Genomic DNA, 107202 nt, shown 5'->3' with positions numbered 1-107202 from the left:
ACAATACTTGTAATCTCCAGGTAGAATGGAGAAATATTACCTGTCCAAAACTCTGAAGAAACACTGCTAGTACGGTGCAGAGACAATATTGAACTAGATGGGCTCAGCATAAGGCAGTTTTCCTGTGTTCAACTTCCACACCACAAGGTCCATAGCCTTGCCCCACGATGCAACCGCACTTGTTCATGTTGGACAAAAATGAACACTAAGAATTTACATCAGGCATGTCTCAGATGACAGGGCCCACCCAATGAAGTCGAAAAAATAAATTGACAAGGCCAGACCAGTAAAAGAAATAATCTGCTACAAGACACACAGCCCAATATGTATACTTGCTATTGCATACATATTGTACACAGCTCTGAGATTTTGGAGAAGACAGCATATCAACACTTTTACAAATAAAAAGACAGAAACGTCACTTGTTACCCACAGCTCTTTTGTTTTTTAATTCCCCAAGATCAGTGCTAATTTTTCTAGGAAAAGAGGAGCGGGGACTTGCCATGAATGCCTCCCTTGTTCTCTTATAATGGCAATGGTGCCCACCCGAGAGGGGGTGGAACAGAGTTCCAGCTGCGGGGGGGAAAGCCCTACCCAATATATTATCAATTATCTACAGCCCACTTTGGACATTAGTATTAGCTGGAAGGCCTGTGCTTGCTTTCTCACAGCCCCCTGGCATTTAGGGCCAAACCTGAACAATAACTGAAACAACCTAAGCGAGAAACAGAGGGATCAGACCTTGCAACAAATCCAGGTGTCAAGCAGTCAGGCAGATGAGAATTACAGGACCTAATAACATCTGGGCCACTTTCAACCCAGTGGTATTGCTATCACCTGCCAGCAATGCAAGAAACCAATTGTGAGGGGTGGGGTGGGGAATTGCACCTGATTAAGATCTGTTGTAGATCTTCCCTGTCTTGTTTCGGTTTCTCTTTCCGTTTTCCCCCACTCATTTTCATTTGTGGACAAAATTAATATTTCTGGAGGATGCCATGTGCAAGAGGAGGAAGTAACCAGAACCACTAGATTCTTGGAAAGGGGGGGGGGTTATAGGCTAAGGATCTGGGTGGGTTGTGTAAGATTACAGAAAGAGTGTAGTTACAGGGTAGATCAAGCCCCAGGTCTTTTCTGTCAGGTCCCAGATATATATATATATATCAATCATGTGTGTGTTGTCCGGAGGTCTATATACACGTAAATCAGCATATACAGTACGAATTTGTATTATGGGCTTTAAGTACCTAGGAACTCTATGCCTCATCCTGGATAACAGATTGGAAATTTTCTGGGTGCCCACCAGATGATTTGGATTACCACTCCCATCAGATGGAATCCCAAACTCCTAGGCTGCATACATACCATAGGTGACTTCCCCCAAATAATCCTGGGAACTGTAGTTTATCCTCCAGAGCTACAATTCCTGGCATCCTTAACAAACCACAGTTACCAGGATTCTTTTGTGTGTTTTTTTGGGAAGGGGGGCATGCACTTTTAAAAATATGGTATGTATACAACCCTAGGCTATTCTAGGAGTTTAAAACGGGTGGAATGATTGAGGGAGTTGGGTATGTTTAGCCTTGTAAAGAGGAGGCAGAGGAGATGCAATAGCCATTTTCAGTTATCTAAAGGGCTACTACATGAAGAATTGAGGGACGCGGGTGGTGCTGTGGGTTAAACCACTGAGCCTAGGCCCTAGGGCTTGCCGATCAGAAGGTCGGCAGTTCGAATTCCCGCAATGCGGTGAGCTCCCGTTGCTTGGTCGCTGCTCCTGCCAATCTAGCAGTTCGAAAGCACATCAAAGTGCAAGTAGATAAATAGGTACCGCTCCAGCGGGAAGGCAAATGGCATTTCCGTGTGCTGCTCTGGTTCACCAGAAGCAGCTTAGTCATACTGGCCACATGACCCGGAAGCTGTACACCGGCTCCCTCAGCCAATAAAGCGAGATGAGCGCCGCAACCTCAGAGTCGTCTGCTACTGGAACTAATGGTCAGGGGTCCTTTACCTTTACATGGAGAATGGAGCAACCTTGTCTTCTCTTGCTTCAGAGGGTAGGGCCTGAAACAATGGCTTCAGTTTAGAAGAAAGGAGATTCTGACTAAACACCAGGCTTTACAATTCTATAAATCTATGACTAAGAGCTAGCAGGTCAGAGGTGAAACTTGATGGACTCGTGCAATAAGGCTGCAATAAGGCTGCATTATTCCAGAGTTTCTCAAAACTCCAAGTAGCTTTCTAGCAAGCAGTGTTGATGTAGAAGCATGTCTGTTTTGTCCTGCAGCTTCCCCCCCCCCAGACACACCTGTACCATCTCCAGGAACTTAGTAGGATTTAAATTACAGGGGCTGCTGTGGATAAGGGTGACTAGAAAGGGAGGCCGCCTGATATCTGCATGAGCATTTAATGTACCGATTAACAACTGCTTGAAAGCAATGTTATAAATTACGGAATCGAAGCACTGCAAAACTGCTTTTAAACGGGTTGAGCTCTGTAGTGCTGGCATGAATCGTTCTGCCATAAAGCACTGCAATTGCTGAAAAATGCAGTTAGAGGACAACACACAAACCCTCCTGGCTCAACGAAACCTGCGAGGGAAGGCTGTGCAACACACACATGTGCCTTGAAGCCTCTTAACATAGGAAGAGAAGAATGGGCCTGCTGGATCAAGCCACTGTGGTTAGTAGCCAGTGAGCCTTGTCCTCCATGAATTTCATAGAATTGTAGAGTTGGAAGGAACCCTGAGGATCATCTAGTCCACCCCCCTGCAATGCAGAAATACGTACCTGTCCCATACAGGGATTGAACCTGGAACCTTGATGTTATCAGCACCACGCTCTAACCAACCGAGCTATCCAGGCTCCAATTTGTCTAATCCTCTTCTAAGCTATCCAAGTTGCTGGCTATCACTGCCTCTTGTGGGAGTGAGTTCCATAGTTTCATCAAGCACCGCACAAAGTGCTTCTGTTCTGCTGCTGGTGAAATGGGTGTGTTGCTGCTGAGCTCAGTGAGGTTAACGCACATCTGTGAGATGCGCCCTTCAAGCATGGGGGGGGGGGGGAATATTTTTTTCTAGCTAATTATGGCAACTGGTTTGTAGTTCTGGCCTTTACGTACAAAATTCTGGCAGCTGGCCAAGAGGGTTTTCCCCTTTTTTTTTTAAAGCTTGGAAGTTCTGTTACATTCTGGTCATATTTCAATCCAGCGAGCAGGACACCTGGGTTCTCTGCCAGGCAAAGAGGTGCATGGAAATAATATGAATAAGTAGAGAAATTATGGGTGTTGTGTAGGACTGGGAATCAAGCCCCACAGTCTGTTTTCACAAACACACCCCATTTGATTAAAATATAGCATGGTATCCCTGCCAGAACACATGGTTGCATTTATATTATTTTTCAAATCAGGATAGGAAGCAGATTCTCTGCTGGAACAACGTCCCCTTTTGGGGGGGGGAGAGTCCCACCAGCAGGCGGTGCCAGAGGCTGCACCTTCTCCTACACAAGGAGACATCCATATCACACACACCAGTCAAAGAATGTCCTTCTTCTTTGACAACTTCCCAAATCCCTGTTTTGCTAAAGCTTTTGTGGCCACTCCTCTCTCAAAAGTTAAGGTCAGGAATTCGGACTCCTGTCTCCCCCTCTCATTGCTCTCCCCCACCCCACTCTCTTTCTTTCTCTCTCTCTGCTTACCCTCCCCTCCTTCTCAAGCCAAGCCCCCAGGAAGGTGGAGTGGTGGGTCCCAGGATTGAAATTCAATCGCTCTGCTTTTATTCCTCCTCTCTCTTCCCCCCCAGAGCTGCCAGGGGAAAGGGAAAGGAGAGGGAGAGAAAACGGTGATTGGGAAGGTCGATAAGGAAGGGCTGGGAAAGGAGAACGGTGTCCTGGAGCTTAGGAAGACCGACTTACATTGCTGTATTGATGAAAGAGGGAGGAAATTGGGCTGGTGGAAGGAGGGAGAGAGAGAAAGATAGATAAGAGGGTATAGTGGGGGGGGGGGCGGCGGGGGGAGAGAGATAAGGAAGGGGATGGATCATACTGGAGACAGAAAAATAGAGGCGAATGTGTTGGAATGAAGAGAGTAGAGAAAAATGGGGCACGGAGGGCTTTGATCCCAAATTATGCTGAGCGCCAGAGATCTGATTCTGTAGGGTATGAACCCAAGAAAGACTATAAAGTTTCCTGCCGCCAATGAGCCGATAAGGGGCTGCCCTCCTCCTCTTCCTCCTCCTGAATCTGCTTAACCCGTAGGAGATACCTCTGGCCAACACCAGTAACCAGGTAAGACCATGGCGCCATGACATTGTTGCTCCTGTGCCTGATGGCCCTAGGGAGATGGGTGAAGCTTGTCCTCAAAAATCGGTTCTTCTGGATTCCCTACCCCTCTCTGCCTTTTGAACATGGGTGGGTGGGAACCAAGGAAGGGGCAGGTTTTGTGGGGCAAGCAGTTACCTTCTAGTTATGCCTGCCTCCTTCCTCCTGCCTTGATTGAGGAGGGAGAAGAGCGTCTTAACAGAGAACAGTCCCTGTCTTCAGTCTCCTGCTTCTGTGGGCCCAGGACCCAAGACTCCTGAAGGATAAGGCTATCAAGGGATGCTAGCATTGATGGCAATGCTCTCCCTCCACTGTTGTGCCTCTGAATGCCAAGTGGGGATTGTTGCTGGGCCTTAGGAGGGCTTCCCACTGGGGCATTTGTTTGGCCACTGTAGGAACAGGTTCTGTAGGGCTAGATGCAGAATCTCTGGACACCACGGTGTCCTCAGAGGATGCTACTGAGGCATAGCAATGTTTCCGCTGCCTATCAACCTCTCTACATCAGTGGCCCCATGCTAGGTATTTTGGACCCTGCGGCTTTCCCTAGGCAATGCTCCTCTGGATCTAGGATTGCCAATGTCTTTCTGTGTGTGTTTTAAACTGGACTTCTTCCTGTGCTATGCAGAATGGAAGCAGGTGGATTCCTCCCCCAACCACTGTCATACAGTGATGGAGAAAGCTTCACCTACTACTTCTTTTAAGGGTACACGGGTGGCGCTGTGGTCTAAACCACAGAGCCTAGGGCTTGCCGATCAGAAGGTCGGTGGTTCGAATGGGGTGAGTTCGATGGGGTGAGTTCCCATTGCTCGGTCCCTGCTCCTGCCAACCTAGCAGTTCGAAAGCACGTCAAAGTGCAAGTAGATAAATAGGTACCGCTCTGGCGGGAAGGTAAACGGTGTTTCTGGGCGCTGCTCTGGTTTGCCAGAAGTGGCTTAGTCATGCTGGCCACATGACCCGGAAGCTGTACGCCGGCTCCCTCGGCCAATAAAGCGAGATGAGTGCCGCAACCCCAGAGTTGGACATGACTGGACCCAATGGTCAGGGGTCCCTTTACCTTTACTTCTTCTTTTGCTATGTTTGGCTGCTGCTTCAGTAGCAGAGGAGCAAGGAAGGGTGGGGAGTTGGCAACTTAGCCAGGTCTGCCGTGCTTCCTCACCACAGTGCATCCTCTTTACCACTGGCCCTGAATGGGTTAAAACGCCTTTTAGCACAAGCTCTTTCCGACTGCTGGGCTGCTGGGTGTGTCGGGGTTATGCATGCGGACACACACACGAACCCCTGTGACTGATGCAAAATATGCTTCCTCGCCCCCGCCACCAGCTGCCCCAGTGCCTTTTGTCTCAGCTGCTGCGTCCAAATGCCAGTGGATGAATAAATAACAGGAGCTAACGGCAGCGGAGGAGAAAGTCCCGCCAGCTATTTCCACCCCACAGCCCTCTCTCTGCACCCCCTGCCCCACCCAGCCCTCACATAAGATAGGCCCACTTTTAGCCGTTGTCAGGGACTTACATCCCTCGCACTGTGGGCTACTCAACGAAGATGAGACCATGCCTTGGGTCGGGGGGATGGGGGGCTCCTGGGCATATCAATAGGCGGATTGAACTCGCTGTTGGCTGGCCCAGCCTCCTGTCACTCCGAGGGTCTCGTTAGCCAGCTCATCCAGGGGCTTTGCGCTTCGGTCGGCTGCACTGCTAAAGTCACACTGCAAGCTTTGGCCAATTAACCACTGGCAACTGGCAGAATGATGGTTGGATCCCTGATTCGTCGGTGAGGCTGCTAGCACTTAAAACGACTTCGAAAGGGCTGGCTCTGTGCGGGCCACAGATATGATCTGCACCAGGTTCAGTCCCCAGCACCTCCAAGTGTAGTACTGCCTGAAAACCTGGAGAATCACTCAGTGTAGACAATTCTGAGGTACTTGGACGAATGGCCTGAGTCAATACAAGGTATACCTTCCTACGGTTGTATGCAATGTATGAATGCCAAAAGTTGGCATAACACATTATGAAGGAGACACTTCACCTGGATGTCCTTTCTTGGGCACTAGAACGTTTTGGGATAACCTGACATTCAACGCTCCAGTTTTGACGAAGAATCTTGGGGAGCATTTCCCCTCTTATTCTGGCGCACAAACCCTAGCAGACAGCTGCAACTGTATGTAATTTCACATTTACCTACCATAGATGGCAGGATGGAGCCTGTCTTAAATCCTGTGTTTATATGGCGTCAGACACAGCTGCAGGGCGATAGAAATAATAACAGTAGGAAGAGCTGGTGCAGCACAGTGTCCAAAAGGCTGGGCTACAAATTAGGAAGTCCGGCCGGTTTGAATCTGCCTTAAGCTCACTTGATGGCCTGAGGCAAACTCCTCTCCATGGCCCTCGGTTCTTCCCTTCTGTAGTATTGGGGGGGGGGGGGGTTCATAACACGGACCTACTTTACAGGGTTGTTGTAAAGATTGCCACTGGATACTACATGTGCATTGAGCTCTCAACAGTGCTATGTGAATGCTAAATGAGCTTATTACCCATAATAATACTTTAGTTCCTAAGCTCCCCATCCCCACAGACCACCTGAAAATTGCTGAAGGTTTGGCAGAGCATTTAATGATTTGACTGCCTCGTGGAGCAATTGTAACGAACTGTTCTAGATGCTCTGCGATTTATGTTGATTGAATCAGGATGAAATTTCCTAATTCTAGCCCTGCATTCACTTCACTGCTAATCCTCTCCGCTCCTTTTAAGTGACTCTTCCGTACCCACCCGTCTCTGATCCATCCCACTCACACCTTCTGGGCAGAGGTTGGGTGGCCACCTGTCTTGGGTCCTTTTGTTGAGATTCTTGCATTGCAGGGGGTTGGACTAGATGACCCTTGGAGTCCCTTCCAACTCTACGATTTTATGATTCTATGGACTGCCAGGAGCAACTGCGTCTGGCATTTACAGACACTACTCCTTCTGTTCTTCACTGCCCCATTGCAGAGTAGCTGAATGAAGCTCACAGACCATTAATGGTCCATGGAACACAGTTGGGGAATCCCTACTTAAAGAAGGTGCCGTCTTCATTGTGGGTTTTGCAATACAGTAAGCCTGCAACTTACACAAGGGTTACATTCCGGGGATCGCCAAAATCATATATAGCGAAAACACGTTGGCTTCAATGGTGTGTGGGATTGCCAAAGTCTTTATTCCCAGATTCCTGTTCCCTTTCCTCCCCGCTTTTAAAATTTTTAACTTATTTTTTTCTACAAGCGTGAAAAGCTGAATGTGCACAAGTTAAATGTGTGTAAGTTGCAGTCTTACTGTACATGAACATACACTTAAGTAATTCATTCACTGAATAATAAGTCTGCATAACTCCTTGTATTAATAAATCCTGATTGCTTGGCCGTTCCTGATCAACGTATGGTCGTCTTCCATTTGCCTTCTTGGGAGTGTTTTTGGAAAGGTTCCTGCAGAAGATTCCATGTGGAAAACATTATAGAACTGATCATTCTTGTGGGTTCTTGAGTAATGAGTCGGAGCCAGCAGGAATCTAGCAGCAGGCCTTTGCTTAAAAATTCAAATGAATGACCTATTCTGATATAATATTTTCCATGTGGATTTAGGCATCAAAGCACTCCCACTAAGGAAAGCGTAACCTTAAAAACAACAACACCTAATTGGTAGTTTTATTTGCTGTGATTTCTTGAGCACCTTACCAACCAGATAAGCAAGATAAGCTTTGCAAGAGCGGAGTTGCAGGATCAAAGCTTCTTGCCAAAGTTCATCTCTTTTGTAGGTTAATCAACTGCCCAATCCTGCTCAGGGAAGCTTACCTCTTAGTTGAGTTGGACTTATTCCCAGGAGGATAAAGAGTGCCTAGGATTTCAGTCAAACAGTGCAATCCTATATGTGTTGACTTAGAACTAAGTTCCATCAAGATGAATGGGGCTTACTCCTAGGTAACTTGGGAATAAGATCTTAAGTAATTCTGTGTACAAAGAGTCAGTCTCACTTTCTTGGCACTTGTGTACGCAGCAGTTTACATGCCTGCAGTACAATCTCATGTTTCAACCAACATATGGGAATCATGTTACTAAAACAGAAGTTACTTCCACGTAGAGTTCCGGTAATGGGAAACAGCCCATAGAACCAGAGCAGGCTAGCGGTGAAATAATCTTGAAAGAATTTCAGTCTAACTTTGTGGCTTTGAAATATGGCAATAGAAAATACATTAAATATTTTTGCTCTTTATGTATCTTTAGGAATCTACCTTGAACAGTTCGTTTGCTTGCTTGCTACGTATTCGGACACCTCTTAAGATACCGTAATCAAATTTTGCACAATGGTTCCTGAGATAAAAAAGCAGGTTTTCTTCTGTGTTTGGATACATTTGGGTGCCATTTTGAATCGTGATGGTGGAAGGAACCTTTCAGAATTGCTCTGATTATGACCACTGATTTCAAAACTGCACTGATTTAGGAGTTTCTTAGAATTCCTGAGAAATTCCTAGTACGAGGCTGCTAGTGCAATCGAAACAAGGAATCGGTGTTAGATAATCAAGGTGATAATTAAGACTGGAGGATGGAAAACTAAATCAGCAGAGGGACTTAACTTTTTTTTGGACTATCTAATAAAGGCAGAAGGGCTGTGTACCAGGGAGAGGGAGGACCGTGATTAGATGCCAAAAGTTACCGCAGTTGTACTTTGTTGGTGTATCACAGTTGGCTGACCCTAGCTCTTACTACAGTCTGAGAAACGTTTGTTTTAAACATTCCCAGGGTAGTTGACAAATGATGTAGTTGGAAGGGACCCTAAGCATCATCTTGTCCAACCCCCTGCAGTGCAGGAATACGCAGCTGTCCCATACAGGGATTGAACCTGCAACCTTGGCATTATCAGCACCACACTCTAACCAACTGAGCTATCCAGGTGATGTAATAAAATCCAAAGCAACACCCCCCTATTTATTATTTATTGTTTTATGCCTTTCCTCCAAAGAGCTCAAAACATGGTTCTACCTGCCCTGCCCCATTTAACAATCCTGTGAGGTAGGAGAGGCTGAGAAATAGGAGACTTAAGACAGAGAAGAAAGCTGCATAAAAGGGTACAGTAAAATTGAAAGTTTAAAAAGCCCAGGAGAATTTTTTTTTTTTGGAAAATTCTTCTTTGGTGCCCGAATTAGGTGGGCTGCAGGAGTGTGCCCCCCCCCCAGTGAAAAGGAAAGCTTTCCTTTTGGGAATTATAGGGACAGGACTACCCAAACTCTATAGAAATTTATTCATGTATGCGACTACAGCGGCAAGAATGTTACTTGCCCAAAAATGGAAAGAAGAAAAAGTCCCAGCAAAAGAAGAATGGATACAAAAACTTATGGGATATCCAGAAATGGGGGTAAAAAATAAGAAATCAAGATAACAAACTTTTTAATAAAATAATGGAAATTGTGTATTGAATATTTGCAAATAAATTGTAAACAGATAAGAACATTGGTAGGATTATAACCTGCAGTTTTATAAGAGTATATATTTAAAGTAGATGAATAAATGAGTAAATTAAGTTAAATTGGATATGCAGAAAGTGTTAAAAAAATAAATTTAAGGAACTGCAGGACGAGGGGGAAGGAAGTCAAGTTTTGAAGTGTTAAAATGATTATAAAATTATTGAAATGTATAAAATTGCAAATCAGAACTAAAATAAAAAGGAGTGCCCCCTAGTGGAGAAAATTCCAGCAGTGAGGGGCCACCACTGATAAGGCTCTGCCTCAATATTAGGAGTTTCCAGGTCTATCAGTTTATATGTTGTGGAGGCAGGGTGGAGTTGGGGGAAGAGATGATGGCTGATGATAATGTTTCCCCTTGCAAGCTACCTCTGCGGTGTCCTTTTCATCCTGCTCCTCATGGAACTGTGCACTCTACCCTCCAGAAGCAGATGGGGAAGAGTTAAACCTACCAGACAGCTGCGAAAACTCAGTCAGCCATGCAAATACTTCATTTCACCCTGACCTTTGGCCAAACTGTGAAGTACCAAGATGTGAGGGCATTTCAAGAGTTTCTGCTGGGGCCCTCCTCTCTCTCTCTCTCTGTGTGTGTGTGTGTGAGAGAGAGAGAGAGAGAGAGAGAGAGAGAGAGAGAAGGAGAGGGAGAGGGAGAGTGAAACTTGAGTTAGCATCCCTAACGAAGGAAAGGCACTGCTATGGGGAAGTTTTCTGTGCCAAAGTCGGGGGCGTAATGACATATTCAACCGTGAATGCCAAAACCTCCCTCCTTCATCCGCAAAAGGCTACCTAGTTTTAAGTGCTGTTTGTAATGACTATTTCTTTTTCTAATAGGATTGCTTCCCCACCCTTTGTTCTGGTTTTATTGCATTTGTTTTCCGGTTGCACGCTTATTTTTTGCTTTAAAGTGATGTTCGTATTTTGTTGTGAGAACTGTTTTGGTTGAAGGGCGATGCGCCAGCGTATAGAATGAAGTGGATCATTTTTTTAAAAAAAGACCGATTCCTCCCACCCCACCCAAAACGGCTTCCTTCTCCCAGCCCCTCGCCTTCCCATCTTTTTGCTGATTTTTCCATCTTTCCGGATCGCTCCAGGCAAAGCCAGTGACGTGACGATCCTTGAACCCAGTGTGGGAGGTTGGGGGGGGGCGGGGAGGAAAGGGACCATCGCAAACAGCTGGCACAATGTCTCCCCCACCCCACTGCTAAGGGTCAGGAGGGGGGGTCCTGGCAGCATCAATGCCCTATTCATTCGCCTGGCGTCATTGCAAGGGTGAGAGGTGGGAGGAATGGAATGCGAGGGCCAAAGTGTGCCAGGGAATACAAGAGGTGCCCCTTTGGATCACGAGGCGCAATTGTATTCCCAGCCAGTAGCATATGGGAGGGGAGATTTTTTGCCTCAATAGACAACTTTGTATGGATTATATCCGGAATATACTGCCACAAAACAACCCCCTGCCACTGGTTGTGGCGTTACACTGGTGCTTCTTCCAGTGGTTGTTGGTGGCAGGGAGGGTGTCTGTGGACACTTGACCGATGACCCATCATTGGAGCACAGCATCATAGCCTGTCTGGATACCCAGAGCTTCCTGAAATGCATCTTAAGTTGCGTCCACCTGCCAGGTAGGAGGAGTCAAGCTAAGGGTCAAGCTAAGGGTGTGGAGAACAGCAGTTGAGCTTTGGCGAGCAGAAAAGATAGTTTTGGATTTCAGGATGCTAGATAGATGCTTGTCTCTTCTCTTCTCTTCGCTTCTCTTGCCTTTCCAGGAGTTCAGGGTAGTGCATCTGGCTCCCTCAAGGGCCAGCCCTATTGTTAGGCAGAGTCAGACCGTGGTGGTTTTTGCAGGGAAAGGGCTGTGGCAAAAAATAAATAAATCAGTAAGTGCTTGAGCACAGACCTTTTAAGAACGGACCTGTTCCTAGAAACTCTGTGCGAAAGGAAGTCTGGATGAGCCCTAACACAGCTACCCCATCTGGAAGATATCTGAGTTGTGTCTGCACTTACGGCTGCTGCAAATTAGGCTTGAAAGTCATGCCTGCTGCAGTTGCAGAAGTTTGCCGGGGTGTGCATGTGCATTGCTGAGAGAGACGCACGTCTAGTTGTCTAGGATTGGTTCGTTGGCCCAGGAACTCTTCTTGACCCCCTGGGGAAAGATTTGCCAGAAGCAATATAACTAGGCACATCTGCTTATTTTGCGCGAGATACACCCAGCGCAGGGAACTGAGCTTCCCCTGGCAAAGAATGTGGATTTGCTTTTTCAAGCCCAGGGAATTTGCAGCCTAGAGGCTAACGTGCTTTCCATTGTTGCAGCGGTTCTCTGAACCTCTTCCTTTCTGTAAGCTGAGAACCAGTAGGATCCTGCCTATCCCTACCCTGGAGAAATCTAATTATAGGCAGCCATGTATTCTTTTGAATTCACCAAAGTGGGGTATGCTAGGCTTCCTGCTATATCTTTCTGCTAGGAGTATTAGCTTTTGCTACAGACGTTAGTCAGGAGGAGCCACGTAGCTCAGTGGAAGGGACCATGATGTGTTCTGTATACAGAAGGATGCTGGTTCAATCCCAGCCATCTCCAGTTAAAAGGATCTCTGAATGTTTTGGTAATGGTATGCACAGCAACTGAAAATGTGACTTGAAATGCAGCAGGGAGGGAGGAATGACCTCGCTGTGTTTTCAGCTGCTAACATGTGCATAGCTTTAGTCTCAGAGCAGACCCATTGAAATTAATGGACACGACAAGCCCATGAATTGCAATGGGTGTACTCTGGATTGTACTTAGTTGACTAAAACCTATAGTTGTAGGGGGGCATAAATGGCTAGTATATATGGCTGGCTGAAATCCCACTTACCTAAAGCACTAGTCAAAACAAAATAAAAAAATAAAAAAAAATCCTTCCAGTAGCACCTTAGAGACCAACTAAGTTTTTTCTTGGTATGAGCTTTTGTGTGCATGCACACTTCTTCAGATACACTGAAATAGAAGTAACCAGACCCTTAAATATAGTGAGAGAGTGAGGAGGGGTATTACTCAGAAGGGTGGTGGGAATGGGTGATTGGCTGATGGGTGTGGAAAACCTGTTGATGACTGTTAACGACTGCAATTAGTCCTAAAGGAAAAAGCAAGGGGTGAGATGGCTAAAGATAGCTTTGTCATGTATAATGGGATAAGAATCCAATGTGTTTGTTCAGACCAGGTCTCTCCGTGGTTTTGAGTTTGGTAATGAGTTCCAATTCAGCAACTTCTCTTTCCAGTCTATTTCTGAAATTCCTTTGTATTAAGACAGCTACTTTGAGATCTTGTATAGAATGTCCTGGGAGATTGAAGTGTTCTCCTACTGGTTTCTCTGTCTTGTGATTCCTGATATCAGATTTATGTCCATTTATCCTTTGGCATAGGGTTTGGCCTGTTTGTCCAATATTACCCTTCTGAGTAATACCCCTCCCCACTCTCTCACTATATATAAGGATCTGGTGACTTCTATTTCAGTGTATCTGAAGAAGTGTGCATGCACACGAAAGCTCATACCAAGAAAAAACTTAGTTGGTCTCTAAGGTGCTACTGGAAGGATTTTTTTTTTATTTTTTTATTTTGTTTTGACTATGGCAGACCAACACGGCTACCTACGTGTAACTAAAGCACTAGATATATACCAGCAGCATGGTGAGAGTGTTGGGCTATGACCTGGGAGACCAGGGTTTGAATCCCCACTCAGCCATGAAGCTCACTGGGTGACCTTGGACCGGTCACTTCCTCTCAGCCTAACCTTACTTTACAGGGTTGTTATGAGGATGAAATGTGGGGGGAGGAGGAGAACCACCTTGAGTTCTTTGGAAGGTAAAGGTGCTATATAAAAATGTAATAAATAATAGAAATAAATAATGGAATCAGTAATGCCAATGGACAGTAATGCCAAAAGGGTGTTTTCTGGCAGTCACTGTTTCTGGGTGGGATTCAGTCACATACCTCACAATTAAAGTTGATCGGGAGGCCTTGTGCAACAAATTCGCCTCCCTGAAAAACCTTGCTTTTTAATGACAAGGAAAGCGATAGGAAAAGGCAGTGAAAAGTGTGGGGGAACACTTGCTTTGATGCAACGTCATCTTAACCTCCTTGCAAACAAATGAATGCCCACTGGATAGTCAACATCATCTAATCTCCCTGCAAACAAGTCGGGATGAATGCTCAACAAACTACTGTATTTTTCGCTCCATAGGGCGCACGTCGTTTTTAGAGGCGGAAACCCAGAAATTGTTTTCTGGTTTTCCTCCTCTAAAAGCCCTGTTTTTTTTGAGGATCAGCTAAAAGTTTTGCAGCTTTTTTATCTCTCTCCCGATCTCTTGCTGATCAGCTGCTGAGCGGGGTCCTTTCAACAACCCCCTTTCTCTTTGTAAAATAAAAAGCATGATCCTCTTTTGGCCCCTGGGCAATTCAGCTCCAGGGACCACCATTTGCTCCATAAGACGCACAGATATTCCCCCTTACTTTTTAGGAGGAAAAAAGTGCGTCTTATGGAGCGAAAAATACGGTAGATGCCTGGAAAGACCATGAAGTTCTAAATGTCTACTGAAGAGGGACTCAGAAATCGCTTCCAGGGGTTAAAAGCCTCCGTTATTAAGAAATGCAGGCCTGAGTGTTTAACAACAAAGGGGTGATTTAACTGTAGAATTCTGCTGCCAAGGGAAGGGGTGGAATTTCCCATCTCGCCGAGTTGACACTCTCTCGAATGAGATGCTTTTGCCAGACACAAGCAGGTGGGCTTGATCCAAAAATAACTAGAGGGAATTCGCTGGCAGGGGTTGAACTGGGGAGCAGGTTTAATGGTTTCAACACTCTATTCTGACTTTCAGTTCAAAAAAAGAAACGATGAAAAAGAATCAATGAAGCCTGCAAAATTAACACTGTGTGTGTGTGTGTGTGTGTGTTATATACTGGAATAAATGGAAAGATTTTAACAGGGGCTGATTGGTGTCTCCTGCTGCTTCTAAGAAAATTCAATTCTGTGCCCAGGAAACTAAAATTCTATGCTCAGCAACTCAAGCTAGGTGAAACAAAATAACATATGTTAATACACTTATTTTTCACAATGCTGCTTTATTCTATATTTTATAAACGTATTTTGGGTTTTTATTGTTGCCAAATCTGGAATGGGAGGGCATGAAAGGGATGGATGCAGGTGTGAGAGAGAATGGAGAGAAAGAAAGGGATTTGAAACCATGTTTGTCAGATGGGAACAAATTAATGAAAGAAAGAATGGATGTTTGCATATCGTGTCAGGAAACACTTTGTGGGGGGGGGGGAGATGGAATATAGTCTCAAGGGGAGGGAGAATATTTTAAAACATAAGATGAGCTGCTGGATCAGGCCAGTGGCCCATTTGGGTCAGCATCCTGCTCACACAATGGCCAACCAGATGCCTGTGGTAAACCCCCAAGCAGCTACTGAGCTGGATAGACCAATGTTCTGACTCAGTAGAACCCAGTTCCCTTTGTTCCTAAGCAGGTGGGATGTGACCCACAATTGTGTCAAGATCTCACCCAAATTGCATCACACAGACAATACAGTGACCATCTTTCTGTGGGAGGAGAAAGAGGTGGGGAAAGAAAGGATGTAATGAAGGATGGTTTGGTCGAGGCTGTCAAAAGTGGGTTCCGTGAGGGGTTAAGCCCAGGGTCCCCGGAGAAGGTTAAAGACCTGGTGCCTTAAATTCCCCCAAAGCGCTGGCCCCAAGCTGTGGGATTCTGGTACTGTAAACATCACACGAAGCATTCTTGCAACAAGCCAGCATCCTCTTTTCTTTTCCAGATCAGCATTGGGTCAGCTGAGGACCATGTCGGAAGGGGACCGGCCTACGAGCGGCCTGAGCCAAGCCAGCAGCACAGTCACCATCTCTTCCGTCTCCATGGGAACGAAGGTGAGGAATTGGAAGTGGTCAGAGTCCTCAGGACAGGTGCTGCTGGGGCGATAGATAGGCTTCCAGAGATCCTGTTCGCCTTGTCTTCCTGAGCTAAGCTGGGCTTTGCAGCTTCATTTGCAAGGAACGCTTGAATAGTGTTTACCTCAAGAGTTGGCAGCTTGTGCTTTAAAATAAACAAATAACCAAAGCCCTTTTTTCCGGAAAAGGACAATTCTACAATAACCATGTGAACGAGTCCACAACGTTTATGAGGCCTCAAAACATTCACACTGGCAGATGTACCCCTGCATACCTATGTGAGGGCTTATCCATATTTCCCGCTGCTTTCTCCCAGCGAAAACCGCTCTTTAGTGCCCAATTGGAGAAAACGGGGTAGTCTGGTTCTCCCGCAGAGTGCTGTTTTCCTTGGGAAAACCTCTCAGAGTGTGCTTTCTAGGCTCGGGACAAGTATGGATGAGCCCTCAGTCATTTGTGGCACATTCGTGACCTGTAAGGAAGGGAGGAGGGGATACCGGTAATCATTCTTCTCTCAGTTTACAAAGGCTTTCTTTCTTTCTTTCTTTCTTTCTTTCTTTCTTTCTTTCTTTGCTCTGCCTTCACCCTAAGGTCCCAGGACAGGTTACAACAACAAAATTACAATCACAGAAATAAGGCGAGGCCTAAAAATCTCAGGTGTCAAATGCCAGGGTAAAGAGGTACAAACCTTTATATGGTGAAGATGTCAGACACTGCTGGATTTACGTATAAGCTAAACAAGCTATAGCTTAGGACCCCACTCTCTTGGCTCCCCCAAAATATACTTATTCTTAATTGTATTTCAGTATTAATATACTACTTCTTAATTGTATTTCAGTTCAACAATTAGTTTGATAAAATACGTATTTTGTTATGTGCAAATGGCTTTAGATACCTATTAGGTCCATAAATTACCATATAGCATATATTCAACACAAAAAACAGTGACAATTTGTTGTTGACAAAGGACAGCTGGACATATGAAGGGCCCCATTACCTTCAGTAGCTTAGGGCCTCATCACACCTAAATCGGGCCCTGATGCCAGACACACCTCTGTGGGGCAGAAGTCCCACAATTTAGGGGTTGCCATAGAGAATCCCCTCTCCTGGGCTATTTCCCCCAGCTTCTGAGGGTGATGGAGCAACGAAAAGTACCCCCACTGCCAGTCTTAATACCTGAGGGTGTTTGTAGGGAAGGAGGCAGCCTTTCAGGTATTTGGGTCCTGAGTCGTGTAGGGCTTTAAAACACTAACATGAGCACCAGCAACAAACTCATAACCTGCGAGTAGAAGCAGGATACTGTACCTGAAATTCACCATGAAGTTTACTAAAACCATAAATAAATATATGGTTTGGGTTGAAAAGACTTGCTTGGGAGATGGTAATTAAATTAATTTGAATGAGTTGTGAACAGCAGCTCAGATGTCCACTGCTTATACCATGGGAAGCAGCTTGTTTCACCAACATCGGAATGGTTTCGTAGGGATTTGGGATGTTTCCATTATTACAGTGATAACGTATTACACCTGAGTATTTGAGGAACATGAGGCATTTTTATTTAACTTAATTATATCAGAATTTAGAAGCCACTGTACAGTCAAAGAATCCCCAAATGCTGTACAGAGAGAGAATTACAGAACAATGCAGATCCCAGAGCTGTATGAAAACATTTTTAAAAACTAAAACCCCAACAAGGATTAAAAACTGCGGGAATAAGGCAGACCAATCTTGGAAGGCTTGAAAGACAATAAAGGTTTTCAACAAATGTCAAAAACAATGTTGGAGCTTGCTTCACTCCTAAGGGGAAGCGAATTCCTGAAGTCTGGTGCCACAGTGTTGAAAGCGCAGGCTCGTCTCAGCATGCCTTGCCAAAGGGGCATCATCAGCAGATCTAAGTGATTGGAATAGGATGTGTGTGAGGAGAGAGAGATAGCTTCTCAGACGCTCCGATCCAGAATCATATGGGGCTTCTAAATACCAGTATTGAAACCTTGAATCTAGCTTGGTAGCCAATTGGCTACTGGCACGCGACATAAGCATATGTAGAAAGAGGCAATGTTTACCTTGCTCTTAAACAGTAGATCTTGAGATTGTCTGAGGCCATATGCACTCTGCCACGATGTATTGGGAATATTCTATTGGTCTGTTTATATATAAAATCTTTTATGTAACAGGGATGCGGGTGGCGCTGTGGCCTAAACCACTGAGCCCAGGGCTTGCCGATCGGAAGGTTGGTGGTTCAAATCCCCATGACGGGGTGAGCTCCCGTTGCTCGGTCCCAGCTCCTGCCAACCTAGCAGTTCGAAAGCACAAAGTGCAAGTAGATAAATAGGTACCACTTCGACAGGAAGTAATAATAATAATAATAATAATAATAATAATAATAATAATTTATTTATACCCCGTCCATCTGGCTGGGCTTCCCCAGCCACTCTGGGCAGCTTCCAACAAAATATTAAAATACAATAATCCATCAAACATTAAAAGCTTCCCTAAACAGGGCTGCCTTCAGATGTCTTCTAAAAGGTAAACGGCTTTTCCATGCGCTGCTCTGGTTTCGCCAGAAGCGACTTAGTCATGCTGGCCACATGGCCCAGAAAAACTGTCTGCGGACAAACGTCGGCTCCCTCAGCCAGTTAAGCGAGATGAGCAGCACAACCCCAGAGTCGTTCGCGACTGGACTTAACGGCCAGGGGTCCTTTACCTTTACCTATTTTATGTAACATACATTCAGTGGGGATACTCACCACTGGCAATGAGGCAAATGGATGTTCACAAGTGCCTGCTGCATAGATTTTGCAGTGTGACTGTGTTTGAAGCTGTCTTAAGGGATATAAGAGGGAAGAAAGGAGAGATAGCACACCCCTACATTCATCCTGAAATAGGTTCTAGTCCAGCACTGTCGAAAGCACTATACCTTGAAAGCACTTTTGAAACATACTCTTTCCCTCAAAAAATTCTGGACACTGCAGTTTACCCTTCACAGAGCTACAGTTCCCTTAACAAACGACAGTGCCCAGAATTATTTGAGGGAAAGACTGAGTTTCAAAAGTGCTTTGAAGGTATAGTAAGTAGACAGCCAATGACAATAAATCTGTTTGTATTGATGGTGCTACAATAACGTTACCAGATTTTTTTCCAATGAATCCGGGGACACTTTTCAACTTCCTACTAAATAGATGGATTTCGTCAGGGGACTCATTTGTAAATCCGGGGACTGTCCCCGGGAAACGGGGACATCTGGTAACCTTATGCTACAAGACTCTTTGCTTTTGCTGTAGTAGACAAATAGCAGCAGCATCCCTCCCAGAAACTGCCAGTTTCTAAGTCACACTCATGAAGAGTGCCAGTTCCTTTGGCTTACCATGCTTTCACTTACCACTTTCCTGGGGTAAGAAGTTTTAGGGCTGCAGCGCTTACTCAGGTTTGGTTTCCTTTGGAAGGAGGTCACGGGAGGCCAATTGGCATTGTGTAATATTTGCATTTGAACTGATTTACATAGGTGGAGGTAGGCACAGCTTAAAACGCTTGAACTGATAGGCAACATTACACCAGATCTCTAGGGAGGCAGCCAGCAACCAGAGATCACTTTTTAGAACTCCAAACTCAGCTTTTGTGGCTTTCCCAGTCAAGCTGAAACTGCGGGCTTCTCTTCACATAAACACCTGGATTACATCATCCTTAGTCAATGGGTGACCGGGGTGGGGGTGGGGTGGGGGTGGGAGTAGTCTGCCTCCAATGCTTCTTTCTATCTGCATTCCCGCAACATTCCTGCAACAGGAGACAAGGGGCTAAGTATTTAGTTCCCTATGACAACATACCTCAGGGCTATTGACCACTCTTTTGTCAGCTCCAGGTACTGCCTCAGGGAAACCTGCCCAATAACCCTGTTTACAGAAATCTGATAGGAAACCTGTTGCTTTTTTCAGGTGGGATTTAATCAAATACCGGCAAATTCAATTTGTGCAGCTGAAGTTGATTTGGAGCTTTTGAGCCACAATATCCACTTGTTCCTAAAATTGGGCCTTTGGTGATAAAAAAGCAGGTCTGGATGACCTTTGGCCTCCCAGGTGTTGCCAGACTACAACTCCCATCAAGTCCAGACAGTGTGGTCAGTCGCCAGGGATTATGGGAGTTGTAGTCTTAAAACATCTGGCAGGCTGAAGGTTCCCCGCACTTGTGATAAAGGAAAGTGATTCTCACCAGGCTTGTAAATAGCATTAGCCCACATTCTTCCATTTCTTTCCTTACTTACCTCTTCCCCCTGCTGTTTGACCACTGCCAGTTTTGGATTGTAAGCTCTTTCGGAGCAGGGACCCTGCATATACTGCCTAGGTAAGGGTTTGCAGTTTGTAGGGTAGTTTGTCCACCTTGCTCCCCAGTTTGCATTCAGCTCTCACCTGTGGCTCCTAGAAGTTGCCAGCATGTGACAGCAGCCACAACCTGGCAACGGCTTTGACTGGCCAGCTAAACCAGGTGAAGGTAGCCGATGGGTCTCAAATCCTAGATGAGTTGGGGACTTCTCCTGCATACAAAGACAGGCTCCAGCGGATTGAGCGGATGAGACTGACAGCGGGTCCAACAGTCAAGAAGATGGTTTCTCCCCGTGCTGCAGAGGGAAGTGAGGGGCAGATGGGGCTCATCAGCTTGGGAATGTAGCCCATCTAGGAGAAGGAAAACTCTGGTGCTAAAACTGCCTTGCAAGATATCTTCGAGAGAAGAGAAGGCTAAGGAGTAAAGCCTACACAAATCTGGAGTCCCTAAGACGGTTGGATCGCGCCTTGTGTGCCTCCTTCCAGCAATTCCTGCAACCAAGCTGGGACCAAACGTATTGCTCTGCTTTCCTTTGGACCACATCAGTGAGATGGAGAGGGGGGAGGTCTTGTTGTCTGGGCAGCCCAGGACCTCCATGCATGCTGCCCACGCTTGCGCCCCATTAGGCAAGGTGAGGCCACGGTTTGACCTCACCCCACATTGTCTTGAGACAGACAGATGCCAACGCTGATGGTGTGCTATTAACAGCCCAGTATTGCATTTCAACATTTTGTCTTCCGCAGCCACGCTCAGCCCGGCCTGTCCGGAAGGTTCACGCTTTTGGGAAGAGGGCAAACTCCATCAAGAGAGACCCCAACTCGCCTGTCATCATGCGGGGCTGGCTTTATAAACAGGTAAAAAAAGCGCATGAGAAACGAGGGGGGTTCCTTAGCTCAGAAGCAGCCAACGTGGTTCCCTCCAGGTGTTTTCAGCCACATCTCCTCCCATTGGCCATTGGTCAAGAATGAGGAGAGTTGTTACATAATATGGATGTTATCACGTTGGCTATGCATTAGCCTGAAGGATGAATGGCTGAATGCTGGCATGGGTGGACCCAAATAAAGCAAGGGAAGCCAGAGGCTGCTGGTAGCATCACACACCCAGCACCTGTTTTTCTTGGGCAGCTGTTAGAGCTCGCAGAAGCAGGGGCCACCACAGATGAGACCATGCTCCCCACCACCACTGTCAGTGTTGCCAACGCCGGAATAGATCAAGATCTTGCAGAGATTTTGAGATCTCGCCCAGAGTTGTCATGATCTTGCCCCCAAATCAATGTTGATGGTGGTGCCACCTAATGAGCAGCTCAATAAATAGCCAACGTCGTGTCATCTCCCTGCAAGGAAATCAGGATGAGTCTTTGATAGAGAGGTCTTCTGGAAGTAGCCCATGTCCTCTAGCCAGGGACAGAATGTTTTCCCTCCAATTATGGCAGAAAGCCACGTGTGTGACTGTTAGCAGCTTTACTACCAATTCTGTACCCACTGATAAAACAATATGTTTGACGTAACCATGCAGAATGATCAGGGGTTCTCCTGGGAGTTGATGCCCTGGCCACCTTTGATCTCCCTTTTTCCTTTCCTTTCCTCCTCCAGGACAGCTCTGGTCTTAAACTCTGGAAACGGCGTTGGTTCGTCCTTTCTAATTACTGCCTCTTCTACTACCGAGGTAATTGGTGATTTCCCGAAGGTTCTGCCAGAGGTGGGCGGAAGTGATGTCATTGTGCTTTTGGTGGGAGGGCTTTTTTCAAGTCTCTAGCAAGGTAGGCTGGTCAAGCATCAGAGGGTGTGCCTCCTTCCTCCTCCTGTTGCTTTCTCAGCCCATAACATTCCTTATGGTCCATCTGGGAGCAGAGCTGGGAAAATATGCTGTAGGTTGGGGTGGAAAGCTCGTGGGCCTCTAGCTGTTTATTCGTTTTACTTACTTATAAGCGTATTTTTATACTGGTGCATCAAAAAATATATCGAAGTGGTTTACGACAAGAATTTCTATATGTAATCTAAAAAAACATGTTCTGTATCCAGATCTGAAAAGGGTGTGCTGAGAATTTGGTTGCTTTCATTTCATTTTTGACTCTGCTCCTTACTCTTTCTGGTAGAGGAGTTTAGCCTTATATATATCCTTTTTCTTCTGATCCCTCAGATTTGCACAAAACCGGATGTTAGGTTCTTTTGTTCTGTCAGATTTGCCCAAAGCCAGAAAACTGCACAAGCAGATATACAGTTGCTTGGCTCTGAGCTTTTGTGTACTTCTTGTGGGGGGGGGGGGTATTAAAAAAAAACAAAAACAAGATGCGCACACAGCTATCTGTGGTCTTGCCCTGCTGGCACTTAACTGGGGTGATAGAATACACAAACCAGAAGGCAGGGAAAAACACAAAAGATAACACCTACTGGTATGAATAGGAAAGACCGAAATTGTTTCTCATACGGAAATTAAAATATGTGTGGGTGTGGACTACTCCAGTCTAATTCAAATTGTGTGTGTGTGTGTGTGTTTGGATAAACAACTAAATAGAGCTCAGATGTGGACAAGCCCTTTTGTCCCCCAACTTAAGCCCTATGCTTGAGAGAGAAGGCCTTGACCCTTCTCCCTACCAGCTGCACCTTAGGCAGTGGAGTGCACTGCTGGGCAGGTTTGACAGATTGGAAGCGCTAGTTCAGGCCCCAGAGATCTTGAGGGCCCCACAGGGCTGGAGGGGTGAACCTGTGGCTCTTCAGACGTTATAGGGATCCAACTCCCATCAGCCCTGACCCTTGGTCAGGTGGGCTGGAGCTGATGGGAACTGGAGTCCCAACAACATATCCAGGGCCACACAGGGTTCTTTCCATCTGGGCTTTAGTGCATTGAAGCGACTTCTTAGAATCATAGAGTTGGAAAGGGATCTCAAGGGTCTTCTAGTCCAACCCCACACAATGCAGGACTATCCTGTGACTTTTTCTTTCCTTTGGCGGGGTTGGAAATGTGTGTGTGTTTGTTTTCCAGACAGCCGCGAAGAGAAGGTTTTGGGCAGCATCCTTCTCCCCAGCTATGAGATCCGGACAGCGTTCTCCAAGGAGAAGAAGAACCGGCGCTTCATATTCAAGGTCAGTCCTCCCCGACCCCAGTGGGATGCTTGTTTTCTTCCAAGGTCTGTTATTTTGCTGTCTCACCCAAGGTTTGTTGACAGCCATGAGTGATGGGTGAGAGATTCAACTTAGTTTGCATTTGAAGGTGAACTTAAGTCCCACAGTGCAAAGCAATAGGAGAACCCGAACAGAGTCGCCCTTTGGAATCCGCATTTCTGCATATTTTGCAACGCACACAGTGTGTGCATATACTAGGGGAAAGTGTGCACGTAAATGAAAGCAGCATACGAAAAGGCATTATATTAGGGGGAACTGCTTTGCAAAAAATGTCTATGTGAGGCAAAATTGCACACAAACATGCTATTAGGAGAAAATTGCCAAAGAATTTTCATGAAGCGAAAGATAATAAATCGCAAACTGATGTGGAAATGTGGAAAAATGACTGGAAAAATGAGAAATGGAGAGAACCAAAGCCGACAGATTCTCTCCTCCATTAGCCAGCCAAGCACACCAGAAGCCATCAAGCCCACCCTTGCCTCTGTTCTCCAGCTGTTGTCCACCAGAATTTCCGTATGCCTGCTGCCCCCTTGAGGATGCGTTGGGACATTGCAATGACCCGTCTTTTTCTTCTTTTACCTTGCAGGCTGAACATCCTGGCATGAGAACCTATTATTTCAGCGCAGACACCCAGCTGGACATGAATAGCTGGATCCGGGCCATGAACCAGTCAGCTGCTGCCGAGTGCGACTATGGAAGCTAGTAAGGACTGGGGACAAGTGTATTCTACGCACAGCCATGCGCTGGCTGGCTGGCTGTAACCTTGCCTCTGGGGTTCTCTGGTTTGGGGACAGGACATGAACCCATCAAAAGAGGGACTGAGAAATAGGAACTTTTGAAAGGGAAGCAAGTTCCATTATGGTCAGGGTCATAGAGATATTAAAGGTGCATATATATATATATATATATATATATATATATATATATATATATATATATATGGTTTTCTGGGGGAGAGATTCGGTTTGCTAAGGATGGGAGACCCTTCTTCCTGTTGTGGTCCCTTGGGGAGGGGGCGTCACCTACCAAGGACCACATCCAGCGTTTGGGATAGATGCCCACTCTGGGGAGAAGGGCAAAGCCAAAAGTAGGCAGTGCCGCCCACCTTTCTTCCTTTCAACCATCACCTTCTCTCTCTCCTTCTGCCACTCCCACCATTGCCCTCTGCCCCACCCACCCACCCAGCAGGCTGCCCGGAAAGGGACAGGTTGCTGTTGCCAGACACCCAGACTCGTCACTTAGAGATTAGTTTTGAAATTAGTCCATGGACACCCTTAGCTTAGGAATGCAGGGTGTCTGGATTCATGGGTTACCCAGAAGCAAGATGGGTGAAATGGGGAGGTTAAGCTGTGAGCTTTGAAGGAGCCAGAGAGGTTGCGGCGCAGGCTGGTCCATTAGGGCGAAGCAAGGCATGGCCCCACCCATCTCAGCCGCTCCGCATCTGCCTGACTTCCTTCCTGCCATTGACTCTCTGGCGCCACCTACTGTTGGGCTCCCTGCCCTCCGCCCTACCAGTCTCACTGTGAGGTCGGATGCTGGGTGGGGTTGGAGGGGGAGGAATCTTGATTTCAAATTCTCTGTGGGCAAAGGGGAAGGTCATCGCAGGGGAACCTGGCACCTGGGCTTTGATACAGTAAAAAAAAATCTTCCCTTCTGCCCCACTTCAGCAACCGGAGGGGTCTCCACAGCCAATCCGTGTCCACATGCACCAGCTTCGAGGACGTCACGCTCACGCAAAACGACTACGCCAAAAGCACAGAATCCCTGGAGATCGCTCGTCTCTCGGAGGCACACGACGGGGAGGCCTCGTCGTCCGACAGCCTCCATGTGCAGGACAGTCAGCAGGGGACTCCGCGGCTTGGGAGGACGTCGTTATGCAGCTCGCTCAACGGCGGATACAGCCACATAAGGAAAGAGCAACCAGATTTAAGGTAAGTTGGTGGGTGGAGAGGGAGGGAGGGAAGAACCAGTTTTCCACCAGGGGGCGCCATGGGGAGCTAATGATGGTTGGCTCCCACAGGTGCTGTTGGGCGGGACTTGGATGTTCATGTTTGTTGTTTAATTCTGTGTCATCCTATCTTCCTTCCCTCTGTTTCCATTGGCAGCTCCCTGTCTTCCCAGACTCACGGAAGCCCCTCCCCTGTCATCTGCCCCAAGCTCTCCTCCCGGCCGCGGTCCTCCTCTAAGAGCCCCACACCTTCCTCCCCATCCCGGACCCCTCAGCCTTCCCCTCTGCTTTCCATCCGCTCCTCTCGTTCCTACTCCCTCCCCCTGACCCCTGCCGAATCGCCTCAGATACCTGACGCCCGCCAGTCACCCCCTCGCGCCCGCCGGAAGCCCCCGAGAGCTGCTGCTGCTGTCGCCGCACAGGCCACCTCCTGCGAGGACCTGTCCTCCATGGCCTCCCTGAGGGGCCTTGGGCGCCCCAACACCCCCATGGGGCGCGTGGACATTGCCCCCGGCGAGGGCCCTCCCAACAACCCCTACGCCACGCTGTCGCCCGCCACCAGGGGGCGCACCTTGACGCCTGCTGACCGGTATGACGTGTTCCCCTCCTCCGAAGACCCCTATGGCAGGCGTTACGCCCGGAGCCCTCACCACAGCAGGGCCCGGCCCGTGGGCGAGGAAGGCCTGGCGCCCTCATTGGCGAGGCAGCTGCCGCCCAGCAGAGTAAGTAGAGGTTGCGGCACCAGTGGGCATGGCAGCTCTGGATTTGGGGCTTATCTTGACTTCGATCCACCCGGGCGCTAACCTTTCCTTTCCTGCCAGTTTGCAGACCGAGGTTATCTCTCCCCGCCAGCTGGGACGTCCCGTGCTCTGGTCATGTCACGGCTACATGGGCGACTGGTGAGTACCGGGGGCTGCGTTCTCCATCTTTCCCGTTCGCCACGGTCCTTTCCCTTGCCTTCCTCTCTCCCTGTGACGCGAAAACAAACGAGTCTATTGACTTGAATGCCTCTTTCCCCGCTCGTGACCTGGGCTGTGTGTACCATGTACTTTACGTTTCTGAAATCCTGAGCCAAAGGAGTCTCGATTCTGCAGCAGGAAACGCTCGATTCCGCAACTTGCGTAAATTATGCAAATGTTGAGCTACAAACTTGCTTCCTTTAAAAAAATGAAAACGGTTTTTTTCTTTTTCTTTTCAGAAAGCCACATTGTGTGGCCGATATTATATTGCGCGGTCTTTCCGTGCAATTTGTGGCATACCCTGTTTAGGGAAGTTTTTAATGTTTTATCGTGTTTTTATCTGTTGGGAGCCGCCCAGAGTGGCTGGGGAAGCCCAGCCAGATGGGCGGGGTATAAATTTTTTATTATTATTATTATTATTATTATTATTATTATTATTATTATTATTATTATTATACCACACAGTCCTGCTCATGAGCTTCCATGGCTACTCTCCCTAACACTTGCCTTCCCTTTCCCTACAGATCACCCCCCACTCTGCCTCCTCCAGCTACCTCCACCTACCACCCCTGCCCCCCTTGCCTAACCGGCCCACCCCTGGAAAAAGGACGTCTTTGGGAACCACGGTATGTGATTTTGTGCTTGATCCTCCCTTGCGTCCAGGACTTATCAAACAGTGGATTAGCAAAAAGAAGAGGCTGGCCAGAAAAGGACAGCAGCACATTCTCTGAGCTCTGCTTTAATACCAAATCGTCCTCCCGTCTGTCGTGGTTAACATTGGGCTCCACCATTAATTTTCCATTAGCTTAACACTGGATTGAACAGCCCTTGAAGTAGCTGGTCTTGGAGCCATGGGCAGCTTATCCTGATAAATACACCCTCTTAATACTAAACGCATAAATGTCTTGGGTATATTTAACTTTCTTTTTTTAAAAAATATAATTTTTATTATTTTTCCATTTAACAATATATAATCACATCATTATCACATCATTATTATTATCCACTTTGCCTCTCTAGCTCTTTCGAGCCTATTGACTTCCTTCCCTCCCGCCTCTCGAGATTAACCTTTATATCATAGCACTTTATGCATTTTCCAATTCTAATTAGACTCATTACGAAATACCTCAAAATTTAAGTAAATATAAAAAGGGAGAAAATTTCCCATTACAAGTCTTCAGACAACCCTGTGAGTGATGTTAATTGCTTACAATGATCTTTCAAATACCGTATAAATTTACTCCAGTCCTTTTGAAATACTTGATTGTGCTGGTTTCGGATTCTTCCCGTCAGCTTTGCCAGTTCCGCAAAGTCCATCATTTTCATCTGCCACTCTTCTTTCGTTGGCACTTCTTGTTGTTTCCATTTTTGGGCTAAAAAAATTCTTGCTGCTGCTGCTGCTGACATAAACAGTCTTTTATGGGCATATTTACACTTTCGTGGTGCAACAAGCTGGAGTTTCTCCTAGGAAACGACGCGGGAAGTTCGAAGGCTTATCCAGCCATGCCTTTGCATGCTCTTTACACCAACCATTTCTCTGTCTTTCCAGTGCCGGACTCTGGTGCGGGAGAGGAGCATCCATTCCGCCGGGGGGCAGCGGTTTGAAAGCGACACTGATGTACGCACTTCTGCTTCTTCTCGTATCAAGGGTTCATTTGTGTGTTGTTGTTGTTGTTGTTGTTGTTGTTTTAAAAAAAACTTTTAAAATTATTTGCATCCAGCTTTTCAAAAGACAACTGTTGTTGTTTTTTGCAAAGTGACTTAGGAAGCCTAGATCATAAACATCCCTTTGAGCAGGGGCAAGGGAACCTGCGGTCCTCCAGGTATTTGCTGGACTCCAACTCCCATCAGGGATCATAGAATCATAGAGTTGGAATAGACCACAAGGGCCATCCAGTCCAACCCCCTGCCAAGCAGGAAACACCATCAAAGCATTCCTGACAGATGGCTGTCAAGGGATGATGGTTAGTTGGTAGTTCAACAATATCAGGAGGGTCACAGGTCCCTGCATCCTTGACTTACGAGTAGATTGAGACATTCCTTCATCTATGGGTGAGGGAAGAAGGAATGCCTCATTTATGAAACGGTGTTTGAAAGCTAATTTTTGAAATCTCTTGCAAAATAAGCAACAAACCTACTTCCAAGAAAACGGGGTTGGAATCCACTGTGGGGGGTCATTGCAAAATAATTAACATTAAACTGGGTTGGAATCCACTGTAGGGTCACTGCTCAATGCCGAATTTACAGAGAGTTAGTCATACAGCTTGTTTTATTGTCACCTGCACAGCATAGCTGTCAACTTTTCCCTTTTCTTGTGAGGAATCTTATTTGGAATAAGGGAATTTCCCTTTAAAAAAAAGGGGGGGGGAGTTGACAGCTATGCTGCACAGCCATCAAGAACATCCCCATATTTTTTTGCCACTTTCTGATTACATTTTCAAGCAAAAACCAACTCGGAGAAGTGCCCCTCTTCTGACACACAACACACATGGCTTTGTTTGAGACATTTTACTACACACTGAAATTGGCTGAAGGTGGAATAATTCCCCCCAATAAAACTGAGTGCATCAGTTTCATGCTGCGGCATGTCAGTTTTCTAACAGCATTAGAAGTCGCGTGGGGTTTTACAGGGTGGGAAATCACCCTGTAAAACTGGACGTGCCCAATGTTTTGTTGTCTTGGGTGAGGTCAGGACAGTCAAAAAATAAAGTGCTTTTTCACACACTGTTAAGACTGTTGAACTCACTCCCACAAGAGGCGGCGAAGGCCACCAAGTTGGGATGTTTTTAAAAGAGGATACATTTATGGAGGGCAAGGCTATCAAGACCTACTATCCCATGGGCAGAGTGCAGTTGTACTCCCGGTCCTGTTTGTGGGTTTTATATGGCCTCATCCAGCTCTCCTTATGATTTTGGGTTTTTTAAAGAAAATTTGTCTGAATTAATTTGGAACTCATTTTTAGTCCATTAAGAGTTTGAGTTTATTAATTTAAGTGATTAATTGACTGGCCTTTGGAACGCTACATTAATAGCATAACCCATCTCTGATATGGAAGCTCTCAGGGAGAAAAAAATGAATCTCACAACACCATGCCAAGTTTGTTATCGGTATGAGCTTTCGTGTGCATGCACACTTCTTCAATAACAAACTTAGTTGGCATCTTAGTTGGTGCTACTGGAAGGAATTTTTAAATTTTGTTTCAACTACGGCAGACCAACACGGCTACCTACCTGTAACTAACACAACGCCAGACATTTGTCCCAAAGTGGGTTTGCCTGCTTTTTATAAAGTCATTATTGCATGTGTCGCAGCACCATCTGGTGGATCCTCTTAGAATTGCACCTCTCTCTAGGCTCTCTTGACAAAACTTTGCGGCCAGGACAACGTGCTTCGTGGTCTCGAAGAGGACACGGCACAGCTCCGGGCTGAAAAGGTAGGTCTTACTTTACTGCCTTTTCCTCTTTCCCTTACTCCTGCTATTAAACCGGCCACCTGATTTATTTTGGCTTAAGTTGAAACAGTTGGCCCTTTTTTTTTTACAGGAGCGGATTGAGAAAGCCTTGGAGGTGACACGCCTGAGGCTGGAGGAGTTTAAAGGCCAAGACGCCACGATGGAGAAAATCTGCTACCAGCAGAGGCAACTGCAAGATGAACTGGTGCAAACCCGAGCTCGCCTCTGCGATCTGGCGCTGGTGAGTTGCTTTTGTTCCCATGCCGAGAGGCTGAGCTGAGAAAACACGGTAGCAGGGGCAGAGGAAGGGGGGGGGTGTGTGGTAGGGGCAGGCTGCCCCGGGTGTCACCACTGAGGAGGGATGACAAAATTCTGGGCGGCACTCACCGCGGGGCCTGCAGTGCGCCCGAGCCATACGTCTCTCCTGGGAGAGACGCGGTGCTTTGGGTGCCCGCAGGCTCTGCGCTGCCCCAAACGGTCTGCCCACTGCCTCCCCCTCAGCTGTAGGGCAGCTAAGTGGGAGGAGGCAGGCAGACTCCTAGGAGGCCCTGCGGAGCGTCCTACCCCGGCTGGCCCTGCCCCACGGGTGGCTGGCCCCACCCCTGGGCGCAGGGCATGTGCGCCGCCTCAGGTGCCCAGTCGGCTTGCTCCACCGCTGACTGTAGCCATAACTCCCGAAGTTTAGGTTGAAGGGTTGTGCTGAGAGCGATGGGATGCTCACAGCAGCTGTGCAGTGACTAGTTGTCGGTTAGTTCTTGGTTAATACTGCAGATCAGAGATGAGGAAGAGGCTCTTTTCGGTTCCCCATCAAAATTCCTCCATACCTCTCAAGTTGCAGCAAAGGTCCATCTACTTAAATTGCCCCCTCTCACCTCCTTCAAAGCCAAATCGGGAACCTGGTCGCATGAGGAAGTCTCATGCCCCAATTGCCTTGCATACAGACTGCTTGGACTTTTTTGCACTTGAAGTTGACCTAGCGTAGAGCAGGGACTCCTGCCTTTTGACGCTAACTTTTTTCTTTCAAGCCGCTCAGCCACAATGCTCAGGCAATACCCTCAGGGGATACACAGCAACATTCTGTTGCTGTGCCTGCGTATCCTTTCTATTCGACCAATGTTCAAAGGTGCATGCCCAGTACTTAGAGGGCCAGAACCTCTGTGCACAAGAAGCTGCAGGCTTACAGAGACCCCCCCCCCAAGTTCACAGAAGTACAAAAAAACTTTGGGAGGTGGGAAAACATAAATGCATATTGGGGGCACCCTCAAGACAACCCAGCAAAGACTGAGAACGCCCTGTGGCCACTGACTGCTGAGTGACTATTGTTCTTGTTAGGGAGCAGTTGCATACAGAACGGTGGGTGGGAATGGATGGGAGCACTCCATACTGCAACATTTTGTTGCAGATCCCATGTTTGTGTGTTCGTAAAATATTAGGCAGGAGGCATTAAAAAGAGCATCCTTCACCTTAAGCGGTATAGCCCACCCAGGATTCTACAACCTCATTCTGCAGCAGCGGTTTACCAGGCCTTATCTGCAGTGAATCAGTACTTCATAAGGGATCTGGATAAGCCGCTGTTTTGTTCTTTCCCAACTCAGGACAGTGAACGAGCGTGGGAGGATTATGCCGCCTTGGAAAATGACCTGCAGATGGTGAAGGGCTCCTTGGAGCATATCCGGACTGTGGGGCACCCCCAGGTATGTGCTCTCCATTTCCAAACGTCTCCCTACCACTTTTTTGTGGTACTTTGCAATCATTCAGGCTGTGCATAGTTGCTGCAAAAAGGTGTCAAAACTCCAAATTCTGTACTCTGAGAAGTCAGGTTTTGTAATCTGAGTACATTGTGCAAATGAAGACAATTTTGTCATCCATGCCTATTTTGAAGATAGGTAGATAGATTCTGCTTTTCAAATTTATTTCTTTTTTCTGCTGAGTGTGTGGGAAGATGAGCTGTCCAATGAATATTAAAGTCCTCCTCTTCTGACCTGTGGAAATCCACCTCGGTCTTCACCTGGCCCTGTATTTCCTGGGGTTCACGTCTCATATTTATGTCTGCTGCCGCCACATGGGCTAAAAACTTACTTCAAAAATAAAAACAAATGATAAAAGGGCATTCTTGATTCCGTGCTTCAGAACTGCAACCTGCTCCGTAGTTGGTGAAATAATCCATCCCCAAAATGATCTGCCTCAGAAATACCTGTAAATGGCAGGGTTGAGATTGTGGAATCAGTGCTAGATTTGAGCTCATGGCTCTGATCTGGAGCTAGTGTGGGTTAGGGGGTGCGTGGAAATATGGTACCCCTGGGCCACAGCTCAGCAGCAGAGCATCTGTTTGGCATGCACAAGGACCCAGGTTGTGCTCCTGGCATCTCCAGGTAGGACTAAGAAAAACCGGAACCCTTGAAGTAAAGTAAGGATAGGGAGCTTCAGGCCAAACCGCTCTATGTGGGACTCTTCCCCAGGCCACGCCTCCTCTCCCCAGGCCACGCCCCTTACCATACCTGCATTGCTGAGCTAGGAATGGAAAAGTCCCCCACCCCACCCCATCCCCTACCCCGGTGTCAACAACCCTGAGCTAGGCAGGTCGATGGCCTGGCTTGGTGCAAGGTAGCTTCCTATCTTTCTGCACTAATTCCTGTTGCCTCCACCTGTCTGATCCTTTCCTCCTTAGGACCAAGTAGCTGCCCAGCAAGATTTGTGGAGGATCCACGACATCCTGGCAGGACTGAGATCCAGCCCAGCCAACCACCACGCCCCAGAAAGCAGAAGATCAGGTGCTGAACGCAATACTGTCCTAGGAGCTGGAAGTCAGCAGCCCAGGAGGAGGGGGGGGGATATTTAGCAGGTGTTGCCCCTTACGAGTCCTCATTTGTAACACCTGAACCCTCTCCATTGCAGGTGTGTCTCCAGCTACCACCCCAACCCTGGATTCTCAACTGGGGCCAAGCCACACACCCCAGCAGCTTTGTGCAGGAGTGGAGGTATGGGGTTGGTCTCTGGGTTCAAATGACACGGTGGCTTCACCATCGAGACCTTTGGCTCCAAAGCACTTTGAAGTTAGGGGTTCTGTGTTTTAATTGTGGGTGTTTTTGGATTTCAATATTGGTGCCCCTGGTTTTGGTAAGCTACTTAGAAGCCCATTTTGGTATTAAACAGTGTGTGTGTGTGTGTGTGTGTGTGTGTACATACTTTATGGCTAGATAAATAATATTTATTTCATGTACACAGCTTCATTGCAGTTTACAAAAATAGGAAAAGCAATTGAAAACAACAATTTAAAACTTTCAGAAGTTAAAATAACCGTAGACTAAAAACGGACTTAAACTTGCATCAGCAATCTGGGTAAAGGTAAAGGTAAAGGGATCCCTGACCATTAGGTCCAGTCGTGAACAACTCTGGGGTTGCAGCGCTCATCTCGCGTACAGCTTCTGGGTCATGTGGCCAGCATGACTAAGCCACTTCTGGTGAACCAGAGCAGCACACGGAAACGCCTTTTACCTTACTGCCGGAGCAGTGCCGATTTATCTACTTGCACTTCGTGCTTTCGTCCTGCTAGGTGGGCAGGAGCAGGGACCGAGCAACGGGAGCTCACCCCGTCGCGGGGATTCGAACTGCCAACCTTCTGATCGGCAAGCCCTAGGCTCTGTGGTTTAGACCACAGTGCCACCCGCGTCCCCAGCAATCTGGGTAGGCTTGTCTAAACAAGATTGTTTTTAGCAGGTGCTGAAAAGGGAAAGGTGAAAGTACCTGCCTGATAGCTGTCGGTCTATAACACACTGAAGAAGTGTGCATGCACATGAAAGCTCATACCAAGAACAAACTTAGTTGGTCTCTAAGGTGCTACTGGAAGGAATTATTTTATTTTTTATTTTGTTTTGACTATGGCAGACCAACACGGCTACCTACCTGTAACTATAACACACACAGGCAGACTGATGATGCGTCACTAATCATGTTCACTCTTTTTCTATGGGCGCCCAAAGGAGTTTGAATCATCTCCTCCTCCCAAATCCACCTCGTCCTTCCACGAATCCACCACCAGCCACTTGCCAGCCACAGTGGGCCAGCTGAACAGCCCTCGGGCAGGGAATCCGCCTGTAAGTTTCTGCCCCAACAGCATCCTCGGTTCCCTCCTTGCAGCCTTGCCCATTTTCTCTCGGCAGCGACTGAGGTTCGCTGATGTTGTGTTCTTTGCCGGCAGAGTCCACCCGCTTCCTGCAGAGGACAACAGGGGTCATCACGGCAGTCGGATGCGACCAGGCGGCCTCGATACAATTCCTCCGGCGAGCCCGCAGAGTCCGAGAAAGTGAGGGCAAAGGATGTGGTTGGTCCAGGTGAGTGAGATGTGGGTGGAACACACACACAGGGTGCCTTCTCGGTTCTCAAGTTTCAGCGTGGGCATTTGACTTGGGTGTTTGACATTTGCTTCTTAACCCAGGCTGTGTTTTGGGTGCTTCTGGTTAGCGAGAAAGGCGGGTCCCTTCATTCTTTTCACAGCTTTAGTTGTGAAACTTTGGGTGCTTTAGTTGAGATTCCTGCATCGCAGGGAGTTTGACTAGATGTCCCTCAGCGTCCCTTCCAAGTCTCCCAATTCTGTAATTCTATGAACTCTTACTTCCCTTTTGAATTACCCACCATTCCCTTTCCCCGCCCACTTTCAGAGGGCTGCTTTCCCATTGGTCAAGCAAGGATTCCGCCATTGGTGCTTAACCTGCCCCTGATCTTGCCACAGAGTGTGATGCATAAGAGCTGCCTTTTGAGTTGCCTTGAGGGCCTATCCCTGCCAGGACAGAGGTGGGAATTAGGAGAGAGAAGCAGAAAACTTGGTTCTGCACCCTCCGAATGAATGCTCTGTCTCCCTCCTCCTTCGCAGATCATGGGAGCCACATCAGCAAACTCTGTGAAGATACTGAGCACAGCATAATCAAGGTACGCGGAGAACGCTCAGGATCATGGCAGCAGAGACTCTATGCATTGCAGGTGTGTGGTGCCCCTCCAGATCTTGTTGGACTACGGCTCCCATCATCCCTGTCCACTGGCTGGGCTAGGCTGTCTGGAGTTGATGGAAGTTGGAGTCCAAGCACCTCTGGAGGGCACTGTGTTGGCTATCCCTGTTCTAGTGCACGACAGGGGAAAGGAAGGTTTTGTTTTATTACTTATTAATATGTTTATGCTCCACTTTCCCTAAAAGGTTTGTAGTGGTTTGCACTGCAAAAAAAAAAAAAAAAAAAAACAATTTAAGTTTCGTGGCTCCTATTGAAAATGGAGTGGCTAATCGACATCTTGCAGGTGGGTGGGTCTGATCCAGGCCCCCCAAGCAATACCCCGAGCCTGACTCTTACCTATTTCAACAGGCAGGAAGCACCAAGGGAAGAAGGCTCAGAGCCAGGGGGTTAGCAGTTGGGTGATGATGATGAGTGGGCAGAGGGAGAAGCCTGGGAAGAAGAGGTGGAGAGAAGTTCAGAATCAGATGCTGAAGTGGGAGAGGAGTCCTTCTGTTGTAGAAGCCAGGGTGTCTCCCCCTCCTGCTGCAAAAAACAAAAAAACTTCTCTCCTTCCTGGTCTCCCAGAACCAGGAGAGGCATTAAGAGGGTGGAAGAGAGGTTGGCTTCATGCAGGCGCCGTCTCTGATTGCTTGGGAAAAGTCTGGGAGAGGAAAGAACTAATGGCTGTGATGAGGTGGGGACCTTCACTCTCGGCAACTGACCAACCGGGCAGGAGCTGCTATGATCATTAGGCCTGAGACTCAGGCAAGACTGTGCAGATTGTGTTCTTGCTAATAAATAGTTAATTCCAACTTCAACGGTGTGATATACTGATAGATCGCTCCTGACAATGGATAAGAAGGGAGGCCTCTAAGACTCTTGGGGTGTACTACGTACACTTCAGAGGCTGAAAAGGATGGTGGGATGCTGTGAGAGAATGCCAGCGTGGCTGGACACTGACAGTAGCATATAAGCAGTTGTTGAAAGCAAAATCCCATTTGTGGCAAGAGACCGGCATTGTGTTCTGGTCCGATGCTGCATCCCACACAGAAAGCAGCAAGGCTGGCCAGACCACAGATAGATCCCAGTGAGCAGCTTGCTCTGACAAAGGTTGGGAGCAGGCTGAGGCCTTGTGAGTCCAGCAGTCTGCTCAGGGGCCTGATCCTGACTCAGCTCCCTCCCAGTGCCCCTGCTGCCTCCGACTCCGGATCACTGCTAGATTCAGGGGTCATGAATGAGGTCAGGTATCATGAACAAGGGCCACTGGTCGGCGGCATCTCCTAACCCCTGACCTTGCGTCACGTCTAGGTCATCCCCACAGAAGCGGTCGCCTCTCGCCGCCCTCGCATGAGTGCCCAGGAGCAGCTGGACCGGATGCAGCGGAACCAGGAGGCCAAAAGGAAATCGGAGGCCGCCCAGCCCAACGCTCTGGGCCACTGGCGAGACTCTCTCAAGCGTGGGTCCAGCCGGGTGGGTGAGAAACCTTTCGCAGGGAGGCACCCTGTGTTCAGCGGGGAGGGGCCAAGAGGCAAGGGCGAGGTCTCGGCCATCTTCTACAGGGAGGCCCCGCGTCCTTGACCCTGGATGTCTCGGGACAAGGGGTGGGGGAATGGTCAGAAGGGAAGGTGGCTGGCGGGGGAGGAAGGGAGCTGCACCCAGTGGGCAGTGCTTGGGGAGCTGGGTTGCTCATTTTTCCTGCCGGGGAACAGGTGGGTAATGTGGCTGGGAAGCAGATATACCTTTGAGTTCTGTAAGAGGGAGAGGGAAGTCTCATCACAGCTGGAGCGTGGAAGAGGAAAGCCAGGACTCCTGGGTCCCGAGAGAAAGAGAGGGCTTGGAAGGGCTGGAGCTCCTCCGGCAGTGGTGTGAGGTGCCATGACTTTGGCCGAAGAAAGGCTGAAATCAGGGACTCCTGCCATTTTATGCAGCAAAATGGGATTGTGTGTGTGTGTGCTTTAGAAGAGCCATCCACATCTTTAATTAAAACCACAGGGAAGGTTATTATTTTCATGGTGTGCTTAAGTTCCAATTTGGGTTGGTGAACGAAGGGACATGCTCTGACCTAAGGGGGCCGGTGGGGACAGAACAGCCTTGTTCATGCCCCGTTCCCCTTCCCCGTGATTTAATCTCTCCTTCAGCCCCTCCCCAATTCCCCCCCTGAGCCATCACCCAAGGAGGGCGTGCAAACTGGGGGACTCAAGCCTCCTCGGTGCCCCCCGACCCCTGAGTGGGAGCGACAGCGAGTAATCCAGCTCTCCTACGCCCTGGCGACAGAGGCTTCGCAGCAGCGGGGGAAGCGCATCGCAGGTACTAGGAGAGGCAGCCGTGGCTTTCTGGGGGTCTGTGGGATGGGAGGGTCAGGTAGTCAGGGGGTGGGACTCAAATCTATTTGTCTGCCACGTTTCTATACTTTCTTTCTCAATTCTCAACCTCCTCCCCTCAAAAAAAGAAAACCAACCCCGTCTTCCAGCTGCTGCTGGGCCTGATGGTGTCCCTGCCCTGCCTTCTACTGGAACGCAACGACAGCAGCAAATTCCAAGCAGCCCACTCCATAATATACATGCCAATATCTCCTGTTTGCTGTGCACAGAATTCAAGTGTCCATGTGGTTGATGGGAATTCTTTATGTCGTCTTTCTCCCCAGGAAGGACCAGCTCTCACTCCTCCCTAGACGATATCCCTGTGTCCCATGAAAGCCTGAACCATCACGGCCTCCCTGGTGACAGCCCCTCCAAAGAGCCAGAGCTACGTGGACCTGTGCTATCTGAGCATGACCAAACAGCTGCTCGGAACTCAAGCTGCCACAGTAACTCCGCAACGGCGAATCAGGGGCCACCCCACGCAACCAATCGAGTGCCAGGTGCTTCGGAAGCTTCCGATTGGCCGCTGCCTCCTCTTCCCAAGGAGGCGGGCCGTTTAAAGCCCAAGACTCTGCAGTTGGCATCACACCTGCTGGAACCAGCCAATGAAGAGCTGCCCCTGGTCAGTGGTCCTCCCTGGGCGGAGCCTTTGCCTCAGCCAACCAGCCAGCACCTGTCTATCTCTAGAACAGCCAATTGGGCATCTGAGCAAAGCCTCGTGGGCGGGCAGGGTGCAGCCAATGGTAGGTGCCTGAAGTGGAGGGGTGAGAGCCAGTCCCGCCAGGTGGTGGCGTGCCTTGGCGAGACGGCGCAGCCTGTCAGGGTCACCCTGGTAAAATCCAGCTTTTAGCTCCAGAGGATGGAAGGCCAGGATTGAGAGAGGGGTGGTGAGGAAGCCCTGCTGCCTGGCTCCATCTTTCTCTAACAGGGACAGGGCAAAAGAATAAGTTCAGTCCCATAGAGTTGGCAGGCTCAGAGCGACAGTTTCCATAGCAACATACAGTAAGAAGCTGCCTTATAAAAAGTCATGCCATTGGTCCATTTAGCTCAGTACTGTCTACACTGACTGGCAGCAGCTCTCCTGCATGTCGGGCAGGGAGTCTTTGCCAACCCTATCTGGAAATGTCGAGGATTGAACCTGGAAACTTCTGCATAGAAAGCAGATGGTATACCACTGAGCTACAGCCCTTGTATCTCTTCCACTCCTTTTTTTTTTTTTTTTGGTAACTCTCCAACCCTAGATAGCATCATTTTTTTAAAAAAATTGTTATAAATCCCAGGGGTCAGAACCGCAACACTGCACCCCCCCCCCCGCTCAAAGCGCATGCACTCATATATGAACAAGTTACACGTGTCTTTACGCACAATGGCACGGGTTTGGCAAGCTGCACTATTCCATCACTATCACGCTGACTTGCACACACATTTAGGAGAGTATCTTCAGCAAGTTCATTGCACTCGTCTCCTCCAACAATCTTTGCAGGATGAGAGTGGTGGGGGACTTATACAATGGCATGACTGGAAGCACAGCCGGGATATGGGGGTCCTGAATTCAAATCCCCGAGGCAGAGTTCTCAGTTGTTCCCAGTTTGCCTCAGCAGACCGTGCCTGAGGTCGAGCTACTCGCCCAGGTCTCTACAATGGAGTCGGTGGCAGAGATGCTTCCCTTAATGCTGTTCTGGACTACAGCTCCCATCCGCCCCAGCAGCATGCTGGGGTAGATGGGAATTGTAGTCCTACTAAACAGCTGGAGGGCATCAGTTTGGGGAACGCTACTCTAGGACGTGGCGGGTGCAGATATTTATTTAGCCCTTTCCCAGGGAGAAGGCCGGGGGAAGATTTCCCCCCCCCCCTAAAGAAATGAATCATCTGCGCTTACAAATGCATAACTGCTAGTTTATGATAGGAAACACACACTCAGGCAGCCATATCCGTTCATGCCCATCTTGACACCCTGTTTGCTCCCATCAGGGGAGCCAACTTGAATAAAATATTGTGGGGCCCAGGTAAGCCCTGCCCCACATGATAGGTCACACAATGCAATGCTCACACCATTTGAATGGGAATGGCAATCAACTTCGTTGGGGCCTGGTCCCCTCAAATATTTTATTGTGGGGGCTGGAACCCCCATGGCTCCTAGGAGTGGGCTCCTATAGCTCCCACAGATTCACATCCACCCAAGCCCATTCCCTGAGGCACCCAGTACGGCTAGAGTGCCTTGCTCCATGCAAATTCAGCTCTGCAACTTAAGAACTTCAGATGTTACTGGCCTACAAAGATGGTTTAGGGTTCTTGCTCACAAACGCCTGTGCACACAGATTGTCATCTTGAGAGAAAGACAACCAACTCTCTTTTCTTCCCAATTTACCTTTCCTACTTGCCTGGAGGTGTTTAGTAATTGCCACAGGCGATCAGAGAAGGGGCTACGTAAAAGCCTGTGCAGTGCTTTTGCCTTTTGCAAAAGGCCAGTGAATTTAGAGCAGGCACCCCCAAACTCAGCCCTCCAGCTGTTTTGGGACTACAACTCCCATGATCCCTAGCTAACAGGACCAGTGGTCAGGGATGATGGGAATTGTAGTCCTAAAAACAGTTGGAGGGCCGAGTTTGGGGGTGGGCAAGGTCTTGAGCAAGGTGAACATCGGGGCAGGCAGAACAGCTCCCCCTGAAGGCGAGTGGCAAGCACAGCAGGTTCATGCATCTAGGGAAATAAGGTTTTCCATCATTTATTAGGCTACGTTTTCACAGGAGGCCCTCCTTAATGGCAGGTGTTCAGGGTTTCCTTTGCCCTGGTTGTCTGTAAGATGCTTTTCTAATGTTCCCAGGCCCTTAGATTGTATATTGGGTCAGGGTTTTATTTTTTAAGAAAAAGCAAGTGCCAGCGATCCTCTCCCCCCCCCAATAGTGAATGCATCCTCTGCCTCTGCGTGATTCAAGTTCCTAGAATTGTACAATGTTGGGTGGGGAGAAATAAAGGTGTCTGTTGTTGGAATGTGTACATTAGGGGAACAGAAGGGAAAGCAGAATGTGAATAGCTTTAAAAGAGGATCAGGCAGATTCATAGAGGAGACAGCTATCTTATTTATGGCTACCAGCCATGACGGCTAAGCTTTGCCTCCGCAGTCAGAGACAGTAATGCTTCTGAATGCCAATGGCTGGAAAACACAGGAGAGGGGAGCGCTGTGTCATTCACAGGCTTCCGGTTGGCCACTGTGAGAACAGGATGCTCAACTGGCTGGGCCACTGGCCTCATCCAGCCAGGCTCTTCTCATGTATTTGTGGAAGGATTGGCCTTCCACAAATACATGTGAGAGGGAGGCACCGTGGAATGCCTATCCAAGCCAACGCAGGGGGTGTCGTATGAAGGTTGAAAAATGCCTGCTTAAAACGAGGCCCTCACTTTTATGCCAGGGCAGCCAGGATTTGGCAACCTAAACAGGGAAGGGTTAGGTAAGTGTGGCAATGTGGGCTGCACAAAGCTAGGCAGGGACAAAATTGCTTGCTGGATAGGCAGAGAGAGAGAGAGAGACAGCTCAGAGAGAAAGAGAGAGTGGATTGGGCGAGGTAGTGGGGTGGGAGGGGAAACTGCAAGGGAAGAAGAGGGGTTGTATCAGAGGAGAAACAGTGGGGAGAAGGACACTGGCTGCTGCAGAATTTGGAAGGGGGACGGGGGATTTCAGTTGCTGAGGTCCCCAGATAAGGTGCCCTGCCAATGCAGGGCGCTGCTCGGTGGGTTAACAGGTGAATCGTAGCCCTGGTGGGCACGTCCATTGCTCTGCCAAGGTGCCCTGGCCCCAACACCAGCTCTGCTGCCAGGGTTGTAGCCCCAGCAAGAAATGCAATCCCTAACGTTCCTGGATGGAGACTCTGGCATGGCGAATTAACAAGCGGAACCCTAAAACCAGGACTGCGAAAGCAAAACGCCACGATCCTGGGCCTGCCCCGGGGACGAAGGAGCCATGCAGCTTGAACAAGGAATCCCTGCAGTCACACCCGCCTGCACGTCTGCCAAGGCAACTGCTGCATCTCAGCGCTTGGGAGGGCGGCGAGGATTCCCTCTACGAAGACTTGCTTCTCCCCTGGAGGAGGCAGCTTCCACCTCCCTTTAATACGAGCGGCTGCCTGCTCCCCACGTGTGAATGATTCCAGTTTGTATACTCAATAAAAGATTAACATGATATACATCCCAGAGTCTGCCTGACATACTTATTCCAAGGCCCTGTCTTTATGCTACCATGCTGAAATTCACTTTGAGCGATAATGTAAACGCAGAGGAGTGGCGGGTGCAGGGCAGGGATGGGGAACCTGTGGCCCCTCCAGATGGACTACAACTCCCAGCATCCCTGGGCTTAGTTTTTATGGATTGTTGAAACTGCAGGCCCTCCAGGTATAGCAGAGCCACAACTCCCAGAGAGCACAGCCAATGGCCACACCCTGAGGAGGCACCTGCAACACTGATCTGTTAAGGGGCAGGAGGAGGGGGTCCTGCAGGGAACTTTTGGGTGCTCCTTTTCCATTAAAAATCCTGGTACTGCGACTGAAAACAAGCAGCAGAGCTAAGCACCTCTTTAACCTGGCATACCAGACGGTGCTCAGGTCAGCCATTTGGTGCGTCAGAGGGGCGAAGGAAGCAGGCCATTAGAGGGTGTGTTTCAACCACAAAACTGCTCAGGATGTAATGGGGCAGTTAGGCATTTGCGCCTGCAAAACTTAACCAGTTGATATCCTGTAATTTTCCATAAGGCAAGCCGCCTGCTTTTTGTTGTCTTTTTCGGTCTTGCTTCTGCTATGCTATAGCAGAAGAGTGCCCCTCCCGCTTCAGCCATTGAAACTCACTGAGTGACCTTGGGCCAGTCCCTGCTTCTAAGCCTAGCCCACCTCACAAGGTTGTTGTGAGGATGAAATAGGCAAGCGGGGAACCAACCACCTTCAGCTCCTTGGAGAAAAGGTGAGGAAAAGAAAACAGATGCTCACTAGATTAGCCTAGCCCCTGCGCAAGGATGACACACCAATCTGTGAAGCGTCCCATAATTTAAAAAAAGAATAGAATAGGAGAAAAGGTAAGGGATAGAAAAGAAAAATGGATTGATATATGGATGGTCCAGTATGAATCCACTAACTACCGCCCTCTACATCCATAATAATAAACCTGGAAAAAAAAAGATACATTATTGTATATTCTACTAAACAAGATGCCACCTGACCCTGTCCACGTTTACTTGGAAGCAGGGCCGGATTTAGGTTTGATGAGGTCCTAAGCTACTGAAGGTAATGGGGCCCTTTATATGTCCAGCTGTCCTTTGTCAACAACAAATTGTCGCTGTTTTTTGTGTTGAATACATGCTATGCGGCAATTTATTGTTAGGTTATAAGTAAATCCGGCACTGTGCTTGGAAGTAAAAAATGTTGTTTAGAATCACAACCGTGGACAGTGAACCTGGATTTTACGCCTGCTTGTTCCAAAGTGCAGTCATTTGCACTTGCAACCCTAATTGCACTTACCTGGGAGTAAGCCCCACTGAATTCAATGGAGCTTACTTTTGTGTAGAGTACCCTGGTAGATTGCAGTCCTAGCTCTCTATTTTCATAGGATTGCAACCTTAAACGCCCCGCCACCCCCCGGAAATGCACGTTTATTTAGGAGTTTGAGTAAGCATGCGCAGGATCGGGCCGCACCGAATACGAAAACAAAACGCAGGAGCAAGGACTGCATTTCCCAGCATGCCCGGAGACACAGAGCATGCGCAATGGGCGAAACCACATGTTGCAACCTCCGCGTCCAAAGATCAGCTGGATGTTCGTGATTTGGAGGAGCCGCGACAACATCTGGAATGGCAACTGGGCTGCGGTACCTGGGCAAGGTCGTCATAGTAACGGGGGGCACCCGGGGTATTGGCGAAGGCATCGTGAGAGAATTTGGTGAGGGTGGAGGGAACCGGTGGGGTTGGGGGTTGGGGGCAAAGGAGTTTCTACAAATAAGTGCCGGGGTTCAAATATGCCAGGAAGACCGATCTGGAAACCTTGTCCCCCAGTCTGTATGTGTTGAGATCGGGGAGGGACTGGATAAAGTTGCTTCTAATAGGAGTGTGCTCTGCATGAGCTCAGAGGCGATGTTGGCGTTATTGCAAAATCGAAAGTTTTTGGACATAGTTGAGGCAGGGCAAAGAACATTTCCTAGCTTCAATTCCCAGCATTTCCAAGGCTGGGAGAGAGAGACCCCTGCCTGAATCCTTGGACAGCTGCTGCCAGTCAGTGTGGACAATACTGAGGTAGATGGACCAATGTGTTTGTAAAGACCATCGGATTTATTGCTGTCGTGGGCACACCCTGCATCCAAAAGGCTTCTAGCACACAGCAGCTTATGCCACAATACATTTTGATGAGACTTTTAAGATGCCTCAGAAGCACTCTGAACTGACTGGCCCTTCTCTGTATTGTTGTTATTGTTGTTGTTGTTGTTGTTGTTGTTGTTGTTGTTTTTTACTGCATGGGTCAGTGCTGAGCCCTTGAACTGAAAACAGGAACTGGTGTCCGGACACAAGCTCTTCTTTTTCAGAAATGGGGAGGTGCCGGAAAGGGAAATGTGTTGTTGAAGCAATTTCAGTCTCAGGAAATGCAGGGCATGCTGAATTTCTCTCTGCTGTGAAGCTCTTAAAGTGGAAAAGAGGAATCTTTAGCCCCCGCCCCCCAAGATGTCACAGAACTACAGTTTCCATTATCCCTGGTCATTGCTGGTGGTGGGGGGTGGTGGGAGCCTCTCCACCCCTGTGTTAAAGGCACAGAGTTCTGCCTTTGTGGCTTTAGGTAGAGAGTCTTCCTCCTAATTTTGCCCTCTCACATGTTGGGCTGACAAAATACGCATATTTCAAAGAGCAAGGTGGACATCTTTTTTTCTGGTAGGATTTCTGTACATATGTAGCTTTAATTGGCGATTTTCCACCCGTAAGTCGCCACTGTTAATGGCCAGAGCTGTTGTGGGACTACAACTCCCATCATCCCTAGCTAACAGGACCAGTGGTCAGGGATGATGGGAATTGTAGTCCCAAAACATCTGGAGGGCCGAGTCTGGGGATGCCTGCCCTATGGGGTTGGATGGTAAGGCGTTAGCCTTAATCTGAAGTCTAAGACAGGTTGAGCAGCCACAAAAGGATAATTTGGCTCTGATTGCCTAGGAAGCATAAGCAAAGCTGGCTTTGCTGACCTGAAAACATGAATCTTGTGGCACCTGAAAGACTGGAAGATTCATCATGGCATCAACATGGACTACAGTCTCTTTCATCAGGTGCTTGAAATTATATCTTTGATCGGTAGGCTTTTGCTGGAGGAGAAGTAAGGGTGGAATGCAAACAGGGAACAAAAGGTGTAATTAAATTAAGAGTTTCTGACAGGTAGGCGTGCAACTGTGACCCTCTTTTGCATCCCTTTTGGGGGGGGGAGCGGCGTATGTTGAATATCGGCTTGTCACTAAAGGCAGGGAGTCTCTGACAGAATGCAGAAAGACAGGAATCTGAGTTCCAAATAGGTTCATATGTTTCACTGGCAGTCATCAGTTGTGCAGCACTCAAAGGCGTTAGTGATGCATGCGGAAGGTCCCGGGTTCGATTTCTGTCATCCCAGCTCAGGCTTGGAAAGACCCCTGTCTGTCAGCTGGTGTAGGCCAGTGGTTCTCAAAGGGTGTGACAGGAGAGGATGGCAAGTGTGGCAGGAAGATGCAAGGACAAAGATACATTTAAACATTTCAGTATACTATAGTATAGTATGGCATAGCATAGTATAGTACAGTCGTACCTTGGCTTTCAAACAGAATGTGTTCCGGAAGTCCGTTCAACTTCAGAAACGTTCAGAAACCAAGGTGCAGCTTCTGATTGGCTGCAGGAGCGTCCTGCAGCCAGTTGAAACCTGTGGAAGCCACACTGGACATTTGGCTTCCGAAGCAAAGTTCTCAAACTGGAACACCTACTTCCGGGTTTGTGGCATTCAAATTCCAGAACTAAGCTGTTTGAAAACCAAGGTACAACTGTATAGTATAGTATAGTATAGTATCAAAATATTATTTTTTGTGTACACGACCAAAAATAGTCTCTCTTCAAGGGCATTGGCTACACATCTACAGTTCTCCACAACATATTGTTGCGACAGGGATTTTCAACTCTGACAAATTTGATAGATCAGAAAAGAGAAAGATTTCTTCATCTTGATGAGGAGATGAGAGTTTGTCTCAAATTAGACCTGATATAAATGAGAAGATTACCCGGCAAAAGCAAGCTCACACCTCTCATTAGGTTTGTATTATACATACTTAAGGTACATGTAAAAGAGGTTTGTTTATAATTATATTTTGAGGATGAGTCATGTTTTTATGGAGCTGCATTGTTTTATACTTTCTGGATGCCCCATGTCCTAAAGTATTTTGTTCTATGTTATAAATCATGCGCTGCTAGTTGTTTTTTCTTTTTGTTATCCAATTATTTCTTATCAATTAAAAAATTGGTGAGGCATGAACAAATTTTTATTCTGTAAGTCTGGCCCAGAGAAGAAAGTTTGAGAACCTCTGGTGTAGACAATGGACCAAGGGTCTGACTCTAGGGTGCTTTCTATGCTCCTGAGCAAGTGAGTTGCGTGCATGTCTGAGAAGTGGGCCTCTGGGATATTTTATCTTGCATTCATTTCTTCCCCTAACTTTCCTTCCCAGTTCGCCATGGAGCCAAAGTAGTCTTCTGTGCCCCAGGATCTGAAGGTGAGGCCTGGAGATCTTTCATTACCCCTACTCATTGTTAAAGGGCCCCCTCACTCTCTCCCTCCCAATATATCCAAATTACGGTAGTTTGGCTAAAGCAAAGGAGATATGCAAGGTTAAAACAGCAGAGGGCAGCAAAATGTCCCAAGAAAGTTGAGAACGAAAAGCATGGCTGGAAAAACAGTCCAGTTTCGTGGCAGAGGTAGATATTCTACAGGTGCAGGTTTATAAAAGATGCAGTGATGAGGCTGCACCTTTTAATTTCTGTCTGTCAATAGGTGTCAAAATATCTAAAGAGCCCTGCCAGGAAAAGGGGGCAACTAACCCCTGGCCTGTGTACTTGCTGCAAAAGCAAACATACACACTGCACTTCAAGTGACAATATACAGCCCCACTCTCTTTCTTTCCTCCTGGACATTTTCTTCATTTAGGAAAAAAGGTGTGTGTTTGGTCATGAGAACTAGCAACTTGTGAGGTGACCTTTTTGTGAGAGGATTTAAACCTGGGTCATGAATTATGGTGCTGAAGGAGACCCTTGAGAGTCCCGTGGACTGCAAGAAGATCAAACCTATCCATTCTGAAGGAAATCAGCCCTGAGTGCTCACTGGAAGGACAGATCCTGAAGCTGAGGCTCCAGAACTTTGGCCACCTCATGAGAAGAGAAGACTCCCTGGAAAAGACCCTGATGTTGGGAAAGATGGAGGGCACAAGGAGAAGGGGACAACAGAGGACAAGATGGTTGGACAGTGTTCTCGAACCTACCAACATGAGTCTGACCAAAGTGCAGGAGGCAGTGTAAGACAGGAGTGCCTGGCATGCTCTGGTCCATGGGGTCCCAAAGAGTCGGACACGACTAAACGACTAAACAACAACATGTCACTAGGGCAGCCTTTCTTTGCTCTTGTTCCAGCCTGGACCAGTTGCAACACCAGCCACTGAGAGTCCTTAGGAGACCCCTGGTTCCATCACAGAGCTACAGTTTCCAGAGCGGTTTGACACTTAGTCCCTCTTCTCAGGGAGCTCTGGGAATTGTAGCTCTGGGAGGGGGCTTCTGACTTTTCCTGAATATTCAATAGAGGGGAATGGGGGGGCGGGGCGTCTCCTAACAACTCTTGGCACCCATAACAAATAATGTTTCTCAGGATGCTTTGGGAGAAGCCGTGGCAGTTTGAAGTGGCATCATAGTGCTTTGTGGGTCCACTGGCTGGGGATAACTTTGTTCTGCGTGTGTCTCCTTCTGCTCCTCAGAAGGCCACAGTAACTCTGCTAGTTGTGACTGGGCTTTTATATTTTCCTGCAGGGGAAAGGGGAAAAGTTATTGAAAAGGAGCTGAATGATTCTGCAGGGCCTGGGGAAGGTCGCTTTGAGGTCTGCGATGTCCTCCGTGAAACAGACATTAAGGTGAGCTGAAACTGTGGCAGAAGAAGAGTATTAAATTGGGGGAGTTTCTCAGGCACCTCCAAGACCAGCTTTTCCTTTTGCTGGACAGGTTGCGAAAGCCCTTCCCCCAAATTCCAGCTCTCTGTTATTTAAATTTTCTGCCTTTGGGGGCATTCCTCTTGCTGTCTGTGTCTGACCTTTCCCCACAGATTCAGAATAATTTCCCTGTTATTTGCTAAGTGCTTTCCTCACCAAAGTGACCCAACGCGATGTAACAGTAAAGCCATAACCTTTAGTTGATGATCTCTGATTTTAAACATCTATGTGTTTCATTATCTATAGATATTACTCTACACAGCTATGATATTTTTAGGCTATAGTGGCATAGCTCCTCACTCTCGTTCAAGTAACTGAATGTTCTACAATTGTAGATTTTTTTTTGTTGTTGTTCCCTTTCCCGCTGCAATTATATCCATGCCCCTCCTTGCAGACTTTGGTTTCTGTGACCGTAGAACTTTACGGACAGCTTGACTGCCTGGTGAACAATGCTGGAAGCCGTGAGTTGTTTCCAAAATTTTGGGGGCTTGGGAAGAATCAGGATGGTTGTCTCCTGGGAGGTGGGGCCTCCTTTGATTAATCAACGACAACAAAACGGCCATGAGGAGTAGGTACCTCGGAAGATAGACCACAGCTTTGTGGTTGTCTGTTTACAAAACCGAAGAGAAAACCAATCACGGTGAATGTCTGTGTTTCTTTGAGAGTTTAGGACAGGGGAGGAGAACTTGTGGGCTGTTTTCATGAAAGTTGGTGGACACCTGTTGAGATGTAGGGGGCAGGGAGACGTGGGAAGGGAAGCCAAAACAAGTGGGAAGGGGGGGGGGCAAAGCAAACAATGCATTCAGACCCCTGGCAACAGGATAGCAGAAAGAGAGAGTAGAGGAGGTACAGGGGGAAAAGGGGGTGATTGCCCAGCTTTTCACCGACTCTGGCCTCCCAACAGATTACCGCTGAGTGAATGCACGGCCCTTCCCTGGTATAGGGCATTCTAAGCACTTCATATGAGTTATTCCATCAGCTCTAAGGCTTACTATTATCCCCATTTTGCAGATAGAGGACTGAGGTTGAGAGAGAGAGGGAGGGAAGGAGTTGCTTCCTTAAGGCTGCTCTTGGAAAGGAATGAGGAGGGTTGAGCCTATGGGAGCTTTTTGTCTCCTTGCTGCTCTGCTACACCAGCTGCCTTTCTTTTCTGGGATCGCACTCTGCCCCATGAATATCCTTGCAGGTGTTGTGCCTTTTATGTCAAGGAGAAAAACCCTAAGCCCTTATTGGAAAGGAAGCAAAACTAATTAGGATACTTTTCATTGGGTGGGTGGGGGGAACACCCAACTCTCATTTTCATAACTGACGTCGGATCTGTAATATTTACATCCCCTCTAAGATGGTTTAGGGACGACAATGAATGTTGAGTCTTCTCGCAAACAGATCCTCCTGACCAAACAATAGACGACGTGTCTGCACAGGAGTTTCGCAGCCTCATGGACCTCAATGTGGTGAGCTGCTTCTTAGCTGCTAAGGTGAGCGATTCCAATTTTGTACTTGGGATACTGCCTTTATACCAAGCCAGGCCATTGGTCCACCTGGCTGAGAATTATCTGTACTGAATGTTTTAAAATCACAGAGATGTTTTTTTTGGGGGGGGGTGTCTCTCTTTCCCCCTTGCATGAAATCTTGTCTTTTTATATCCCTGCCTCTCTATCTAGCGGTGGCTGTGCTTCTTAGGACTGGTAGGGGTAGAAGGCAGGGACACATGGAACCAACTAGGGACATTTCACCACCATACATTTAAAGCCCTGTGATGCCACTTTAGACAGTCATGGCTTCCCCCAAAGAATTATGGGAACTGTAAATTGTTACAGGTGCTGAGAGTTGTTAGGAGACTCATATTCCCTTCCTGCAGTTCCCAGAGCTCCCTGGGAAGAGGGGTTGATGGTTAAACAACTCTCAAAGGAACCAGGATTAATCCCTGGCCTCTCCTGTTAAAATAATAATAATAATAACAATAATAATAATAATAATAATACCAGTAATAAACAATTTATTATTTTTGTACCCTGCCCATCTGGCTGGGTTTCCCCAGCCACTCTGAGCAGCTCCCAACAGAATATTAAAAACACGATAAAACATCAAACATTAAAAACTTCCCTAAACAGGGCCACCTTCATATGTCTTCTAAAAGTGCAACTAATCACCAAACTTAAAACCATGGAGAAACCTGGTTTGAACAAAGACATTGGATTCTTATCTCATTATACATAACAAAGCCATCTTTAGCCATCTCACCCCTTGCATTTCCCTGCAAGACTAATTGCAGCCGTTTAGAGTCGTCAACAGGTTTTCCACACTTATCAGCCTATCACCCATTCCCACCACCCTTCTGAGTAATACCCCTCCCCACTCCCCCACTATATTTAAGGATCTGGTGACTTCTGTTTCAGTGTATCTGAAGAAGTGTGCATGCACACGAAAGCTCATACCAGGAACAAACTCAGTTGGTCTCTAAGGTGCTACTAGAAAGAATTTTCGATTTTGTTCTAAAAGTAAGATACTGGTACAGTGGTACCTCAGATTACATACACTTCAGGTTACATACTCCACTAACCCAGAAATAACGCTTTAGGTTAAGAACTTTGCTTCAGGATGAGAACAGAAATTGTGCTCTGGCGGCGTAGCGACAGCAGGAGGCCCCATTAGCTAAAGTGGTGCTTCAGGTTAAGAACGGACCTCTGGAACGAATTAAGTTCTTAACCCGAGGTACCACTGTAGTGTATATTTCCTTGACATCTGATGGGAGGGCATTCCACAGGGCGGGCGCCAATACCAAGAAGGCCCTCTGCCTGGTAATGTTGGGTAGGCCTCCTGGGAAAGCCCTTCAATCGTAGGAGACCAATAGTGTCCTCCAGATGTCAATGGACTACAACTCCCATCGTCCCTGCCTGTTGGCCATGCTTGCTGGGCTGAGTCCACAAAATCTGTAGGTCACATTGGCTGCTCCTGGAGTCAAGAGCATTAATCTTCAACTGGTGGGTCATGGACTCTACAAAGTGGGGATCTAAGATGATCTAAAGTGGGTTGCAACTTACCACCAAACAAACACACAATGAGAACAATTCAGAAGTGGGTTCCTAAATGCATGTTTGGGTTAAGGGTGGGCCCCGACTGAGCCACTTCTGGAGTAGACAATACTGTGCTAGATGGAGCAATGGTCTGGCTCCATTCAAGGCAGCTTCATCTGTCGGGATCTTTCCTCTTGTGAGCAGACCGCCTTGCCTCACCTCCGCAAAACGAAAGGGAACATCATCAACATTGCCAGCCTTGTTGGTCTCATCGGACAGAAGTATGCGGTGCCATATGTTGCAACCAAGGTAATCCAGAGCAACACCGAGAACTTGGATTCAGGTGCCCACCCTTCCCACCCTCCCCTTCTTGTTGTAAAGATTGGGCTGCCAACTTTTCTTTACAAGCATCTGCTTCTGTGCTCTTAATCACAAGGGATAATCCCAAACGATGGTGCCTGTCTTTATGCCATTGAAAATCCACTTTCTGATTTCCGCATATCCAGCTGCTGTTTAATGACACAGGAGCGAGTCAGCTTCCCCTACCCCATCAGTTGGCAATTCTGTCTAAACCAGTGTGTGTGTGTGTGTGTGTGTTTACTATGGCCAAAACAAATAAACTAGATTTATTACACCACAAATGGCCTGTAACACAAATGGCCAGTGCAGGTGGTGGTGTTTTTAAAAAACAAAAACAAAAACCAGAACTCCATAATTTAACTAAAGACACTTCCATCTTTCAGCCTATTCAGTTTTGGATTCCAGGCATAGGCAAACTCAGCCCTCCAGATGTTTGAGACTACAATTCCCATCATCCCTGACCACTGGTCCTGTTAGCTAGGGATGATGGGAGTTGTAGTCCCAAAACATCTGGATGGCTGAATTTGCCTATGCCTGGATTAGCCTCTTGCAAGTGATGTAAATCGGTGTGATTACTTATTTGTAACATCATTAAAATAAAAAAGTCACCAAAGATGGGGGCAAAGCGGTAAGAAAACACTGGCCTGTTATTTGGGTTGCCAACTTTTAATTATTGACTCCTTCTCTCATACCATTTGCCAGAGGAACGCAAGGGACGTTGTCAATTTACATGCCAAGAAAAGCTTCAGATTGTTTTCTGTACAGCAAGATGCTGTCAGAGGCTGTGTCATTTCCCCCTTCCCTCTGGTCCGTTGGTAACCCTCCCTATTAATGCCTCTGACTTTGCAGGGTGCTGTTACAGCAATGACAAAAGCAATGGCCATTGACGAGAGCAAATATGGCGTCCGAGTCAACAGGTAATGTAGTGGCAGCTGGCAGTGAAGCTGTGTTGTGCACGAGACCTTCCGGGCCATCAGCTTTCCTCCTGCCATGTGTGCAGGGTGTTTGTTTGGACACCTTTTCAAACAAAAGTATGGGAAGCGTAGAGGAGCTCCAAAAGTATTTTGCACGAAGTTTTGAAAGGATCCCTCCGGACTTGGTGAATGGGCAAATGCGGTTCAGTGTTAGCAAGTGCGATGTGATGCACACATTGGGGCAAAATATATCCTAACTTCACATCTGAACTGGCAGGTGGCTTGACCAGGAAATCGTGGATAACGGCAGGACACTAGCATCCAAGCATAAGATATCACTGTGAATTATAATTATAAATTACCTTATATACCACCCTTGTCTTCCAAGGAGCTCAAGGTGGTGTACATGGTTCCCCCCCTCCCCATTTTATTCTCACAACAACCCTGTGAGGTAGGTTAGGTTGAGAAGTGGCGACTGCAAAATTTTAATTAGTTACTCTGCCCGCTTTTGCCCATTGCTGGCATGTGGCCCTGGGAAGGTTGCACAGAAAGGAATATGGCCCTCAGGGTGAAAAAGGTACCCCACCCCCAGAGCTCTTAAGTGACCTAGTAAAGTCTCCGCCGAAATTACCTTGCATAGCTCTCTGTTTGGGAGGAAAAAGTGTTGTAATTTTCTAGCATCTTGTTATTGAAACAAATATACGTAAGCACGTCTGTTAATGATTAAATGTTACCTTCCTCAAGACTTTAGGGAGGAGGGTTTCCCAAACTTGGGTCTCCGGCTGTTTTTGGACTACAATTTCCATCATGCCTGACCACTGGTCCTGCTAGCTAGGGATGATGGGAAGTGTAGTCCAAAAACAGCCGGAGACCCAAGTTTGGGAAGCCCTGCTTTAGGGATCGGGGTGGTTCAGATCTGCTAGGCCCAAGGACACCTAGCAAGCTTCATGGCTGTGTGGGGATTTGAACCCTGGTCTTCCAGGTCCTAATCGGATACTCTAACCACTGCCCCTCTGTGAATCAAATTTAAAGTCGATATGGGAGTCTCTGCTTCTGGAAATAACAAAGAGGGGACACCTTTCCTCACTAATTTTGAAATGGATCTGCTCTGTTTTCCTTGCTTTCCACCCCTCCACCCCCCCTCTCTTTTTTAAAAAGAAACCCCCAACTATTTGAATTCCAGCATCTCACCTGGCAATATCTGGACTCCTATGTGGGAGAAGCTTGCAAGCCAGACAGTTGACCCAAAAGCAACGATCCAGGAAGGCATAGATGCTCAGGCAAGTGCATTGTGGGGAAAACAGGCCTGGTGCAGCTTAGAGAGGAAAGATTCCATCTGACATACAAGGTGGGGCTGTGTAGCCAACACTGGGGGGTGGGGTGGGGGGAATACAGCCAGACCTCTGCACCAAGGAAGCCCTGATTCTGCAACCTCCCTATAGTGTGCAAATTAATGACATTTGCATATATGAGCTATTTCTGCATGGATCAGGTGTCAGGAACCTGTCGCCCTCCAGGTGTTGCTAAACTACCACTCTCATCATCCTTAGCCATTGGCCATGCTTGCTGGGGCTGATGGGAGTTGTAGTTCAGCAACCTGTGGCAGGCCGAAGACCTCCCACCCCTGGCGTAGCTGCCAATTTTTCTGTTTAGTTATGGGAAAAGCCAAAGTGTCGTGCAAAGCATTTGACGTCTCACTAATCAACTTCTCAGCCTCACCTTTTAACTTCTGAGATCTCATAGATTTATGGACTAGAAACTTGTTTGTGTGCTGTTTTGGTGTCTTTTTAACTGGGTCTCAGGGGCTAGAAACTTGTGTCTTCTTTTAACTGAACGCTAAGAGTATGAAGTAAAAGCACCAGGTTAGAGGAATGGGCTGCGCACACTCATAATATAAGGCACTAATTTCCCTCTCAACTGTATTTGCAGCTTTTGGGGCGGATGGGGACCCCAGCGGAGTGTGCGGCAGCTGCTCTGTACCTGGCCTCTGAGGCCACCTTCTGCACGGGCATCAACCTGGTGCTTAGTGGTGGAGCTGAACTTGGATACGCACAGAAGAGCCACAGAGAGCTGAATCCTGGCTCGGAAGACTAGTTGGGAGTCAGCAAGATGACTTCAGTGGTTAGTTGATAAGGTGGGCTGATCAGAACAGCTGCAGCTCCAGTGTTGATTTTACTCAAGCCATCCTTTCAAAAAGACAGAACGTCCGCAGGATAGCGACTACGTTTTTATCTGTCGTAGCCAAAACAGTAAGAGCCCTGTGGCACTTTTAAAGACTTAACAAATCCAGATATGCCCCAAGGATGAAGGGGATTCTTCTCCACACACACACAGCAGGTTTCCACACCTGTCTCTGACAATTGTTTAGCAGGCAGAAAGGCAACAGCTCAAGCTTTTCCAGTACTTTTATGTTCCCATGTAGGGCAGGAGGAAGGGACCTCTGGCCCACAACCCAATTATGGCCTGCAAAGGCCGTTTCCCCCAAACCAAACCCGCCTGTCCCACACCTGACCCCATTTGCTATGTCAGTTGTGGGGCAGGCAGAGGCATTGCTGGAACGGCTGTGAGATCCAGATTCACACAGCCAGTCCTTGTAGAAAGCAGGTTTGAAGTCACTGCCTATCTTGAGCCTGAAGATAAGCAGTGCTTCAAAGCCCTGAGCAATCATCACGTGATGTAATTGTGACATCAGGCGTTTGACAGGTGGGTAGCCCACCCACCTACCTATCGAATTTGGTCCCTTGAAGGCTAGGGGAGATAAGGATCTGGCCCACTGGACCAGTGAATATCCCCGTTTGCCATGGAGCTAAAGGCATAGGAGCGGAGTCAGAAGAGTCTTTAATATTGCTTTACATGTTCCAGGCCTTAATACTGAAAACAGGTTCTACAGCTGAGCCCCAAGGAGTCCTAGATAACGCCATCGGCCTGTTTGTCATGCAAATATGCTCGAGGTCAGCTGGACCTTGAAGCTGAACATGTGGCGGTGAAGATTTTGTTATATTTAACATTTCCCTTTTGATCAGTGACCATGGAAATTCTTATCCTGAATCTGCTTGTTAAATAAATATGTTGGAAAAGACTGCTTTAAAAATGCGACGCCTCATTGGGCTTTAATGCTGTTGGCCAACAAAGATTATCATCTAAAGAAAAGAACCACCCCACTTGATTTCTCCAAGAAATTGACGAGCTTATGGGGCTTGTCCCCTGCAGCTTTTATCCTCACAACTATCCTGTGAAATCAGCCAGTCCTTGTGTCCACAGTGCTTTAAAATGATTTGAGTCGGAGAACCCACCTGAAGGAGTTGGGCCTCCTGGTCAGAGACTACTAGATTCTGCGGCCTCATTCCCACTTTTGCACCTTACCCGGGCTTCTGTTCTGTTCCTCTAACTCTGTTCAAATGGAATGTAGGTAGATTGCTTGTATCTGTTTGCAAAGAGAACTTCCAGCATGTCCAGCTGATCGGGGTGAGGTGGGGGTGAGGTGGCCTGACTTGCACCTGTTCCTTTAAGAACAGCTTGATTTGCAGAAATCAGCCACTGAATGTGTTCATGGCCATGAGATATAAAAAAAACCACAACTAGCATCCGGTCGCGCGTCTCTGGAGCTCCCGGGGAGCGCACTCGTCGAAGGGGGAAAAAGGGGGTTCGCAAGGCTTCGCGACCCCAAAAAAAGGTCTCGGAGGGCTTCTGAGATCTAAAAGGGAAGAGCCGCGGCACCCTCCTTTTTAACACACACACACACACACACAGCCAGATCTCCATGATGGGCAGTATATACAGGTGAAACTAGAATATCGTGGAAAGGTTCATTTCTTTCAGTAATTCAACTTAAAAGGTAAAACTAATATATGAGATAGACTCATGACATGCAAAGCGAGATATGTTAAGCCTTTATTTGTTATAATTGTGATGATTATGGTGTACAGCTGATGAGAACCCCAAATTAACAATTTCAACTTTGGGGTTTTCATCAGCTGCACGCCATAATCATCACAATTATAACAAGCAAAGGCTTGACATATCTCGCTTTGCATGTCATGAGTCTATCTCATATATTAAACTCCAGTAGCTAATGAAAACAATTGCTTACATAAATGGACTTTTCCACAATGTTCTAATTTTTTGAGTTTCACCTGTATATGCTATCTAAATAGGGCAATTGTGTTCTCAGAAGTGGTTGTGTTTAACCCTTTGAAAAGGATCTCTGGCATATCAATGCTCCAACTGAGGCTGGCCATGAATGCTGCCTTGGAAAAGGATGTCTGCTGCATAAACAATAAAGACTGCACAAGGAGACCTAGGCACAGTTCCTGTTTTAACAGCTGTTCCCACCCCAGAGGCAGCTGTGTCCCTGCTTTGTTGGTGGTGGTGGGGGGAGATAGCTGCGTGAACAGCCAGCATCTTCTGCGGTAATGAGCAGTCTGTGCAGCAAAAAATCAATTACTCCAGGGCTCCCTTAATTGCTTATTTCAAGCCAATTAACTAATGTCCTGGAGAAACAGAGCATAAGCTCTTCATGGACTAGGTACATGCTAGAATTTCTGGTTGCCACTCCATGCCCCGCCCCACGCCCCCAAGAACATCCAGTGCTGCATGATAAGTGCTGATGGGGAAGGCAACTTCACATGTTGAGTTTCTGGCTGCCAACATGTACAACAGTACTGCCCTGAAAATATAGCAACCCTCTTCATAAAACCTCAGTCCCTCTGTCTCCTGTCAAACTATGGGTGGGTGGGTTGTGGTCACTCCCCCTGACAATGTTGTTGTCGTCGTCATCATTATATGTGTATGTCAAATTTATAATTTCTCTACTGCTTAATGCTTAGATGGCTTCTAAACCAAAAGATTTAAAACTAATTATATAACGTCTGCATTTAAAGCAGTATCATACCACTTTCAACAGTCATGGCTTCCCCCCAAAGAATCCTGGGAAGAGTAGTTTGCTAAGGGAGCTGAAGGTTGTTTCCCTTCCAGAACTACCATTCCCAGAGTGCTTTAAAGTTACCCCTCGTTCCATAGAACTGAGAATGGTAGCTCTGCGAGAGGAAGAGGGGGCTCCAAACAACTCCTAGCACCAAACAAGAAACTTCAGCCCCCAAAACTATTTGTTGGGAAAGCTATGACTGTTTAAAATGGTAATGATATTGCTCTAAACGTGCGATGCAGATGGGATCTTAAAATACAGTATAATTAAAAGGGGACCATAAAACAATCCCTATTAAAATATAAACCTCCATGATTAAAATGTGAAATTAAAACAGCTAAACAATACATGAGACTCAGGTCAAGCAATCAAAGGAATTCTTATGTAAAAAGGTGCATATTCAAAAGCTGGCAGAATGCCAATACAGATGTTGCAAGAGTTGGTGGGTAAGTGAACGGTTTTGTTCTAGGTTTTCCCATCTGGATGATTACTCCTCTTCATTTCCATAACTCATGAGTCCAGGATGCGCTCTTTCTGCTTTAGGCAAGCACATGAACACTTTCTACACCATTCAGATTTTTTAAAAAAAATGTATTTATTGTCACCCCTGCCACTTTTACTAAAAATGAACTAAAATAAATAAAATACATAATTATCACTTGAAAAAAAATTCATTGTCTTCAAAGTGCTTAAGTCCTTCTCTTGTTCATGCTCCTAAGAGCCCTGTGAGGTAGTTAATTTTTACTATTTTAATCAGTAAGGCTGGGAGATCTTGCTGTCATTTGCTCAAGGACATGGCTAAACAGGGAGAACATCAGTAACATTTAGGACTTAAGTATGAGTTTTTGTAAGTGCCTAAAGCCTTTGCATACATGATCCTAGTGATCTTTGTAAGTACAACCAGCTTTTACAGTAGGGTAGTAGAATTATACCCCCCCCCCCTTTTCTTACAAAATGGGTGAGAGGAGAGACTCAAGCTCAATAGTGTCTTGCCAATGGCCTGTCAATGAATTCACAGCTGTGCTGTGCAGACAAAAACAGGGGCTTTCCATCTCTTAGTTCATGATTTTAACAACCACAACTCTGGACCCAGATTAACGCTTTAGACACTGATTCACACAGCAGCTCCTTTGCTGCCTTGCAACTCTTGGATACTTAGACTTATTTTTCCACAGCTGTGGTTAGTCCAGTAAGAAGTCGTGCTTTTCAGTTTCCTTCTGTTGTGGCTTTCCAGTCTAAACCGATTTTTAACTGAACACTTGATGTGTTATGCCCTCCCATTTATTGTTCCCTGTTCTAAGTTTATGGGAGGGCTATAACGTTTAAAACAAATAACACCCAAGCCAGATGACGTGGGTGTTTGTGCACATTCTTGAATCCCTCCCTGCTGTTGGCCATGCCCTTGTGCTGCTGCTGTTTGCTTGCTCTGTGCATAGTCACAGATGCAAAGCTAACACATGTGCTCCTTGAAGGGTGTATGTGAAACTGCCAGCTTTGGCATTGGATGGGTGAGTGGGCGTGTGTAGGGAAAACGAGTGTGATTGGCTGCAACATCCCCCCCCTTTGTAGAGGGTATTTGTGCCAAGAAAAACGAAGGTGTGTTTGTGTGTCTAAAATACATGTACACATTTCCACAAATCCTTTCCTAACAGACACCCTTCATTCTTCTTGCATCGTCAGTGCATCTGATCTTGCCTTTATCAGCTACCCTAAATGTAGCTGTTTCTGTAAATGTAAATGTTTCTGTTTTGCTCAACTTGCTTGGGTTTTTTTTTTACTCATTCATAAGGAAGAATGTGCTGAATACGTCGCAGTACTGAATATAATCTCGATATAATTCCTTATTAGGGCTGTGTCGAGCCTTCGCATTTTAACTCGCCGTTTAAATTAAGTCGACCGGGGGAAGGGAAGCAAAGCCCTTTGTACATACTTAGCGGCGCACTCCTCCTTCAAAATTTGACATTGAAAACAAAGGCGTCCTGAGCTGCGCCCTTTTTTCAGCTCGAGCCTTTTTGTCATGGAGAGCAGCATGGAAAGTAGGCAAATAGAGGTGGAGCCGGAGGCGGGCGAGGGGCGGAACCTTTCTGCCCCGGCTCCAGCAGGCCCCGCCCGGCCTCATTAGACAGAAGCACCACCAACGGCATGGCAGCCACGGCGGGAGTCCCGCGGTCTTTGGGGCGGGTAAGTTGGGGAAGGGGAGGGGGGCCAAGAGGAAAGGAGACCAGGCGGCCTTTCCCCGCAGCCCATCCCCAAATAAAAGGGGAAGGGGCTGCACTTCCGGTATGGGGGTCACGGTGGTGGGCTCAGTCCTGTCCTTAACTAGCTCCGGGCGGGAACGTAGCTCCCACGTTAAAAACAACCAAAAAACACCCTCGTCTGCTTTTAGCCAATCTCTTCTGTAAATCCCTTGCCAGGTTCCTAAACAGATACTCACTTATTTCCCGTTTCCTTCCAGATGTGGGGTATTAGGTTGCTTCTTCCCCAGTCCTTCTTTCCAAGGAGCCCCCCACCCCACCCCAATACTCGCCTGGACACTCACCACCTGGCTCTTCCAATAATTGTTTTTCAGCCTGGAAAAGATTGGGATCAGTAATAACACGTTACCTATTACCCCCTCCCTCAAGCCCCATATCTCTTCTCCAACAGAGGAAATTTACTGGACTGGATAGCCCAGCTCTGGCTGGCTCCCGCCTTCAGTCAAATAAATTCCCAATTTGATATTTCCCAAAGGCGCATCACTGCCAAGTTGTTACAAAACACACTTCTCCCCGCCCCTTGAGATCTTTTAGTCTTAAAAAGATGGCTAAATCTTTTTGTCCTAAAAATAACACTCCTCTGCTATATTTCCTTTAATTCCTCACGAGAAATTCCTTAGGGCACCCAGAGCAGTACTTTCCCACACCTAAGGTACTGTTCTCATACTCTTTCTTTTTTACAATTTTTGACACAAGGGATGCTTTGTACAATAGGAAGAATTTTGATTTTTAAGTCTATCGTGATGGCTGCCTCCCCCCCCCCTTCCTGGTATTGCTTGAAATGGCATCGATTTGACCCATGCAGCTTATCCCGCTCAAAATTCCTCCAGGCTTAGGGGTAGATTTCCCCCCCAGAACAACTTTATCCTGCTTCAGTGATTGGTGTGTATGTTCCTCAGCAGCTGTAACTTCCCTGTGATTTTTAAGAATGGCAATGTGCTTAAACGGAATAAGGAGCAATTTAAGGAAAGTGTTCACTAGACAGATAAAACCCTATGAACTTTAAAAACAACTGCTAACATTCAGTTTAAGCATTCCTGATGCAAATGTGTTTCTGATGCTAACTTAATAGACACTAAAACACGTGGGTTTGGCAATGGGGTTATGAAAGTTCATGTTGGTTATGAGGAAATTGTGGATTTCTATCCGTTCCTTGTAAACTCTGCCTGGAAATATCAACACCTGGAGCAATCCCATTTTGTCATTGTCTTGTCCTGACCTGCTATACAAATCTAGAGGGCTGCCCCTCCCTTTACAGCCACAGTCCCATGGCAGTATACCTCCTGCTTCCTTTATTTAAGTTGGCATGGTATTCTCACCTACCTGGAACACTGTGTTCTCTCTTCCACTTCTTTTTTCTACCGCTCCACCCCTGACTTTCTGACATGCATCTTGCAAGAGAGCTGCAACTTCCTGATAAATAGAACTGATTGTGTTCAGAGGCCTGGATTGAGTTTCTACTGGAGGAGAGAGAGAGCGATTTCACAGTGTTATATTGCTTGTCGGCAATGAAAAGAGGAACAGTTGCCAAGGCACTGAAAATTCTGCAAAGGCCAAGAATTATGGATGCCACTACGTCTGAGTTTCTCTATTCAGTCCCCTGCTGTCATGCCAAGAGCAGGGAAGTGTCCTTTCTTGTTATTTTGAGATCCAACTCAGTTGTTTCTCACTCATTAACAAAGGTGTGTGTATTCTGCACACCCAGGAAAACTGAATTCAATTCAAAGGAAACCCAGTAGATTGGCATTGCTGGCTGCAGGTTGCAGCAGCCCTGGACAAGATGTTCCCTGCTGAGACCCTCCTCCTGTCAGCGGGTGACGGGGGCTTCTTGGCTTTCATGACACTGCTCCAAGCAGAGATGAGTGGATGTATCTATCTTCCCCCCTCCCTTTATGAACTATGCTAATTCAGGGGTACTGTGGGAAATGTAAAGGGTGGTTAGATACAACTGCCTGTCACAGTTGAAAGTGGTGAGTCATTCATACATAGGGGTGGGGATTGGGCAGGCATCAGCAGTGCGCCCTCCCAGGGCACTAGCAGCTGCCCAAGGATGCCAGGTGCCAGGGGAGTCTTAAGCATATGCGCCGCCGGGGTGCAAAGATCCGCCCAGCACCCCCAAGTCTGACAAGTGCCGCCGTTGTGAATGACAAGCGCCCCCGCTTGCGTGGCGCGTCTTTGGTAAACGAGCGCACAAAGTCAAAAGTCCTTTAGTGAAACAGTAGGTATACATTTCGGTAATACCTAGGTATATACCGTACTTTTCCATGAATAAGACTAGGTTTTTTCCTTTAAAAATTATGCTAAGAAGTGTGGGTCATCTTATACATGGAACCATCTCCCCCCATTTTCTTAAATTTGAGTCCCCCAAAATAGGGGGCGTCTTATACATGGGGGTGCCTTATGCACGGAAAAATACGGTATGTATTTTGTTTTTCTAGCTTGATCAAAATTATTATTTCATAACAGGAAGATTGTTAAGAGCTTAGGCGGTTTCAGCGGCTGGCGCCCCCCAGAATTCGGTGCCCGGGTGCCCTGCACCCCTTGCACCCCCTGGTAAACATGGCCCTGCCAGGTGCTAATGCTAGCTTTGAAGACCTGGATGTTGTAGTATTACCTTTGGCTGATTGCAGTAGATCAGCAAGGAAGGGCTCCTAACTTCCAGTTGCAGAGCAAGAACAACAAGGCTTTCCTCCTTTAAACTGGAGCTTCAGAACCCCTGATCTGTAATAACTGAGATTTGTACTCGTCTACGGAGATAATCCCAATGTTTGGCTCATGGATTGCAAGGAGGTAGCTGGGTGCACCTCAGGGTCCAAGTGAAAACAACAGCAAAGTAGATTGCGCCAGCCTGATGTCTGCCCATACCTGCTTTGGATCATAGGCCTGATGGGTGGGCAACCACTGCCACCGTTTTCTTGCTTTGTTTTGTTCATGCTTCCCTAAGAGAAGAAGAAAAAGAGGAGAGATAAGCCTTAAGGAAAATTATAGAGACAAAGGTGTGCATATACACACACACACACACACACACAACAAAACAGGTCCCATATTGTCCTGGATTAAAAGAAGCAACTGCACATTAAATCACATCTTATTTAGTTTATATATCCTCAGTTCCATATGTTTGCTTCATTGGTATTCTTTATTACGATCCCAGTAGCTGGGTTCTGCAGAACGTTTAGTTAGGAAGGAGTGAGGGACGATTGGTGGGAAAACATTCCGGCTTAGATGTGTCCTGGCTACCAGAAGTTAAAGTGGCTGTGATTTGGTGGGAGGTTAACTTCAATGGGGAATAAGGCTATCGTAGCTACTAGCCACCATGCCTATGTTCTGCTTCCCCTGCCTCTGAATACTAGCTGCTGAGAACCACAAGTGGTCAGGGAGTGCTCTTGCTCTCAGGTCTTGCTTGTGGGCTTCGCATGGGCATCTAGTTGGCCACTTTGAGAACAAGATGTTGGAGCAGATGGGCCTTTCATAGCAGGGTTTTCCTTATGTGTATGTGATATTTCTATTTCCACAGGTCCAGTCACTGTCTGTTTAAGGTCCTCCCCACTTTATTGTTACAACAGCCCTGCGAGGTTTTAGGTTAGGATGAGATACAATCACTAGTCCAAAGCTACCCAATGACGTCCATGGCCAAATTGGGGTTTTGAACACAGGCCTGCCCAGTCTTTGTCCAACACTCTAATCGCTACACTACGCTGATGATTCTCATAATAGATCTCATATCCACATCTGATGTGAATCTCCGTGACGGAGAAGCTTGGAAGCGGTAGGATCAGATTACCACCTGCTGTTGCCTTGTGTGTGTTTCAGGGGGCTGTTTTTAAATTAGATTGTTCAGTGATTTGTGACAGGGCCTGCAGAAAATGCCACCTGGCACTGCACCAAAAAGTTTATTTTATTTTTTTTGCATCTCGAAAAATTATAATCCACTTGATCAAGTGTCTCCAAGCAGCATACAGATAAATAGCAGATAAAACCTAAATCAAAACCCACCATTGAAAAACAAGAACCCAAATATATCATAATTGTAAAACAAAGACAAAACTTTAAAAACAAATATAAGTAACCAAATTATATGTCTGGGTAGGCTTGCTTTTCAGCATGCATATCAAACAATGTAGTGAGGACATCTGTCCAATGTCAGTGGGGCAGGGAAGGTCTGAGACAAAGGCGCTGGTTCAGGGACGTTGGTGTAGTGCTGAGATAGCCAATATGGTGCCCTCCAGATGTTGTACTACAATTCCCCTAATTCCCAACCAGTATTGCCCACAGAATTTATGGGAGTTGGACTCCAGCAGCAGCTGGAGGGCACCACCCCACTAGCTACTCCTGGCACATTGTCTCCCTTCCTAATCTGGAATAACTCGTGCCACTGAGGGCATCTAACTACCACACTCGGCCTTTGGGCACATCCACGTAGGTCTGTAAATCTGGGTAAGGGCACATTAGGAGATTCGTCCTTATTAGGCAGAGGTGCTCCGGATGGAGACAGCGGGTGGATGAAGGGTCAAAACTGAGGGCCGAGTGGTATGGGGAATCGGGACTGGCAGAGCAGAGACCCACCGCAGAAAGAGCCTCTGCTTGAAATACTGCCGTGGCTGTGAGCAACCTGCCCTTCTTGTTCAGTTTTGTGGCTATTGCTTCTGCGGAACGATGCTGGCTTCTCTATTTCACAGGAGAGCATTAAAACGCTCCCTCTTGTGGTTGTTATTAATCTCTCACAATCCCTCATTTGCCTCCTAATCCCCTTAATTAGAGGTTGACTTAATGCTCGGAGGCTAGAATTTCATGTCTGCTGTCAGGCTACTTTCCCCTCTGCCACGTGGCTCTTGAGGCCTTCAGCAGTGCGTCCTGGGGTATCTGATTTCTTCCAGCGGCCCTTCTCTTTCCCCTCAGCTGATTTTGTACATTTAGCTGGCTATATATCAACTGAATCCCCTATTTTGCCTTCATTTGTTCAGGGCCTGCCTCCTCTGTCACGTAAAGCAAAGGGAAGCAAGGGTAGGGGGTGTTAAGGAGGCCGGAAGCTGAAGGCAAAGCAGATACTGTGGTTAAGGGAACTGGTGCAGAGCATTATAAACGGGCTGGGAGACCATTTTACAGATGGCAAACTGAGGCCAAGGGCTAGCGATGTGCCTCCGTGACTGAGGTAGAGTTTCAGCTCAAGTTTCCTGGGCCCACAAGCTACCCACACAGGATTGTAATGCTTGTGGAAGTTGAATGCTTGAAGAACTGGGGCACACAAAGGAAGGAAGTCCTTCACACGGCATAGTCAAACAATGGAATGTGCTTCCACAAGAGGTAGCAATGACCGCCCACTTGGATGACTTAGAAAGAGCATTAGACAGATTCAACAAGAACAAGAGTGAGTCCGGCGGTCAAGAAGGCGATTTCTGCATGTGCTGCAGAGGGAAGTGAGGGCTTGTCTATCTGGGAAGGTAGCCCATCCATCTAGGAGGAAAGCTCTCATCCTAAACCTCTGCTGCCTTGTGGGATATCTGGGAGAAGAAAAGGCTAAGGAGTAACCTTACACAAATCTGGATTGGATCCCTAAGACGGCTGGGCAGCACCTTGTAGGCAACTCCTGCAGTCAAGCTGGTGCCAGACATATTGCTCTGCTTCCCTTTGGACTGTCTCTTGAGACAGACAGGTGCCAGGAACAACAGCTAAGTTCAGCAATGGCCACTAACCATGATGGATGTGTTCTGAACGCTGGATGCTGGGAGTCTCAAGCGGAGAGCATGTGCTGTTGCCCTCAGGTCCTGCTTGCAGGCTTCCCAGAGGCACTGTGGGAACAGGATGCTGGACTTAAGACGGGCGAACTGGCCTGATCCAGGAGGACTCCTCTTATGGAACTATATATGTCACCACCTGCCATCTCTCACTGCCCCCCTTTACATGCTGGTATTCTGTTGGCTCACCCCACCCCCCATTTCTTAGAGTGATAAGGCGGAATCGTTCAAGCTCAGTCTTGTTCCTCCGAGGAAAGGGGGAAGTCTCTGGGCCTGCATTGGCCTTGATCCCAGGCACCCATTTAGAAGAAAGAAACTGGTTCAGTCACCCCCAGGGTTGTTATATGTATTCCAACCTTAGCAGGTTTCTTGCCCCAGGGCGGGATCTTATCTGGGTTGGAATGCGAGGGCTTAAGAATCCCGTGTTCCATTCAAATTTGCACAACTTTCTAGTCCTCGTGGTTTCGGAGAAAAAATGCATTTTCCTTAGCTCTACGTTTTTTGCCCTTATGAAAAAGCAAAACAAAACAACTTAGCCCAATCTCAGGATTTCAAAATTTAAAAACTGGTCTTGGGAAAACAGAATGATGTAGGCAAAGTAAGGAGATGCATGCAGATATATTTCATTTGCATAAATGAGGCCAATTACTGATTTTTGGATGTGCAGAATTTGAATACTTTTGGGATAGTGTACACACAGCCCAAGAAGTATACCTGCTAAAGGCTGAAACACTTTATGGGCTGTTCTAAATAACCATTCCAAACAAGGGAAGTGTCTGTAAACAGAGCTGGTCATTTCAGGTCATCAATGTAAATAGTATATGTATGTGCTTAAGATTTTCCAAGGTTCTTTGCCTCTTGCTGCCCCCTGCTGTTGGAATTGTTTTCTGCATCCATTTAAACAATATCTTCCCAGATTGCAAAATCTGCTAACTACACATTTTCTGGAAGCCTGTTGATGCTTATCATCCAGAGGACCCTGCACTCAATAGTCACTGCCTTTTCTTTTTCTGAGTCTGTGCACCTTTAAAATGGGTATCTTGCAGGCAGAAATTCAGTAGGCATTTCCCTCGCAGCATTGCATTTTTGTGCCTGAAGATCTGTTGAATTTCTGCCAGCCACACAACTGTAAAATATACAGCAGCTCTGCCACGGGGAGTGGGAGGCAGATATTCGGTCCACAAGACTCCCTGCCATCACCCATAAAAGGGAAACGTCTTCCCAGCAGAAGGAAAACCAGAAAGAAATAGTTTGTATTACTTTGAGCCTCCCCCCCCCATCCTATGTGGAGTCCTTGCTTATCCTAAGTATGAAATCCTAGAGCCCAGGCCCACTTAAAATCCATTCTTCTTCCACTAAATATTGGGGTCCTAGCTTCCAGGCCGTTCTGCAGTTTCCAGTTTTAAACCCCAACCCTATATTTGGTCCCCTGGTGAAATGAGTTGGGGAAATGATGAATTGCTCAGTGGTAGAGCACATTGTGAAAGGGCCCGGGTTCAACTCCTGGCACCGCCAATTAAACTGGGCCCCATTGGGGGGGGGATAAGGCAGGGGGAAAGACCTCTGTGTCCGACACTCCAGGGAGCCACCACCAGTAGGAATACACAGCGCTGGAGTGGATGGAGAAAGAATCTGACCAGCTCCCCACATTGATCCAAGAACCCTTCTTCATAACCACTCTATGGCACTTGGCAGCTGAGGTCCAACCTGCCACCTCAAGATGCTTTGGACTGTAACTCCAATCATGCTGCCCAGGGATGATGGGAGTTGTGGTCCAAAACATCTTGATGGAGGCAGCTTACACCAGTAATATGCTCTGCCCACTATTTTGCATTTGGCCTGATCCCTGAGCTGCCATTGTGTTGTCTGGCTCTGGTTGGCAAAACTCTGGATTCCAGTAGAGAGAACAGAAGCAAGCCTGTTCACAAGCCTCCTGCTCACTGGCCTGGTTACCTCGGCCTTTTACCTTCCTGTCCCCAAAACGAAGCCATTCTCCTTGATGCTGGCTTCTAAAATCTACCCCAGCTTTTAATGCCGTGATCGCTAGGTTTTGCCAATGAATAGGCTTCCAGGGTCTCTTGCTGGCAGTGCTTGCCTGTGAAATTTCTATCCAGCTGGAGCCAGCGCCATGTAAGAGTTAGAGTGTCAGACTTTGGCCAGGGAGATCCAGAGTTCAGATTCCCCCTCGGCCACGAAGCTTGTTAAATAACCTTTGACCAGCTCTCTCTCTCTTTCCCTGCCTAGCCTCATGGGGCCAATGGGGTGGGGGACATAACCTACTCCACATCTGCCACACTAAGCTAATGGAAGGAAGGCCAAGGTACAAATGCATTTTAATATTCATCCAGGTTCTTCTAAAGCACTTCCCCCCCTCCCCAGGTGCTCCCATCACTCTTAAGGGTGGTGTCTTTCCTTTCCTTTCCCTGAGTTGGGGAGGAAAGCAGAGTCTCCCGCCATCCTTCTGAAAGCTGTCACTCCATAAATCATCACAACTCATTGCAAACAGCTCACACCTTCAGGCCTGATCAAGAACTCTGTGTGGCTTCAAACCTTGCATACTCTTACAGAAGCTGGGCTCACTAGGAAATGGTTTCCCCGATCCCTTTTCCAGCCCATGGGATCCACTATCTCCCTGTTCCTCACTTACCAGTGAATTGCACGATTCCCAGTTAAGGGTAAGAGGACGGGAGGATAGGATCCAAACCACCATAGCGCCCATATTCATGCAAGCTTACCTTTTTTTTTTAATCTTCCCCCTTTTCTTCGCCAACAAGAGCTGTGCTTTCTCCGTGCTCTGAAAGCAAAGAGTATTTTAAAAGAATCTCGCCGTACCAGTGATCTCCACCGCTCTTCATTCCTGCTCCTTTCCACCCTGGACTGCTGTGTCGCAACAGGGGCTGAAGTTCAACTCTGGGAATTCCCCCCTCCAAAAAAAAAGATAGAAAGGAGGGGAAGAAGTGGGAGACTTGTTCCCGCCTCTGATTGGGGAATGGCTGCCTCACAAATGGAAATTGCAGTGTTCCCACGCTCTCTCGGATCACCAACCTTTTGTGCTCCTCTCCCTGTGCCTGGCAATGAAAGGCAGCTCTTTTGAAAGCCATGGGACTGGTTGCCAATGTAGCAGCAGCAGTAGCAGCAGCAGCAAAAAGCAGGCATAGAGCAGGGCAAGATCTCTCTTTCTCTCTCACCCAGGGATGTCACCCACTTAGCTCTCTGGAGGCCCCTGCCTCATGGCTCCCATGGTGTTTGCAGATTACACATTAACTGAATCTGTTTGCTCATGGGGAATGAGTGATTAGAGAAGTTGGGTTAGCAAGCACGACCTGGCCTGATGCTGGCTTGCTTGTTTGTTCTTTTTAATCCTGAGGCGAAAGACCCAGGAGTATATGACCCGCCCCGCAGGAGGGTGCTTGTGGTGTCTCTGAATGAGTCCCTGCTCTGGGCTTTCCTCTTCCTAACAAGAGACACACTCTCTCCCATGAGAGCATAAAGGCTTCCTGGAGCCTGATCATGGGTCCGCCCTAGCCCGGCATTGGCTACAGTGCTTTGATTGGCAGCAGCTCTCTGAAGATCTCAATACAGTAGAGGCTTTTCTCAGCCCTGCTTCCTGGTTGTCTTTTTGGTTAGGGTTTGGAGCCAGGGTGGGGTGGAAACCCATAGGTTGCCCTCCCCCCAGATGTTGTCAGACTCCAACTCCTATCAGTCCCAGCCAATATGGGCGATGGACACTGTGTTTTCTCAGGAATGAATACCTCTGGATTAACATTCACTAGGCATGTTCCTGCTGCAGCCGCTGAGCCAGGGGCAGGGTAAGAGGGCAGAGAGAAGACTTGCCCTCCAGAATGGGCTGTGTGAGGCCCAGTAGCTCGGTCCTGCTCTCTTGCCTCAGAGAACAGTGCTGGTAGATTTGGCCTACAAGGCAGAGGCTGAAGACCAAGGAGGAGGACAGGAAATGCCACCTGGATCGTCCTGGCATTGCAGAGGCCCTGTGTTGTTTCTCTTCCTGATACCAGACGTGACTGTATTTTTCCAGTAGCAGGATCTATAACCATGATCTAGGGCTGCAGAACCAAAGGGAGGCATACTCTGCCCCCTGCCAGGGCACTGCTGGCCACTGGGGAGCTGCTCCCACTGCCACCTAGGTGACTATCTTGGCCCCATCCATTAGCCAGAGAAGGACCAGCTGCCCCAGGGATTGATTTCCTCTTCCCTCCTCATTCCCTTTTCCTTTTGTATTGTCGTCTGTTACTACAGGTCAGTGGAACCTGCAGGCAGGGGCTGTCTCCTCTTTTAATATATGCACAGTGCTCAGAAAATTCTAGGTGTTTCCTATGTGTTAAATAATACTATGATAGGGACAGGCTTTCGTGTCAGTTCTTAGCCCTTTTCCATCTTGCCTTCTAGGTTTTGAGAGGGAGGACCAGCGACGCGCTAATTTCTCTTCTCGGTCCACAGAGATTTTTAAGCACCATGTTCAAGGTGAGGAAACTCGGCAGGCTCGAGAGCCCCTAATCTGGGGGGAATCTGAGCTGGTAAGATGAGGGTTGGCTCTGAGCCCTCGCAGGGGGAGATCCCACCTTTTAGTTTGATATTGAAAAGGCAAATTCCTAGTCCTCATGGAGGCCTGGCTGATGAACATGGAGTTGAACGGTCCCTGCTTCTTGTTTTGTTTCAAAATCAGGCCTCGGACCTGCAGATTGAATTGAACAAGCACCCAAAGTCCAAACCGGACCCCAAGGACCTGGTCTTTGGCAAGTATTTCACCGACCACATGCTCACGATAGAATGGAGCCAGGAGAAAGGCTGGGGGAAGCCACACATCAAACCTTTCCAGAATCTCTCGCTGCATCCAGCCTCTTCCGCCCTGCACTACTCAGTGGAGGTAACTGCTTCCTATATAAAAATGGTCTCCGCTGTCAGATTCACTAGGTAAAGTCTCTTAAACAGCTCGTTTCTTCCATACAATTCTTTTCTCTCTCTCTCCCCCATCTAGCTCTTTGAGGGGATGAAGGCTTTCCGGTGCCCAGACAAGCGCATCCAACTTTTCCGTCCCATGATGAACATGAACCGCATGCTACGATCCGCGCTCCGTAATTCCCTGCCGGTGGGTACACCCGGGGAGGCGGCCCCTTGCCTTCCTCTCCTGCAGGAACCATGGGTTGCTGCGTCTTAAGCCGTCTTTGGATATGACCCCCCCCTCCCCACAAGTGGTGCTGCAGGGTTTGGGGGCTGAGGCCCAGCACACAAACACATACACCCCGCTCATCCTCGGATCATGCAGGAGGGTCCCTGAACACAGCAGGGGTCAAAGGGATGCACAGATCGCTGAGCCTGGCATCTACATTGACCCAACCGCCCCAGGGCAAAGCCTGAACTACTTGTATTTGGCTCGCCCCTTCCCTTTCCTCCCCTCGGCACAAACGGCGATGCAGTCCCTTTCTCCGCACAGAGTGCGAGCTGTTCGAAGAAGTGGCCCTCCAGGGTTTCTACCTGGAGAGGCCAGGAACAGGGGTGTAGCAAGGGGGCGGGGGGGGGGGCGGGCCACCCCAGGTCCCAAAATGGAGGGGGTGGCAAATGATCAAGGAACAATATTTTTTGGGAATATTTTTTTTTGAAAATGCCTGCTCCACAGGTCTTATCTTACTGTATTAGGGATTATATAGCAATATATGAAATTTCATGCATATCGGTTAATATCTTGACCCTCCTCCACCAAAATAGCTGTTCACTTGGCTGTTTTCCTATGTCATGAAGGCTGAAATTTCAGTTCAGAGAACACTTTACTGTTCCCAACCCTAACCCTGTGCAAAGCCATCTAATTAGACTTTAATTTGATTTTGAGATGTTTTTAGGAGGTAATTTAATTATTGTTTGATTTTATACCAATGTTATGTATCTGATGTTAGCCACCCTGAGCCCGACTTTGGCCGGGGAGGGTGGGATATTATTATTATTATTATTATTATTATTATTATTATTATTATTATTATTACTTGCTATTATTCCTTTGTAAGAAAATATGAAATAACATAAAACCATTTTTGCGGGGGGGGGGGAATCAATGGGGGGGGTTAACAAGAAATTTTCCGCACCGGGTACCACCTGACGTTCCCGTGCCTGGGGGGCGGGGAACAATTTTTTTTTTTTGCCCCCGGGTACCAATTTACCTTGCTACGCCCCTGGCCAGGAATCGAACTTGGACCCTTCTGCATCCAGGGCAAGATGCTCTGCCGTTGGGCTGCAGCCCTAAAGCATCTTCCTGTGGGAGTGGGGAAAGAGGTTCCCTTTGAGACTCTTGGGAGCCAGAAGGGGAGACGGCATCACTGGTCTTGCTTGCTCTTTCCCCCCACTCCCTTCTGCACAGCCCTTCGACAAGACAGAGTTTCTCGAATGCATCCGGCGGCTGATCGACCTGGACCAAGACTGGGTCCCCCACGCCGACGCCACCAGCCTCTACATCCGCCCCACATTCATCGGCACTGAGGTGCGTTTCCTGGGCCAGCCTCCCCGCTCCTCCTCTTTTAAACTATACAGTCGTACCTTGGAAGTTGAATGGAATCCGTTCCGGAAGTCTGTTCGACTTCCAAAACCAAAGCACAGCTTCTGATTGGCTGCAGGAAGCTCCTGCAGCCAATTGGAAGCTGCCGAAGCCCCACCGGACGTTTGGGTTCCAAAAGAACGTTCGAAAACCGGAACGCTCACTTCCGGGGTTTGAGTGTTCGGGAGCAAAAATGTTCGAGAACTAGCCTGTTCGACTTCCAAGGTATGGCTGTATTTTATTTATTGAGAGAGGGGGCGTGTCTTCTGCTAGAAAGGCTCCCTCAGCGGCTTACAGGCAGCCAAAACAAGGCAGTCTCTACCCACAGGCCCCCCCCAAAATAAAATAAAAGTCACAGCACCCCAGGGAAAAGGGGGAGGGGGAAATAAAAACTTGGGCACCCCCAGTTTCTGAACATTGGTTCCTAGATTGGCCTGGTGTCATAGTTTGGGGCAGGAGGTGCCTGATGGAGCGGAGCCATCAAACCTGATGGAATGTGCCCTGGTTCCTGTTTCTCCCGCGGAGGCAGCCTGATGGAATGGTGACTGTTGAGGGAACAGGAGGGAGGCTTGATGGAGATGGCCTGTCGCAGCAGAGCCGATGGCGGGTATTGCTTGACTGCCGATCAGGGGAGCCTGGTCCATTGGGGGCCCACCATCCTCAGCCCGCCATCTTACAAGCAGCCCAGCCCCTCGGCGTCCTCCTTCTCAGGGTCACCCTTGAGTGAGGAGCAGCAGGAAGAGGATGGGGGACAGAACCAGAATGAGCTGCCTCCCCCTGCCATTGGCTCTTGTTGGCTCTTGCTCCGCCCCTTACAGGGCTGCCCTGCTTCCCACCCTGCCCGTCCCGATGGACACTGGCCAGCACCTTGCTCTCCCCCCTCTCTCTCTTCCTCTCTGCAGCCCTCCTTGGGGGTCGCCAAGTCCAGCCAAGCCTTGCTCTATGTGATCCTGTGCCCCGTGGGAGCCTATTTCGCCACCGGCAGCTTCAGCCCCGTTTCCCTACTAGCCGATCCTCGCTTTGTCCGTGCCTGGATGGGCGGTGTGGGGGACTTCAAGCTGGGCGGGTGAGTACGGCTTCTGTTTCAACAGGTACGGCGGCAGGGTGGTCTCCAGCCCAACGCTGCCGAATCCAGGGGCAACCACCGTGGTGGCCTCCGCGGGTCTTGATGGACTGCAACTCCCATCAGCCCCAGCCAGCATGGCTAATGGTCAGAAGAGATGGGAGTTGTATTCCAGTAACAGCTGCACTGCGCTGCATTGGCTACTCCTGTCTAACCCGAGTGTCAGTGGATACCCAAGGTCTCGGGAAGAGAGAGAAAAGTGGGCTTATTTCCTAGGTGTCCTGAAATAATTTAACTGGAAATGCCAAGGAGTTCCTTCCTCCGCCGGGTGCTGCTAGCAGAGGGATCCAGAAGAGGCGGCACTTTCAATCAGTGATACGTCATCGAGTGAAACCGCCATCCCACTCTGCCCTCATACGATGCAGAGGGAGAAACAAGCTTTTATTGGCAAGGTGTCAATACAGCTTGTTCCTCCCACTGCATCTTTGAACTGCTCGACTGAGGAGTGTGCAGCTACCCTTGCCTCAGTCAAGCAGTTAAAGGAGCTCCCAGCCTGGCGCTGGCTCCCGCAAGCTGGTGGCAGGGTGGGGGCTCTGCGAAACTGCTCAGCTGAGGGGAGCATGGTTACCGCTCCCCGCAGCGAGCAGTTAAAGGAGCCCCGGTGCTCCTGCCACGGGGAGGGGGAACGTTCCCGATCCCCAGCTGAGCGGTGCAAACAAGGCGCATCTTCCTAGCCTGCGAGCGCCTGGGTGAAACCTCCTCAGCTCTCGGGGTGAGAGCTGGGGCAGTTTCACCCGGTGTCTCGTGGGCAGAGGCCAATGCATCTTGTCGTTTCAGCACTGCAGTATATCGCCAAGCAGCGATGTTTGGCTGGCGATACACCGCAGTGTTGAAAAGCTGATACTGCCCGGCCCTAGACTTCACCTGCGTCTGTCTTACCTGCACCTGTATGAGCCTCCTCCGTAGCTGGATTGGGGAAAGCTGGTCTGCACTCTCTTAAGCTGATATTGGAACAGCTGGTGCTCTTTTTTATCGCTGGCATTGAGCGGAATTATTTTTGCATGTTGTCGTGGTTTGCATTTTTATCTTTGATGCCTTTGTGAACTGCCCTCGGCGGGTGCTTTGCCCTGAACGGCAGTATAAAATTACTCACACAAATAAGTGTAGTGGGGGTTCTCTCTGAAAGCTGTGGCCTCCCTTCCCCACATCTTCAAAGAGTGGGTCGACTCGGCACTCTCTGCTACCTGCAGGTGCCTTTAATTTTTTTTAAGAAAAAAATCTGACGGCAGAATCCTGCCTTGCTCTTGTGTTGCCCTTAGCAACTACGGCCCCACCATTTACGTGCAGAATGAGGCTGCCAAAGAGGGTTGCCAGCAGGTTCTCTGGCTCTACGGGGACGACCACCAGATCACAGAAGTCGGGACTATGAACATCTTTGTATTTTGGAAAGACCAGCAGGGAGGTGAGGAACTGGATCCCTGAGTTGCTGGGAGCTTTCGATTCTAGCAATGGGCGTACTGAGACTCACTGCCTCCGTGAGTGGAGGCAAATAACTTGAATAAAATAAAATAAAATAAATGCAGCAGGGGCTGGTCTTATTAGGGCATGTGGGGCACTGCTGCATCGACCTCCATTGCCAGTCCAGGGGGTGGCAGGGCCTGCCAGCCAGCTTCCTGCTCCTTTGCACCAACCTTGTCCTTGTAGGAACTCAACAGGGAGGAAGGAAGTGGGAGCAGAACTAGCCTTACTTGGCTCCGCCTCTGCCTCATTGGCTCTGGCTCCGCCTCCTCTTAATTTCTGCTGTACGGCTTCCAATGAGCACCAGCCACCACTTAATTAAAAGAATATTTGTAAAAACAGCCGAATGACGCCCTGTATGTGAAGGAAAAGGGAATGCCTCTCCTAAAGCAGGTGCCTCCAGGGACATGTGAATGCTTCATTCAGAAGCAAAGTATATTTTCTTTTCCCTTTAGATGTATTTTTTTCTATTTTTCAAATGCAAATTTATGCTGATGAAATCTGGTTAATCGGCTAAAACTCATATGTTCAATCAAGTAGGGTTTCTTTAATCAGGTGGCAGCTCTAGCTTTTCTTTTAAAAGAAAGAATTTGGACTTTTATTTTAAAATTTTGCAAACTGATTTAAAATTCTCCCCCCCCCCCAAAAAAAGACAAGTCCACTGTTAATCTTGCCGTTGCATTATGACACGTTGGAAGAAAATTAAAAGCATATATAAAGGTAAAACAATTTGTGCTAGCTATTACCTCATCATATTTATGGAGATAATAATTGTATGCAAGATTATTATTTTTTCTGAACCTTTTCCTTATTAAGTGCAATCAGGGTAGATAATTCCACCCCATCCCCCTCAGATTTTGTTCCTCTTTTGATCTTGTTTGTGGGTTATGAAGTGTCTAGATGTGTTGGCTCACATTCCTAGCACCCTGGTAAGTGTCGAACCTGCGCCATTTAAAAGCAAAAGACACACAATGCTCCTCTACCTGTACATTGTTATCGAAAAACCATTACCTTCTATGGCCTTTTGGATTCATCCACCTCTTCGGCTTCTGGCAATTCAACATGTGTTGCCCACGCAGTTTAAAGTACGTTATCTTTGAAGTTATGAGGGTAAGAAAATTGGATCTTAACGAAAAGCAAAATTGTAGGGAGTTGTGCTCTCTCTCTGTGTGTGTGTATGTTTTCTGCATGTCTGTTGCTGCATCCTACCCTTCCAGATCTGGAGCTGGTCACCCCTCCTCTGAATGGAATCATCTTGCCCGGTGTGATACGGCAAAGCCTTCTAGATCTGGCACGCAAATGGGTGAGTTTGGAGAAGACAGGAGACTTTTGATAGTGCTGGAATGGATCTGAGAGTGGGCGGCGGATTTGCAAGCTGGAATTTTGTAGCAAAAATATATATATTTTTTGTTTTCTCCAGATTATCTTTCAACACACCCACAACACTGTTAGAAAGGAAGGGAGAACAATGCATTTTGTTGAATGAGCTAAGTTAGAAAAGCATATGAAACTGCCTTGTACGGAGTCAGGCCGCTGGCCCATCTAGCTTAAGACTGTCTACACTGACTGGCAGCAGGGTTTCAAAGTAGGGCACTCTCCCAGCCCGTGTTAGGAACTGAGATATGAAAGCTAGGAGCTAAATGACACATTAAACCCTAGGTTGTGGGCGTAACAACGGAATGCCTAGGTGTGCTTTTTTATATATATAACAAGAATACGAAGCTGAAAATGAATGAACTGCAGCTAAAAGCTCATACCAAGAACAAACTTAGTTAGTCTCTAAGGTGCTACTGGAAGGAATTTTATTTATTTTTTATTTTGTTTTGACTATGGCAGACCAACACGGCTACCTACCTGTAACTAAACTATTAAGTTCATTTTTCACGTGCTCTAGTCCTTCCCCTGCCCACCCCCATAATATTCTGAAGTGGGCCTTCAGAGAGTAGCTGGAAGTGGGGAGGCAGAAAAAGGTCCTCCTTTCCTTCTGCTCTGCAGTTTTAATCTGAAATCTTAGGCACAGCACTGCACCCAGAGCTCAGAAACTGCTCGCACTAATGAAATTCCCAGTCGCGAAATGCGCCCAGAACAATGGGAGTTTCAAACACAGCTCCCGGCACATTCTGGAGATGCCAGGAATTGAACCTGGAAACTTCTGCATGCCATGCAGATGTCTTACCCACTGAGCTACCGGTATATAGCTTCTTTCCTCAGTGACAATTGCATTGCTACTCCTTCCATACTGAACTTGAGAGGTTTAATGTTGTTGCTTTTAAAGCAGCTGGCAATGGGTTTGTTTGTTTGTTTGTTTGTTTAATTCTGAATCTCTTTCCACCCAGGGGGAATTCAAAGTTTCTGAAAAGGTTTTCACAATGGCTGAGCTGATCAAAGGCCTGGAAGAAAACAGAGTCAAGGAAATGTTTGGCGCAGGGACGGCCTGTGTCGTTTGCCCCGTGAATAAAATCTTCTACCAGGGCAAGGTGAGAGTTAGGACACGGACCCAACACTGGCCTTTTCTGAACCGTCCGAAATGTGATTCATGTTTCGTGACGAATCTCTCCTCTCTCATATCAGAATTACCATATCCCCACTATGGAAAATGGACCTGAGATTACAAAACGGTTTCTGAAGGAGCTGACAGATATTCAGGTATAGCCCAGCAAAGGGGGGGGGGGCGGGCAAGTTGCTTTTCATTTTAAGAAAACAGTTTGTGGGTGAAGGACAGAGCACTGGGTGCTTATCCTGCTTGTGGTTCCCTGTTTGGCCACTAGTGGGTGCAGCGACCTTGTGGAGTAACCTGTGTATCCTACCCAATGTGCAAGAGGAATTTAATAAGTTGATTTAACCTGGAAGAATGAAGTATAAAGGGATAATTGTGCACACCTGCGCACACTCCAGGAACAGTGGGGGCCGGCGGCAGATTTCACCAGTTCTGATCTGGAACGATATGCCCTTTCCATTGCTAGGGGAAACCACTTCCCCGCTTTTCCACCAGTTCACACATGCATGTTTGATAATCGCTTGATGGCTTTCAGCTGCAGGTGTGTGGATAGACTCCACTGGAAAGCGCTGGAGGTGTCTGATGGGGGACACACACAGAAGTTTTCTTGTTTGTAGGGATGTAAGACGTACAAAAGGCGCTGTGGGTTAAACCACAGAGCCTAGGGCTTGTCGATATAGAAGGTCAGAGGTTCGAATCCCCGCGACGGGGTGAGCTCCCGTTGCTCGGTCCCTGCTCCTGCCAACCTAGCAGTTTGAAAGCACGTAGATAAATACAGTAGGTACCGCTCCGGCGGGAAGGGAAACGGCATTTCCGTGCACTACTCTGGTTCACCAGAAGCAGCTTAGTCATGCTGGCCACATGACCCGGAAGCTGTACGCCGGCTCCCTTGGCCAGTAAAGCGAGATGAATGCCACAACCCCAGAGTTGTCCGCGACTGGACCTAATGGTCAGGGGTCCCTTTACCTTTAAAGACCTTCCCAGAATTTTTGAAGCTACGTGTTGGGTGGGGGGAGTGGTTTGTTTCCACCCCCAAACATAAATTTAGGGGGAGGTGGGAAAATAGACTTTATTTTGCTCCCTTACTGCATTGTGGGGTTGAGCCCATTTCTGCCTCTCCCATCCTAATCCCAGTGTCAGGCACCTGCACAGCCTAGATTCCCTAAGCCCCAGCTAAGCAGCGAAGTGGCTGTAGCTCAGGGATAGGCCCCAGATTCAACCCCCAGCAGCATCTCCAGGAAAAGACTCCCGGGGAGCTGCTGCCAATCAGGGTTGGCATTACTGAGCATATCATTGTCTGTGGATTTGTGGGCAGGTGGCATTTCCAGCCAGCGCTCTCCAGCCATGCTAACTGGCTACCATATTTCCCTATGTATAACACGCCCCCATGTATAAGACGCCCCCTATTTTTTGGGGACTCAAAATCAAGAAAATGCACTGTGCCCTATCTGTGTATAAGACGACCCCTTATTTAAACATCAAAAATTTAGGAGAAAAATATACTTATACGTGAAAAAATACGGTATATCTTCCCACCTTCCCTGATTTCTTTCTTTCTTTCTCTCTCCCTTCCTGCAGTATGGACATGTCGCCAGTGACTGGGTCTACCCAGTCTGACGTAGGTTGAGCAACACTCCACCGTAGCCGTCTCTTCTTCTTCCTTCTCCTGCTACAGCCTCTCCGTTTTCCTCTCTCGTCTTACCAATGCTGTATTTATGACCTGGTTCTATAGCTTTGACAGTCCTGCCTTTTTCTCTGTCAGAGTTTGGACTGGACCGGTTATGCTCTCGGATAAAGGTGGCCTTCTTCTGCCTGTTACAACTGCAGGCCGCTTGTGGCCGCGAAACACTCCACTCTGGGAAGCGCCCAGAGCTTGGAAGAGCTCCTGCTCGCATCTTGGCGTGCAATGGGAAGGAATCTCTGGACTGAAATCGCCGCCTCCGCTTCTCTCTCTGCTCCAAAATTCAACTGCTTCCTGCTTTTAAAGTGCAATATTGAGAGAGGGGGGGAGAAACTGATGTGTCTTCAAAACTGTTTAAATCCACACATGTTTTGTGTTTTGTTTTTGTTTTTTAGAAGTAGTTACACATCCAGGATCTGTCCGGAAGAGACTGTTTTTTTTTTGTTTTTGTTTTTAAAGTATGTGCTTGGATTCACGCAGAAGCGCAGAAGTCTCAAGTCTAAACTTTTTGCTCTGGCAAAAGTTAGCTTTCGTACACTAGTCATTGGTGCTAAAAAAAAAAAAAGTTAACTTTTGCTTCCAGACCTGCAGTTCTCCAGACGTTTCAAATTTACCGCTTGAACATTCTTGCCGCCTCTTTTTTAATATTCCAAATCTGCCTTGGCTTAGAGTTAAGAGAATCCATCTGCGTTTAGAGGTTGCGAACTAGATTTGAACGCCAAAACGTATTGGGAATGGGAGGCAGGTGTTTTTGTTTTTTTTTACATTTTAAAAAAGCTATTTAAAATTAAAACCATCTCCTGGAGAAGCTTCTGGGCACCTGTTTCTGATTTCCCCACTTGGAATGACAGTCAGCTTTCTTCTTTTAAGCAGAGACTTGTTCTGGGAAGAGTTCTGAGGAGAATGGCCTACCCACAGGAGGGGGGGGGGGAAGCTGTGGCCCTGCTCCCATGAGCCCCAGCCAGCATAGTCAGTGAAAGGGATGATGGGAGTTGTAGTCCAACAGCATCTGGAGGGCCACAAGTCCCCCACCCTTGAACTAAAGGGTGCTGTGTTGTGCCAAGAGGAATAAAGCTAGATTAACACCATAGTTGTGAGTCACATATTCCACCATAAAGAATACCAGGTGCAGGGATGAGGGGATCTCCGACTTGGGGGGCGGGTGCAAGCCTGTTGTCCAGCTGGAAAGTGTCCCTTGACTCTGATGGTGCCTTTTTGCCTGGATGAAAGAGAGAGCGAGGTGTTAATCCGTATGAAGGTAACATTGATGGCCATTGCTCCGCCTACTTTTGCCTCTGGCCCCACCCACAACTTGCATGTGGACCCTGAAAGCTTGCTCAGAGGAGGTGGTAGCCCTCAGACTGGAAAAAGGTTCCCCATCCCTGACTTACACAAGGCACTGTAGATAGGTTTTCACTCAGATGACGGTTGCTCCTTGTCAGGGTGCCCTGAGGCGTTTTGGCACCTGAGACAAAACACCTCGCTGCTGCCCCCTGTGGTTGGAGCACAAACTCCCCGAGGAGTCTCCCCCACCCAGGCAGTTCGGCTTCTGATCAAACCTACGTTATCTGTCTCGCTAGCCCAATGCAACTGAAACGAATGCAATCCATTAATTGCATAATTTCGATGCATTTTAGGGAACGGAAAATGTAAAAGAAAGAAAAGAATAGAAAAAAACAATGTTTGCGGGCTTTTAAAAAAGGATAGTGAATGCTGCTCATGTGATTTCTGTTCCTAACTGTGGGCGAATGAATGAGCCAATTGTGGCAATTTCCATTCCCGTTTCTGTTTCCAATGGAATTCTCCAACATCCCGAGTATCTTGTGCAGAATTGGTGGTCATAAGGCCCAAGGTTGCCTCCAGGTTTGACGGACGCCCAGGGGAAAAAAATCTCTGGAGCAGGCTTTCCATCTTACCAGACCACAATTTCAAAAGCAACAGCAACAACGCTCTGGCAGCTAGGAGCCCCCTTTTAATTTCACATAATTTTGAGTGCCCAGCTTAGTGTCACTCCAGACACAGCCTTTGAAGTCTGTTCACAAAGAGGTTTCCTGACAAGCCGCTTGCAAACGGACTTCAAACTGAAGTTGCTCTGCACCCATTGGCTAATCGGCACAGGGAGACTTTGCTTTTGAAGTCTATTGAAACTGCTTGCAAACTGTTTTCAAAGGTGAGCCCTTTTCAGGTTGTCAGCTGACCTCAGAGTTGGCCAGCAGGATGAGGGGAAGGAATGACCCATTCAGTGACCATATCCAGTCCCCTCCCTTTGCTCCAGAGCAATATGGGAAATCAGACTGGAAGCCAGCCTGTGGCCAGCAGCAGGGTGGAGCGTGGAATGTGGCTATGGCAGGCCACAGTACTTGCAGGTGGCGCTGTGGTCTAAACCACCGAGCCTCTTGGGCTTGCCGATCAGAAGATTGGTGGTTCGAATCCCTGTGATGACGGAGTAAGCTCCCGTTGCTCTGTCCCAGCTCCTGCTAACCTAGCAGTTCGAAAGCACGCCAGTGCAAGTAGATAAATAGGTACTGCTGCAGCAGGAAGGTAAACTGCGTTTCTGTGTGCTCTGGTTTCCATCACGGTTTCCCGTTGCACCAGAAGTGGTTTAGTCATGCTCACCACATGACCCGGAAAACTGTATGAACAAACGCCGGCTCCCTCGGCCTGAAAGTGAGATCAGCGCCACAACCCCATGGTCACCTTTGACTGGACTTAACTGTCCAGGGTTCCTTTACCTTTTTTTTAACTTGCAGGCCTTGTGGCATGTGCCTGGGATTCAGATGTTGGTGTGGAGCCTGGTTAAAATGCATTTATTTCTAGGAGGCCCCAAACTGGTCTGCAGACCACCAGTGATCTGCAAGCTTCATCCAGGTGGTCCGTGGCATGTCTGTGAATTTGCGATGGAACAGAAGAGGTGGCATATCCATGCATTAAATATAATTCTGTATTTTATGGGAAAGAATAATGACACGTCATACAATTGCACGGGGACAAGTGCATCTGCACAAACATGTGCCCACAAAACACCCAACCTCCTGCGTGTGGCTCCAGGTGTGGTGTAGTGGTAAGAGCGGTAGTCTTGTAATCTGGGGAACCGGGTCCGTGTCTCCGCTCCTCCACATGCAGCTGCTGGGTGACCTTGGGCTAGTCACACTTCTCTGAAGTCTCTCAGCCCCACTCACCTCACAGAGTGTTTGTGTGGGGGAGGAAGGGAAAGGAGAATGTTAGCCGCTTTGAGGCTCCTTCGGGTAGTGAAAAGCAGGATATCAAATCCAAACTCTTCTTCTTCTTCTTCTTCTTCTTCTTCTTCTTCTTCTTCTTCTTCTTCTTCTTCAAATGGCCTTTGCAACACAAGTTAGTTAAATGGGAACAAGGGATCCAGATGCACTTATTTACAGCAGATGCTTTCACTTCGCCCTGTTTTTTCCATGAATCCACCAGTTTCTTAACGAAATGCCGCTTTTACCGATAAAATCTGAGCTGGAATAGTAGAGAGAGAGCAATACAGCAGCCGGCTTAGCCCCTAGTCAGCCTCAAGACTGCTCTGGTCACAGAGCAGGAAATTATTTCTAGTCTCCCCTCTATTAAACTGATTAACAAGTATTGGTAGCTATCCAAGCTGACTTGTCAATGAATGAAACAGGTCTGTGACAATGTATTATGGAGTCAAGATATTCACCATTTCAAAAGAACGGCCCAAACTCACCGGGGAAAGGCAACCAGCAAGCATTGTCGGGTGTCTTGACCAACAGGTGCCAAGTCATACTCCCACATTTCTGTTGTGGACCACCTCTTCTGTGACATTTGTATGATAATTTTGGGGTGGGTCTTTGGCTAAGGGGTTGGGCAATTTCTAAAGGCTTTAAAAGTTGTTGCGGGGTCCCCTTGCCTCCTTGCGAGGGACTCTGTTGCAGCAGAAAATAAAGATACTCCTTCCTTTTCTTCAACTCATTCCTGCTCCATTCATTCATCTCATAGAATTCCATCCACATACTCATAGAATTCAGATTGTGAGATAATAAAATGCAATGCATGAGAAATAAAAGAAGCAATTAACAATATAGCATCCGCAGTGTGTTTTACCATTGATACAACGGGCAGGAAAAGTCCTCCCAGACGCTCAGTAATGTTCATGTGGTCCATGGGTGGGGGAATGTAAGAGAAACATCGATTTGTTTTCTTTGATAAATTTATATCCTTCCTCCAAAACCGTGCACAGGTTGGGAGTGAGGTGCCCAACAGCCACCATGAGTGGCAAAGGAAGCACAAAATAAACCACCTGCTGGATCCGGCCAATGGCCCACGTCCTGAGTCCAGCATCCTGTTCTCGCATTGGCCAACTAGATCCCCGTGGGAAGCATGCAAAGTGGGCATGGAGCGCCACAGCACTTTGCCCATGTGCCCAAGGTGGCAAACAATGAGGCAAGAGGGAGAAATTTGCCTTTGAGCCAGTTAAAATGGTCTGCAGGCAATCCATTGATTAACAAAGTCCCAGGATATTATTTGGTTTTCGTGTTTGTGCGCCTCATGCCATTGCAAGCAAGTTTCTCATGACCCCGTTTAAGGACAGCCGCCGGGATCTTCCGACCCGGGCAAGAGGCGCAAGGCCAGAGGTGAGGGGATTGGCATCTTTAAGATTAACCAAAGTGGTTAAACAACAAACTGGGTCACAGCCCTTGGGCCCTACTGTTGGGCAAAGGGGAAGCCCCCCCCCCCCCCAGCCTCAGGCAGCAGAATGTGGGAAGAGTGAAAAAGCAGGCAATTGTCTCCCATCAACCCCCACCCCTGGCGTGGTCCAGTGGTTCCAGGTTGGCCGGGCGTCATGGAACGACGACATTGAGAGGACCCAGGTTTCTTCACTCCTTTCTGAGAGAGGCTAGCTTTTATGAGCTGTATTCTGCAAACAGATGACCGGAAGCTGTACACCGGGCCCGGCTCCCTCGGCCAATAAAGCGAGATGAGCGCCGCAACCCCAGAGTCGCCCGCGACTGGACCTAACGATCAGGGGTCCCTTTGCATTTTTTTACTCTGCAAACACAGGCTAAGGGCTGGTGTGAGTATTTTCAGACTCGCTCAAATGTACACCCACCCACACCTTTATTGTTATGAGCGCAGTAAAAAAAAAAAAGCCCAGATGAACCACACCTGCTGTCTTTTGATCCATCATTGCATACTCTAATTCACACTAAAACTTGTCCAGGCAAGGCCCCCCTCTTCCTGTTTGTTTAAGGCCGAGGGTTGGATTATGAAACCGTTTGCCAGGAGGAAGGAAGCAGATGCATATTGGCCAAATAAACGCTCCTGCTCAAATGTCGGCTTCGGTTTGTTTTGTTTTTTTTATGAGTGAGATTTCAGGGGGTGGAAGAAATGGAGCGACCAGGTGCTTTGCAGGAGGGGTTGGTGAGCTGAAAGGAAGTTGGGGATTAGGCCCCATCCCAGGATGGCCTAGGAGCCCTTCCTGAGAATCCACTTAGTGGACATTCATCTTGATTAGCTTGCATGAAGCTTACATGGAGATTAGACAACAAACATCCATTCCGATTTGTTTTGGGGGAGATTATCCAGCAATTAGCATTCTATCCTGATTAATCCGTATTAAGCAGCTATTATGCATCTTCCCCTTCCACCAGCCCTTTTATCCCATCCTTTCTCGTGCAATCTGTGTACACCACTATATACTTAAGGACTATCCGCCCGCCCCCCGAATCCTGGGAACTGTAGTTTACCCTTCAAAGAGCCAATTCCCAGTACCCTTAGCAAACTACAGTTCCCGGGATTGTTTGAGGAAAGCTGTGTGCTTAAATATATGGAGTATGTGGCTGGGGCAACCTAATCATATGGACAATGTACAGGGTAATCATTACCCTCATCAGCCCCCATCACTTCCTTAGTTCCAGTTACAGGTGGGTAGCCGTGTTGGTCTGCCATAGTCGAAACAAAATAGGAAATTCTTTCCAGTAGCACCTTAGAGACCAACTGAGTTTGTTCTTGGTATGGGCTTCGTGTCTGAAGAAGTGTGCATGCACACGAAAGCTCATACCAAGAACAAACTCAGTTGGTCTCTAAGGTGCTACTGGAAAGAATTTCCTATTTTGTTTCATCACTTTCCTAACAGCCAAAGGGGCTCATTTCATTAAAAGCAAGCAAACAAAAAACTGGATTTGTTATGCCGGACCACTTCAAATGCACAACCTTAATTTTTGGTTATGTGATTGAATCCCCTCCTACAAAATACTGGCGTTCTGGAGGCAACACAGGCTTTGGAGTATTTTAGGGAGGCAATAACTCAGCTGGCGAAGGAATTGCACGAAACTCTGGAGTCTTCAGAAGGATGGGAGTATAGCGCCGGACAATGTAACCTACTTTACAGGGCTGTTGTGAGGATAATTTGTGGGATGTAAAACACAGGAGCAGTCAAACACAACATTGCTAGAGTAGACATGAAGGGGGTCTCAGTCCGTCAGCCGGAACTTCCTGTTTATTCTGGGCTGGGATGGGCTTCCTCTGTGTAATTGGACGATGGGTGTGGCCTCACCTGTGCAGGTAAAGACAAAAGCACAGGGGCCAGACTCCATCTTTCTCTCTTCCGACCGTCTTTCAACAGAGCAACATGGGCTTAGGCAAGCTGCTGTCTGGCCTCCAGCCAAGAGACTAGAAGGAGCTACCTCTCTTAAGGAATAGTCTCCTAATGATGTATATACTATTTTCTAAGCTAAAGGTCTGCCTTCTGGATCGATTGTGAACAGATATGTCTTGTAAGTAAACTCTTTATATGCTTTTTATAGAAGACTGTGTCGTGTCTGTTTTAGGGGGGATTAAGGGAAGATACCAGGACAGTATTACTATAGAGACTCTAGCGAGTCTGAGCAAGCTTTCCGCTGTGTGTGTTTAAAAGGGGAATGTAAAACTCTGCTAAGTTCCGGGAACTTGTTAACACAAGTTGGAATAGGATATAATAAACAATATCCTCTCCTGCATCCTAACATTCCCACAAAATTGGGGGAGGGGGCATTTATGCCACCCTTAAGGGGAAAAGGGATGTGGCCCCAATCATATCTAAAATGCTCTTCTACCCTTAGCTCACCTCATATATGGCCAGGCTGGGGTGGGGTGGGGGGTAGGGTTTGCAATTCACAAGCAGGAATTGGAAATAACTGTCCCACGCCACCCCAATCTCTGGCAGTGTGAAATTCCAGGGGTTCCCAGAATTTGTGTTTCCTTTTAGGGAAGACAAGGCACAGACTCTGGTGTCTTTATGATATATGGTTTGTTTATTACCTATATACAGCCTGAGCCTATGATGAAAGGTTCACCAGCCATTATAACCAAAAGAGTCTTGCTTCTTCCATAGCCATAGCAATCAGCATGGGATCGCCTTGCTCTCTAGCCTCTCTTAAGCTTTATCTGCTGAGGGAGAGAGGGAGGGCCCCATACATTTGCCTTCTCAAACCTAGTCCTTTGATCCTGTGTAATCTTAATGGCCCTTATCACAACGAAGCCTGACTTAATTAGCTTTTAACACATGTGATTCCAGGGATTAAAGTGTCTAACACACAGCTCAATGCACCTGTAATTGTCACACCAGCCTTAGCACCCCAAACTTAATTAAATTCTACCTACTGAACCCTGTGTTTTAGGGGGGTCTAGTACCCATGAGTTCATAAACACTGGCATCCTCATGGAAAGCATTCATTTGCACACCTGCTCCTGAACCTTCACAACACAGAGAAGACGCCCGAGGAATTTCCTGTTAAGACATTTCACAGACCTTCTCTCTCAGCTGACCTGACAAAGATAATTTAGGCTGTAAGGCCATAGCCTGTGCAGGACCAGTCCAGGAAGCACTGCCTCTTAAGGTTTGTGTGTGTGTGTGACAGGCCCTTATTCCCGAAGCTTTCCCTGATCTAAACATATGCATCACACTTGCCTCTATGAAGACTAGCAGATTTGGAGTGTAATAGTACAGCAGACTCTGAGCTGGTGGTTAATACTTTGAGCAACACTAGTTCAGGGGTATTGTGAGAAATTAAAACAGTGGTTCTCAGACACCCACCCACACCCACTCTGTGTTGCCATCTAATTTGACATGGCAGGCATTTCCAGACTTCCATTTAATTTTCAGAGTTTCCTGGGGAAGAGGATATGACTGTTAAACCACTCTGAGATTTGTAGATCTGTGAAGGGAATAAGGGTCTCCGAACAACTCTCAAACTACAGTACCCAGAATTCCTTGGGGCGGGGAGCCATGACTGTTTAAACGGTTATGTTCCTGTTTTAAAGGCACGAGTGCAGATTGGGGTCCTTGTCAAACACATTGCCATCTCACTGCACTCCAGTTTTTTCCGAATCTTCCTTCTGGGTGCTTCCAGACTGTCACTATTTTGGATTCAATCACAAACCGCAAATGGAGATTTGCACCATTATAGTTTGGCTTTGCTCAACATTGGCCCTTTGCGATAAGGGAACTCCTCGACACAACGTCACCTAACACATCCTTGGAAAACAAAGCGACGTGAAAAGCCGAGCAAATCGAATCCCCTTGCAACAGATCGGACAACGGCTTTCATAAAACAGACCATCGGAAAGCTGTCAGTGTTCCAGAGCAATGCTACTTGTGGGTAGGGGGATGCTGGGAAATAAAATGGCGGCTCCCAGAACCCCAGCTGCCTCGTGGGAACATTTGCCAACAGAATGGGTGCTGTGCTGCATCGGACATCCGTGGCAGGGCTGTGTGGCTTGCTGTAGCGGGGTCTGACTCCTGGCTCCCCTAGGCGGACACCTGAGGGGACGAGGGGGGGTCCCATTTCCTGGTCCCTACGTGGTCCCCATCGCTCACTATCGCTGATTAATGTTTCTCTCCTTAGTTTTTGCTGTACAAAACTCCAAAGTTTCTGTCAACCAAGCATCCCACCAGCTAGGCAATATTTGCGTTGGCCATGTTGTTTCACAGCACCCTAGTTGGCTGCGAGCTGAGCAAAGGAGGTCGTTGCTGTGAAAACTGTGGGATAGCTGCAGATGGGACGACCAGTAATCCCGGAGTTCCTGCTCCCCACTGCGTCGTGAAAGGGTCGTGGCTATGATCTGAAGGTAGGTTGTCGTGAGTTCTGAAGGTTGCTGAAGGTTCGAAGGTTTTCTGCAGGTATCTGAAGGTTCCGGGAAGATTCCGGAGGTCTCCGGAGAAGAAGATAGGCTAAGCTAGGTAGCGGCCAAAACTTAGAAGGCAAATAAAAGTTTTTTTTTAAGTAAAGAAATAATACTAAGAGACTGCAGTCAATGGTTGAAGAAGCTCTCAACTGCTCTGTGCGGCTGGTTTTACTTTCGGTTTCTCTCTGGCTTGTCTCGCACTGATGTTCTCTCTGGCTTGTCTCGCGCGTTCTCCACACACGCTACAGAATCAAAGGAATTAAGGAATCAAACATCGTCCTAACATTTACATGAACCAATTCACAACCTTGTCTCTATGCTGGTTTCAGGGTGGGACACCATCAATTGACCGTTACATTGGCTAATTGCCACGCTTTTCCCAAACGCGGAGGGATCCATGCAGCAAACTCCCTGCTGGATCCTTTGCCCTTCCTTTCTAACGCGGAAGGTACCTAAAGTAAACACAAACAACCAGGTGCAGTAGCACCTTAAAACCTATTCCCACAAACACCTAGCCTCTGTTCTGGGATCCATGGGCTTCTTGGTTGGGCAATATGAGAAACTGGCTGGTTACTCTGCCCTGAGTTCCTATCATGAGCCTCACCACCGCCAAACTGGTCCAAGCTGGAAACGGTCCTCAGCTTGAAGATTCACAGGGGGACTTTGTTTGTTAGACAGAGGCACGAGGCCAAAGCAAATATCATTGCCATGGGGCATCTTAGCTTTGTATTTAATTTGGCTTCCTGATGCAATCGCTCTTTGGCTTACAGTACACCTCGCTGGCATTTCCTGGAGGGTTCAATCCTGCCTCCAGGAACTATGATACACATTCTCTTTCTAAACTGCCCCCCTACCAAAGATCTCACCGGCAAAGAATTTGCTGTATCACGATGCCCACACTTTTACAGCGAGGGGAAATGGGCATCTGAAAGGCACTGAAGCCAAAAAAAACCCGATAGAAAACTAAGAATGACGTATACTCAGAGACAAAAGTACAAGGAGAAGAGATAGCCTCTTTGCAAGCTATGCTACACATCTTAATTCCAAATAGAAACAAGTGTTATTACATTTCTGGAAGGGCCGCTTAGCACATGCTCAGAAGCACTCTGTTCATTTATTCTTAATATCCTGAGGGTCTGAGACTTGCACCTGTGGATGGGAAATGCAGTTAGTTGAGCAACATCTGGAGAGTCAATGGTTTGCTGCTGTTGCCTTAAGGCTTCACCTTCTCACCCTGATATTGAGGCAATGTATGCAAGAATGCATATCACGGGGTAAGAGGCACACATGAGTTAAATACAATACACAGATGTGTTATCTTAGGGCAATTGCCCTGCAAACATGTGTGTACTTGGGGGAAAGTGAGTACAAAGTTACATATATTAGGATAAATTCACACCAAACGGTGCTGGATTTTCATGAGGACTAGCCTCAAAATAAGGCGCAAACTTTGGGAAAATGGGGAGAAGGGAACTTATGTAAAAGTGGAAAAAACGAGAACTTGAAATTGACAGATTTCCCTTTTAACTCCCAACGACAGCAAATGTTCCTTGCCTGTCCAATGCCATCTGGTTCTGTTTATGTCTCTGGTTCACACACGGCTCTGTTTGGAGAAGAAAGTGTTTCCCCAGTAGTCCCTGCGTCAGGAGGCCTGAGGGTTCAGCTTGTTTACCATAAGTGCTTTGGGACGTGTTTTGTGTGTAGCAACGTAGCGCGGATGTCTCACGGCTGCTCACCCCTTACAGGCTTCTAGGCATAAATATTTAGCAGCTGGCTGGGTGGGTGGGTGTGATGCTGCTGGATGGTGTAGGGATGGCGTTTCCTACCTCATGCAAAAACCGGGCCTAGAGGCTGAAGCAACAGAAGGAGATTATTCTGTGGGAAAGGGAGGAATTAGTAAAGAGGCGGAGTAGGAATTATGGTGGAGAGTTGCACCTTGTCACTCGGGAAAGAGGACTGTGCACATACTGCACATTTCAAGCACACAACAGAATCTTGGAAACTGTAATTTTTTGTTTTCTTTTTTTATAATATTTTTTATTAGTTTTCAATTAAAATCCAATAATAGCCTCATTCTAACAATATCAATTTATAATACAATTATTAAAACCAATAGTACTGAATATTATTTAGATAAGGTGGCCCCCCCACGTGCTAGAATCGATGGCTTGATTATTTGCTTTATTTCTGCCTCCCAAAATCTTATTAATTTCCATTACATCCCGGTCATAATATATAATAATCCCTTATACAACAACTGCAATATTAGTAACTTCTGTTCGTGTTGACACATTAAACAATTTAAAACTACAAGTGAGGAACTCAAACTCAATCCTTGTTATTCCTGTGTGTGGCAATTATTCTGTCTGTGGTGCTCTTCCTGTCCTTGGACAGGAAACTGTAGTTCGTTAAGGGTGCTTGGAACTGCAGCTCTGTTAGGGGCAAAATACATTTCCCAGGATTCTTTGGGGGAAAACATGTGCTTTGAATCCACTGTGTGCAGCCAATGGAAGAGAACGGGGAAAGATGAACTCAGGAGTCCAGGCTTAGCACTCCTCTCCCCAAACCGATTAGTCCCCCCCCCTTTGCCATGCCTGACATCACTTAAATGAAATTAAATGGAGCCATGTTTCTCTCTGTCCATCCAGACTTGCCCTTGCCCCACTGCTTTCCCCCAGGGAAACTCAAACTTTACTGCTGAATTGGAACAAATGTCTATCAGGTTTTCTCCGGATTGATGTTTGCACCTATTTAGCTCTAAAGAGCAGGCTTTCTAAGGGAAAGCGGCTGGTCAAGGACAAACAAACAACCACTTGGACCTGGGCTTTCTAGGCATGGGAACAGGCACAAGTCTGGATGAGCCCTAAAAGACTAACAGGCTTATTGTGGAATAAATTGCAGAACCGGGGCCCCGAGGCAGACCGTTCCACTGTCAAACAGCTCTTACCATCAGAAAGCTCTTCTTGATGTGTATCTGTAATTGCCTTTATTGTAACTTGAATCCATTGGTTTGGGTCCTACACTCTGGAGCAGGGGAAAAAACAAGCTTGCTCCATCTTCCATGTGTGACTGCCCTTTAGATACACGGTATTTGAAGATGGCTATCCTATCTCTCCTTTCAGTCTCCTCTTTCCCAGTGTAAACATACACTGCTCCCTTAATTGTTCCTCATAGGGCTTGGCTTCCAGACCCTTGACCATCTTGGTAGCCCTCCTCTGCGCATGTTCCAACTTGTCAACATCCTTCTTAAATTGTGGCTCCCAGAACTGGACACAGTATTCCACTTGTGGTCTGATCAAGGCAGAATACTGTAGAGTGATGCTATAACTTCCCTTGATCTGAAGAAGTGTGCATGCACAGGAAAGCTCATACCAAGAACAAACTTAGTTGGTCTCTAAGGTGCTACTGGAAGGATTTTTTTAATTTTATTTTGTTTTCCCTTGATTTGGACACTATACTTCTGTTGATGCAGCCTAGAATAGCATTAGCTTTTTCCTGCTGCTGCATCACACTGTTAACATGTTCAGCTTGTGATCTACTAAGACCCCTAGATCCTTTCCACATGTACTACTGGCCAGCCAGGTGTCTCCCATCATATATTTGCGCAGCTGGTTGTTCCTGGCTAAATGTTGTTTGTTGGCATCCATCTGTCTCGGGAGACAATGGGGAGCGCGCCTTTGGGGGTAAAGTCTGAGGCTGCAGAGACTGATACAGGAGCGCAGAACCTGACATTTGTCCCTTTTGAAATTCACTTTGTTAGTTTTGGTCCAGTTCTCCTATCTGCCTTCTGCAGCATTAGCTACCCCTCCCAGTTTGGTGCCATCCACAAACCACTCTGCCAGCACTCCAACCTGCCCTCCTGGTGCTGCTGTTATGTATGGGGTGTGTGGGCATGTGTTTTGACAGCAGCTGATGCAGCAGCCCTACAAGATTAGTTTTGATCGCATTGCAAGTGGGAGAAACTACCTAGAATGCCTCCTGCAATTTTTTTTTTTTAAGGAGGAGGACACCCTACAGGTATAAACCTAGTATTCTGAGATCCAGACAGCTCCTGTCTCAGATCAGAAATAACACCTGTCTCAGCTCCTGTCTCAGATCAGAGAGGAAGGAATGCTCCCAGACTCCATTCCTCGGTGTTCTCCTGAGCCATAAATTTTCCAAATCAGACCAGACATTTCCTAGAAGAGGTTCCATATCCACGTAGTTTAAGTATTATGGCAACGCAGACTATGTCACAAGAATGCCAGTCTTCCTGGCCTGGCTGGTAAGTTTATAATTCGATAGATGGTCAAACGCCAGTGCAGTGTTTGGATCCTGTCCTGAGTGAACCATACCGCAGTCTTTGACGTGAGCCCCGCAACCGGCTGAAGTCATCAGGATGCCACGAAGGCGAGATCAACCCATTTCTCCACCGTCGGTGAATAAAACAAAAACACCTTGTGACCCAACGGAAGCATGATCTAATGCAGTGACCTTCAGCAGATCTAGGACCACCTTGGACTCCCAACTGACAACACAGGTTCCCCTTCCTGCCCATCAAGGCATTCCCTGCCAAACCCACCCCTGCTTCAAGTTGCAGGGAGAGGGGTGAGGGTGGGGTGGCACCCCTGCTCCCACCAAGCACCCTCACCTCCTGCAGCCATCCAACTCCTGCCTAACTTCCTGGGCCCCCAGCGCTCTGCCATGATGGCAACCAAGCTGCCCCACCACAGCTGACGTTTCTGCATGCAAGTCCCCAGCAAACTGGAAAAGCAACAGACTGGAAAAGAACAGCATGCCCCCCTGCTCCGTAGAGAGATCCCTTGTACCTATAGGAAAGTGAGGCATACGAATGGTCAGAAATACATCTCTTATGGGAAAAGGCTCGTGCCTTTCTCCTGCAACCTTGTGCCGCACATGGGAACTGAGAAAACGAGCCTCTCATCAGAAGAACGTGTCTCAGACCCTCCAAGTGTCCCGATTTTCCAGGGACACCCCTGATTTAGAGAAGCCATCCCGGTTTCTGGTTTGATCCCGGAATGTCGCGCTTTCCCTTAGGACATCCCTGTTTTCATTGCAGAAATGTTGGGTGGTAGAGGGAGACCAGAGGGAGGAGAAGGTGCAACAGGGGAAGAAATTTAAGGACTATTTAAAAAAACGTGAAAAGTTGGATATTTGAACCAGAATCCGTTTGTTTAATTGGCTTTAGCTAGTTGATGTAGATGAAAATAGTACACAAGAAGTAATGTTAAGAATGGTTTTGAATATTTAGAAATGCTTAAAGACATGCTGTTTAAGTAAAGAGTTACTATGATTAGTTAGTGTTCTAAAATGTCTTAAGAATAGTGGTGAATGTTAAGAAAATAGTTACAAAGTTACCAAAGTATATTTGATATTGAACGCAGCTGAGAGTCCGGGGGAAGCCCCCCCTAAAGAAGATTTGATACTAGAATTGAACAATGTTTTTCTTTTTATGTTCCTGTTTTAGGTGTGTATAAGTTTTCCTTTGTTATTTCTTATGTTGTTTTTATTGTGTTTGATGTGTTTCTTTTTATTGTTAATTGTTTTTCTCTATTTGTTTGATGTATTTGTTTGATGTATTGTTGTTCATTGTAGAAAATAAAAAAATTATATATATATAAAAAAGAAATGTTGGGTGGTATGGAGTTATTCGACTCCCGAGCCATCTGAAGGCAATCCTGTATGGGGAAGGTTTTTTTTTTTAATGTTTAATGTTTTTTATGTTTTTATATATGCTGGAAGCTGCCCAGAGTGGCTGGGGCAACCCAATAAGATGTGTGGGGTATAAATAGGAAAATTATCATTATGGAATGGGACGTCCCTATTTTCACCAGAGAAATGTCGGAGGGTATGTGTGTCCTAGCCAAGACATGGCATATTGTCCTCCTTTGACCTGGTGAGCCCTAGCTGAGGAACAACATGGTGGCAACAGCTTGGCCTGTGGGTCCCAGCCCCTTGGTTGAAGACCTATGGTCCGGTGGTTAAGAAGAACGTGAGCTAAGTCCCACTTAATTCAATGGGGTTTACTCCCAGGTAAGAGGGTTCAGGATTGCACCTTTAAGCCCCATGTTCTACTCAGGCTGCTCCCACCGAAGCCTGAAAATGACTTTCTACCAACCACTTGCCTTATAAGGAGACGGTGACATCATTTTCAGCTCATTGGCCTCCGACGTTTTTCTGTACTGCCCTCTTTTTTATGGGTTTCCTCGCCTCGCCTTAATTTGTTCTGAAATAGCACCATTTCACAATAAAGAAAAGAATGCAAGGGAAACAATAATTCAACCCCCTCCCAAAGTGGGGAAAAGGAACTGACTAATTAGTTGAAATGTGTAAGTAATTCCACAGCTATGCTGAACAGGAAGCAGTTATTGGTGAAGATGCTAGCTGATATTTAACTTTCTAGAGACCGTGCTATACAGCTAATTACACATATATGCACACAAAGAGGCTTTCATTCTCCACATCCCAGCAACCAGACTTGGAAATTGACTTTCACTGCCGCCAATTTTCAGGAGAGGATCACGGCTCCCCTCCCCAGCTGTAGCCCCCCCCCCCTTGCAAAGGTCCCCATTTAGAGAGCTTCCAAGTCCTGACTGCTGTGGGGGATGAGGAAGGGAACCCCCATGGGCTGCACTTCTGTCTTAGGCCAATGTCTCTCAGGCGTTCCTGACTTGCGTTATGCTAAGTGGCGTGGGTTTCTCATGGCGTTTCAGGAAGAGGAAGGCAATTTCCTATGCTTCCGGGTGGAATTAGGAATTCTGTGCGTTGGTGGGGAGTAGGGAGTTTGACCCAGAACCTCAGTGAGAGACAGTTCTTGGGAGGGTTCCATGGGAGAAAACCTTGAGCAAGTGATAGGGGATACCTGGATTGCTGCACATTCAACACTAAAGGAGATGACCTTTTTAACAAACCAGGGCAAAGTGCTAGAGCACCTGTCCTTGGTTCAATCCCGGACATCTCCAGGTAGGACTGGGAGAGAGGCCCAACTTGAAAACCTGGAGCATCGCTGCCAATCAGTGCAGTCAATACTGAGCTAGAGTATAAGGCAACTTCTAGGACAGGGGTCAGCAACTTTTTCAGCAGGGGGCCGGTCCACTGTCCCTCAGACCTTGTGGGGGGCCAGACTATATTTTGAAAAAAATATATGAACGAATTCCTATGCCCCACAAATAACCCAGAGATGCATTTTAAATAAAAGGACACGTTCTTTGTTGTTGTTCAGTCGTTCAGTCGTGTCCGACCTCTTCGTGACCCCATGGACCCAGAGCACGCCAGGCACGCCTATCCTTCACTGCCTCCCGCAGTTTGGCCAAACTCATGTTAGTAGCTTCGAGAACACTGTCCAACCATCTCATCCTCTGTCGTCCCCTTCTCCTTGTGCCCTCCATCTTTCCCAACATCAGGGTCTTTTCTAGGGAGTCTTCTCTTCTCATGAGATGGCCAAAGTACTGGAGCCTCAACTTCAGGATCTGTCCTTCTAGTGAGCACTCAGGGCTGATTTCTTTAAGAATGGATAGGTTTGATCTTCTTGCAGTCCATGGGACTCTCAAGAGTCTCCTCCACTGGGAAAACCAGTGCAACATTCCACTCATGTAAAAACACGCTGATTCCCGGACCGTCCGCGGGCCGGATTTAGAAGGCGATTGGGCCGCATCTGGCCCCCGAGCCTTACTTTGGGAACCTCTGTTCTAGGATGACGGAAGCAAAAGTTGGAACCAGGAATACATTCCTATTTCTTCTTTGTAGGCAGGAAGTGAAGACGTAGAGGGGGAAACTATTCCTTGTGAGAACAGAGGTTGTTAGAAGCAAGAGGTTTAACTAGTGGCATGACTAGCATCACACGAGGGGCACCGCAGGACCCTCGACAACGTTGTTGCCATCTTATCTTATTGTACGCCGTGTTTTCTGCATTGTCCTCCTGGGGCGCCCTCAGGCCTGCTGCTATTTTGGGGGCAGGGTTCCATCGCAGATCCGCAAATTCAGGTTCCACAATTATATTTGATTGGAGCCGTTGTGCATTGAACTCACTTTCCCCCAAAGGTCAGACAATTTGCAATAAGGAAAGTGACTGGAAATGACATACACCATCTAACCCTCCCTGCAATCAATAAGAAATAATCAACAGGTCAGTTGAGAAGTGCCATTGGCTGCAGCTTTCCTGTTATTAAGGCTGCAATCTTACCCCCGTTTTCCTGGGAGTTTTCCAGTCACATTGCAAGTAGTCAGAGTTAGGATAGTGCGGTAATTTATGTTGGGTTAATTTTTTCCTTTCCTTTCCAAATAGCAGGGTTTTTTTTAGAAGAAAGAAAGAAGAAGAAAGAATGAGACTGAAATAGTAATTAACGCACATGCATTCCCACATGGAAAGAAGAACCGTCTAATTAAAGGGAAAATGTATCAGTAATTCCCCAACTGCACTGAATAGGGAGCAATTAAAGGCAGAAGCTGGAGGGTGATATACCGGTAATTAAATTTAAACCTTGAAAATGGAATTTAGGAAAGTTAATTAAAGGTTGTAGGAGACTTTGTCTGTATGGCACCTACTTCTGAGTAAGCACTGTAAAAAAATCTTGCCCATGGGAATGGACATACTTAATAATAGAGGACTGTATTGTGGGTGATTTGAGATGAGCAGAAATCTGTCCTCCACCCCCCCTCATCCCCTTGAAGTTTTCTTCCTTTGCAAAGAGGCTTCCATTTGCCCAACTCATTCTCAGGGGACTTCAAAATTTCTTGAGAATTCTTGTGGGTTCCAAGTTCCAAGTGACTTTTTCATTGGATAAGGGTCGGGTCAAGTGTGATGATGGGCATCGTACCACTTCAAGCAGTCGCGGCTTCACCACAAAGAATCCTGGGAACTGTGGCTTGTTGTTAGGAGAACCTATTCACCAAACAGAGCTGCAATTCTGGTTGGCCTGTTCAGCTTGGTCACATGACCTGGGAAAAACAGAAACACAGCATTATTTTAACACCCCCCCCCCAATATCCTGCTGATCAAAATTGGGATGCTCGTCCCAAGCTCTTGCAGGAACCAGCTGACTCATGCCAGAGTGCTGGACCGCAAACGGGATGTTCTGGGATCCAATCAGAAGGTGGGAGAGCCAGTGTGGTGTAGTGGTTAAGAGTGGTAGACTTGTAATCTGGGGAACCGGGTTCGTGCCTCCACCCCTCCACATGCAGCTGCTGGGTGACCTTGGGCTAGTCACACTTCTCTGAAGTCTCTCAGCCCCACTCACCTCACATAGTGTTTGTTGTGGGGGAGGAAGGGGAAGGAGAATGTTAGCCGCTTTGAGACTCCTTCGGGTAGTGATAACGCGGGATATTAAATCCAAACTCCTCCTCCTCCTCCTCCTCCTCCTCCTCCTCCTCCTCCTCCTCCTTCTTCTTCTTCTTCTTCTTCTTCTTCTTCTTCTCTTCTTCTCTTCTTCTTCTTCTTCTTCTTCTTCTGTAATTCTGGGATCTCCCACTTAAAACAGGACGGTTGAGGGATATGCTTTAAAGGGTTGTGTTCACTCTGCCAGGCTTAGACAGGATTTGGATCAGGTGTGACTTTATTCCAGCTTCCTTTTTATGCCAGCTTCTTGCACATAGGACTGTTCCCGAAATCTCCAAAAAGGGCATTCAGTGGAACTGTGCGCTTACTTGACTCTAGGATTGGTGTGTTGCTGTTTTTTGGTATGGTAACGATGTGTAACGAAGGATTAAAATCAAGAAATTAGGCACCTGGCTGTCCCATGAGAGAACAGGATGCTGGACTAGGTGTGCCATGGCCCTGATCCAGCAGAGCTCTTCTTCTGCCCCATAGATAATTCCCCCCCCCCCATGTCCTGCATTCAACACAGACTGCTCTTTTCATTTCACACCTTTGGGCAACCCTTCTTCATTGTTTACTCTTCTTCTTGTTGTTGTTCAGTCGTTCGTCGTGTCCGACTCTTCGTGACCCCATGGACCAGAGCACACCAGGCACCCCTATCCTCCCACTGCCTCCCGCAGTTTGGCCAAACTCATCTCATCCTCTGTCATCCCCTTCTCCTTGTGCCCTCCAACATCAGGGTCTTTTCCAGGGAGTCTCCTCTTCTCATGAGGTGGCCAAAGTACTGGAGCCTCAACTTCAGGATCTGTCCTTCCAGTGAGCACTCAGGGCTGATTTCTTTAAGGATGGATAAGTTTGATCTTTTTGCAGTCCATGGGACTCTCAAGAGTTTATTCTTAAACATAGGTAATTCCTGGGAAATGTGAAATATGCTTATAAATTCAGTCCTGGCACTTATAATTCAGTTTCCATTACATTTGGCCTTCATATAACTCAAATGAATTCACCAGGAAATCTCCCCCAACCCAAGGAATTTCTATATTTTGGAAGGTGCTTGCTGTAAGTAGAGCAATACATCTGAACTAAAAATAACCTTTCTTTATTTGGCATGTACTGTACATTTCTGATGCCCGTGATTAAAAGACACTAAAATAGGCTCGGTTAGACAGATATTTATGTTTGTTGTGCGGAGAATAAATAGTTGATTTTCCATTAAGTATCTCTGAGGACCCACACCTGGCATTTTGGAAATGTGGCAGCCCCTGCACGTGGGGGAAGCTGTCTGTGACTCTTGTTCCGAACTTCTTTATCCTATTGGTCAGCATCCCCCACAATAGGCCCTCCAGATGTGTTAGACTACAACTCCCATGAGCCACAGCTCATCCATGGCCATGGATGATGGGTGTTGTAGTCCAAAACATTTGGGAGTAGGCAGCAGGCTGGAGAAGGCTCCTGTAGGCTTCTATTCCTCATGGAGAACAGGTGTTCTGGCTTTAACATGTGGTTCAAGTTGTTCCCATTTTACAGCTGGGAACTGAGTCTTCACTTCTGAGCTGGCCAAGACCTAGCCCTGAATTCCATGACCCGGCAGACTCTTGCATATGTTTACTCAGAGTGGGGTAGGGAGATGGGTGAATCTGTCAATTCAGTTTATATTTTTTCCCAGTCTTAACTCTGGTTCGCCATCTCCACACAGGTTTGCAACTTGTTTTTAAAGCCATTTTAGTGCTGATTTCTCCTAATATACTGATATCCAGCAGGCTCTGGATTCTTGGTCTCAAAGTCATGGGTTTGAGACCTACATTGGGCAAAAGATTCCTGCGTTTCAGGGGCTTGGACTAGATGATCTCCATGGTCCTTTCCACCTCTACAATTCTATGATTCATCACAACAACCCTGCAGGCAAGGTTAGACAGAGAGCTCATCCTTTGTGGCTGAGCAGAGATTTGAACCCGAATCACCTGAGTCCTAGTCAGTGCTTTTTTTCTAAATAAATGTCTAGGGGTACTCTTATTTTCCTACTGATATTGAAATACTGCCCCTCCATGAGGCCAAACTTAGATTCACAAAATGTTTAGGGGTATGCATACCCCTGGCACCCCCCCAAAAAAGCACTGGTCCTAGCCCAGTGCTCTAACCACTGTGTAACATTGCCTAACCCACAAATCCCCACTACTTTGGAAATGCATGGAGGGAAGGTGGGAAAATTGAACGAAACAAGTTAAGGGAAGAAAAGAGCCATCAGGTTTCCATACAGGAGTCCTGACTCCCATCATCTTTGCCCGAAACGCAAATATTTTATGGCCTTCAGCTGAGAAATGTTTGTGAGCTGCGGAAGTGGCTGAGTAGGTCAACCTTCAACCCAAACCCAACCTCCCCTTCCTCCAAAAAGAAATCCCCAAATTACAACAGGAAAATTTGCAATTTCCCAAACAGGAAGAGAGGGAGGGAGGGAGGGAGGGAGGGAGGGAGAGAGAGAGAGAGAGAGAGAGAGAGAGAGAGAGAGAGAGAGAGAGAGAGAAGTAGCAGGTGCACCTCATCCGGGTGTGTGTGGGCTGCTTGATGAAAGCTCACCAGAGCATCATGGAAATAGCACATCCCTATTGCTGGGAACTCTCCTCCTGATCTCAACGCTTAGGTACAGGTGGCCAGCTTCCTCCAAAGTCCAGCTTTCTCTGCTTTTTTTTTTTCTTAGTAGGGGAAATTGACAGCACACTCCAGACCGGCGTTTTATTGCAGCTGCACTCCTTCAACGTACCCATGATGCAATAATAGTGCCTTGGCGGTGAATCTGATCTTCCGTTTGTTCTGCAATGCTTCCCGAACGCTGACACATTGTCGCTGTCCGGAAGAGCTATAGCCTAACAAAACTGGGGCAGAAACAAGCCACTTATGCTATGAAGAGATGTCAGGTTTCAACGGGAAGTTACGGGACTCGCAGTGACTGGGAACGAAGCAGCGTGGCCAACCCAAGATGTCTGCAGGCGCAAACAGTATTAAAAGCAGAATCGCATGTGACTGCCCTGAGAGCATCATGAGCGCGAATCATCATGAATGGGTGATAGAAAGGAGGGAACCTTTCCTGGCCAAACAGGACCAGCCCAAGCCTGAAGCAAGAGCAAGATAGCTCTGCTCCCATTTCCTTTACAGACATTATCCAGGCTGGCAGCTAAATCTTTCTGGCACACAGAGCTGTGTCTTCCAACAGGACTGGGGTAGGGAATTGAGCAGCGACAGCCAGGCAGACTGCCCCAAACACAGCCACAGCTTCTGCTGCTTAAGGCAGCTGATTTGCTGTACCTAACAGTAGGGCAGGCCTGACATTTCTGGACATGTCAGAGAATTCTGTCAGAAACCGGGACAGAAATTGCCACAATTCGCCTGTGTGTTTGAGGTCAGGAACGGAAGCCATGCAAGTGAAGATGAACAGTACTCACCTTTATTATTTTTCGGTCTTCGGTGTTTCATAAAACATCACGTTATTATTTTTTCTGCTTTGTTGTTATTGCGTTAATTTCGGATAGTGAGATGAGTTACATAGGTTTTAGCAGAGGCCAAACTGTAGCGGAACGGAAACAGTGCTGCTTGTGACAGAAATTGCCACCTCCCCAATTCCCCCTCCTCCTTACAATCCATCAGGTCCTTGTGTTCCTCATGGGATATCTCATCCACCTCTCCCCATAAGATCCCAGGGTGGGTTGCGGCAACATCAAATACAGTTATATTACTGCTATCCTTTACACCACAGTCCTTCAGACATAACTTTTTACTAAAGAAATCGAGGTGTGCAGGTGATATGGCCTTGATCCCAGCTCTAGACATGCAATAGGCCAATAACACACGACAACATTAATGGAAAGGCAATATGACATATGTGAATCTGTGATTTGAACACAAGGAAATGTTACATGCAAATATATACAGTATTTATGGATATTCTAAAGTCAACAGGACATGAATAGCGGCAACTTAATGGGAGGGTTGTAAAAACTGTTTCAAGTTAATGATTTATTTAAGTTTAAAGATTTATTTTTGGCATTTGTATAAATGGCAAACGGAAGGCACTGTCTGCGAAGAGGCACTCTCCCACGAGAGGAAAAGCCTCTCAAGGACATACCTGGGAGTTGGCTAAGCTGGCCTCCGCCAAGGGCGCAGCCCCAGGGTGTGGGTGGGCAAAATTGTGCCTCTTCACTGTGGCTTGGAGTGGCTAGGAGCCCACCCACCCATCTGCGCACCCCCTGGGCTCCTCCTCCACTGTTTTGATACAGCTCCTTGCCATGGGTGCAAATGAGCCTAGGTATGCCTCTGAAGCCTCTTTAAGATGGGGCCTACCTGATGCTGAATGAGGCTAGATTTTGTTGATTTTGGTGGCATGTGGGTAATGTCCATATTGCGCTATAATCCCCACCTTCTGAAACTAGGTGGGATTTAAGGTGGGGCAAGAAGGGGTATGTGCAGTGGGTGTGGCTACAACACACTTCTTCCTTCTCTCCCCCATTTCCACACTCATCCTTTCCTCTGCCTCATCCCCAAGCAGTACCTTCCCACTCTTGGCTAGCTGACTTCAACAGCAGATGGATAGCTCGGTTGGTTAGAGCCTGGCACCGATAACGCCAAGGTTCCAGGTTCGATCCCTGTATGGGACAGCTGCATATTCCTGCATTGCAAGGGGATGGACCAGATAATCCTGGGGGTCCCTTCCAACTTTACCATTCTTTGATTTCTATGATTAACGGAATTAACACCCAATGATCCCCGCTGTTGCACTTCCAACATCAGGTTCGTGCAGGAGCTCGGTGTGTGGGGAAAGTAGTGGGCTCAGGTGTGGGTGTTCAGAATGACAAATAGATGCACAGCCAGACCAACTCTGGTGCGTTGCTGGACAGTTGTCAGGGTGCTGAGGCTTTCGCACTCGTTTCCACCTCTTTCCCCCTTCCCACCGCACAACGTGCCTTTTTTCTAACTCCTGTATTCCCCAAAGTTACATCACTCTTTCCTGTCGGCGGCATGAAAGCAGCTGTGGAATGATAATATTTAGACTTTGGCATCCTCGTGACCCCACACGTTAGGGGCAGAGGGAGCGGTGATAGGCACCCCGTGACTCATACGCAGACCTAGAGAGTGTGGGGAAGCAGGAGCGGGCAGGATTGGGGGAGGGGGAGGGGGAGAGGATGTGGGCAGAGTGAAAGCCAAGGGGAAGGGCATCTACCTCTGCCTGCGGTATATATACACCTCGGTTCCTGCTCGACAGGAGCAAACCCGGAGTGAGACAGCTGAAGCAAGAAAAGAGAGAGTTATTCGCCTCTTTCCCTTTTTCTTCTTCTTCTTCCTTCCTTTCTAAAATAACCAAACCCCAGCAACCATTGAACAGTTTTCAGAGGACTCGCATTCCCTTCTGGACTCAGGACCACCTGGGCTCAACATCATTTCCTGGGTGAGAGCGAGTTGCGAGTCCTAGTAAGTTGAAGCCAGGACTCTCAGGGTCTTTCAAGAAAGAATTAGGGCAACCGCTAAAGGCTGAGGACTAGAATCTTGTTCTTAGTTTCTTTCTGCCCCTGTCTTTGGCACCCTGATTCTCTTGTCTTGGGCTGGGCCTTCTTCAGCCATGTTGGCCATTTCGGTACCCCTCCAATGCAGCCGCTGGCACCGTCTTCTCGTCGGCCTGATTTTCTGGGCTGCCTTGCTGCTCCCCATGGCTCCTGCTTTCCCCCTGCCAAATTCCAACCCCCTCTTACAGTTTGATGGGCAGGTCCGGCTTCGCCACCTGTACACGGCGGACGACCAGACGCATCTCCACCTGGAGATCATGCCAGATGGCGCAGTCCGCGGCTCCAGATACCAGAACATATACAGTAAGTATTTGGGGAAATCCTTCACATTCTTTCAAGTGACATGAGGCAGACAGACAGATAGATGATATAGAGAGATAGATATAGAGAGATAGGTAGCATATCTCACTGCAGTTAATGTAGTTGGAGGTCTGTAAGGGGCTGACTGGGCCGGACTCCTCATGTTCTGGGGATGGAATGGGGTGCAAGAGGCCAAAATAATTTTATGGAAGAGGATAGTTCAGCAGATGCAGAGTTTGGCACTCTTCTGAGATCAGCGGCACCTTCTGAAATTCCCTCTTCTGTACAACAAATGAAGGCTACAAAGACTTTAGATGCATCCAGACTGTCACTGTTTTGTGGGAAGGACTCAAGCACACACTGGCATTTTGTTGTTGATGTTCAGTCGTTCAGTCGTGTCCGACTCTTCGTGACCCCATGGACCAGAGCACGCCAGGCACGCCTATCCTTCACTGCCTCCCGCAGTTTGGCCAAACTCATGTTAGTAGCTTCGAGAACACTGTCCAACCATCTCATCCTCTGTCGTCCCCTTCTCCTTGTGCCCTCCATCTTTCCCAACATCAGGGTCTTTTCCAGGGAGTCTTCTCTTCTCATGAGGTGGCCAAAGTACTGGAGCCTCAACTTCAGGATCTGTCCTTCTAGTGAGCACTCAGGGCTGATTTCCTTGAGAATGGATAGGTTTGATCTTCTTGCAGTCCATGGGACTCTCAAGAGTCTCCTCCAGCACCATAATTCAAAAGCATCAATTCTTCGGCGATCATTTTAGGCGTTTTAGGTTTGGCATTTTAGGTTCGCACAATTAAAGTGCTCTCTCGTCCTGGCACAACAAATCTACTTGAAAAGAAGGATCAGGCTTTTTGCAGTTAGGAAAGTGATGGGGAAACGGATTGAAAAGCACGGGATGAACAAATGATTAATGGGAAGACATGTGAACACCCCATAAAGTGAATCAGGATGAATGCTCATTGTTGTAAAACTGCCCTATAAGCAAATGCTCAATAAAGGCCAGATGGAATCTAACACTATGTTTTGTGCAAAATGAATCAGGACAAATGCTCAATAAACAGGTCACACTTGGAGGGGCCTCTTGTTCTCCTTTGCACGGGGGCTCAATGCATATTTGAGAAGGGAAAGAATAGGGAAAGAGTGGATCAGAGATTTAAAAAAAATTACATGAATGTTCTTTGACTTTAATCTGGTCCCCATACAGACATTGCAGGCTGTGGTTACTGGTGGGTTGAAATAGGCTGAATGGGTAGAATAAAAGGACTTGGGTCCAGGACTCCTGGGTTCTCATCCTTCACCACCTGTTCTCTGCTGGGTTCCCCCCCCCCCCAGGTTTGATGGAGATCAAAGCAGTCAAGCCAGGAATCATTCGCATGCAGGCCAAGAAGACCTCAAGATTTCTCTGTATGAAGCCCAATGGACGCCTCTATGGCTCGGTAAGTTAAGATGCCTGTGTGTGTTTGGGGAAGAGGCAGTTCAGAGGAGGATGCGTGTTGGACAATCCTACTCTAAACTCTTTCTCAAAATGTTGTCCTGTATGACCAGGATTCTTCTTCTTCTTCTTCTTCTTTGGCGATCACTCGTAGCCGAGTAAGATTGTCTTCCATAAACATGGTTTTAACAGTTAGTCCGTAAGTGAATGTGGAGGCCAATTCTGGATCCACACGTCCTTCCACAGTGGGGACATTGGTTTCCAGGCAGGAGTTGATCATGGTGTGGATTTGCCAAGCGCAATAGGTCCAGCCCATGACACCTATTGGAGTGCTCACAGGCAAGTGTTTCCCAATTGTTGGCGTTTATACTACATTTTTAAAAATTTGCCTTGAGACAGTCTTTAAACCTCTTAACAATCGAAGTCAACAAACAAATGATAAAATATATTAAATTCTTGAACCAAATTCTGAGATTATGCTCGGTCAGTAGAGCATGAGAGCCAGTGTGGTGTAGTGATTAAGAGCGGTAGACTCGTAATCTGGGGAACCGGGTTCGCACCTCCGCTCCTCCACATGCAGCTGCTGGGTGACCTTGGGCTAGTCGCACTTCTTTGAAGTCTCTCAGCCCCACTCACCTCACAGAGTGTTTGTTGTGGGGGAGGAAGGGAAAGGAGAATGTGAGCCGCTTTGAGACTCCTTAGGGTAGTGATAAAGCGGAATATCAAATCCAAACTCTTCTTCTTCTTCTTAAACTCAGGGTCGTGGGTTGGAGCCCCACGTTGGGCAAAAGATTCCCACATTGCAGGGGGTTAGACTGGATGAGTCTTGTGGTCCCTTCCAACTCTGCTGTTCTAGGATTCTATGCAGTGTGGGCAATTAAAATAGACCCTTTGGCAAGGGGAGGGAACTAAAACCTTTTGCTGGAAGGTCAACATGTTGTGGTGGAATTCCATTCCATTCCTGCCCTGCTTCATACCTGTTCTTGATAGCATGCAGATGCTGACACAGTGACTAGCGCTGGTCTGCAAGGCATATGATCCAGTTTGATTCCAGTTTGGGGCTGGAATGCAGCCACTATAGAATCAACCTGTGCCTGCTGGGTGCAGATTGCGTGGCTATCTTGTGTGCTGCAATGCGTCTAGGAAAGACTGAACTCTCTTGATCTCTCCATCTGCAAATAACCAGGGACCTCAGGATTGTTTTTTCTGGATGTCTGGAAAGAATCCAGTGGGCAGAAACTGCATGGATGAGGCAACTTCCATCATTCGTAAACCATTAGGGAAAGGGATAGAAATTTGATTCTGTTCATGTTTTAAAGGTAACTCTATCCAATTTTCAGACTTTTCAAAACAATATGAAAACCGAAACGCAAGCTACCCTTTGAAATAGACACTTAATCCAGTTTCTGTGGTGCAGTTATTCCCCATCTCTAAATTCCTAAAAAAGTAAAACCTGTTAAGCAAGGGAACAGCCTGACTCAGGAGAAAGTCGCAGGCTGTCCTGCGCTGGAGGTGTTTAAGCAAAGGCTGGATAGTCACCTTCTAGGATGTACTTCAGTTGCAAGACTGGCTACCTTCCAACTTTATGCATCCATAGTGATTGGGTGGTGAAAACTGTGGCTGAACAACAACTCCCATCAGCTCCAGCTAGCTTGATCCATAGCTAGGGATGATGGGAGTTGTAGTTCAGCAACACCTGCATGGCCAAATTTCCCCCACCCCTGCTATGATGGATGTTAGATTTTGCACAATTATATGAATGCATAAAACCTCATGTCTTTCCCTCCCCACCCCCACCCCAGTTATCGTATTCTGAGGAGGCATGCAACTTCCACGAGAAGGTTCTCCGCGACGGCTACAACCTCTACTACTCTGAAAGCTACAATATCCCCGTCAGCCTCAGCTCCATGGGGAACCTGCCTCGGAGTCACCAGCTGCCTCCGTTCTCCCAGTTCCTGCCCTTAGTCAACAAGATCCCCCTCGAACCCGTGTTTGTGGACTACGACTTCTATGAACAGGAACTGAACGTTGAGTCGTCCGATCCCCTCAGCATGATGGGCCACAACCCTGGCATCATCAGCCCAAGTTACGTCTTCAAATAACCCGGGACACCCGGATCCTTGGTAGCTTTCTTGGACAAGTGGGTTTTCTTGCCATGTAATTACGACGATGGAACAATCCGACATTTGGGAGAAACAGAGCAGAAGGAGAGCTTAGCAGATGGCGCTTGGCACCCAGACTCTAATGAGTGACCTTGTAGTACATTTTGGGCTCCCGCAACCTAAAGTTGCATCCCACTCAGGCGCAAATGATGCACTGCAGACACATAAGGAAAATCCAACAAAAACAAGAGGCGGAATCCTTGTTTCGTTAAGACTAAGATTGTTTGTATTTTCAACCTGTTGTTATTCTTGCCAGCTTTTGGGGGCGGGTTATTTCTATTTTTATTATCTATTTAAGTAACTTATTTATTGTATGTCGGCTTAATTTATTGGAGGAGGCTGGAAAGAGTTGGGAAGCAGAGAAGAGTGTCATAATGAGACAGCTTTGTCCCTGGCAAGTAACTTATATATTGTTATTTATTGAATATATATATATATACCGGTATTCTTATTTGCATATTTATTTCGCCTTCTGGAGAAGGAATGAACATTAACTTTCAAGGCAGTAGTGTAGACATGCTCAGGACAATCTTGTGCCTTATAGCTCTTTGTTACTTATTTTGTTCCGCCGCTTCCTTTTTAAGGAACACCCGCAAATGAACAGAGCAGAGGAGAAATGAGGTCAATGCCCATCAGGAGCTCTGTAGATCAGGACAGGGCACAGCAGCTAATCGTACGATTCTGAGCTCTGCTCTTGCGTCCTCTATGGAGCTGCTGGTCCCTGTGCAAATATCAAGGACCTGCAGTGTGTGGCTGTTCCCCCCCAGCAGAAACGTAAGAAGCTACTGGTAGCTTGGCCAGATATTAGAGAGATGGGTTCCTCATTCATGTTCCTTTACAGGCATGGCAAGTTCCTTCCTCTTGCCAGCACCACCAAACAGGCTTACTTCAATGTAGGGTTTAGGTAAAGGATCAGGTCATGTCGGCTATTATTTATTTATTATTTATTTATTTATTTAACTAACTTTTCTAACCGCGGTTTGCATTTGAAATGTTGACACTTCACTGTACTTTTCCAACAAAAATGCTCCATGGCAGAACGTGCCCGTGCCCTTTGCAGCACTGCGAAGGGACGTTAATTATGTCAATGGTTTGCCATGTTTTCTTCCCTTGTTACCCGTTTCCCTGCATCCTGATATTGAACTGTGTCAAAATGTAACAGTGACCTAAGTGCGATGAGCTATGAACGAATAAAGCATTCCTTTTTTAAAAAAAAGACAAGAAATAAATGAGTATTTGGTAGTCAATATATACGATCTCAAACTGTCTAAGAAATGCCATTAAAAACTAGTTACAGGTGGGTAGCCGTGTTGGTCTGCCATAGTCAAAACAAAATCGAAAATTCTTTCTAGTAGCACCTTAGAGACCAACTGAGTTTGTTCCTGGTATGAGCTTTCGTGTGCATGCCATTAAAAACTAGGCAGGGCCGGTGCCTGGCGGGCTTCTTGGGGGAGGCTATTCCATAGCTGTGGTGCCACTACAAAGCAAGCCATGTCAGAAAACACTCATGAATCCTCATTCATCAGCAGGCGAACCCCAGAGCAGAGCCCCCTAATCTGATCTTAAAAGAATAGGGAAGTGCATGTAGTAGAAGCCAGACCCTCCAAATGTCCCTTTTTTTTCCAGGGGCAGCCCCAGATTTACAGAAGTCATCCCAGTTCCCGATCTGTCGTGCTTTTCCTTAGGACGTCCCTATTTTCATCAGAGAAATGTTGGCGGGTATGGAGTTAGGT

At 47.4% G+C, this 107202-nt stretch overlaps 4 protein-coding genes and 1 long non-coding RNA gene across 8 annotated transcripts; 4 read left to right on the top strand and 1 right to left on the bottom strand.

The window, feature by feature from the left end:
* Window positions 1-11294: 11294 nt before the first annotated feature.
* PLEKHA4 (pleckstrin homology domain containing A4) lies at window positions 11295-38024 on the top strand. The gene is made up of 22 exons (XM_033169250.1): window positions 11295-11410; window positions 15592-15700; window positions 20776-20886; window positions 21625-21697; window positions 23015-23115; window positions 23741-23856; window positions 24822-25085; window positions 25260-25824; window positions 25924-26001; window positions 26586-26687; window positions 27611-27679; window positions 29414-29494; window positions 29604-29753; window positions 31108-31206; window positions 32181-32283; window positions 32408-32490; window positions 33493-33606; window positions 33711-33843; window positions 34383-34438; window positions 35803-35964; window positions 36633-36801; window positions 37139-38024. Exons 1-22 carry the CDS (start codon window positions 11382-11384, stop codon window positions 37702-37704), a joined length of 3333 nt encoding a protein of 1110 aa, XP_033025141.1. The 5' UTR covers window positions 11295-11381; the 3' UTR covers window positions 37705-38024.
* Window positions 38025-42550: 4526 nt separating this feature from the next.
* On the top strand, window positions 42551-53604 carry HSD17B14 (hydroxysteroid 17-beta dehydrogenase 14). Of its 4 annotated transcripts, none has more exons than XM_033170114.1 (9): window positions 42551-42699; window positions 45544-45588; window positions 46889-46989; window positions 47459-47525; window positions 48451-48542; window positions 50286-50390; window positions 51291-51358; window positions 52539-52635; window positions 53285-53604. In XM_033170114.1, exons 1-9 carry the CDS (start codon window positions 42573-42575, stop codon window positions 53447-53449), a joined length of 867 nt encoding a protein of 288 aa, XP_033026005.1. In that variant the 5' UTR covers window positions 42551-42572; the 3' UTR covers window positions 53450-53604. The 4 variants fall into 4 exon arrangements, with proteins under 4 accessions (XP_033026005.1, XP_033026008.1, XP_033026006.1 ...); XM_033170117.1 differs by having other exon boundaries at window positions 52514-52635; window positions 53285-53418; XM_033170115.1 differs by having other exon boundaries at window positions 42577-42712.
* Window positions 53605-57221: 3617 nt separating this feature from the next.
* Window positions 57222-60397, bottom strand: LOC117058377. Its single transcript, XR_004427857.1, has 2 exons — window positions 59858-60397; window positions 57222-58849 (listed from the first exon to the last, which is right to left on the bottom strand). It is a non-coding gene; the product is annotated as an uncharacterized LOC117058377 (long non-coding RNA).
* BCAT2 (branched chain amino acid transaminase 2) lies at window positions 58078-78431 on the top strand. Its single transcript, XM_033169521.1, has 11 exons — window positions 58078-58460; window positions 68674-68748; window positions 68951-69151; window positions 69263-69373; window positions 70634-70753; window positions 71710-71873; window positions 73190-73332; window positions 74606-74691; window positions 75725-75865; window positions 75960-76034; window positions 77464-78431. Exons 1-11 carry the CDS (start codon window positions 58422-58424, stop codon window positions 77500-77502), a joined length of 1194 nt encoding a protein of 397 aa, XP_033025412.1. The 5' UTR covers window positions 58078-58421; the 3' UTR covers window positions 77503-78431.
* Window positions 78432-101346: 22915 nt separating this feature from the next.
* FGF21 (fibroblast growth factor 21) lies at window positions 101347-105612 on the top strand. Its single transcript, XM_033170961.1, has 3 exons — window positions 101347-101872; window positions 103208-103311; window positions 105110-105612. The coding sequence occupies exons 1-3, from the start codon at window positions 101626-101628 to the stop codon at window positions 105407-105409; spliced, it is 651 nt and encodes a 216-aa protein (XP_033026852.1). The 5' UTR covers window positions 101347-101625; the 3' UTR covers window positions 105410-105612.
* The last annotated feature ends 1590 nt before the right edge of the window (window positions 105613-107202 follow it).

The sequence above is a fragment of the Lacerta agilis genome, chromosome 14 (assembly GCF_009819535.1).
Source record: "Lacerta agilis isolate rLacAgi1 chromosome 14, rLacAgi1.pri, whole genome shotgun sequence".
Taxonomy (NCBI): domain Eukaryota; kingdom Metazoa; phylum Chordata; class Lepidosauria; order Squamata; family Lacertidae; genus Lacerta; species Lacerta agilis.
This window is presented reverse-complemented; position numbering and strand designations above follow the sequence as displayed.

Coding starts and splice junctions, on each gene's coding strand:
- PLEKHA4 (XM_033169250.1), top strand. CDS start 11,382: ATGCATCTTAAGTTGCGTCCACCTGCCAG. Junction 15,701..20,775: donor CCGTCTCCATGGGAACGAAG/GTGAGGAATTGG, acceptor TGTCTTCCGCAG/CCACGCTCAGCCCGGCCTGT. Junction 34,439..35,802: donor CTGAGCACAGCATAATCAAG/GTACGCGGAGAA, acceptor CGTCACGTCTAG/GTCATCCCCACAGAAGCGGT.
- HSD17B14 (XM_033170114.1), top strand. CDS start 42,573: ATGCCCGGAGACACAGAGCATGCGCAATGGGCGAAACCACATGTTGCA. Junction 50,391..51,290: donor TGCCATATGTTGCAACCAAG/GTAATCCAGAGC, acceptor CTGACTTTGCAG/GGTGCTGTTACAGCAATGAC. Junction 51,359..52,538: donor TATGGCGTCCGAGTCAACAG/GTAATGTAGTGG, acceptor TTTGAATTCCAG/CATCTCACCTGGCAATATCT.
- BCAT2 (XM_033169521.1), top strand. CDS start 58,422: ATGGCAGCCACGGCGGGAGTCCCGCGGTCTTTGGGGCGG. Junction 58,461..68,673: donor TCCCGCGGTCTTTGGGGCGG/GTAAGTTGGGGA, acceptor CTTGCCTTCTAG/GTTTTGAGAGGGAGGACCAG. Junction 75,866..75,959: donor AAATCTTCTACCAGGGCAAG/GTGAGAGTTAGG, acceptor CTCTCATATCAG/AATTACCATATCCCCACTAT.
- FGF21 (XM_033170961.1), top strand. CDS start 101,626: ATGTTGGCCATTTCGGTACCCCTCCAATGCAGCCGCTGGCACCGTCTT. Junction 101,873..103,207: donor CAGATACCAGAACATATACA/GTAAGTATTTGG, acceptor CCCCCCCCCCAG/GTTTGATGGAGATCAAAGCA. Junction 103,312..105,109: donor ATGGACGCCTCTATGGCTCG/GTAAGTTAAGAT, acceptor CCCCCACCCCAG/TTATCGTATTCTGAGGAGGC.